The following is a 144,179-nucleotide window of genomic DNA, read 5'->3' as shown; positions in this document are numbered from 1 at the left end:
GGGTTGGGCCGGGGGGTGGCGGGGGGCGGGGGGCAGTGGGGTACTCCGATCAGAGAAGTCCTGACCACCTGGTCTGGAGCACCCCTTTCCAGCCAGGACTCCCCATTCAGCTGTCCTTTGTTGGCCCGCCTCAGTGTCTGACTCTGGCGCGGCGCTCTCCAGCAGATTAGGTGGATAATTTCAAGAGTCACTTTTGTCTGCCCGCATACAGAATTAATCTGCTCTCCACTGGCACACAGCACCTGACCCTTTCAGCCAGCCAAAGGGTGCCACTTCAAGACATTGGTCTTAATTGCACTACTTAAGGATCGTCCCCCCCCCCCCAGCCTGAATGCAAGTTGGGAAGTTTTTTTTTTTCCAGCGTAGTCTGTGTTTAGAGCACTTCTAACACAATGCTTTTAGGAACTTTCAACTGTTGGAGCACACCATAGAAGGAATACATTTAAACAAACAAGGAGACCGTCGCTAACAAAAAGATTGACAGTAAAAGATCAACACACAAGTAACTATAAAAGAAAAAGGGGGGGGGGGGGGGGGGGTAACAACGTGAGGGGGGTAAGCACACTGAGGCTGTAGAAAAGAAAGAATACTTTAACTAATCAAATGTTGTTTTCATATAGGGAATACAGGCCTAGTGGTAGATTAAACACAACTGACTCAACAATGTCAACAAAGAGACATATCCTATCATCCCTCTGTTATGTCATAGGTTTCATGCACAAGACCAGAAGAAGAAATGCATTAAACAAACAAGCAGATTTGCATTTGTCACAGCCATTAAGAAGAAGCCTAAAAACAAAGGACTGCAGAAGCAATAGTAAAAGTCCAGACTACCATATTAGTGAATCACTGAGTAGGCAAATCTAATAACAAATATGTTGTTATGTTTTGTTTTTTTACTGAGTTATCAAAAGAGCCCTTTATGAGCAGCGCTCTGCCTTCATTACTCGTGAATGTCAGGCCGCTGTGCTGGGTGTTAACCCTGACTCAGCCTATCTGCCAAGCCACTTGCTGTTATTGTGTGAATTATTTATTTTCTTATGTAGATCACATCACTGGGTTTCACATGTTTTGCCATTATGATGCTGAGTGCTGCCTAAACCATCCTCATTCAATCACAATCATTATTGTGCAGTTCCAAACACAGTTTTCTTTCTGGTTGCTGTGGCTGTGGCTGCCAATTCTGATCCAGCAATCAGAAATCTGAATTATGGGTGCATTATGTACTGATTTTATAAATGAACAGCTTTGCCTACGTTCATGTCAAAATCAGGTCAAACTGGGGGTGTGTTTGAGGATTAATGAGCATATCATTCCTTTTGGAGTATTTTTTGGGTACTTAGTTAAATCACATTGCTTACATTCACCTAACAATGAAACAAGAAGGTATCATGTCAGCAGAAACAAACACCTTTTTTGTCCCTTCTTGTAATTCCGTATTTTTTTCTTTTTCAGGTCCATTTTAGTCCATTGATGTATACTAATGAAAACAATAACGTTTTATGAAGTAACTGCCTGTTTCCTATTTTTCAATTTCAGAATAAATGTGTCAGGTTAGGAAAATAATTTCAGAACAGACAAATGGGCAGAAGTGCTCTCATGATACTTACATAAAGACATAACTTTTATGTAAAGTACAAATACAATTGTTCAGTGACAACAATGTGTAAGGGGTCATGTTATCTGTAAAGATTATGTATTGTGACCTGATCTGGCTAGCCTTCGATACTACGTCTCGTCATCTCTTAATTGTAATCTACATTGTCTGATATAGCAAGCCATAAACTCCACATATCTTCACATTCTGATAGTAATCACTTTTGAGCTCGGTTACAAATGACATCATGGACCCTTCCTAGCATCAAGCAACGATTGCGGAAGCCATGCACTCTAGAGTTTACAGCAAATACTGAATTCACCGATCATCATACCTGTTCAAACATTACCGAGCCAAGCATAAGGACATGTTTGCTCGGTGTGTGATGACATAGCTAGCCATCTCAGACCTTCTAGCTGGCATATGATGCCACACCCAAAGAAGTCAGAAGCAAACAGCTGACACAGCGTACACTTATGCCGATAAGTGTGAATAATAGGCTAACGTTACTGAAGGGTATTGCACTGGACTAGCTAGCACACCGGCTAACGAGACAATTCTCTGGTCTTCCAAGAACAACGCATACATGCTGTCAGGACCCACACTGCTGTGACCTGAGACATAATAATAATCCTTCCTTGACCAAAGCTTTCCTGCCAGCTAAACAGGCAAATTCCAAGTTCAAGTTAGAGCCAGCTAAACTTAGCTAGCCATCATAGCTAGCATACATGTTTCGAAATAACATTATACATACTTGTTTCTACAGCCATTCATTCAACGTTACCTAACCTTGGCTTACTGAAATGAGAGGGAACTACTAAGTTCGTCTTCACAATGTGTTTATGTACATAGCCGTTGGAGAAAACAACTTTGATGATAATACTAAAGGCAAAAAAGATGGCTAGCTAATTAATAGTAGCTGATGAAGTCTGGCCAGTCAGGCTAACGTCAGTCTGTGGTTTCAGGACATAAACATATATAAACGCACAATTTCCTTTCATCATTGAAGCTAATTTTTACACGCAACATCATATGATAAGTGCTTGATATTGATTACAAACAACTAACCTGACAGTAACGTTAGTCTGGTGTTCCTTCGGCTAGAATAATGCAACCGTGCTAGTGCTACAAACAACTTTTCCTGGTCAGCGGGAGGTTGAGGTGCAATACTACGGGTACCCGCGTAGCACAAATGGATGACAAGTTATTATGAAGATACACCAAGTTCTGTGGCAGGCTACGCTCTATAGTTCATTGTTATAATAATAATTTAATAATTTGAACTCTCAAAGAGATAAATAAGTGCTTTGTGACACTTAAAGTGTATAATATGTTAGAGCGATTTTCAAGAATATTGCACCCAACAATTGCAGTTGAGTGGGTTCAGTAGACTACAGCCTACTGATACTTAAATCAGTGAATTTTTTTTTTGGGAATATATCATCTTTTTCAAATAGCTACTGATCAGGCAGAAACTGATAGTAGTGTAAAAGCAGGGGACGCTGTCACATAGGCCTAGTGCACTTACTGTGACAAATACACTTCTTCTGGATAACCATGCATCATGCCATCATGCCTATTACAGCTGTTCCAGGTGTTGATTTGTGCACTGACTAGGTTCCAAATAAATAGAGAGCCTGCCAGGAGAGGAGTTGAAGTATGTTTCTGATATCTGATGTAAGGCCGTCTGTATCATCATTTGCATCACAGTCGAGCACTAAAGCCTGGCTTACTGTAAAGGTACATAATTTTACTGATTTTGCAATTTAATACAGGAGAAGAGTTTTCAACAAAAAAAAATTAAAGCCACAACAACAGTCCATCTATATCATATCAAATTAAAAGTGAGTAGGTGTATGTAATTATTCATAGCATTATTGTGAAGAAGTTACATGTCTGTTAGTTGTTACTCTCTCTTAAATAACTATCCTATGCTACACATTTTGTGAAATAGATGTACATTTACAAATATAATTCTCCCCAAGCAAAATGCTTTTGTGGCCTCACCTGCACTAATGAAGACACAATTTAAACAGATATTGATGGTTGTGGCTTTTTTTTTTTTCAATTTTCACAAAATGTATGAGAACATAAGAAATACATAAACAACACAAATGCACCCTGATGAATCATGACGTCAGGTGGTTTTGTTTTGTTCACTTTTTTATGGTATGTTCTATTGAACTTGCAAACAAATTAATAATTAAGTTTACTCTGCCTATGTTTTATGGCATTATATGAACTATGCAAGTAGTGGCTGCAGATGGTTCTCAGGGAAAAGCCTGTGCTTGTATATTGTTCTCAGATAACATGGTGAACGTGGTGTCTCTCATATGCCTTGCTGCTGTGTAAACCACAAACCTAGGCCACGGTTGATTCAGTTGAAACAGGGAAACAGCAAAAACCCATTTAGTTGTGCAACTGCCACAGGTTGAAAGCAGGTGGGAGATAAAAAAATAACTTTACATACATTAACAAGAAAGGGGCTTCAATTGCTTAATCATACAAAATAAATGTATATATATACAGTACTGTGCAAAAGTTTTAGGCAGGTGTGAAAAAATGCTATGAACTAAGAATGCTTTGAAAAATGTAAACAATAAATGTTTATTTTTTATCCATTTACATGGTAAAACTGAGCACAGCAACAAGACACAACGTAGTTATACTGCATCAGCAGGGTCTCTCCCAGACAAAGATTTCAAAGCAGACAGGGGTTTCAAAATGTGCAGTTCAAGCTCTTTTGAAGAAGACGTTGAGGATCGTAGACGCAGTGGTCAGCCAAGGAAACTTAATGCAGCTGATGAAAAACACATCAAGCCTATTTACCTTTGAAATCAGAAGATTTCAAGCAGTGGCATCAGCTCAGAACTGGCAGAAACCAGTGGTACCCAGGTACAGACATTTACTATCCGGGGAAGTCTGGCCCAGAAGTGGTCTTCATGGAAGAGTTGCAGCCAAAAAGCTCTACCCCGACAAGGAAACAAGGCCAAGTGACTGAACTAAGCACGAAAACATAGAAACTGGGGTGCAGAAACATGGCAGAAGGTGCTCTGGACTGATAAGTCAAAATTAGAAATATTTGGCTGTAGAAGAAGGCAGTTTGTTCGCCGAAGGGCTGGAGAGAGGTACAATAATGAGAGTCTGCAGGCAACAGTGAAGCATGGTAGAGGTTCCTTTCCAGTTTGGGGCTGCATTTCTGCATGTGGAGTTGGAGATTTGGTCAGGATGAATAGTGTCCTCAATGCTGAGAAATACAGGCAGATACTAATCCATCATGCAATACCATCAGGGAGGCGTATGATTGGCACCAATTGTATTCTGCAGCAGGAACATAACCCCAAACATACAGCCAATGTCATTAACAACTATCTTCAGCTTAAAGAAGAACAGAGAGTCCTGCAAGTGATGGTATGACCCCCACAGAGCCCTGATCTCTACATCATCGAGTCTGTCTGGGTTTACATGAAGAGACAGGAGAATTTTAGGAAGCCTACATCCACAGAAGATCTGTGGTTAGTTCTCCAAGATGTTTGGAACAATTTACCAGCCGAGTTCCTTCAAAAACTGTGCGCAAGTGTATCTGGAAGAATTGATGCTATTTTGAAGGCAAAGGGTGTTCACACCAAATATCGATTTAATTTAGAATTTTCTTCTGTTCCTTCACTGCATTTTGCTAATTTATGAAGTATTGATGAAAATAAACAGTTAACACTTCCATTTTTGAAAGCATTCTTAGTTTACAGCATTTTTTCACACCTGCCTAAAACTTTTGCACAGTACTGTATATATATGTATATTCTTATTATGAGACTAATGTATTATTGTATTCTTTAAAAAAATGACTGAGAATTGAGTTGGCTTACATTTGCTTAATCTGAGACAACAAGGTGTCACAATGTGTCCAAGCAATGTATACATCAAAATTATTACACTGTTTATTTAGGATATTTTGTAACTGATGACAGTTTATTTTTTCTATCTATATTTCTATTTAATAAATGCTTACTCACTGTCTTTAGTAAAGAATGAGGAAATGAATGGAGCAATTGACCCACAACTGAATAGAGTAAATAAAAGAATAGATTCAAAGCTGACCTCATGTGCATATATTAGCCCGCCTTTATGGAATCAGGCCCTGTTGTTGTGGAGATGCGCAGGCCTCACCCAAGGCTTTGGGGTTTCAGGGAGGGGCCCTTTGTCCCTGCATAGCTTTCTGAGGAGGGTCTGGTCAGATTGGTGTGTCGTGTTAGCCAGTCTCAGCTACTCTTCTACAGAGAAATATAATCAGTATCTCAGTTGGGCAGCAAACAACAGTGTGACAGAGTGCTTTAAGTGACAGTAAGCACTTAAGAAACGTACTTATGATTTAGAGAACCTTTAGTCCTCTTCCTATCAGAATCCCCTCTATTAGACACAGGTCCATGCCAAACAACAGCTTTGGCTTCTCCACAAGGCAACATTATGACTCACTAATGTGCCCAGAACCCCACTGAGAATCATATTTATTATGTGTTTCAACAACAAAGGCAGTACCTTTGCAAGAAGGCATTGCACTCTCACTTGTAATCACAATGTTCCAGTTTTAACAGCATACGAAAAAGTGTCATCAGACTTTAATTCTGCCATGCTTAAAATAAGGGATTTGTTTTCTTTTCCATGCAGCTTTAGACCATTGTGGTTCCATGAGAAAGCCATCCCAATGGAACTCAAGCATGTGGCTTTATCACATGTGCAACTCATGATGGGTCTGTTCCATTGTTAAAAAAGATCAGTTAAGCGTAAACAAATAACTAAGCATTTCTAATGTATGCTTTTTATTCAAATAATTAAATCAAATCAAATAAATCAAATTTACATTTCAATAAGTACAATAAACATGGGTTTGTTCAAGATACATTTGACCACAGACATATGACCATAATAAAGCTCCCTTCTTTCGCAAATTGCAAAATAAATCCTTTTATTTTAATGTATTTATTTGGAAGAGACTATAGTGCTTAATTTACAGATAGATATACATATACATTAACCTAGTGGGTAAATGAAACCCTAAATACTAGCACTGAAGATTACTAGCTACGACCACAAGGAATTCATTTTTAAATGGCTCATTAATTAAGAAAGAAAAATCTAAAATCTGGTACTCACACACTATTGACAATGATGTATAAATTAAACAGATAAGAAAGAAGATTTTTAAAGACAACATCTTTGAAGACTTGTTACTACTCTAATTGAGGTTAAACAGTAATCTGTGGCAATTGCAACGATTAGGTGTGTGTGTGGCTAAACATAATTTAGTATAGCGTAGGTTCAAATGTGACAGAACATTTGTTTCAGTCCTTTTAAAACAGGATATGCATACATTTTTCTCACAGAAAATTACCTTAAGAAGAGCAGCTAATATGTATAGTACATGGAGGCACACAATTTGTGATTACACATGTGGCCAATTTGATTTCAGTTGTTAGAACCTGGCCAACCAAACTGCACCTCAGGTTCTGTTTGGTGAATGTAGGTTGTTAGTCTAAGACCTAAGACCTTCTCACTAAGACCTGAGACCTTCCATCTTCATGCCAGAAGCTTCCCTTTGGCTGTCCCCAGAGAAATGTGAGCAAATGTCCTTTAGATGATACAAAATGCTACAGGTTATAACCTGAATGATATATATTATGGACATAATATCCTTTTATAATCGATTTGTGTATGTCAAGAGTCAACATGGTCTTACTTTTAATGTTCTCCCTGACCTGGGCTGATGCACTTATTCAACTTATTCAAACCCGCCATCTAGGGGAAAGAGGTGAATATCAAACCATTTGAGCACATCAAACCAATTGATAAAACTATCTACTTCAGAACAGTTACACAGCCAAATCTATCTTCTGAATGTTATCCTCTGAAGGTGGTTGTAGAGTCAAGGACAATAAAACCACAAATTTTAAGTGGTTTTCAAAACTCAGTCTTAAGTAACATGGTTTACGTGCATACCCACTTTGGCGATGTTTTGTGTTCGTGAAATTTGTATGTGTCATTTTTCGATTCTCTGATACAACTGGTAGGTTGCAAATAATTTGTACGTGAACTGAGACCTAGTGTAGTATAAACATGGACACTGAGTTACCTAAATGTTACACTCTCAAGAAGAGGACCAAGGCAGGCCCCTCTTCCTCTCAGATGTCTAGAGGTGACAAAGGAGGTACAGAGAGTGAGCTTCATATCTGGGCACAGAGGTGGACAGTTTGGAGGATAGAGGAAACCTGATAACTTAATGGTGTCTAACTTCTCCTCATTAACCTCAGTTTAGCTGAACAGCCTCTTCAGGCAACTAAAGGGACATTCCATGCCTTCAGAGCAAGATGAGATGGGAGCAAACGATGACTGTGCCATGATCCATTACTTTTCCTTTCCTCCATTATTTTGATTCCTATTCTCCATCTTGAGATAAACTAAATAAAGTCTAATAAGTCTAATTCATGCCTGGGCACCTGTTCTATTATATCTATTGTATCAGTTATATTTCTGGGGACTTTGCATTTGATGTACTGCAGCTGTTAAGTTACACCTTCAGACAATGCATGAATGCTGGTATGGAGCAGTATCGTGTGAAGGCAGGTGATTCCTTTCATTTTGTGCTTTTGTTGCTGATCAACACAATGTATTAGTGGGTCAAAGGTCTGAATCTGCAGGGTTTGTGCTGATATACTGAGAAGGATGACAGAAGTCAACAAGGAAACATGTGGGAAAGCAGCAAGTGTGCAGCTGAAAGTTATGGTGGAAGTGGGTATTGAGGAGTCCATCCCTCTCCACACTATCTCTCAGTATTCTTTTTTCAGAATCATATCTATTGGCCGAGTACTAAAGACCCGCGTCCCCACACCACTAGTCCTTGGCAAGTATCCTACTGTTATGTCTTTGACAGGCTTAGTTATTCATTGTATATCTATGCATTATGCTTTCCCTTTAAGAGAGGGTGCAAAAGGTCACTGTCTGTGATTAATTTCTCTAGAATGTGCAGATAGATTTTGTTCATTCTAAATGTGTTGATCTTTCAGGTGTTATATTGTATTATAATAGTATTTGTTATGGTTTAAAATCGAGATAGGTAGCAAAAAGTCTGTCTCAATGTCATTCAGACTGGGTCGGACTTTTCAACTAAGATTTCTTGGATTGATGGAATCACTGAGCACGTGAAACAAAGGGCGAGAGGATGTGCAAAGTCCTTGTTCGTCCCATTGAGGAGAAGCAACCCGTCCATTTTGTACGGCAAGGAGTGGAGATTCAGCAGGTGAATCAATGGAATGTTTTCTGTAAGAACACACAGAGAATAAACAAAACCAATGAAAGGACTAGAGGGGTCTCCTGAGGTTGCCATTTGTGGCGCCATCTTGATTTGATATTTAAAGTATATTAAAAGTATTGTGTATTGAAAGTATAGTATTACAAACTTAAATAAACTTGTTAAACACAAAATGCAAAAAGGTAGAATGAATAATGAACAATCACATGCCATGTGTGCCTTCTGACCAGACATTTGGGAGTTGTTACAGTCTTTTAATGAGGCACTGATACTCTTTATTGGTGAACACACTTAACTCTGTGTGTAGCTCCTGATGATTCTGATATTCTTTATTGGTGAACACACTTAACTCTGTGTGTACCTCCTGATGATTCTGTCAATATGTGCATTTCCTCTTCAATTTAACCCCAGGTTAACTTGATCACATGACCAAAGTATTTGGTTCATTCAACGTAGCTCACTGGTTTGACCAGTACATATCATTATTACCCAAAATAATGTGAAGCCAAAAGTTATATTTGCAGAATATTACTTAAAATCTGATTGAACAACAACATCTATTAAAACAAACAAGCTATTTTTGGTGGAAAGGTATTTTTACGATATTGGGAAAGTGGTACTTTTTACTGCTACAACTACAAATGGAAATCATGTTATCTGTAGCAGGAGTGTCGTATTCACTTCCTGCTTCCTTTTCACCTTCTCACAAAACCATTTCCACATTCCTCACTGCACACAATATTGCAAAAAAGCAAGTAGTTCATATTATCAGGGCAAATCAGTGAATTGCCACAAGACACATTTTTATTTTTGCTACACTACACTTTCTAGTTGGCTACAATTACAAATTTATTTTTTGGCAGATATTTGAGATCTGAACATCAGAAGGAACATCAAAGCTAAAAAAAAACATATTTTTCTTGTTGAAAAGGGCATATCCCTCCCCACCCTACGTATCAAAAAGCAACAACCAAGGCTGGGTTGCAATAACCAAAGATTTACAAGAATGACAAAAATGAAATATGTATGTGTTGATACTTTGTTTGAGGTTTTATGCATTTGTTGACGATTTAATTTAAGTAAGTGTTGGACTAGGAAATAATATGGACCATAAGCCAAGCATGTTTTTAACCTTTTTGAACATAATAAATATGGCATATGAATAATCCTATGCAGTTATGAAGCTGTGGCTAATACAATCTTAGAAGCTTTAAAACAATAATCAATAAAAAAAAAGTATGCTTCTATAAGTTACCCTATCCTCCTATTTCAGGGGCTAAAGAAGCAGTCCAAAATACATCACTACACATGGGCTACGGATATTTTACTGTACCACCTGTTCTCCGGCTCTCCCATTTGGACTATAGGTACCCTACGCAGTGGAACAGTGCTCCTCCCACTCGGGCTATAGCCAATTCACCTTTGTGCTTGTCTTGAAGAATGATTACAAATTTTCTTTGACATGTTTATGGATATTTCCTGACTCATCACATAATTCCGCGCATACTTCTTTCGTGTTTTCTTTCACATGAACTAGTAGGCTGCTTGGTAAATTGACGTAGCCTACATTTTTAAACTATAAGCGAACAGTAGCATGCCCAAACGATGAGGAACACGCATTTACTTCATGTGCTGGTATTCATATTCTTGAAATGTTCTGTAGGTAAGTCGATTTAAACTAAACTCCTATTTCCTTGACTATGAATAGCCTATACCAAGTCTCCTTTGAAATAACCAAAATTACCCCAAACATTAAAGATTCAAACGCGAAATCAGAGTTGTATCGATGGTGGATATCAAGTATTAGCCTTGGTTTAAAATTGACCATTGAAACGTTATGGCTGTGTAGTTTGGGAGTATTCTTGATTGTGATTTGTTTCAACAAACTAATGTTTTTTGTTTTTCAGATGAAGTCCTTTGCGCTATCAATGGCGAACAAGGAAGTACTATTACACTAAGTCCCCACTTAAGGGGAGCGTTGGAAAAAGTCACCTGGACTCACAATGGCAACAAGGCGGTAGAGTACGACCAGAGGCAAGTTTTAATATCTGATCGGTTTAAAAAACGGATTGTTTTAGATCTCCAATCTGGAGAGTTGACTGTGAAGAGGTTAAATACCGGAGACGACGGTGTTTATGAGTCAACAGCGGTTGTAAATGGGAAGAATCAGTACTCAAAACACGAACTTCAAGTAATTGGTAAGTAGCCTACGCCTTTATTTTCTTTTAATCATGCATTGTTATAAGGTTAGCCTGCTCAAAACCCTTTTCTGAAAGTAGAACTCGGGTGTGTTATTCACCTCAACTGTAGCACACACTGCCTGGCCTACACATAGGTCTTATCTTTCTAGTGTGTCAGCCACGAACAAAATGTCCATTAATAATCCATTAACTTGGGGGTGTTCAGGTCCTACCATGCATACCTGTATGAATGTGAAGCACATACTGTGCGAATAAACTTGGCCTATCAGGTTAAAATGTGAATCATTTCTGTCAGTGTGGCGAATTATAAGACACTTACTGCATGACAATGATCAAGGCCTTTTCTGACGTTTCTTATTGGGACTGAGACATGCCTGCATTTCTTCTCATGTCATTTTGCCATAATTTAATTTTATGAGTATGGCATGTTTTTGGTCAAAGTGTTTCACATACAGCAGAACCATTGAACCATATGTTCTGGATGAAACACTCTTTATCAGGGACGTGCACAGGAGTGTGCTAAGGTTGCTTGGGCAACTGCTCGTTTGCCCTCCTCGACTGAGGTTGCCCCTCCGAAGGAAATATATATATTTGCGATCAGATGACGGGGGCGTGGCAGCAGCGGTTAGTGAGAGTTTAAAATTATATTGTGAACATTTGTGATCAGATGACGGGGGCGTGGCAGCCGCGGTTAGTGAGAGTTTAAAATGATATTGTGAAAATTTGCGATCAGATGACGGGGGCGTGTCAGCAGCGGTGAAAAAAAATATGTGTTGCCCCTTTTTTCCAGGGCAGGGCAACTGCGCTTCAAAATTCCTGTGCATGTCCCTGCCCTTTATGCCTTTCTGCTGAGCACTCACAGCCTACGAGGCCGGTTTATCAGCGACTCAGACACACCTATTCCGCACACAATACTACAGATTAGATAAAAGAATGATACTTCCAGCAAAATCCTATGCAGCATGCAGATCATTGATGTGTTTTGTTTGTGTCTTATAATGTAGCTGGTGTTCCACAGCCAAAAGTGACTTGCAAACAGGCTGACCCAGAATCAGAAGAGAAAACGCTCCTCTGTGGCGTAGATGTGGACACACCTGTAAACTACAGGTGGAGGGGGCCGACGGTGTATGATCATCCAGGCTCAGAGCTGCGGCTTGTCAATCAGGAGGACCTTGACTCTGTGTACACCTGCATTGTGAAGAATGAAATCAGCGAGAAACAGGCTACTTTTACTCTAAGAGACTGCCAGCCAGGTGAGACATTTTAATAGGTTTTGAATAGCTGGTTTGAAGTCTTTATACATTTGCCTCAGAGGGTGATTCTGTGTACAAATAGATCAGAATACCATGGTTGTTTTATTGTTCCCTTATTGCACAGTTGTAGTTTGATATGAATATTTGATCAAGTTGATCAGGACCGATTTACCTGATTGATTTACCTTCTATACTATCCCCACAGCTCACTCCTATTAATGTTCATCAAAGCAGCAAAAGTTTAACTAAGTATATGCAAAATAGGAGGTTATGGATGATCTTCAAAGTTCAACCACAAATGTTTAATTATTTTTGCAATGACATTGACTCCTGAGCAAAAACTAATTCTCACATTTGTATTACAGGTGGTATCTCTCCTGGCATTATTGCTCTAATTATCCTGTCTGTCATATGTGCTTTATGCCTATTAATCCTGATTCCACTGTTGGTCTGCAGAAGAAAGCAAAGTAAGCATGAAATCAACATTCCTCTAGTCTCTATAGCTCAATGTATATAAGGATGTATTGAACAATCATCATTTGTATTGAAATAATAGGTTTTCTGTCTGTTTTTCTCATCTGTAAGAACCGGCACACAAGCAGGCGGACATTGAAAATGGTAAGACATGTTTTGGGGTTCGACTTTATTTAATACTTTATTCGTATTTTTTTTATACTTTATTCGTATTTATGGAATTTTGTGGGTTGTAAGTCAGAGCCAGTTAATTGGATATGTGAGTTAAGTTAAGTGCTAAGGACGGTAAGTGCTAAGTATGGGGAAAGGAAAAAGGCGGACACATTTTAAAAACGATTTAAAAAGTGCCGCCCCTAAGGCCTTTTGAGTTCAATTTTCTCAACTTTACAGAAAAGCGCTGGGTGACGTCAAGCGCCTTTCTGACAGCTGACCAATCAGGACGAGGAGAGTAGGTACGCGTGTACCTTCCTTAGTAACCTACTACCTTAGGGAAAAAAAATGGCGGTCCAAACTCCGTAGATCATCATATTTGTACCTAAAAGTTTTTAGTTTTAGAAAGTTAACGAGAAATAGACACTGTACAATATAAAACCCGCATTATTGTAACTGAAAAATACTTCTAAGAAGATTTGCGAAAATTTGCGAGGTGTCTGACGCACCGTTAGCGATTAGCAATTCCTCTCTGTTTTTGCAAAGCATCTGCCCCAAACTTTCTTTTCCCGATATTTTCATTTATCTTGTACATAATCCATCTTCATAAACCAGAGATTTCAAGAGTACAGATGCCTATGAATATGCAGTTGCAGGATGGGTGAACGACACCAAGATATGGCATTTGGAGACAACAACAATATATATGAGTGTATATATATGTTGAGTGTTGTTTGGATTCCAAAGTATTATATTACAAGTATAAAGAATTTATTATAGGAATTTATCTACAGTATGACGTCACACAAATCTTGATCAGGGGATGAACCTCCCTATCCTTCTTTCATATTTTTTTTCATAATAGTCCCTCATCTGTAGATATCTGAACAAATATGCATTCCTTTCACCAAAAATATCTTTTATTTCTTGGAAACTTAGCGTTTCACCTTTCTTAATAATGGTACATATTACCGTGATGCCTAGATTGACCCATCTTCTATAGGTCATATCCATCCTCCCTGGAATAAATTATCTGTCAAATGCAATCCATTTTAGAAGACTAAGCTCCCTACCTATTTTCAACTGCTTGGCAACCGAGTGCCATGTATCTAGCGTAAAAGATGTTACTGAATCAATCTGATCCTTGAGCTGTAGAGGGGTTTGCCTTTCACCAAAGCATGTTTGGATCTGGTAATTGTGAGTGCATATCTCTTTATTCTTCCAGCGGGTTATAGAGGTATTATTCCCCCAACATACAAATCTTGATATCAATTTGTCCCATTTTGTGAACTGTGCCTGGGGCACCTCCACTGGGAGTGATTGAAATAGGTATAATACCCTGGGTTGTATATTCATTTTGACTGCATTTATCCTGTCTGTGAGATCCATGGGATAAGTAGACCACCTCTCTATATCTGTATTTATCATATTGTTTACTTCTTCAGAATTACGGTTATATAGGTCTTTGGTTGTGTTTACTCCCAAAGATTTTGCTTCCCATCTTAGTCTGTGCTTTTTTAGTTTCTTTGTTGGTGTGGTAATGAACATTAGTGTCTGTGTCTTTGTTACATTTGACTTATACCCAGAGTAGCAGCTGAACTTTTCTAGAGTCTGTATTAACCTATTAAAATAGTTCACTGGATCCTTCAAGTCTGCAAAAAGGCTTATTATATGTTTTTTTTTATGTATTCGAATTCCACCTAATAAGGAATCTTGTCTGATCATTTTAGCTAAAGGTTCAATGTATATGGCAAATAAGATGGGACTTAAGCAGCATCCTTTTCTAGTACCTCTTTCTAAAATGAAATTGTCTGAAAGAGAGCCATTTACTTTTACTCTCGCAGTCAGGTTGTTATAAAGAGCTTTAATGCACTGTATTGTCTTCTGTTGGAAACCAAATTTGTCCAGTGGTGTGTACTGTATAGTAAACCCCAATTAACCATATCAAATGCTTTTTCCGCATCTATACTAATCAATGCTGTTGGTGTTTTTGAATTTTATTCATAATAAGCAACGTTCTTCTAATATTGTCTTGAGTTTGACATCCTCTAACAAAACCTGTTTGGTCTTCATCTATAATATCCATCATCAGTATTGTTTGTAATCTGTTTGCTAGGATTGAGGTATACATTTTATAGTCAACATTTAAGATTGATATAGGCCTATCATTTTTATCCATCCAATCCATCACTACCTGGTGTCTTAGATGTTTTAAATTTTCCAATTGCTTTCTGAAATTCTTCTGTAGTTAAGGGTGATGTTATTTGTTTATAAGTATGTATTTAACTTTTAAGTAAACAGTTAAATATATGGCGCTGTGATCTGACACATCAGTCACGCATATTTGACATTCTTTGACTTTTTGTCTGTCTCCTTTTTGCATAAAAAAAAATCTATTCTTGAGAATACTGAGTGTGTTTCTGAAAAGTGACTGTAGTCTCTTTCTAGCAGGTGAATATCCCTCCCTAAAAATACCCCATTTTCTCCCATGTTTTGTTTACCAGTCTTGACATATTCATCTTACCTCTTTACTTCCTAGTTGTATATAGATTATGGTCCAGCACTACATTGAAATCCCCCCCGCAGATGCACATGCCTTCCATTTGTACTACAATAACATCAAGAAGAGATTAAAAAAAAATGTGATCACTTTCCGGCCGTGCATAAACATTACCAGAGTGACCATGTTCGGATCAATTGTCCCTTTAATTATAATATACCGACCCTCTTTTTTCTTTTATTTACTTTAGGCATTCAAATTTGGTTGAATTTGATATTAGAATTGCTACCCCTCTTTTGGTGCGTATTGGTGTGCGAGCTATAGTTTCTCATGTTCAGTTTGTGATAGTTGAGTCTCTTGCAGAAAACAGATTTATACAAATTTTATTCAAACATTTGAACAGACATTAACAATACACAGCAAATAACTACAATGCCCTCCAGAATTATTGGCACCCTTTAGTAAAAAATAAGCAAAACGAGACCGATCTGAGACCATTCCTCCATACAGTATCTCTCCAGATCCTTCAGATTCTGAGGTTGACGCTTGTGGACTCTTCTCTTCAGCTCATCCCACAGATTTTCAATGGCTGTTAAGCCGGGAACTTTGATGGCCATTGCAAAACCTTTATTCTGTGGTTTGTGTAGATTTTGAGGTGTGCTTTGGATCATTGTCCTGCTGGAAGGTCCAACCATGGCCCATTTTAAGCTTACTGGCAGAGGCTGTTAGGTTTTCATTTAATATCTGCTGGTATTTGATGAAGCCATGATACCATGTATCCTAACAAGACGTCGAGGGCCTCTGGAAGAAAAACAGCCCCACAACATCAAAGATCCGCCACCATACTTTACAGTGGGTATGAGGTGCTTTTCTGTTTGGCTATCTTTTTTGTTTTTGCCAAACCCTCTTTTGATGGTAGTTTTGGAGACTTTCTGACCCCAAGACTCAACAAACCTCTGCAATTCTCCAGCTGTGATCCTTGGAGATTCTTTTGCCAGTCGAACCATCCTCCTCACGGTGCGTGGGGTCAATGTACACACACGTCCTGCAAGGCTGCAGCTTTGGATGACAGGAGCCATTTGACTTGAGAAGGACCATTCCGACATGCTGGACTTTCCACCTCAATTCCCCTCTTTCGTAGGTCTTCGGTAGCCTCCTCTGCTGCATTTAATGTTTTCTGCCCGTTGGCCCAGTGAATACGCATTTTGGTAAACTGTGTTTGGAAGCGAATGCCTTGGTTTTTCAAAACCTTCTTCACTTTTGCGAACGCTTTGAGCTTTTGCAACACTACTTCCACCGTGAGTTTTGACTCTTCCATGCTTTGCTCAAAACTAGCTCTTTCTCTGTGTATTGGAGAAAGTTGACCACCAGTGACCATGGAGGCTCCTCCGCTTTCAGTTTCTTAGCAAGCGCTCTATGAGCATGTTAAATCTGGAAGTCTCTATCAATCGATAATTCAGTGCAGAGCCACTCTTTCACAAACTACAGCACCGAGGTTGTCTCTGTGTCTTCTGATTCCTTCACTGCTTACATTTTAAATGAATAAAGTGAATCATAAATTGAAAAACCCCAAAACACGGGCTGGTTAACCCTCAATTTAACTGTTTGTCAAAGAGGAGATATGAAGTATTTGAACTACACACCAGTGACTACCACCAAACAGACCAAGTAATGAAACAACGGGAATACCGGATATTTTTGATTGTATGTGTAATATTTACACTCCCAAAGGAGGTTATCGCATGTGCACGGTGCAAGTGCATCTGTGACATCCATTTGGACACTTGTGTGTCCAATTCCAACTATAACATGTAACTGGAACTTTTGAAAATATGGATTTTTTTAAACTTTTGGGCTAAAAGTGACTTTTGTGTTCAAAATGGAAAAACTCAGATAAAGTATAAACTGTTCGAATCTTTCGAAGTTAGACTGTGGAGGATATTTGGTAGTTGGACATTTAAGTTATTGGTGATTTATTATGATTATATCACTTCCTCACTCACATATTTGTTGTTTTTACTGTTTTACTACATTTTAAGGAGAAAACAAAAACCTGCTGTCATCACGGCAAGCAACTAACAAGAACACAGGTAATCATTTTGATATGTAGATTCAATTTGATATGTAGATGCAAACCTCAATTCAAGCCAATTGTAAGAATAAATTGTTTATTTGTGACAACTAAACCACAAGAGGATGTCCCTGTAGCCAAATTGCTAGAGAAGGTGTTGACAGCATCAAGGTCCTGCGTTTGATAACCCAAGGACCACACATACTGATTACAATGTGTATCTGTACTTCACTGTATGCTTTGCTTAAAAACATCTGCTACAGTGGAACAGTTTGATTCTGACTCATCTAACAAGTGTAATAATGAAATTGTGTTTCCCTCACAACTGAATATGAAGGAGGAAAGAAGGAATCAAGGGGACTATATCGTGGTAAGAGAAAATGCAACAACAAAAACACATTTAAATAAATAGTGAACACATAGAGGATGTAAAGAGCTTAGTCACACAGAAATAATGTGATATTAGATTCTGAAAGTGGATTTGCCTGAGTGGGTTAATAATCATTTATTCATTGTGCTCTTTCAAGCTGTACATCTCAACCGGCAGAGTGGCGCTATTGAAGACGTGGAAAATGAAGAACGTTCTTCTTTCTCGTTACGAGCAACACTTCCAAGCCATGCTAAACTAAGGCCTCCTAGGGCAGGAGTTGAACAGGAAAATGGCTCTTGCGGAGCTAAGGACCGCAAAAGCCCAGACAGATCTACAGCCAGTGGGTTGCAGCAGGAAGATCGAAGTGCTGAATTCAAACCTGTGCCTGTAGAGATGGTCACACTGGACCAGAAATCTGTGGTGGTCCCATCACAGTTGCATTGTAAACTCCTTGCATCAGCTGTCATTAGTCATTCTTCATCTAGTGCAGAGGAGCCTGACATGCAACTGAATGCTGTCAATTGCAGCAGGAGGAATTCTGAGAATGAGGAACGTTCTAATCTAAATCCAGAGGGGGTGCCTGCAGAAATGAAACCTTATCATTCCCACAACATCACTGTCACGACTGAGGGAAAAGACCAAAGGGAATGCTGTGAAGAAGAAGATAATGTGAGTGAAACAGAGAGAGCTTCTGATATGACATCTGAACTAGCAGAGAAGAAAGATGGAAATGACGAGCAGCCGACAGACTCAGAAAATGGTCAGGAGGAGGTGAGTAGCAAACAAGAAAAGGAAGATAGTGGTTCACATTTAAAAAATCAAGAGAACCATGAGATGGTTGTGGAAGAGGGTTCTGTGGATAAAGAAAGGAATGGTGAGAGAGTATCTCCTGATCCGACTGAAGAGGAGGAAGCCAATGACCGTGAACATAAGGAGGAACTTCCTGAGGTAGAACAGGCTATTCAGGGGCATCTAAAGGAAGATGCTCCAAAGGATGAAAAAATGAATGTACAGGATGACCAAGATGAAGCTGCGATGCACCCTGAGACAGAGAGAGGAGGAAATGAGGGGGAGAGTGATATAGTGCGAGAAAGAGAAAGCACTGCTGAGGAGGAGGAGGTGGAAGAGGAGGACATCACAACCAAAAACCAGCCTCTTGGAGAGAATGAACAAGGTAGTAGCATTCCAGAACCCCAGGAGATGATGGAGCCCGAGGTGCAGAAGGATCAGACAGGGGAAGAAGGAGAACAGGAGCTTCAGGTTAGTGAAGGTCTGGAGGAGGGAAGGACAGGAGAACATGATGGAGTAGAGGATGGAGAGATGGGTCCAGAGAGAAAATGTCATGATGTGAGAGAGGGAGAAAGGGAGGGTGAGAATGAGCAGGGTGATGGGGTTGAAGTTGACACAAATCACAGAGAAGAGGAAGAGGAAGGGCGAGATGGTGAGATGGCCGGCCAACAACAGGATGACCTAAGACGAGAGGAAAGGCATGAACCTGACGAAGAGACAGTGGGTGTAAATTGTGAGCTGGAGGACCAACTTTTGAAGCAAGCTAGCAATACCAGTTTGGAGGAACAACAAATAGATTGTCAAGATGTCAGTGTGTCCGATGAAGTGAATGGTGAAGAAAGTGAGGTGAAGTCAGAGAATGAAGGGACAAAAACTAATACTCAAGTGGAAGAGGAAGAACAGGAGGAACCGAACCCACTGAAGCAGGAGGAGGATCACAGCATACCTAAGGAAGAGCTTTTTACATCAGAGGAACAGGGCAGTTGTTTACCTGAAGACCAAATAGACTGTCCAGATGTCAGTGTGTCAGATGAAGTGAATGGTGAAGAAAGTGAGACGAAGTTAGGGAGTGTAGGGACAGAAAATAATACGCCATTGAAGGAGAAAAAACAGGAGGAGAAGAACCCACTGAAGCAAGGGGAAGATCAAAGCATTCCTAAAGGTGCAGTAGAGGATCTGGATAGTTGTTTACCTGAAGATCAAAGAACTGATGAAGTTATCAGTGATGAAAATGAAACTCAAGACGATCATGAACTGGATGGAAAAACAGAAACTATCAATCAAGCCACCAACGACCAAGCTAAGGAGAAAGAACTCAAGCAGGAGCATGCAGAGCAAGACCAACACCAAAATGAAACAAACAGCCCACATGAACATGAAGCTGGCAAACCTGAAGAAAAGGATAAAGGGAATAATACTGAGATGGAACCAGAAAATGAAAGCAGTCAGGAGCAAGAAAAAGAAACAAGTGAGCTGACGAAAACTGAGTCTGATGGAGAGGGAGACATGGAACCATTAGGCCAGCTACAGAGTGAGAAACACCTGGAACATAAGGATGAGGTGAACCTGCATCACAAGGATGAGGTGAACCTACATCATAAGGATGAGGAACACCTGGAACATAAGGATGAGGGACAATTGGAACCTAAGGATGAGGAACACCTGGAACATAAGGATGAGGAACAATTGGAACATAAGGATGGGGAACAATTGGAACATAAGGATGAGGAACAATTGGATCATAAGGATGGGGAACACCTGGAACATAAGGATGGGGAACAATTGGAACCTAAGGATGAGGAACACCTGGAACATAAGGATGAGGAACACCTGGAACATAAGGATGAGGAACAAGGAAAGGAAGAGGACATAGGACAGCCTTACAACACCCAGTCGCTGGCCCAACCATTGAAAGAAGAGCAGCATGTTGACATTAATTTGGAAGAAGGGAAAGATAATAAAACTATCAGTGACAGTGATGGAGAGAAGGAAGGTAAAGGTCAGATAATAAAGGACAGTGAAGTGGAAGAGGAGGGAGAAGCTGGTGAGACCGATACAGACCAGGTCCAAGAAGACGCTAATCCTGCAGTATCTCATGAAAAGGTCATCGCAATGGATGAAAAGGAACACAGTGTGACTGAAGATGAAATTGTTGAAACTGTGAATGATGTTAGTGAGGCTGAAAAACTTCACCCATCAGAGGAAGAGGATGTGCAGCGAAAGCAAGAGAGGACACAGAAAGATGGACAGCAGGAGGATCAAAACAATAGTGTTTCTGATGACAATAAGGAAAAGGAGGATCAAAACAATAGTGTTTATGATGACAATAAGGAAAAGGAGGATCAAAACAATAGTGTTTCTGATGACAATAAGGAAAAGGAGGATCAAAACAATAGTGTTTCTGATGACAATAAGGAAAAGGAGGATCAAAACAATAGTGTTTCTGATGACAATAAGGAAAAGGAGGATCAAAACAATAGTGTTTCTGATGACAATAAGGAAAAGGAGTATGAAAAAGACAACGAGGTGAACCCAAATCGAGAGAGCGACAAGGAGACAATTCTGGAAGAAGAAAGAGGGGACAATGAGGTGCATCAAGGACGGACCGAAGGAGAACAACTCCAAACTGAGGTGCCAGGTCAGCTACAGAATGAGCAGAAACAAGTGGAAAACCCAGATGATGATGATGATGATGAGGAAGAGGAAAGAATGAGTGCAGGAGAAGAATCAGTGGAGGGCAAAGCCCTTGAAGATCAAATGAAGCATCAGATGGAACCACCAAATAATAACAGTGGCACATGTGAAGACAAAAAGGATGGAGGGGATGTAGTCCCAGAGAAGAATGTAAATAGAAATGATTTTTAGGCAGAAAAAGAGGGAAGAGAAAAGGTGGAAATAAAGTGTGAGGAGATGCATCAAGATGACATGGCAAAGCAGGACAGAGCAAGCTATTGAAGAGTCAAGCCAACCACAACACAAGTTAAAACAATCAGAGGAAGGGAATAATTTAGACAAAGAAAACAAGGAAACGTTAGTAGGAACAGTGAACAGGGAAAATGGAAACGGGAAATGTGAATGTAATGTTTAGGAATGTTTTATCAATCTAATGTAGGATGTTTTGTAAATACACTAACCTTTTACATTTTATAGTGTGTACAGTATGAATGTGTCTGTATAAAATCCTTTAATAGTTAAACATTTTGTGATGTGTTTCTTTCAACATGGATAGAAGCTAGATGTTGTGGAAATAGCAACTTTTTACCATTCAACACACAAAAACTAAACAGAGAACAGGATTTAGGCACAGGTGACTGGACCTGGGTTCGAAAAGGGTAGGAAACACTTTGTCCACTAGAGGGGAGTAAAGGATTTCACATTGGGTAAAGGCAGCTTGAGAACAGGGCGTTACCTAGTTCATGTTGTAATTTCACAATCATGTTAAGATGGCAGCTGTTGAAATATTTTCTTAACAGGTTCTCTCATTTATATATATATATATAAAAAAAATGTATTTGGACAAATTCACTTTTAAACTATTTTAGCTTCTTTAGTTGCTTTCCATAGTAAACCAGACTGCTTTACTAGAGTAGAGCAGTGTTCCATTGTGAGAACAAAATACTGACATCCTGACCAAAACGGCAAGAATAGACACTATACTAGCCCATACAGTACATCCAGACAACCCCAGTAGGGTATTAGTCTGAACCCTGTAGAAACTGATCTTTAAAGTTGTTTATTACAGTCGTAAGCAGTGCTCGCAGTTCTGAGGGAGGATACATTGTAATTATTTATTTTAAATAGTTAAAATGGTAAATGCTGATTCCATTAAGAAAATATAGTATGTGATGTTTCTGACCCTAGTTAGTCAGAAGGGTCTATTCACATTATTGCTGTTTTTTATTTTTCTTTCTTGAATATAGGAAAACATTGCTTTTTAACCCATCTGTAATACTTACTCATGTTGGCGTTACAACTTTTTTCAGGAAGGCTACACCTCGACGGTCACATCACATTGGTTTTCACCCAATGAAGAGTTCTATCTATTGAGAGTACAGGAGGTAGCTTGACCGTTCATGAGCAAACTTAATTTCATACCTCTGCTCTGCTAATATAATGTACATCTTGTTCCATGTTCAGCAACATCTACCTCACCGTAGTCTTTGATTGTACTACATACTTGATTAACTGATGTCTTAATGGCATATACAATCTAAACTTTAGCCAAGTCCCAAAGAAAGTCAGAGCATCATCGAGGAGCAGACATGGCATGTTTTAAATTCCACTGTGACTATAAGCAAAGCTTGTTGCATCTATAGAGTAAATTCTCTCTGTGTTGAAGTGGTAGCATGCAAGGTGGAGTAGAGTGACTAAATAGTCCAGAAGATGCACAGACCGTACACAAACGCAGTTCACGGTCTTCATTTTTATTTATTTTTTAAGTCAATTGATATCAAGAGTGGGGTAGGGGACTACTAAATCTTAAGGCTGGCACATTGATGGATTCCATGTGATTTTGTCATAAGGGCATTCCCACAGTTCATTACAACCATGAGCCACACAAACCAGAAAACAAACCTGGGCATAATTTGGCCACGATAACCATAATGAATGCACCAACAGGAGATAGAAAACAAATCCGTCTTCTGAATAAGGTATGGAAAGATGTCCAAACAATGTAGCTAGTATTTCTCCAAAAATTACTGAATGGTAGAGAAACTTTACAACAATAAAAAAAAAAAAGACATTTGGAAAAAAAGGGTCAATTTTGTCACCATATTTAAAAAGATCGTAAGCTGTAAGTGATTTGCGCCGTATGAAGTATAAACGTTTATTAGTTAGAAAAAAGAAAAAAAATTATAAAGACCAATGTTACAAAGCCCTTAAATTACATCTAGGACATTACAGTTTGAGAGTACAGGAGGTAGAATATATATAAAAAAAAAAAAGAAAAGAAAAAGAAAAACTAAGGAAAACTAGAAATACGCGCACTTATGCAACAAAACATTCTACAGCTTCTGGTGCTACTCGATGTTAAAACGTATGAAGGCTTGTAGTTCTTGTAGTTCAGTCTGCTTCGGCTTCCTCCTCTTCAGACTCGGTTTCTGAAAAATAGACAGCCTCGTTATTACCAAAGTAAAAGTACTGATGACCAAAATAAAAATGGCCTCCGTTTAAAAAAAAAAAAAAAAAAACCTTCACATGTGCATTGCTCACCTTCCTCGGCATTTTTCAGCCACTCTACAAACTTCTTCATCTGCTCCAGGAAAACACTCTTCCCTTTGGCAACATGAGCCTCGCTGTACCACTTCAGAATGGCCTCCTCACTCAAAACATCCGCTGTGAAAAAGTAAAAGCAATAAATACAAAAACACCACCGGCGCACAAATCTGTTCACAGACACTCGTGGCGTGGCAATGAACCTACCTTTGTAAAGCAGCACCACGATCTTCTGGAAGGCCTTCATGAAATGGATATTGTCATAGCAGTACTCCTGAATTTTCCACAGAAGGGTCAGCTCAGACAGGCCCTGGGTGGTGAAGGCATTCAGCAGTGGACTGTATAGCTGTGGACACAAGAGGTCAACAAACGCTTAAGAGGAAGTGCCTGACCCAAAAGAAGATGAACAGTGTTGCAACTTGGTATTAACAGTACTAACATTAGTATGAGGGAAGGAATCGAAGAAAAGGAAGGGGTGGGGGGTGGCCTCAACCAGATAGAAATGTTCCTTCTTAAATATGCCCACACACTCTACTATAAGTGAAAGGCATCTGCTCCTAGATGGTGAGCTTCATTTCCTGTGGTATGCGGTGGCTCTCAAAGCTTTCAGAAGGCGGTTTGAGACATGCATTTTCTTTTTGGAGTATGGGCTAAGGTTACTCGCTGGTTATGAATATCAGAAACTTTCCCAATCTCAGAATGTGGAAAAAGATTGGATTTAATTTTTGGCTGAAAAAGTAAAGTGGGTGTTGTGACTTTCCCCCCTCCTCATTTAACAATACATTTTTACTGACGATTCCACTAATTCTTTCATTACCATCAGAATCCAGACTAAATCTACTAGATTAGAAATACCACTAGGAATAGCACTGGCACTTGTCCCCCAGCACTGTCTCAGAACCGCCATGTTCAAATTACAGGATTGAAAGCTTTAGGACCATTTAAAGACTACATTGTTTCACCGTCTGTGTCTACTTGTTTGGAGTGACACACACATGTACATTATAATCCAGTCATGAACATAACTCTTACCCAAACTTGGACACAGACACAAACAGGTGTCGTGTGGCAGGATTTGGGTACCTCATTTTGAGTGTTGCAGAATCCATTATCCAACATTATTGAATTTGGTAGGGGCATGAGAAAAGGTCTCAACCTTTTGTAGATGACAAGGCATCATGCAGTCTATTTCTCACCTTCAAGTGTTTGATGGCTTGTTCTGTGACCAGTTCCTCTTTCTTGTTCCACTCCACACAGCCCATCACGCAGGACCAGATGATGCTGATCATGGCCTGCTCAGTGATGCTGCCTTTCTTCATTTCCTCACGAACATAGGCCATGATCTATGGAAAAGAAATTAATAAAAATCCAAAAACACAAGTCGTTCAAATTAAAGATTTTAAAAACATTAAAATCTTCCAAAAGCGTCCCTCAAAACAATGAGCGACGCAGGGTATTTTCAACAGTGAAGTCAAACAATCCAAAAACCGGTTACAAGGCACTGTTCTTCTCTTCCTTGCCAACAAATTGTGACAACCTACTCATAAAAAGCAGCCACACCTAGTTTCCCCTGGAATGCCTTCACTCAAATGGTTGTGTCCAGCTGCTGTGCACTCTTGGACTATGTGATGCAAGCTGGATTTAACAACGCATGTTGGTTAGAAATTTGGTTCGACTTTAGCCCGTGCTGCGGAACGTCAACGTATCCCATGCAGTTAAAGCCTCGCAGGAGGGGCGGCTGCCGGTTTTTTAAAAACCAGACCGTATGGTTGCTTTCAATCTGCTGCAAAAGCTAAAACACGCCATCATGTCAGATCGCCACCCTCATTGGCGGGAATCTCCCATAACAAACATGACGTGCCTATCCTTAAGAATTTGTAAAAGTTCTTACAAATAAGAAATCCAGATCTAACTTTTCTCAGATTTCTGCAAAAGTGAAAACCTTTCACTAGTTCACTATCTGTAATGATCTGTATTGCTTTAATGTTTAATGCATCTCAGTAGTGATAAAATTATAGTTTTCATTTATCAGGTCATCATGTAAGTTTGAATGAAAAGTAAAAGGGGAATTTGAACTGTTTGCAGGATACATTAATAAAGAACACAACTCCTACAATGAATCAAGCCTGTGGTAAACTACAATGGGAATGAGAAATCGGCCAGACTTGACTGCAGTCAAATCCTCCCCGACAAGAGGCCGGTAGCAGGGTCAAGCTCGGACACGACCATTATTTATTATTACCAAAACTCACCTCTCTGACGGGATCTTGACGCGCCATCTGCTCCTGGAGCTCCTTCTGCAGCTCCTTGCGTTCCCCGATGCTCTGCTGGTTGCGGGCAAAATCCGCAAGCTCCTTCAACCCGGCGTCCGTGAAGTACTTTGAGAAGTGCTCACAGCTCCGCTTGTTGGCTGGGAACAACTCCTGAGACAGAAAATGCACGCGTGAGCTCCGAGCAAGCTCTGCACCAGGCTGGCCTCTCCCGATGCTGGCTGAGAAATCAGCCATTACGAAAGTTTAGTGGGGGCCAGTAGTAGAAATCAATTAGCAGTAAGGCCATCTTTTCTACTCACCATCAGACGATTGTCTATGCCAACCTTCCTCAGAGCCACAGCCACAGAGTTGAGGTCCCTCTCATTAATCCAGGCTTTGAACAGTTTCACAGCAAATGTTGCAGAAACACCTGAAAAGGTAAAGTCCTACCAATATTAAATCGGAGCAACAGAAAATCGGCAAGATGCCCGTCCGCCATTACAGCATATGAACAGAAAGGAAAGGGAGGACCAATCCATGACAGATGGTAGTGGCCTCTGGAACAGAACCGGGCCTAATCTGACACATCCACCCCAATGCCAGACTGTCATAGTCTCCTGCTATCTGGGTTAGCTAACACACTAGCTCGGTTGGCTGTACATCAAGTCCTGCACTTCAGAACATTAGAATCCTCCGACATGCAAGTTCTGACAAGAGTTTATATGCCAGGGCCGAACTCCCAAGCACTGCTACAACACTGAATGAAAACATATGAAAAACTACACCTTACCCTCTTTCACAAGGTTCTCATTGAAGAGGCTGCTTAGAATAAGACCCGATATGTTCCCGTTGGCCAAGAGAATACCAGTCAGCATAGCAAGCTTGTTGCGCTCAGACTCTGTGAACCCCTTTAAAAACAGCAGCAACTGCAAAGAAATACAAAAAGTGTCAAGAAACTGGAGCTGTAGCTCACACTAGATGCAACTTACAACCATTTTGATATTTGAATAACCCTATTGAATTAGGAAATGAATCAACTTTTTGAATGATGAATCTCAGATTAACTCGATAATCATTTATCTAAAGGCTTTTCTTAGAGCTCAACATCATTGGCACCATCTCACAATAAACGCGACTACTTCATTAAAAATATGCGTTTTAAAGAATGATTAGGACCAATTCAGCAAGGGCAGCTGCTTGTGAGCGCAAGTCTGCTTCCTCTGACGAAAGCCATCTATGGTAGCATTACGATATTCAACAAACCATTACTTGTTCAAATGAATTCAAATGCAGCCAACATTATGGCTATTCTGGCCATCGATTTTAGTCGACTAGTTCATAACCTAAAAACAGCAACCTTCACCCATGGAATTCACCCACCTTCTTCATCTCCTCTTGGAACCCTTTCTCCAGGTACTTGTAACGCCTGATCAGCTTGTTAAAAACCTGGGAAAACACAAAACATCGAGGACCACTATGAAAATATCATCTATGCTGCAAACATGCATCACTGAAGAAGCACATGATTCAATAAATTATAAAACATGGTTAAGCCTCTCTTAGTACTGCAATAGACCATCTAATGGAGGACCATGAGAGGAAACGGAGCATAAAAACTCAAGTTCAGATTTATCCGCTTATATGCAATGGGACCTTATGGACTTGTGTTCCACACTTCATTTTACAAGAACAGGGTCATGCCACCCCTGAATTATTCCAAGTTTAGATATTTATCATATCAATATTACAATGACCCTTTAATTTGCCATGTTTAATTAACAGTATGCAGTAATTGACACCTGTCTGCAGTTTGTTTTAAGCAAATAGGTTTTGTGCGCAATTAATTTATATGGTTATTTATGTGACCGACAGATAACACAGCCATTTCCACTAACAAGGGTATGCACCACGAAGTTCAGTAGCTCTTGTCAAACCATCCCTCGAACACTGACCAAATACAACATGCCAGTGAAGTTATGAGTAGCAACTGGGTTATTGTTGGGCTTTACAAGGTTTTTGCATGCCTTTTTGGTAGCTAGTTCCCTAGTTTCAACAAAATCCCTTTAATCCAACCTTCTGTTCAGGGACATCAGCCTTGCTAGAGACATGAGCGATCTTGTGACTGCAACCTCCAACAAGTGAGCAACTTACAGGGCATTGTAGGCTAATGAGAGAAGTTACGTCAGGCGGAGGTCTCACAAAAGTTGAAATCAATGTTCACACCAGAGGGTTTCAAGCGTCACATTTACACACCTGGGCATATGCTTGCATGGTTTCCAGGTCCTCTTGTGCAGTAAATACACAGAATTCTGTGCGGGTCATGTCATCGGATAAGGTTCCTCCTGGGGCTGGAAAAGGAGAAACAGACGTCCAATTTGATGATTATGCTGAATTATGACAACTGACAATCAACAAAAATTGTTAAAATATCAGGGTAAATAAAATTCTCACCAAGCATTCCACCAGCCACCAGGATGTCAAAGAGTGTCTCAGCATAACGACGGTAGTCGAGCTTGGCACCAGAGGCATCAAGGAATTTTGCAACCGCTTCCAAATCAGTGCCAGATTGATTTAGGCCTTGTACAATACTTTCCTGAAACTGGGTAGGGTCAAATCTCTCCTTTTCATCTGAGAAACATAAAATTAACACTTTAGGTAGGATCACATGCCATGGGTTCAGGCTCAATCACATATTTGAATTTAATATGGCTTACCTCTTTTCCTAGTTTTAAAACGCTGGCCGGTAAGCGTTGGCTTCTGCTGCTTTTGATTATTCATAAAAGACGCCCTATGCAGTTAGACAAAAGATTTTTTTTTAGGACAGATACACGACCAGTGTGAGGATATGGCTCATTTGAATAATTAGCGGTGTTAAACATTTAAGTGTGACGCCACTTGGCCACCTCTATGACACTGCCATGGCGTAGCAACATTGACATAACAAATAACATTTTAGATTTAAGTGTGAGGACAAGCCTTGTATGAATCGAAATTATGGCTCCAGAGCAAACTGCGTCAGTTAGTCAAACGAATGTGTCTCACATCCGGTAGTTCATGTCCATGTTCGGTATGCAAAGTTTGCCAAACCAACCACCGACAGGACAAAGCAATCCATCCTACCCAAGTAACAACATTAAAAAGAGACCAAGGCATATACTTCCTGACAACTTCGCTGCAGACGCAAACGACTGAGTAACGTTAGTTTTGTTCGAAGTAAAAGAAGAAACGTTACTGGCTGGCTAATTAGTCACGAAGTTAAACGCCTGCAAAACTAAACAGGAGCAATATTTTGATTCTGTATAATATTAAAGGTTTATGTTAAATAAGCACTGGGTCACAAACGATGGATGACATGAGTTAACATGTGGGTCACGTACAATACACGTTAACGTTGCACATCAACGTTAGTCAAGCTAACTTGGGCTTGTCGACCTACCGTTAGCTAGCGACAGGCAATTCAACCGGTTGGAAACAAAAGGTTGTACACCAAGGACACGGAATTATAAACGTAGTGGCAGCTAACTGTGAGTCAGTTTTAATTTACACGAAGTGAGTTAACTTTCGACATACTTAAGCCGTTATTAAGCGGAGTAGCGAGCACGCCGGCTTCATCGATGTAATATCTAACGTTAACGTAACATGTGGCAATGATGTCCGCCATAACGTTAGATTACCCGTCCTCGTTCCAAATACACGATCTCCTTTGAAACAGATTGTTGAAAAAGTGGGGGTGACCCTTTGTCCGTCAATCGATGTCGACCGTACGTTGCTTCTAACTATTATATTACTACTAAAAGCTAACGTTGCTCAGCTAACTTAGCCAAGAGGGTTAACGTTAGTTACCAGAAATGGTAGCGGCTACAAAGCTAACCGCACGTTGTCCAACTGCTACGTTAGCTAGCTATCTATCGATATACCAATGATCATTATAGTGCCACCACACCGTGTGAATCTTATCTCATTGACTGTCGGTGTCAACTATATTCAAAGATGAATGCACATAATGCTTACCGAATTGAAATTGCAGATCAAAAACCGTTGTGAATCACGAGAGACTGTTGCAGCAATTTCACTTCCTTGAAATATCCCCTAAATATATAGCAGACTCAACCCAATTGTGCGCAGCGCCACCAGGCTCTTAAAATCCGGAACATAACATCTCTGAAGGTGGATTTTTAGAAAATACGTAAACTATTTAAGTAATAAAAAGGCGATTCAAAATCGTATTTTGACTTGTATGACATATGTTACAAAAACATTTGGCTTTAATAGGGTTTCATATGCAAGTGGTTGGTAATATCTTCAAAACTATACGGAATTCTATCAATATTCTCCCCATTTAGTAGTTGACACAGTCCCACTTCTGACGTCAACACGTTTGAACACGTCAGATGGTTTGATTTCTGGATAATAGATTGTCAGAAACGTAAGAAATATATATAATATATATATATACATAAATAAAAGTTTCTGACAATATATATACAGCATATATATATAAATATTGTCAGAAACTTTTTTTAATTTAGGAGAACGGTTTGCTCTATCTTTTTAGACATTGGAAATGTAATACTGAGGCTGTCTAGAGGAAGGGACAGAGCAGACTACTTTTAGGGGGGAAGCTAAGGTCATTCAATGTGTGCAGCAAGATGTTGCATATCTTTTACCAGTCTGTTGTGGCAAGAGTTTTCTTTGCAGCCATCTGTTGGGTAGCAGCATCAGAGCCAGCAACTATTAGCTCTATCAACTATCTAGCTGCAGACAAGAAGGCACTGCAGAGGGTGGTGAGGACAGCAGAAAAGATCATCAGGTCATCCCTACCAGCCATTCAGGAACTGTACACTTCACACTGTTCCAAGCGGGCAATGAACATCATCAAAGACACAACTCATCCAGCACACAGTCTGTTCTCCCTTCTACCATCAGGGAAGCGGTACCGCAACCTGCGGGCCCGCACAAGCAGACTGAGTAACAGCTTCTTTCCACAAGCCATCAGACTCATCAACACACTGAAGAAAATCACATGAACATTCCATAGTCACTTCACCATGCCACTGGCACTTTACTTTACTGTTGCACCTTGTGACCACTGATTGTACTTCTGCTGCTATGTGTGTGTGTGTGTGTGTGTGTGTGTGTGTGTGTGTGTGTGTGTGTGTGTGTGTGTGTGTGTATGTATGTGTGTGTGTGTGTGTGTGTGTGTGTGTGTGTGTGAGTGAGAGTGTGTGTGAGAGAGAGATTATTGTCAATGTCTTATTTAAATGTTTGTGTGTGTGTGTGTGTGAGAGAGATTTTGTCAATGTCTTATTTTAATGTCTTAAACTGCACATTGGAGACTGGTCAAACGCAATTTCAAACTTCTGTGCTAACCCTGTTACATAGATTTTTGACAATAAAGTACACTTGACTTGACTTGATTAGAAACTGAACAAATTGACGAAGAAGGCTTGTTCTGTGGTAGAGACTGCTCTGGAGAGTTGGTTGTGGAGAGAAGGGTATTGCACAAACTGCTCAGCATAATGGACAACACTACACCTAGTCAGTGGGCTGAGACCGTCTATCTTGCTTAGTTCTCGAGTTGATAGTTACCCTGCAGCTGTGAAGCTAATTTTTTGAAGGAAGCTGAACCAGATAATAAGAAACATATAGCCGTTTGTTTCCAACGCGGGAAGTTGCACATTTAATAGTATTTTACGATTAAGTTCTCAAAAATATCATCAAAGTTTTCCGGCGTGACGTCCAATCAAAACCGCGGATTGGGTATTTCAACCAATTGCGTTTCTCGGTGACGCATCGTCACACCAGGAAATGCACATCGACTTCATCTGACGCTGGAAAATAGCTGAGATACAGCTTTGAGGTAAGAATTGTTTAACTTCGAGTGGATATTTCAACACATGACTATTTTTCTTGTCATAAATGAAACCTGTTTAAGGCTACATGTTGTTAATTTCGTCAGTATAGGGTGTGAAACATTGATTACAATAGACGTGAAGCGAGATCCCCTCTCCTCATATGAACATGGCCATAGGCGTCTACTGCACAATTTTCTCCGACAAAGTCTCTCCTCCCGTTAGTCCAAACGACGAGCTTAATTACAACAGTCAGACAATTTAAACATTGACAACTGCGTAGCACTTCTGTGAACTAACTTATGTCTAATAATATCTCTACAGGTAGCATCTTAGGCTACAAGACCCCACATGATATCCATCAGATCCCTCGTCCATCTGACTGGTGCAATATATGCCACTTCCTCTCGGTAGGCTATTTCATATTTTAATTGTTTATTTTTTTTCATGCATATGAGGCAACCAGCTGGGAGTAAACCACATGGCAACACAGACAACATGTAGACAACAAACTCATGCCAACATAATGCATTTACTGTGATGCAGTTTCACATGTAATATGACATGGTTTGTAAAGCAATGTTTGAAATTGCAGTTGCAATACAACAAAGTTATTTTCAGGGGATCTAGTGAAGGTGGGGTCTGTTGTAAAGGTGACCACGTTAAATACAGGCCTAAAGTGCTGGGGGAAAATCCTTTTGTATCCATAGTACGGCCCTTGGGGCTTTATAAAAAAATTGAAATGACATTTAAAATGAATTGTTCCTCACCCCTGTTGTAATCCCCTGCTATATTATAGTATATTTTAACGAAGTCCTTTACGTTCAGGAACAAAAACATTGCAGCTGAGTGGGGAAATCCAGAAACCTCCACCCTGAGGTGATCAAGCAGAGCCAGTGGACCTGTGGCCATGAAAAGCCACATCTTGTTAACCTGGCTTAATTTGACTTATTGTCATATAGCCAGTGGACTGTTCTTTTATTTACTTGCGAATCAACGTCACACAAGGAAGGAATACTGCATGTTCCCTTTGTAAGACATTGGTTTCGAGATACTGTTTCTTTTTAATAATGTTCATTTATTGTATCTTGGAAATTATCTGAATAAAATCCAATAACAGTCATCACTGTCCGTGCCTTGCTTTATTCAGGGGTCACTTCTATTAAGGTTATGTGGCACCAGCCTGTCAAGGGCGTTTGGTCTTAAATATTTCACACAATCACTGAAGATTGCTAAGAAGAGGTTCAAGCAGGTGTCAGTGTGGAGGCCATGGACCTTAATGTCTCAGTAATTAAGGAGTTTCATCTACACCATTTCTCTGTCATGTCAATGTCTTGAGTTACTTGCTCAAACCCTGTTGGGTACACAGACCTCATATAATACAGGCGAAAAGGAAATCATACTCGGAGTACAAACCTTCACTGTCCTTGGCTGCCTTTTCTTTCCCTTTCGTGCTCTTTCAATATGTGCTTCATTGGTGAACAGCATGTAGCATTTGCGCTGGTATCCTATTGCCATATTAGCTGGCAATTCCTGGTCTTATTCCAGATTTAAAGCCTCTAGGGCATTTCTGGCCACTTCCCCCTCTTTGCAGGGTTGCAGGTTCAGCCATGAATGGGCACACTGCAGGAACTTTGACCAACTTATATTTGAAAATTGTACTACTCACTTGACAAAATGAATTTATTTATTAAATGGGAACTTAATTTGCATTATCATACATTAAGAAAGTCATTGACTTTTTAACCATAGAAAAATGATTGGAAACGCAAAGATGAGGCAACATCACCTACTCCAAGACTTAAAGTAGAGAAAATGGTGTTTTAACATTCAGTAGTAATGTATTACACATTATATATAATGTGCCTTATCTAAAATATGTCACTCCAGTTGCAATCTCCCCTCCAGACAGCGACACCCGAGGTTGCTTCTGTCTTGTTCTCATTGAAACGCACGGTCTCAAATAGTTGCCCTGAAAATTCGCCCGATCAAAAAACAGAGACTTTACAACGATATGTTCGCCAAATGTGCACGAAACGAAGGTGGAAACAAAGCAAATACAGTTTGGTGTATTTTTATGAATCCATCCTTAAAAAATGGGCTTCACAGCTGGACGGTAAGTATTAAATGCACAATTCGGGGGTCCAGCCCACCACCTAACCCCCCCTACATAGCTTACTGGTCAGTCTTCAGGTGGTGGTTCCTTCAGCTCTGCTGCAGTAAGGACAGTTACAGGTGGTCATGTCTGCCAACCGCAATAGTCATCTACAACTCTGTGCCAGGAGGGGAGACTCCTCCTCTGAGTGGTAATGCACATTTTACATTTAATTGAAAGATTGAATCATTCCTTATAGTTAAATACTATTTTGTTCTATTTATTTTATGTGATACAGTAGTAGTAAGTAGTGAAATTTCCCTTTGGGGTAGTCTAGTAGTAGTAGAAGTAGTAGTTACTTGCTATAGCAATGCAGAGCAGGGCAAGGTCAAGGAAAAGTAAAGCAATATAGTCCTCATTTCCAGCCTTAATCTCCCTTTTGGAAAAGGCACCTTGATTATGCACTCACACAACAATAGCCCTATTGTTATGGATTTCTTTGTGATGTGTTGTGACTTGGTGCAGTTGAATATGAAATGGTGTATATGGTGTACATGCTTGGTGGGTATTTGAGTTTATTAATGTTCAGAAAGGAGAGAAACTGTAATGTATTTGTAAATCCCTGCGTAATCAATGACAGGAATATGATATGTGATATGTCATGGGTTTGTTTTTGTGCAAGTCTTATGTCATTACCCAATAACTTGGATAATTTATTTCCTCATGCCATAAACAGCACTCAACACCTTCATATTTCCTATGTGTGTTCAGTGATGAATAGGTATTATTTATATTTGTAAGACAGTTATGTGAAAATAATGTGTAACATGTAGCTGAAACCATTACAATTTCACTTTTAAACATAATGCATTTAGTCAAACTCCAAGTAAAAATCCAAGAGATGAACTGAGGGGTAGAGGTCTTAATTGTGGACCACTTGGCACCTTTCTAGTGTGGCAGACACATGACTCATTTAGATGGCAAAGCCTTTAGATCACTGAAATCTTGGAGCAAAAAGTGATTCATGCTGGTTCCCTCAAGCTTGATTCATGGTACATTTGTATACTGACGTAAAACAGCCCACATTACTTTACACCCAACAATGTGTTGTTCCCGCTTGTCCAGATTGCGTAAGTTATACAGGTTTTGCCTACAGAGTTAATGTACAATGCGTTTTACATAACTGTCTGAAGGGGAATAAAAGGTAGTTGTTATAAGGAACACATTTATTCTAAATGCTTTTTCACACTGACAAGGGGGGAACTCCCATATGAAAGTCATGTAAAAGGATACCATGAGATTGTTTTGGAAGTCTTCTCATATGGGTGTTGTGAAAACAGCCTTTCTGTCAGCGTGTTTGCAGTCATGTTTGCGACAGGAAGAGAAAGTGTTCTAAACCTTTGCTCAGGGTTGCCTTTAAGAAACTGAGAAAAGTTTGATCAATACTGACTGCCATAGTGATGGCAGTAATCATGTCTGTTTAGTCATGATGATGAAAGGTGGCGGTTGTACATCATGAGTCACTGACAAAGTTGCCAACTCTCACTTGAATGCACCTCATGCCAAAAAATACACCCCTTTTATTTGTTTGTCTATTCTCATGCCAAGTCAATCTTGAAAGTTGGCAACTGATTTGACTTTCTGATTGACTCATTGATCTTCACTCTACCACTTTTTTGGAAAATAAAATAATAATCTGGACTTTTCTCGGCTATTTCTATTCGATTTCTATTCATCTGGTAAAATGCAAAAATAGTCAGTTGTTATTTACCATTATACACCATGCTATATCTGATGGATCAGATGGTTTCATTTAGAAATATTACTGCAGTGAAACTGGGTCACTTGTGATGTTCCTTAAAATGAAAATCAACGACATGCAGCATTCATTTCCATTAGGATGTAGCAAAGGTGGCTAATTCATAAAGAAGAACCTCTCGAACACCATTGCATGTGGGGACTGTCATTCACACAGATTGTGACGAATGTAATGTTTCAGGGAACTTGTTCTTTGACCTTGTTCTGACATTTTCTGAAACGTTTCATGCACTCTGTTCATTGTTTGGCTCTAGAATCACAGGTGAAGTGGGGGAAGCGTCATCACCAGGAAATGAGAACAGAACAGCGAAACTAGATTTGACTATATACATAATTGTTTGAGGATGATCTGATTACACATAAAGGAAACAGTAGGATGAGAAGGACAAATTGTTCACTTTAGTATTAAAGGCAAATCTGATTGTTTAGCAGGTTATATAAAAAACAAAGCCATGAGTAAATATTAAACATGCACCCGATCTCCAAGGATAAAAATAATGTTGGACATCATTAACAATCTGCTGTTAGATTCTAATTGAACAAGGTACATTCAATCATAAACATGCTGTGGCAAATAAGTCGTAATAGAATCAAAATGATTTAACAAAAGATTCAATTTGTTTGTGCTACCTTGTTCTTGAAAGACAGATTGAGAGCGATTTTCTCTGTTTGCAAATACAACATAGGAAGAGTCTCCCTGAAGCATCCCGATACTATTGCTCAACTTCTCAGGAGGTTTATATCAGCTGGCACTGGTTTGTGATCTGAGCCATTCTCTATGAACTGTAGTCATTTTGTCACCAAGGAGATGCAGGTCACTTTCAAATGTAAACATTGTTCAGTATATTTGAGAAATAACAGTGGGACGCAATTAAGATCTATAACCATTTTACCATCAACATCAAACATGATACATTTCACCAATAAGACTACAATGCTCTATGAACACAGAGGTAAAATCCAGCAAAAATTATTTGAATTGAACAGTGGATGGGGTGAGGGTGTCTTGTTCTCGTTGGTCTTTGTTCCACCTGTCGGTCATGTCACTGCTCTCCTGGCCTCATCCATCACCTCTGCCAGGAGGCTGGAGTCTGACCACGACATCACAGGGCTCTCTCTAAGGCCTGAAGGGCAGGAAAACAGACAAAAGTTATACACTGCAAGTCCATTAGCTTAACACAAGATTCAATGACTCTATTTTGATTAAGGATTGACACTTTTCTTTTGAATGACCAGGGCTCTTACACAACTAAATAATATTGTTTTTGCAGCTGAATAATTGCCTCTCTCCAAATCAAATTCCACAAAGCTTCACCTTGGAGCAGACACTGGCGTACTTCTTGGGCCTCGTAGCGTAGGCCTGTGCTGTTGATGAAGTTGAGAGGCATTGAGGGTTCCGGGAGGGGATGCTTACTTATTACCCCGTTAACGTCCAGTGCAGTGGGGCACCACATGTGGTCGGGTACCTAGGAAAGGTTGAGAGCCTTTAATCTCTTAAGCCTAAAGTCTACATTTTCATTTGAAAGTGATTGAATGAGAATAAAATATACATACACGACAGGAATTAACAAAAAATATAATACTCTGACAAAGCATTTTGTGTTCGAAATTGGATAATTCAACATTGCATATGTAAAATTGTCAGCAATTCTTAACTAAGGCCAATCAAAGAGTAGGACGAGGACGAAGACGAGGATGAGGACGAGGATGTGGACGAGATCATACTTTGATGGTACCCTTAGAGCCGACTATAACAGCATCATTGGTCAGCATCATGGAGATGGAGCAGGTACACACAGCCATCCTCTTCCCAGAAAACTTCAGAACAATCACCAAGGTTTCATCAACTCCTGGAAGAAAAAAATATTTAAGTTTATTCAGAAAAAGAATCACACTGTAGGCACACCACCAGCTACAAATGATAATCTCTATGCAGTTTACATTCTCAAACTGAAGACAATCATTCCATAGATTTGAAAAATACAGGTAGGTTTCACCTTGGTGAATGATTGTATTTCACAACATCTCAGAGGAAACTTTAGAGCAACTCCTTGAGAAATAGGGATCAGTGCCAAGCAGTGATATGGGGCTGTAAACGGTGCTTGCCTTTACGATCAGCATTATGTTTGGTATGCAGTACCTGTATCCAGACAGGATCCAGTAGCATAGACAGACTCTGGCTTCTCCCCGTTGAACACCATGAAGACGAACTGCAGACAGTAGACTCCCAAATCCAGAACGGCCCCTCCACCCAGTTCTCTCTCTGCCAGGCGAGGGACGTGTGTGAGGGGGGCACCCAGGTCAGCTCGCACCAGCTGCACCTCCCCCACCTCCCCCTGGGCCAGATGCTGCCGGATCTCCACCGACACAGGAAAGAACCGTGTCCACAGGGCCTGACGGACAGAAAGTTCATCCAAAATGGTTCCCTTCATACAGTGTTTGTACACAGTTCTATAGCTGGGAGTAGCAACACCCTGGCATATTAGGATTTGCCCTCCACACGCTTTAATATAATTGAAGAATGATGTGAAAAAAGTCTACAGTACATTTGCCTATACCCCTCAGACAAGACCTGGAGCTGGACAAATGGTCAAACTTAACCATGGCTTCTATTATCTAAAGGGGGATGACGAAAGCCCGGTGTACCCTGACCATGACACTTTTAGTTTTATCTTGAAATAAAACATTATAGTCCGTCAAAGAAAACATTGGTAAAGGCCTGTGTGGTGTATACTATAACAACAACAAGAGAACGTGGGAACATATGTTTCACCTCAAGGGAGAGTAATAGCTGCCAGCCTAACAGTGTGGTATCTGATAGGACCAACAGTGATCCAGACAACAGTTTGTTCAGTTTGTCGGGCAATATGGTTTTGAACTGTGTATGAACTGTAAACCTCAACGCTCCCTGCAGGCCAAATACCAAGACTGAAAAATGTGCTGTTATATTTAAAAAAAAAAATTAGGAAACATGTAGTTAAAAGTATGTCAACTGTTTTGCGAAACATCTGGACAATGAGCTTGTAAAAGCAATACTAATCGATTGATAACTTATATTATACAAATGAACATAAGTACATAAGTCAGTTATTGTAACTCACTTCCATCATGAAGACTTTGTTTTTCTTGGCGGTGGAAATAAGCTCTGACACTTCTCCTGCATTCATCCCGAGGGGCTTCTCAATCAGCACGTTCTTCCCGGCATTCATGAAGATCCTGCCCGTCTTCAAGTGATGAGGGTGGATAGTGCCCACATAGACTACATCTGCAGGGAAACACCAAACATAACCGAGGAACCTGCTCCAAGTATGTATTCAATTATTAATATGGCAGTCTAAGTAAGCTTAAAACACTGTTAACTGTGATGTTAACCTTCCCTTTAGGGTTCACCTAAATGTCCATTTGTCTGAGCCAAAATTGGTTTTGTATGTTTCTTGTTCATCTTCCGTCACTCACCTATCTCAGAATCTTGGGCTAGCTCTTCATAACTTCCGTACGCTCGTGGGATGCCATGTTTTGCTGCAAATGCCTGAGCGTGGATCAGGTCTCGAGCAGCTACAGCAACCACCTTGAGGTTTATATGATAAAATGTGATTATCAAACTCTTGCTTTAGACACTACGGCAATTTTAATTCCACACTGGCTGTTGTACCCAAACACAGTCCATTTGCCGTTTTGGTCTGTACATGGAGTATGATGGATAGAAGGCCACAAATCCATTGTCCTGTATGCAAATATAATGCAGGACTACCATAAAGTCGCTGGTAGAGTGTATGAAAAATCAGACAGTCCCTATAACAGAGGCATTACGGTTTATACTTTATGAAACAAGGAGTTGCAGTGTAAGCATTTTTACACTTGACTTAACGGTCTTTACTCAAACACTGACTATAACACTATTATTTTTCACATTCAGATTTTGGGAAATGTTGACCGAGGCAAAGCACTGTCACATGTTCATTCAGTTGAAGAATATCTGAGACTAAAAACTAATTTCAAAACAGTTCCGCCAACCAATCTTCACGGCCTGCTCCCCAAAGAGACCCAAGACACAATGACCTTTGCACACAGGCATGAGAAGCAATATATCAAGGAAGAATTCTATACGATTATCACCTTAACCCAATTCTTAATGCCATGAAACAAACGACCCTGCGTTTTAAACATTGCTACCTGATGTTCCCCGGCAGGCAAGGTCCTCAGTGCCACCGTGAAGTCATGACTGATCTTTCCAGCGCTGCAGATGCCCCAACGAGTTGCCATCTCGTAGGATCCCACTAGCCAAAACGCCCGCGTGTAATCTTGGTAGAGCCCAACTCCACGACCATCACAGGCTAAGCTACTTCATGCAAGCGCCGCTGGATGGGGACAAACACACGCGCAAAAAGTACATAGATATAATATTTCAACTGCAGATGGCGCCAACTGAATCCCTGAATTTAGAGTAGAAAAATGCACAGCTTGATGTGAAGACCAATTTTTACTCATGAACCTTAATATAGGTTCATAAATCCAAGTATTGGTATTGTCAGTTGACTGAATTTTTTCAGAACGACAGTCTATTGATAATAAACTTAACTAACAGGCACAGACTGAAATGAGGGGTACTTCTACATACAACCATATAGTCCTTCTTGGCAAAGCAGAATAACGGAAAATAAATGAATGGACAGATGTCATCTAAGCACACTTAAATAAGATCATTAGGATGGATTATTTTATCTATAAAATGCAGTGATTTGATCTATCTGATATCTGGTTAGGAGTTTAGGGTGAAAGCCTCAGGGCTGGAATGCTTCCATCAGCTTCAGTGGAATAGATGACATAATCATGTTGAGATAGCCTGACTTTGTCTGCAAAATGTGTAAATCTCAGGCAAATGTGTGACGTGTAGCAACCCTGCCTTTGACAGGGGATCATCACACTTATTTTGAGTAAAGGTGAAAATATTTTCCTGCTGGGTGTTTTCCTCCACTCACCCTGTTTAAATGGCTAGGGCAGAGCCCGCTTCACTGTCGCCACTCCCCCACGTAGGCAGTCTCTCAACAGGAGCTTAGGTCCCTCCCTGCTTTCCCAGCCTGCATGGTGGGAACTAGGCGCAGGCTGGGTTGTAATTGGGTGCTATTTTTAACTTGACGCACACAATCTGTCAAGGGCTGCTCCCCTAGAGGCCTGCCCGCCAACAGCCTCCTCAAGCCGCGGAATTTAACCCCGGACAACTCTCCAGATGTGATGGAAAACATCTGGACGGGGCTGCCACAGGCACTGGTCCTTCACCATCTACCTCCATCTCTGAACTAGTGTTGATAAAGACCAATGAGGCACTCATTCCACAAACTTGAAGGAAATCAGACAACATACCATACATTCATGTTACATATTGTGGATTACATCCATCTTGGTGACAAGTTGTTGCTAGGCTAATAGATGATTTCACAGTTAGAGAGCTGTCCGTAATGGCTACCTGCATCTTGAAACAGTTCCCAAACCAATGAACCCACCACACTTTCAGACTGAATTAAACACACAGAATAGACAAAAAGTTGTATTTATTCCTTTAATTTAAAAAAAAGATTAATTGAAATTTGTTACACTTAGTACTATTGAAACATGTCCATGTTCTCCTTTGAGTACAGGTTACATTAGGCACAAAACAAGAATGCATACATCATTTCTTTTTAATCTCTCCTTTACTTCAAACTACTAACACAGAAGAGAGCGAGAGAGAGAGAAGATTAACTGTAGCATACTGCATTAGATTTCGAAAACTGTACAGAATCCCAAAAGGAGATGGCTTCCTACTAGCTCAACTTGCTTAGTTGTGTTGGAGAAGAGAGAGAGAGAAATCACTGTTTATGAACCCCTTCTGATCAAAACCCGATTTCTTTTCAGTGGAAAAAATAAGCATACAAATTCTTAAAATGGTGAAACACCAGCAGAATGCAAACAAAAGAATGTGATTAGAGCTGAATTATATGAAATTCAGCAGAATGTCACCACTGTTTTACTTTGAAATCAATAGTACAAAAGACATCTAAAACATCCAACATCATATTAAATGTACTTCAAAATAAAGCACTCATTTTGATTTCTGAACATGCTGTGTGAGTGTGTTTGTGTGTGTACGCTTGATTTGTAAAGAGGAGGAGCAACATGTTTTCAATCTCTGCATGAGTGTATAGCTGTCTGCTCTCTAAATCTGTTTGGTTCTGCCCCAAGAAAAACACTGCATTTATTATTAGCCTCAATGGGCTGGCTAAAAATAAAAAACAGCCCACATTCCAATGGCAAAAAGACATATAGATTTACTGGTTTTGCAGCACAGCAATATGATAAGTTTAGGATTCTATAATTAACCCCTCAATACACTCCATTCACAAACAAGCTCTATGGGTTGCATATTTACAGCTGGCTTGCATGACGCAGGGAAGGATTTAGCTAGAAGGTGCAGCCTCCCTCAACAAGCATCTGGGAAACGGCATTGTTGGGGAAAATCACCCCTGGATGTTGTCCCCCTTTAACATGTTTTTCTTTTTCTCTGGGGCTGACCAGTAAGGGAAGGCTTGCAAACAGAGGACTGTGTGTGCCGACAATAAGAATATTTCCCTTTCCCGTAGGGGGCTTTCTAATAACAAGCACACTGGCAGAGAAAAAGGCTGCTGCTGCAACAACCGTTTGAGCAGCATCTGGAGAAGCCATTATTGAGAACATGGGAAGTATGAGGGGTCCCTTGACTTCCTCCTTCCATCTTGAAATGTCTTCTTCACTACCTGTCTGATTTACATATGGGCAGAATCTGCACATTCAACAGTCAGAATCAAGCTGCATATGCATTGGGATTTTGGACTAAAAGTGTGCAACTGTGTGTGGGCCTTTCTGTGGAAAACAAACAAACAAAAAAAAAACCTCAACATTTAGATCACACGCATAGTGTGCTGTCAAAAACCCCTTGCTTGCCTAATCTTATAGTCAACTGTTTGTAATCAACTGTGCATGAGGGGAATGTTTGGGCTTTGGCTTCTCTGTACTCATCAAGGCTGATTTCACACTGCTGTGAGACATGTGACATTCCCGTGCTGAGGGAGCTGCTAAATGGCACAAGGTTATTTACAAAAAAAAAAACAAAAAAAAATGGTGGTTCTAAAATCAATAACTGTACAGAACTACTTCCTTTTGCTAAACTTGAATCAGTATGCTAAGTGGGCACCGCCAAACCAGCCATCCAACCAACTAACAGACAAAACGAGAATTAGAAAACATCAGATTCCCACTCTTTGTGTCTATATCTTGCCAAAATTTAAATAAGTGCAATTGTTCCATTTGTGACCTTTCTTTCAGTGCTCATTGACTTGATCTGGCAGCCTTGCCAGCCAGGTCGGACCCATGCAGGGACCCAGACAGCGTGCGTGGCCTGGTGTAGCTTATCTGGGTGAGTACAGCCTGGCCTGACTGGACACAGTCCCATCACGTCTGGTTTAAGCTGCTGCTGATGCCATCTGATGCGCGTAATCACAATCATTATTTTGCTGCTGAACAAGGAATTTCTTGTGCTATGACAAAGCGAGGACCACATTCTTTATTGGTAGACCCACTCTCCTATTAAAAATAGTACAGGTAAAACAAAGAGCTTATTTTATTTTTAGGGTCATGCCCACTGTACTTCCAAATGGCATGCAATTTCCTCTTTCCTTGGTATTGCAGCACAAATACAGTGAGCCAATCACTTTGAACTAGAAAAACAACATAAGCACAATAAAATATTAGAATTGCACAATTACAAGGTGGGGGGCTTTCGTAGGGTTGGATGGTAAAATGTCCAAGAGTTGGAACCCCTTTGGGAAGAGTCATTTCTAGGGCGATGGCACACAAACTTCTAAGAGACGGTTGTTTTTGCGCTTGCAGGCTGCACTGCTGCCATTCTTCGGGCCGCCCTGGATGAACTTCACACACACCTTATCCTGCTTGAACTGCACCAGGAACCTGAAAGACGGAGGGATTGAGGTCAGACTAGCCCCTCACACACAGAGAGACGTGCATGGACAACATGAGGGCTCGCTACTCACTCGTCTGAGATGTCGATGTTGGCTGCTGGTGCTCCCGTGCGGTGGAGTTTGGTGATGATCTCAATCAGATGATCGCTGCTGAGCAGAAAATCACCCTTGGCTGCAGAGGCAGTGCCCTGTCGAATTAAGGAGAGCATTACCACCGAGCCAAATGGAGAAGCACGCCAAAAAAAAAAATCACACCAAAAAGTTATTTTCGACATGTCTCTTTAACTGCTGCATCTGAGGGAGGCGTATCACTCTTGAGGAGACTTGGTACAGGCCCAGCCCTGAATCAACCCAGTCAGCTTCTGCTAAGTGCCACCCCTCCTACACCTCGACTGCAGCAGGACAGTTAAAGGTCATGAGCTTACCTCTTTGAGTTTGAGGGCGAAGAAGCCGTCGACCTGCGTGCTGACAGACACACTGCTGAGATCCGGCAGTGGCACGCAGGCCTTTATCTGGCCAGTCTTCTGGTCGGCCAGGACAAAATTGTTCTTCGTCAGCAAGAAGATCCTAGGTGCACCCTAAGTAGTGGACAGCAGGTACTGTTTATCTGTTATGTTATGGTCCATATCACCAGGCATTTCTACCACAACACTGTAGAGTTTTACAGTCTTAATAACATCTCTTAAAATATAACATGTCTGGTTAAATATGTGACATTTGCATAGTCAACAGTCCATTTAGAGAGCCAAAACTTTGACACTTAAAATATGGTGTAAAGAAACGATACATGATTTCCACTATATAGTTATCGTTTGCTGAATAACTAACCTTGCCATTGGCCCTGTTTATCTTGTTAACGAAATCAGCCAGAAGAATCTTCTCCTCGACCACACTGTTCAGTTTCTGGTACTTGGGGTTCTTATTGATCTCCAGGTAGTCACCTTTGAAAGACTGACTCACGCTTGAGGGGACAAAACATCAAAGATAAATTATCATATTAGGTGATATTACTGGATGACCTTAATTTCCCTCTGGATTAATAAAGTATCCATCTATCTATTAAAAGGGATCTGATAAGATGTGTAATGATTATACAGCATTTGCCTTTGAAGCTTGATATTTATAACTGTTAATGATGAACATATTATTAAGACACAGGTTCTCACCTGCTTGGGTACAGGGCCTTCTTGTCCTTAAAAATCTCACTGGCCTCCAGTTTCTCCTCATAGATGGCTTTCTTCTCCTCTGTGAACTGGCTCCTGTATTTTTTGCACTGAAGGAAGAAAGTACGTATGAAATGTTCACTATGTCAAACGATATTACTGAACAATCAGTTTAAAAATGCAAGGCACTTCTGTACCACAAGCAACTGTAAGTGTAAATATGAAATGGGGACTGACTCTCCACAGGTGAAACATCCTCCTGAGCTCCGTGTGAGCTCCTTCCAGGAACTGGTAGGGTCTGGTAGACCATGTTTTATCAATAGGGGACATGGACGGGACGGTGTTCTTCAGCCCCAGGAAGTATTTCTGCATCTGAAAGACACGTAACAAAGTAGGATTTTAGCGTTAGGAAAATCATGAGAAATGAATAAAGTCTTTTGTGATGGAAATGAGATTGTAAAAATGTTTGTTGCACTTCACAATGTCAATTTAATAGTGAAGGCAGATGCTTTATGCCATGCCTGATTATAACACACTTTAGATTGACAGCGTGATAATGCATATACAGTATAGACCAGATAACTGACAGTTGACCCTTATGGTCTCCCATAATCTAAAAGAGAATTATAAAATAACAATTAAGGCATGGCAAATTGTTTTATATTTGTACTTTGATCATTTAAATTCTCTATATGACAACATCATGTAATTTGTACTTCCTTTTCATTATTTTAGTTAATATATTTTTTTAATCTTTTCATGCTGTGTTTGTTATTTTTTTTCCATGGACATTGCTTTAGCTCTTATTTATGTAAAGCACACTGAATTGCCTCTTTGTATGAAATGTGCTATATAAATAAACTCGCCTTGATTGAGCTATTTTATAATTCCCCTTTTAGATTATGGGAGATCCCACAACTGTCATGAGCCACTTACAAGCCTCTGGATGGTGAAGTCATAGATCTTTCTGCCAGCGTTGGCCCGGAAGAACTTCCTGTACTCCCGACGAACCTGGAAGCAGAAGGGAGAGGGTGTTTGATCTTTGGTGCTCTTTGTACTTTGGACTGCATGGGACCTGATGATGGTGGTAAAGCACACACTACAAAAGCACACATACAGTTAGTGACAGTTACACCTAACCTGGAAAAGATTGAAAATGGGTGAAAAACACTGATGGAAATGAAATCACAGACAAAAAGTAGAATACTTTGCTATTTCAGGAACCATTAAAAATGTTGGTGGAAAAAGACATGGGGGAAGAAAGGGATATTTGAAGACATATCCTCAAAAATACCAACAACTGACAATACTGACAACAATAAACCTGAATAAGGCCCTTGTGAACACACACACATTCAAAAGAACATCTCACTACAAAAGCTACAATGACAGAAAGTGCAAACAGTCATAAACTAGAGCCAACAGACAAGCAGGGTAGATTGACAGAGAAAAGACAGCAGGCAGACAGACAGACAGAAGTAAGAGGGAGACAGACATTCAGACAGCCATGGCCGTGTCAGTCAGGGTCGTTGCCTTTGACCTCTCCCATTGAAAAATGACAGTCTTTGGGCATGGGCTGGGGGAAAAGCATCTGTCGCTCAATTATCCAGAGTCAGCTTATCTAAAGCCCTGGATTATATGTGCAGATTTGATACTGCTTTATAGAGCATAACAGATAGGCCAGTGCTATGACACAACCCTTTCAAAAACAAGGTCTATAGGTTATAAATACTAATGTATGGCACTCAGCCTTGCCCGCCCAATCAGCACGTTGCTTGAGTCCCCAGCTGTGGCACAGTGAGGCTGACGGCACGCTGCACACCACAGGCCGTGCTGTGGCAGGGTTAGGGGGTCGGGAGGCTGGGAGCGGTGCTTGGCAAGTACCTTAAGTCCCAACCAGTAGGCCCAAATGACTGCGACCGCGTGCTTACGCCTGGCCACCTCCTTCAGTCTCTTCAGCTCTCTGCGGGCCTGTGAGGGGAGGAGAAGAAAAGAGACAGAGAGATAGAGCGAGGGAGAAGGAGAGAGCGAGGGGAGAAGGAGAGAGTGGAGAGCAGGTGAGTTGAGATGAAAATCGTGGGGGAAGGGGGAGACGGCACGCAGACCTGCCCTGCTGGAGGGTGGATGGACACGGCACACTGGTTAGCACCCCTGGCTGAATGCACTGGTCCGCACTCCGCAGAGAGAGGTGGCATTATTTGAGGGTGCAGTTCCCTTTGCAGAAGTCATCAGGTTCCAAGCTGGAATATTCCCTTTTTTCCCCTTTTTTTTTTTTTTTTTTTACTGATATTATCAAATTAAGTTGTCATTCTTTGTTATTTATGTACCACCAGGTCACACTGTCAAAACATGGAAAAAAAGGAAATCACAGTAGAACTCAGGCAGGGGGCTTCTCTGGTAGTTGGAGATCCAGTCATTTTCACACAGAAACACTGCAATCCACATCAAACCCTTGAGAGTAACTGTGCATGCAAACAAACAAACACGCAAAAAATAAAATAAACACACACTTCACTGCATTGCACTCTTTAAAAGACACACAGCACAGCAAGAAAGGAGAACATCTCAGATGCAGCAAGAGACGGATCTAAATAGTGAATCATGCAGGTAGAATTAAAGATGGTACAGGAAATGGGCCTCCCTCTTTCCAGTCCAGTGTGAGAAAGGATTGGGGTAATGAAAATGGTCCTTGACCAGGACTAGAGGAGACATGAAGCTATGGCTATGGAGGGACCCCTACATGAGAAGCATGGTTTGTAAAGTGGGCCATGTGGCACAGCGGCAGGAAGTGCCAACTGTGTGCCTCGGAATGAGCCAGCCTCCCTCTGGCGCCTGTCTGGATGAGCTTTAATCTCTGTGCTATGGGAGCAAAGAGGCTTATGGGAGGGGATCCTTGCACACCACCCCCACCCCCACCCCTTACCTTTGCCTCCGCTCCACATCGAAGTCTTATGCTATGAGGTCAACTTCATCATCACTTCACATCATTCATCTCTTTCTAAGACAGGAGGTTCTCACTGACCCTTAGCTGAAGGGACTTACCCTCAGCTGAATGGACTGACTCTTAGCTGAATGGACTGACCCTCAGCTGAATGGACTGACTGTCAGCTGAATGGACTGACTCTTAGCTGAAGGGTAACTTACATATGTTAAGTATGGTTCTGGTTCTCATGCAAAGGGACTCTGTAACGCATGCTTAGGCATCAGCTGTAGAACAGAGGATGATGGATGGCAATGGCAAAGGGTTGGTTCTGGAGGGGGGGCAGGGATGCTTTGGTTTCCATGGAAAGATGTGAGGTGGCAGGTGGGTGTGATGGGAAGAGAATATGAGCATCCCGTCTACCTTTGTCCCTTGCCAGCCAGCCCATATGATGGACACGGCCTGCTTACTCCGAGCCGCATGCTTTAAACGTCGCAGTTCCCTCCGAGCCTGTTTCGTTCAATTGTGTTCACGGGGGGTTGGGATAGTGGGAGGTAAAGAAGCATTAGAAACAGGGAGCAATTAGAAGAAACCATCCGTTCAAGGGTGAATGAAAAATAAATCAGAAATCACGAGAACAGTGATCAGGCAAATGAAAAAAGAACATCTGGAGCAAATCACCAAATGTGCCAGTTCCCAGTCTGTATTTGTGCTTTACTGTGGCGTGATGTTTTCATAAATCCATCAATCTTTTCATGTTTAAAAATGTTTGCCAGCAGCTAGATCTGTGGAGCTTATTACCATTTGTTGGCAAGGGGGCATCAACAATAAAACCAAGAACCCCAGCAAACCTCTCCCATCCACAAGTGGAGTCAAAGCCAATATCATCTGATTTGACCCCTAAAGCCAAATATTCCAATCGAAATGACCCCGGCGTGATAAGAGGCTTTAATCGACTGCTCTTGCCACATGCAACACAAACACGCAGGACGACTATGCCGTCAAGATAGCTGGTCATAAATGGTCTTTCATGCTTATCAACAGTCAAATCAGCCATGAAGGCGGGAGATAAAATGTTGCTGAAGAGGAGGACCAAAGGGCATCTTCAAAAACATGATAAAGATTAGGATAAAGCCTATGACAGCAGGGGATTTGGCCAGACTGCAATATCCGCTAAAGCTAAAGGGGCTTGCTGTGATCTTGGTGAAACTGAGTGGGTTGTTTTTATTGACTTAATAACCTCTCTGTATTGTACAGAGGCAACAGTATGGACATTCCATGACGACCTAGGATGAGTTTAGAGTGATGACCATGACCATCTGCTTTGACCTCCAATGTATGGAGTAAATACAATCACTGTCTTGTCCAAATGTTATTACTTCGATCTCAACGTATATAGTGTGCTTTTAGTGAAGCTATCAGACGGGAACCATACATGCACATGAACAGAACTGGGCTATGGCACATTTTGTGTTTTTGATCACAGCACTGGTTTGCTCCTTCAAGTTCGATGAATGTCAGGAAACATGCACACAATGGCATTAGTGGCTTAGGATGCTTTATATACTCATAATTCAGACTCATGGACAATTAGGATTAAAAACTGTAAACTTATTCATGGAAATGTCTCCTACAGAAGAAAACATAAGTGTATGTAATTAAAATTCAAAAGCAAAGGGCATAAGCAAACACAAAAAATGGTATAAAATTAGATGGTGAAGGACAAAGGGGTGGTTAGTATGGTAGTCGCCCAGATGACTTCACCCAAAAGAAATGTCACCTATGAAACAGTGAAACAAACTTTTGTTACAGACTCAACTACAGGGTGGGGTGGGATGGGTTAGTGGACCACTGGACAACAGAGGAAAGGGTCGGTTCATTCACTGGTCTGATGCTGTGGGGCGGGGAGGGGAGGGGGGATTGGGGGGGGGGGGGGGGGGGGGGATGGATTGCTGGAAGGGCGCAACCACGGTGGCAGGCTGGTCAAATACCTTAGTTCCCAACCAGGCTGCCCAAATGACAGTGACAGCGTGCTTATTCCTGGCCTCCTCCTTTAGACGCCGCAGTTCTGTCCGAGCCTGAAGGGGGTTAGCCAAGGCATATTAAAAGGTGAGTGAAAAGGATCCAAATGGGGAAAAAAAAGGAGTGAGAAGACGAGTGAGAGCTGGTGAAGAAAAAGCTGCAGTGAGTAGGTGGCAACAGAAGATAGAAAAAAAGCAGGTGAACTTGTTCGCTTGTGGGCTCGGTGAAAAACTACCCGACACAAAACTACCTGGATGGATCACCCTGTGAGTGGGAAACAGCCCCTCAGCTGTCTTACCGATGATTATCCTCACCACACCTTCATTCCCCACCATGGACCAATGTCTAATGACAGCTAAGGACCATTACCTGAGTTCCATGCCAGTAAGCTGCAATTGTAGTCACAGCCTCTTCACAGCGCTTCTGGTATTTCAGCTCACGCAGGATCTTTCGTGCCTGTGGTCGTAAGAGTTAAATCAAGTCACTGAAGGATCCTTATCCAAATTATGGCCAAAAAAATCATAGCACACTGTTCCAGCCCTTAAGGCCCATCAGTATTATATCAACCTCACCTTCCATCCTCTGATGAAGGACTGCATCACTAAGGTGGCGCTCTTAATCTTCTGGTACTTCTTTTGTTGCTACAAAAGCAAAAAGGCAGACGTGAGATATTCTGACCGACTGCAGAGAAAGCCGATAAGCAATGAAGAGCAGGCCTGAGCCCCTTCACCAATGTCTAGGGAATTCTTACCGCATAACGCCGATACCAGGCAGCCACCACCACCTGGCTCTTCTTCAGTAGCAGGAAATGGGTGCGGGACTTCCAGCCCCGGTAGATCTTCTGGATGAGTGTTGCCAGGTCCTGTAGACACCCCCGCCTCTTCTCCTCCAGAAAGAATAGCTACAGGATCGAAGGTCGGAAAATACATTCAGCACAGAAACAGAAGCACTTCAGGAACAAATATAAGTGCTGAGAATGTGTGATACAGGGATACTCCCTCAACAACGGTTTCCGCCCAACACGAGAGGGAGAGGTGAGACACAAACGATAGCGGCTAGCTACAAGCATCATTAACAACCCACATGTCTCTCATTCCATGACTAGCCTGGTTTCTTAAAAAACATATCCAGAGATCGCAACTCTGACAGTCACTCTTGAGGTTGACCCCCCCCCTTTGATGTGTCTGCCCCTATCAATCCACCATCTCCCAAAAAATCAGACAGTGGGCTTTCAGGGATTGGGAGACTGGGGGGATGACTTCACTTGAGCAGACAAGAAGTGAGATCCCACGCTGATACAGCTCTGACTGCACAGCTGGGCACCTAGAGTAAGTGGGAGGAATGCGCACGCACAGGATGAAACAACTGTGGGCTTTTACAGGCCAGGGATGTTGTTTGGGCTCTGGGACAGAGAAGAGGCCCATTAAACGCACTCCTCGCCGGCTCTGGAATTTCTCAGCGCAGGCCCAATTTCCCATGTAAACGCACCAACGGGGAAAGCAGATAAGTAAAACCATGTGTCGTGCCGTTTAGCTTGTTTTTTTGGCCATTGCTGCTAATTATCAGAGTCCCTCAGAGGAGCACAACTTCCTGTTTGAAAAAGCTGTGTAAAAATCATGTATACATTAGACATGCAAATATTTCTAACCATAGAAAACTATTCCGCCCCATTTGGTCGAATGTGTGCTACACGGTAATATTGTGGCATTTTTGTGCTGAAGATCGTTTTTCAGACATTAGCTCTGCTAAGTGAAATAGGGCATAAGTAGTGTACAATACATTTACTGGGGTCTTGTCACTGTGAACGGTCGGCCACTCACTGTTCTGGGGTTCCTGATGAAGATCTTCGAGCGACCGTAAGAGAATTCCTCTTGGGCCACCTGTAAGTCTGTCAGCAACACCTCCACTCCCTCCCTGTAAGTCAGACAATATTCAGCCATGAGACACACAAAACACACACAGACAACAACAAGATAAGGGAAAGGCCAGATGAAGGAGATAGAAAGAGATGTAAAAAAAGGACATCTGATATAACAGCAAGACATGATACAACATGTAACATGCTATTGTGCACAGATCAGTGCCAGTTGCCTGACTCAGAAATGGAGAAACACAGTTGTTCAGCCTTAAGACAGCCTGCATGCCTCATAGTAAGACCACTGTGAGATGAAGATGACTGCAGGTAGATAAGCAGGGCTGGCCACAGTAGCGCTAATCAAGATGAAACTCAAGACTCAGCTGGGCATGTCTGCCGTGGCATGTTGATATGGGCAGATTCTGCCCTGACTGATAGGACTGCTCGATATCAGTGCAAACAGTAGTTCTGTCTGATAGTAACTGAGGTAACCTTGCTTGCCATGTGAGGAGTCTTTCAGACAAGCTGCTACTTGTCCATTCAAAGAACCAGTCTGTTCTTTCCGTTTGACTGGCAGACAGTAAAAAGAATATTGACTTACGAGCCAAGTGTTATGTTTTAGTAACCACACAATGCTGCTTTTGAATGGCACACACACACGTCAACATCAATAGTTGAGACATCACAGACGAGGACTCCAGACAAAACAAAAACTTGTTCCAAATCTGGAAACGTGGGAATAATAAGCAGCATTGCTTGATGTCTCACCTGGCAGGACCCCTCCAGTGAGGCCAGGTCTGCTTGCAGAGCATCTTGTAGCGCTCCAGACAGGGCTCGTAGGGTTGGCGGAAAGCGTAGCCTGCTCTCCTCACACGTACGTTCTCCATCAGCCCCAAGTAGTGCACCTGGTGGCACACCAGCGTGTCTGTGAAGATGTGAGGCGCCTTCTTGTCATTGGGCTTGATGCACCTGGATAGAGGAGATGAAATCACACGTTAGATGTTGTGTACAGCAATTGTGTGTGTGGCTTTAAATTTGAAAATGGTTTTCATTGCCACTCTCAGTATAACAAAAAGGGATTCGATCTAGTTCCATTTACAGTTCCATTTAGTCATTTAGCAGACGCTTTTATCCAAAGCGACTTACAAGGATGTATATACACATTTTACACTGATGGCACATTGCACATCAGGATCAGGAGCAATTAGGGTTTGGGTTAGGGAATCGACAGGGAATCGAACTAGCGACCTTCTGATTACTAAACGACTTCTCTACCTTCTAGTCTGTGAGCTCACCTAATGTAGTTGGGATTCTTGGTCTGGAGGTTCTTCATGAGTGTCGACACGGAGACTCTGAACTGGAAGCCTGCAGTGGGTGGTCTCTTCAGGTTGATCTTGGCTGGGTTGCCCTCGGGGAAGAGTTGTCTCATCAGGCTGTGGTTGGCCTTGTACATGGCTTGGGAGAGGTCTCGGTAGAGCAGATCGTTATTCTTGTCCACAAAACCCTCCACGCGGTACAGCACCTATAGAAAAAAGGCGTTATTGACACTTTCCAAAGCATTGTCAACTTTAGCTTTAGTAATAATAAACATTAATTAGTGATATTTAGACATTCATGAGAGCAACAATCCATCCTCTGAACTGTAAAAGAGTCACAAATGGTTGCAAATGGTGAACTGAGAATATAATAAATGGGAAAACACATTGAGTGCCTGTGTTCTAGAACTGCTACAAGGCATTCACCTTGCCAGCATAGTGCTGGATGCGGAAGCAGTTGTGTGGCAGGCTGTGGTCCGTCAGGAACTTGGAGTTCTTGCTCTGACGGCTCTCAAAGTGCTGGTGCTCAGCGCAGATGGTGTTGAGTTTGTCCAGGAAGGTTTCATCGGTCACGGTGCCCGGCCGCAGGCACTCCTCATCCAACATGGCCAGGATCCCATTCTGGTTCTAAAACAGGAGATGGGCAGAGGATGAAGAGAAATAGAAAAGAAGGATTAACAAAAAGATTAATGGGGCAAATCAGCTCCACACATCAACCTAAATTGGAACTGTATGTGTTTCAATTGACTTGTATACAAATGAAAGCTATATGACTTCATGGGGGAACAAGACAAATCAAACTTAGCTGAGCTTGTCATTAAATGCCGATTTACAGGAAGCCATTAAATCTATTTTTTTTTTCAAACTTTCCAGAAAATGATGATTACACTCACATTCTCGATGAGGTCACATATGATGGCATTGTTGAAATATTCAATGTTGGTCCACTCGATGCCCTGTAACACACACCAGACAGGATCAGATGACTACAGTTTTCCTCCAGCCATACAGCCATTCATCCAGCCATCATGTGGTGGGTAATCTCCTGACACCAGTCCAACCAAATTATTTCAGGTGTAAAACAATTTCACTTTTTCCTGATAGCAACAATTCCTAACTCCTTCCTAATGTACAACTGATGAGGGAGAACAAAACATATAGTCTGAAATGATACATCTTCATCCTATTATCTGTCATTTTAGATTTGTTTGTTTTTCTTTTTTCTTTAAATCCTGATTTAGTCAGATCAGATTTCGTTGAGCAGCTAGTACATTTGTTCAACACCCCAGAATCGTTCTGAAGCGTGAGTCACACGGCCTCCTGCACTTTGTTGGGTATAATGACACTGTCAGGTTTCCCGACACGGCACCAGAACTTAAGGCATCACCTGATGAAAGCCACGCTGGATTGAAGGATGGAGGCGTGAGTTACAAATGGGGCTCTAATCAGAGGGAGGGTCTAGCGCTTATGAAACAGTCTGGGAAATGCTGCCGGCTGATTTAACTATGGGACAGGCGGGAGGGAGGGAGGGAGGTGGAATGGAGTGGGGTGGGTGGGCTCTGTGATGTGGGATCTGCACTGCGTAGCCCCCCCCCCCCCCCCACCATAGTCTCCAAGCCATAGTCTCCAGAGCCGTGGTATTTTCCCATGCACTCTGCTGGAAGGGGGCCAGGGAGTGGAATATCACTGATGGGGGGTCAAGGGAGCGAGAGGGCACATACTCAGAGCTCTGAAAGCAAACAGGGCTCCTGAGGCCCCCCGAGACCACTCTGTTTACCCTCACTGGAGTGAGGGATCACTTCCGTCCCCAGAATCACACAGCGAGGGAAGAGTGAGTGAGTGTGTGCGTGAGCGAGTGAGAAAGAGAGTGAGAAAGAATGATAGAAAAACAATCTAAACAGATGGATGGGCGGGGGGGGGGGGGGGGGAGATTTGGGAGGGTTGTGCAAGAGGAGGAAACAACTGTAGAGAGAGGATGGATAAAATACACCACAACACGCCTTTCTCATAATGAAGCCGCCATGACGACCATTTAAGAGAGGGCCATCTGGTTTGATGATGATGATGATGGGGAGGGAGGGGTCGAATCACAAATGTCACTCAAATTTTAATAGGAAACAGATGCAATGTGCCGTTTTGCCCTGCAGGGGGAGCAGCGGTTCTCTCACCTCACGGATATACTCCTCCTGTTCCTCGCGGAGTGTCAGCTCGATGAAGATCTGCTGCAGCTTCTCGTTGCAATAGTTGATGATGAACTGCTCAAAACTGTTGTCCTGCAGGAGAGAGGAAATGACGGCAGACGTGGTTCAGACTCAGATCCTGCTGTGACATGCATCAGAGCACTGCACTGCAAGACACGCCATGGCACTGCAAACCATTAGTCGGGTACGGCGCGGTTGGGTCAGACTTGGAACGGTTCGGCCGATGCCTCCTGCCTCTGCCTCCATGGCCCCCCGTGAGGAGACATGAATCATACCCAGCCATCCTTCCTCTCTATCTCTTTTGGTTAGTCACTGTTTCACTCTATCCACACTCTGTGTTCCTTTGTCCTGTTGCAACAACAGCCTTTTCATTCAAGTCTGTGAATTATGCACAGTTAAGTCACACTCACATTAACAGAAAAGGGTTTTGATGATTTTGCTCTGAACTGGGAAAATAATCAAATGTTTTCCTGCCTGTGGCTATGAGAGGGGGATGGGTTACAGTCACTAACTACACAACACATATTCTCTTGGATACAAATCTTACTGCCATCACTAAACAAACACAAAACATACTTTACTAGAAGACGGACAGCTTGGTTATAAAACCTTATCTGTCCTTATCCTGTCATATCACAGATTTGGTACATAAGACCTCACAACCCCCCCCCAATCAGCCCCTCCAGGCTCCCTGTTTGGTTGAGTCACTTATATGTTATAAGTAGATATGGTCCGTTCCCGGCAGCAAAAGAGATCATTAACCTTTTACTAACTGCAGTAAAGTACAGTCATGGCATATTCACGCACTACGGACAGAATGTTTGCTGAGTTGGTTAGGTTAGAACACTCATTGGCTTATGATACAGAGGTTAGGATTGTAGGCCTACTGATAGAGCGGGATCAAAGACACATGCCGTGCCTCCCTAAAAAGAAGGAGAAGGATGCATAATATAACACAAAGCAGACATTCTATTATTAATAGTCTTTTGAACTTAACATCCTTCCCTTCTTTATAGAGAAAACCCAGTGCCTCAGAGTCCATTACAAGTAAGCCACTGCAAACGCCAGTTTAAAAAAAAAAAAATGATCTTCCAATGGGCAGCACAAGCCATTGCTGAAATATAGTCTGCCTGATTTACTCTCCCTAGCCTGCTTTGGCCCTGGCGGTTCCCCTCTGGAGCTTTAAGCCAAGAAGCCAGCCTGGCATAAACAGCTGTGGTGACTGGAGGCCATTGAGAGATGGAGGGATACCCATAAACCTTAAAAGTAGGTCCGACCTTGTGTCCAGTCAGCGGATCTCACTGGGTGCTCACTGTCCCTCAACAGCCTAAAAGCGTCTTGCTTGTCAGGCTAACATTTCAGCAAGGCCAGGGAGCCTGCCTTTAAAACCACAATGTTACCAACACCAGCACTGCAAACACTGCCCCTACAGAGGGCGGTCAGCAGTGGGGTAATATTGTGGCAGGCAGGCATGCTGCACAGTTTTGTGGCGTACAGAGTTGTTGAGATAAAAAAAAAAAAAGAGCTGAATTAGGACTAAGATTAAAGGCTAGAATCGCAACATGCACACTGCCAAATCACAATCCCGGCAGGTGTACTTACTCCGTCCTGGTGTCACAGACACAACAATGACAAAACAACAACAACATTCAGGAGAGAGGAAGAGCATCAGACAGGAGCACACAAGCATGTCTAAAATAAAGCACTTCAACACTGCACTGGTGAAAGGCTATCGTTTCTGCTCTACTTTCCGCTCCACACTTACCTCTCACGCACGCCAGATCTGAGACCATGAAACCAAAATGCATGGCAAAAAAATGCATGTTAAACTCCATGTAGTATCCAATCAATAGTTGATGATTATTGTGTTTCATGCACATCCTGCAAACAGCGTTTGGTGTGAAAGTGTAGGGTAAACCTGGTTTTATGGTGTTTGAGTGGTAAAATACTTGGGATCAGACACTGTTTTAATATCTGACCCGGACTGCTAGAACACTCAAGTCACAGAGACAGCTGTAGGGAGACACAGTGGAGCCAGTCATAATGGACCTGGTATCCCCAAATACTGTCTGTGTTCCATTACACTGAAAGAGAGGGACATTTTCTGCCCGGATGAGGAGGGAGGAAAACTTGGACAGCCACAGGAGTTACTCCTAAACAGAATAAGCACTGATGGCATTTCTTTTTTAGCAGTATTTTATACAAGGCAGCTGATGTGGTGTATGACTAATAGAGTCAAACACTGAAAATGTCAAAACCAGACTTAAGTCTCTACTGACTAAGGTGTAAATCTACATTTCTGTCTTAAATGCTCCTCTTCGTGTCTCTCTCGCCAATTTACGGCATGAGAAAAGTCGGAGAGCATAACAACAGAACAAGCCTCTGGCGGTTCTCTGTGCTTTACGAAAACACAAATCACCGAGCTCTAAACTCACTCTGACTCACAGGTCCTACCAGTTACTCTTGGACTCTGGACAGAAACAAGCCCAGACTACTCTATGTTTCCAAGATCGCACTGATGGGACGGCTCTCCATCGGATCCTTTGTCCGGAACTGCAATTCAAACATTCAACCCTTGACTCTACTTGGGAGCTTTCCAGCTACAGGGAAGCCATTATATTTCCACTCATATTTCATTAACTGGTGCAGGATTAGGGATTAATTCTGAGGGGGGAAAAAAACTGCTTCCTCATGTAATGTAATTAAACGACACACCTGCACACAGAGGGGAGTGTTTCAGAGCAGAGAAAAAGGTTAACTGAGCACAACTCGTGGCAGGGCAAAGGCACCTTACCTCAAATATTTCAAAGCCATAGATATCCAGCACACCCATTACTTTCTTGCGATGTTTAGTTTGTGCCTGGAAGAGAAGAGAAATTGAATGTAGTTAAATGTATCTAGAAATTCTAATGGGGAGCAAATAACTAGACTGAAAGTGTAGAGGTCAGGGCGGACATGTTGTACCTTGATGCTTTCATTGATGCGGTTGACCAGCCAGCTGAAGAGTCGGCTGTAGAGATTTTTGGCGAGGGCATCTCGGGCATAGTAAGCCTGTCAATAAATAATAACAAACAAAGCTTGTTAGCCTCTGCTGTTCATGAAGCTGCGAGTTGAATGGTCAAGGCAGTTAGAAGGCTGAAAGTGCATTTACATCAGCACAACCACACAAAAGAGAATGAAATCACCACAGGGTCAGGGACATCCATGAACATTCATTCCTCTAAAAAATTCTTGTAGCCACATGTTTTCCCCCTCAGTAGAAACTACCACTACAAAACAAAAAACCTTCATAGTGCTATGTGTGAGGACGGAACCCTGAGTGAAATAGGATCCCAACAGTCTAAGCAAGCTCATCCTCTGGCAGGGAGCCAGCCGTGAGGACAGCCTGTCATCCATCACAACATCTTGGCAGACGAAAGTAGTCAGCAGAAGAGGCTGAACTCTGGGTGACTTTGAGCTATAGCTAGGGCACCTCCATGCCAGGGGCATCGCACAAACCACCAAAACAGAGAGAGAAGTGCACACCAGTCCCAATCATATGCAATGGGCATTACAAACATGCTGAGATGAGGGGCCGTCTTAGGCTTCAGACATGTTGATGATTTATCTTTACCCTTCCTCCTCCTCCTCCTCTTCATTTTGTTTGTTTTATCAGGCCGGATGTTTGTGACGGGACGATCTGGCCCCAGAGTGACGCCGTGGCTCTCTAGAATGGCTCCTTGTGAAACCAAATCTGTGCTTCAGTCCGCTTCAAAACTGCATATGTGAGGGAAACCAATCTCATCCTTCTTTTTCCCCTTAATTTTTTGTCCTTTATTTTACCCATAAACTGTTTTTGGGGCTAGGAGACTCCCAAACTGCCACATCGATGTCATTTGAGGTCCACAGCTTCTGGCACCACAGACGTCCTGAATTTGACCCACTTCCTCAATTCCAGGAGAGAGTGCAGCATTTATAATTGATAGGTTTTCATGTTGAGGAGACGCAGAAAAGAGGTCACTCGATTTGGGGGAATGAGACCTTGTCCCAAAACCTTTTACTCATAAACCTGAACCAGACAGACCTCCTCTCCAGCCACCATACAAACACAGGTCTGAACACTCAAGGAGGGTAACAGACCAAATATTCTATTCTATTATTTTATGTTTAAATATGTATGTTATATAATGGTATCAATAGAGCATGATAAATTAAAGAATCCAAAACCCCTCAGATGTCAGTAGGCAGTGGTGCAGATGGGATTTTTGAACTGGGGTGGGATGCTAACATTTTTTAAACATTATTTACTGATGATTGTGGCCTTACGTAGGGAGAGTGGTGGGGACGGATCAGGGTCACTATGAATCTGGGGGGGACATGTCGGAGTAGGAGTGCCTCACCTGAGCCACGTTGAGGGTGGTGGACACCTTCTCCATCTTTGCCTCCACGGTGCGGTAGCTGAAGGCCCTCTCCAGCACAGACTGCTCTATGCCCAGCAGCTCACACATCTCCTTCAGATCTGGGTGGAGGACACCGTGGGGGTTGGGTCACATACAGTGCTAAATAGCGCTCAACAGTAGGCAAAACACCCAGCAATTATGTGCTGATTGGGTGGTTAGTCAGTGTATTTAGGCTTACACTATGACTATATAAATCACACATCAGAATAGAAAACATGGCATAGGACATGGCAAAGTAGGTGTTGGAGGTGGAGCTAGTTTGAATTACTTTATATACAGTTTTATATACAGGGACACAAGATAAACCTCACACTGCTTTTTGCAAGACTGGTTTAATCTTCACCAATGTGTTGTATTTTAAAAGCTTGTTATATTATCCATCTTATACGTAACTAGTTACCAGATCGGTCAAATAAATGTTGCGAAAGTATAAAGTGGAAATATTCATGTAAAGTACAAGTACTTAAGACAGTACTCAGTAAATGTACTTAGTTTATTTCCTCCATAGGGAACAAACTAACAATATGGCCTTTAAAAAGGCCAAAATCCTGATCCAAATGCTGATATTGCCATTCCCCGTACCATCCGGCCCTAAAACATTGCTGCCATCATTAATGAGCTGTGAAAGTACAATATTCTATAGTACTCCGTGTTCATGCAGACCATGATTTTGGTGACTGGCTCACTTTAAATGACAGCAAATATATCTACAGAGCACTTCAGCCTCTGCTTTTAGCACTGGGCACATTTCTGCGAAATTGCTAGGAAATACTGACATTACTTATTTTAACCTTATGAATGTTGGGGTCTAGGTGAATATGTGATCATGTTATTTTTTCTCATTCCCAAGATCCATTTTGTCAACAGTGATGAATGAGGCTGTCTACAATTACAGTAAGCCAGCAATTATATTGTCTGGGTATGAGATGTCTGGAGCAAGCACTGCACCAATAGGTGGCAGTAGAGGTCAACTAGGCGAAACGAGCCATTCATACGTGAAGTTACGTGGTTCATACATGTAAGACTACAAGGTTTACTTGTTCCAACTGTTTTGCTGGCCTCCAGTAAAATGTCAAGGGGATATAAAATTTGTGGATATAAAATATTAAAAATAAAGATTTTGACACAAATTCAGAAAACAAAGGAGCAGTTAGAGCCCCACTTCACTAGCAGCACATGTGCCTGGGCCTGGGCCTTTACCATTCTTGTCCTTGACTCGGCTCTCGTCGAAGCCGTTGACCCTCGACTCGGGCTTGAACTCGATGTTGCCCAACTTCAGCACGGCGGCCACCAGCTCCAGCACAGACTGCACCTCGTCCTCCATGAAGCCCACAATTTGCATGGCGTTCTGGAGGCCGCGTGGGGAGGGGGGGGGGGGGAGAAAAAACAACAAACATACAATCAGTCAACGCGGCTGAGACGACGACTGACGGCGAGCACTGCAGTCCCCGGGTGAAGGGCGCTGGGGCCCCCCGAGTCGAGCCTCATCTCTGGTGACTGGAGTTATAGTGTAAATACACAGCAAGAACTGAGCTACGATCACACAGACAAACGCAATCAGCACTCAGGTCAGGACCGAGAGACTGCAGGGCACCATTTCTGGCACTCAAGGCAGCTGGAGATGCTGGAGTGCGGGAAAAGAAAACAGCCTCATGGCCTACAAACAACAAAAAGTAAATTCCAAAAACGTACTTATGACGTAGACACTGGGACTAAACATATGGCCACATTGGAACACATTGGTTGGACAGGCCAAACTTGCCTCTTCAGAGTCTTTGCAATGTATGTCTTTACAGCAGATGGATGCTGAGGTCCTTATGGCAGCTTACACAATACTGCAGCTCATAAAGCAGCACAGATTCTAGTCTAACTGCATTAATAAGGAAATTAAAGAGAGAGATGTGAAGAGATGAAATACATTCAGCTATCTGACTGATTCCTGACTGTGGATGTTTGGATGTCACAAACAGGACATGGAGCCCAGGACAAGTAGTTACTACCTCCACAGACACAAAGCTGACTGAGCGATGGATACACAATCTAATTTTTATATCACAGAAGCGGTGAACGGATGACACATTAGATATCAGAGACTTTAAAAAGTTACGAAATGATGACCAATCGGGTAGATAAGAGACAATAAATACTTTAGTTCTCCATGAAATGACGTGCCAATAGCAGTTGGAAAATAAAACATGTTGCAAAGACATCAGCAATGGAAAACCCCACTGTAATGATGCAGGTCTCTGCAGTTAATGCGTTAGTAGGCAGACAACCAGATAATGGATTCATGAAGAGTGGGAGTATGAAAGCTCTGACGCAATCATGTAAACCTGCAAACAACCTCTCATAGGTAGCAGTACGGAGTAGGAGGAAGGTCACCAGAGGCAGAAAGAAGGAGGGAGGCGGAGAGAAATAGACCCATGCACAGTTTCTGAGGAGGCATATCTTACTCTGACTGTTCTGAAGTTTGCAGCATCATCTAGTCCATTGACTGTGGCCGAGTCCAGACTCAAATAGTTGTATTGGCTGAAGTCTCTGTCCAGCTTCAGCTTTTCTGTGGGGTGAAGACACAAAAACTTTAAACAGTATCACATAAACAGGTTCACTTTAAAACGGATCACTTTAAAACAGGTTCACATAAAACGCATCAGCTAATCGAGGAAGGCGTGTCTAGGTGATGCAGTTAACACTGACTCAAAGGAGTTTGTGATTAGACTGTGAATATGACCACATATACTCTTAGTTTAAGTGCCTTTTGCTGAACTGAATTGCCCGATCGGATTGCAAGTCACCCAGACTGGTGCCTATTCCCACCCTTTGAGGGCCGACATGAAAGATGTCTGCATTGTTCTCCTTCACAGTGTGTGTGTCAAACAATGGCTCCGGTCCAGTGAAGCTCAATGGAAGCGTTAGAGATGAAAGATCGGGCACCGGTGCCGTAGTGGTCAATGGAGTCAGCCAGCACAGAAGCTCCACTACACCCACATTCCATCGAAAAAGGTGCTGAGCATTACATAAAACAGACCCGCTCCAACCAAAACAAACATGGGAGTTTGCGTCATACACAACAGAGGGAGATAGAGCAGATACCACTCAACTGCTTATTTTTCAGTATCAAGAAAGAAAAGCTCATGTGAACTAGAAGTCTGAATGACAGAACAAACATAGAAGACAAATAAATTACAAAGTGTAGATAAAACCCGTACAAAATGTAACCATGCCAACAAAGACACTCCAAAAAAACTACAGCAGTTAAATCAGTCTGAGTGGGTGAGATGAGGACTAAGCGTGATGAGGACTGCTTGAGAGCGTGAAATGAGGACTGCTTGAGAGCGTGAAATGGGTCCTTACTGAGTGTGTCTTCTGATGCTCCGGACAAGAGCTGGTAGAAAACGTGAAAGTTGCGCTCTCCACGGGGCTGCTTGACAACTCGAGATTTCTCCAGAAGATCTATACAAAAAAAAAAGAAAGAGTAAAAAAATAAGTAAGGGTTACATATCTTATATACATCAGTTTAATCTTCAGTCATAACTTTCAACATTTATTCTTAGGCCTGTTGTAAACAACATGTTTTTATAGGTAATCAGAACATAATCTATTCCTTTGACAATAATGGCATATTTCCAAGGCCTGCTCCATAATACGGACACCGTGTCAGAGGTCAGTCCACCTTTCCTCCTTCCCTCTTAAAACAGGAATGTATTCCACATTACAACTAAATGTTTGTCACCATGGAGATGGCATGATCGAGGCTCCTCTCATTGTTCATTGTGCTTGAGCCGGGACAGGAAGTCTCACAGCACAAATCCATATGAAGAGATCAAAACAGTAAGGAGAGCACACAGTCTCAGGCTTCAGTCAATAATAACCTAGAGGAAGTCAGGCAAACTTTATGGGTAGTAATGTTTAATAGGAAGCTATAAAAGGTTGGGATTGTTACCAGAAAATTCCAAAGAACAGCCATGAGGATGACGACCTTTTCTCCAAAGAAACGTAATAGTATGTATTTCAATTGAGGAGAAGGGACTCCCATGATTTTAAGCATATACAAGTAGAAATACAATTAGAGTTCAATGAAGTACCATCCTCCACTGTGCACCCTAAACTATAACATGTGCTTGGAGAGCCCACTTAATAGATTAGGCTTTACATCATGTGGGCAATGAGCAGCTCAATAGTGAGCAGGTAGGAGGTTACGATTTCTGTGCCGCCCATCAGAGCAATCACACTACTCTCTCTAGTGCCAGGCTGAATGGCTCAGAGCACAGATCTCATCAATACTTCATGGCCTATTGAAAAGCTCTCCTGTGGAGCACTGCAACTGAGCTGTAATCAAGGATTACAGACACACCACAGAGAGTGCCCTCTTTACTCCCCTCCCTCAAACTCTACCTCTCCCTTCAATCCATCTCTTTTTCTCTCTGCCTCCCCCTCATCTCTCTCTCTCTCTCTCTCTGCCTCCCTCCTGCTATCTTTCTGGGAGCTTCTGGACTGGAGTGGTCACCCTGAGACTGATAGAACACTGAGACTGATAGAACATGGCGCTGGGCTCTACAGTGCTCGGAACTCTCCCCCTGAGGGGCTTTGACACTGACCTTTCACCCTTTGTACACTGAAGGACACACGCACTGTTATTGCAATTTCATAACTCCTCGGCTTCTCCCCAGCTAGGACTTTCAGCAACTATGTGTGATATGTAGTAGTGTTTTTCGCTGAAGACGACGGACCAGGATATTGCGATTTCCAGCAGAAAAAGGCAGAATGTTTATTACTTTTTAGGAGAGTAAACATTCCAGGTTTGTGTCTGAGGAATCTGAGATGGTCTTGAACTGGAGTTCAGTTTGACAAGAGATAAGCTTGGCATGTTTTCTTATACCAAGGGGTCTTACAAATGCAATCCAAACCACTTAACCTCTGAAACCACAAAATCACCCTCGGCTAAGCCGCATGTCCTGTCATGTCCTACCCTTCGGATGAGTCTTTTGTTCATTCCTCAGGCCATCTTGATGACTTTTCCAACTATGTGACATTTCCCTCAAACATTCATTATCAGTGAATAAGTATGTTCTTAGAGTCACAACCCCTATAGTGCTGGGGATATGGGTGCATGTTGAAACCCATGACATCAATAAACACACAGAAGAACATAAAAATGTCTCTAATCCATCATCCAGAATCTATTCTAACAGGGCCGTTCAAGTCAGCTGATTCTTCCTGAGGCAAAGCAGAGACAACAGAAGGCTCTAATGCCACTGACGCCTGACAACAACCCTGAGGCCTGGAGCACTCCTATGGGAGAGCAACATTAGTCCTCATGACAGGATGTCTGCTTTGAATGTGTTGGACATGGTGCCCTATTGTGATGGAGCTTTGACAGAGCCCATCATTGTATGGGGTGAACTGTGTGAGCTTTAAGTATTCAAAATTAACCTCCGGCTGATTTTACTATCCATGGTACAGCCAACCCCTTTGACGAAGCTCGACAGTATACCCATACAATAGGTCTCCAATGACCGATGCCCTGTTTCTCTCCCATCCTGTGACCTTCAGTTGGTGTGTTAATGCAGGCAAAATAACACAGAACCTGAGAGAGGGGTAGAGTGCTGAGGGAGGGAGGAAAAAAAACAGATAGATAGAAAGATAGCGGGGACGAGCTGATATTCTCACTACTCACTAGTGCGCCAGTGGACACTATTAGAGGGAGCACAAACAGAGTCATATTGATCAGAACTGCTCTTTAGTGGGTGGACTGGCAGGCCTCACGTGTGAGGTGGAAAGCAGGCTGATCGACCGACCTCACTCCACACTCCGACAGAGATGCTGCTAGCAAGCTACAAAGGTAGCTGCCAGGCTTGGATTAAAGAGACTGTGACAGTAGAACGAACTACACGGTGACCTACACGACCTGTATCACACCACAGTTGCTTGTTGTTGATGCATGTTTTGAAAATACCCGCCCAAGGCACTTGGAACAAGTTATGTACACAAACATGGGGACGTGGAGTATAAACATGCAGAGGTAGTAGTTAGGGTAAAGACACCAAAACAGAATAGAAGACTGAGGCGCCTTCCACACAACGGTGAAAACGGTGATTTTGCAAAGATGGAAGTTTTATTGTGTTTTGGCCTTTCGTAAGACCTCAACTTTATCCAATCACGTTTCTTTCTCCATTAAGCTTCAGTCTGAAGTCTGTCCTCCAAAGCCTTCACCGAATCCTCAGCAGTAATGAAGAGGACATCTACTTTTGATTGGCAGGCACATCATGCTGATCAGACAATTTGATTAATTTCTACAAGGAGGACAGAATCTATTGGAAACATCAGCAGCCATCAAGCCTTCTCTGTGTTTGTTTGATATAACGTGACGCTAAATAAAAGCAACCTTGATTCTTGCAATAAATTCACTTCACTGAGTACATTTTAGCTCATGGAAGGATTTGGATATTATCCATTCCCACCCAACAAATAGCCTTCCCACCCCAGGATGACATCCTGGTAAAGGTCAGTGGTGAGAGTAGTAAAAGGGCGTAGGCCACATTATATATACATTTTTAACATAGATTGTTATTGCAACATGCAGCGTTAAGTTTTGGCCGATAAAATTAATTATCTATGGACACCAGGCCATCAACAACAAATCCTAGCGGAAACCCTGATAGATAGTACTCCACTGTTTCACTAGCCAATCCATGAGGACGAGTATAAGTTCTCCCAATGTTGTCGTATGGATGCAAAGCCTTTTGAAAACGCAAAGGAAAAACGCCATTTTCGAAAATTTCCGTTGTTGTGTGGATGGCCCTTGATACTATAGCTGCAACTATAGGACTGCAGGTTGACCCACAGAGGTTCTGTCATCTTCCAAATTGCTCAGCTGGGAGAGCTACTCAACAGGACCCCATTGATGAAACCAAATACAGCAGTCTCATAAAACTCACAGTTACTGATTACTCCTCCTATGGGGTCCCCTTTGAAGTCAAACTCGATGTCCATATATTTCCCCTGCAAAGAAAACAGAAAACAGTCAAGGCAAAATCCACACGCTGAGGTCACTGGCTTTTTTAATAGACTTCAATTCATTTCTTTGGGAAATCCTATTTTAACATTGCTACTTTCTGCTAATGTAGTCAAAATAAGATAAAGTGAGCAAACGGCCAAGCCTTTAATGGCTGTTCCACCCCAGTGATGCCATTGAACCAAGGCCTGTAATACTGCAAAAGGCTCGCTTTGTTGCTCGATGTGGCTCTGGTTGCGGCTTTTAATGGCAGGAGGGAGCCTACAGAGGCAAAAGCTGCTGCAAATCTGGCTGAAACACGAACCATACACGAGAGCAAAGGACTGGAGGGGGTGAGGTGGGGGGTGGCGGGGAAGGGTGGTTGGGGGGGAGGGTGGGTGGTTGGTTCTACTCCAAACCCATTTCATCTCGGAGCCCAGGCCTATTCATAACGCTGGCTGCCAATCACACATAGATTTGCAATGGAGTAATGGACTACTGTGGAGGAAATGATGATGATGAAAAAAAAATGATGACTTTTTTTTTTCTCTCTCTCTTCATCTTTGACTACAGTGGTAAAAACAAACCGTTCTCTTATAGTCTCCCGTTTTAAGTTTAGGACAGAAACAGTAAGCCTAGTGTCTCAAGAGCCGTTTGATTTTCTTCCACAGTGTGTGCGCGCGTGTGTGCGCATATGTGTGTTATTTATGGCTAACAGCTCATCAAAAGCCAGGCCTGCAAAACGCATAACTGCTGCCAAATTCAACAACTTTTTTTTCTGCTAAAGGAAGCAACTGATCAAAACATTTGTGCTTGCCTAGTGGTGCTGGTTTACAACTCAATGGCTTGAACGGAGTCAGGGACTACAGTTTACTAAAAGCCCCCTTGAAAATGGCAAAAAGGCAAAAAAGCACAGATGGCAACAAAAAAAAACCTAAAAACATTCACACGGCAGATTATCGTCAGACTATTGCAATCTTGAGGCAATCTGGAGCCCCAATGCATGATGTGTGTGTGTGTGTGCAGTGGGCTTAGTCTCTCGGGCTGAGTACATAACGTCTCCGGCCTAATTGAAGAAGCCTGTGGCGACGTGATGACATCAGGGAGGAATCTGAAACAGCCGAGGCTGCCAATGGCCTTCAGTGTTCTTGTGAAAAAAAAAAGAGCAACCAATCCACTGAGCGTGAGAAAACCCAGACAAAGCTGGCGCACAAACATCTCTTTTCATATCTTCACATGTGTTCCCCTACACCAGTGATCCCCCTCTTGCAGCACAAAACAGTCTGGGAGGGGAGATATCCGGAATAAATTCAAATGCTTTCGTTGCAAACCTGCATTGTTGTCTTACAAGAGCAGGCGCAAGAGACACACTGCTGCTGACCTAACCTAACCTATGCTACCTCAGCATATAGCCTATAATGCACTGTATGTTTACACAGAGTGGGAAAGGAGGCAGAGGGGAAGTTTACACTGGTCTAGGCACCAAAGGTCAGTTCTGCAGCATTCCAATATGGCCGTTGCCGTCCATCTCCCCCCCCCCCCCCCCCCCCCCCCCCCCCCCCCCCCCCCCCCCCCCCATCCTGCTGTGTACTGAGGCTTCATCCACACTGGAGCAAACATGTGCCACTGTGCGGCCGCTGCCAACTGCATCTGCACAAGGCAGCCCTGTCTGACGGCTCAGGTGGCACCCCGGGCCGAGGCTAGCGGTGCAGCGCGAGAGGCTCTCTCCAGGAGCAGGAGCTCTTTTTGGGGGAGAGTGCAGCTCACAAAACAAGATGACTTTGGCAGGACGACCGGGCAGACATCTGGAGATGGTTGCCAGAGAGGTTACGCTGCCTAGAGTTTCATTTGAATCCGCCTCTGTACTGAAACAGTAATTGCTTTGCCTTCGTGTCAAGCTCAGCCGAGCACAGCCAAATGTGTCCAGATGCTGGTCAACAGAGGCTCGATAAAGGGCGAAGGCGCACAACAAAAGACAAAGGAGAGATGGGGAGATGACAACCAGATGATAGTGCACTGAAAATGGAGTGAGGCCTACCAGGGCTACACACTACCTTGCCATCCAACCATACTCATTTTTCTTTGGTGTTGTATAACTGTGAGCTGTAGGTCCAACTGAAGCTTGTATTTGCCTTTGTCGGAGTTGGCGCTTGGATCAAAGGTTCAGATGCACATAATCTTAAGCAAATACAGCCAGGCCGAGGCCAAAGTGGAGATCAAACCGGACTATAAAACCTCACTGCCAGAAAGAGAGAGAGACAGAGAGACAGAGAGAGAGAGATACTCACAAATCGAGAGGAGTTGTCATTCCGGACAGTCTTGGCATTCCCAAAGGCTGCAAGGGATAAAACATGTCAGGTTATGTGTGTCAGGCAGACTGGATTTTCATTCTGGCTGACATCTCTGCGCTGAAAAAATAATTACCGTCTGGAGCGCCTCGTCATATCCCTGTGCTGTCAAACACACTCATGCACCGCTTAACCTGATTGCCAACATCTAAGCCCTTTAGTGGGGGCGATTCGAAAAAGAGTTCCAAATATATATCTAAGCTGTCCAAATATGCCACACCTTTCCTGTAATGGCTTTTGGGGATGATTGCAGTGGTGATTTCAACAAATTACTCTACAAAGGCACAGGATTAAAGAGAACTTTCCGATGCATTGACATCAGAGAGTCTAAACATTAAAGGGGTAAATGCTTCAACGTGTGGGGCAAAGTGTAGGAGCACACCGAAGCCTAAGATTATCAACTCAAATGCTATTGATGTCAAATGACTTGATTTGGGCTAAATTTAGATGTTTTTTCAACAGTGCATTATTCAGCTATACATCCTGTTATATTTCTTCCTGTTTTATGTGAGAAAAATATATGAATGGCAATTGGCTCATCACCGATCTGAGTATTAGTCTAGTGTAGCGCTGTAGGATACCCCTCTCTATCTGTCCAATGTAGCTGGTCAAACAGCACTGGTAATGAATATCCTTGCAGGAGAATAACTTCTCAATGCCTATGAACCCTCCGGGTGCCTGCAGGAGAAGAGTGGGGAGCAGGAAGTGTGCAGTGCCTCTGGCGTACGGGTCATTACTGCCAGCAGCTAAACTCTTACAGATGTGGGGCGTAGCGCTCTGCTCTGCTCTGCTTTGCAGCAGGACTGGGCACTGCCTTAGCTCATCGCTCATGGGCATTTCCTGTGCAAGGCCCCACATTAAAAACACCACTGTTGCCATGCCAGTGGGGAGGAGTGAGCTGGGAGCCCCATTAAGGAAGGAGAGGACTATTTAATGCAGGGGGGTAACAACGGTTGGCGCTCTGCAAACTCAATCTGCACATGAACTCTTGGAGAGCTTTAAAAGTGGTCTGAAATAACTTCATGTGCAAGGGTCATTTAATTTCATCAAAAAGTGTTTGAGGTATGTGCAATGTTGGGAAGTGATTAACATAAGTATGTTATCAGGTACAGACATGCATAAGGTACGATAGGTGGAGAACACACACACACACCACACACACCACACACACCACACACACACAGTTTGAGAGCTCACTCACCCTCCAGCACTGGGTTGGACTGCAGCAGCTGCTCCTTCACCTTGTTCACCTCCTGGCCCTTGCCGCACACGGCCGCCACGTATGACATCACCAGCTTGCTGGCCTCTGAAACATCGAAGAGGGAGAGTCAAAGGTCACACTCCTTCAGACTAGACTAAACACACACCCATGAACATGTATCCAGAGTATACACGCACCCATACACACGCACCCCCCAAAAAAAATCCCCCTTCCCATCAGCATCAGTCGCTCTTTCTGGGTGGGGGCCGTCTTTCCCACCACACCCTGAACTCCATGACACCCCCACAGGAAATCTACAGACGTCCTCCTGCGCTGACATCATGTGTTTTATTAGATGGTAGCCATTACTCTACAGAGTTGTCATTATTCATTGTGGGAACTTAAGTGAGCACTCGAGGCATTGGGGAGTACTGGAGTGAACGGTTGCCCAGAAGCAGCTTTCAAAAAGAACAGGCCATCTGCAATAATCCCGGATTGATCTACAATTACTTTTCCATGTCTAGGCTGCGGAAGGCTTATGCATCTGTGACACTACAGCGAAATCACTGCGTGGGCTCTGCTGCGACAAGGTTTCTTTCCAACAAAATCAGTTGGACCAGGAGCTTGGGCTGGCCTGCTGTCTGCAGTGAGAGGTTGTGTTGTTAGTGGTTTAAATCAGAACGGGCCGATTTCAACCGAAGGACATTTAAGGTCACCCCGTTTCACACTGAAAGTTTTCATCAGGTTCAGATGAGGGAGTGATCTTGCCGCCAGTGGCAGCTGCTTCCGGCTGCTGTGAATGGAGCGCTGTACAAAACTAAGAGCTTACGTCACCAAGACCATCAGGGAAGGTGGATGCTGATTGAAGACGAATGTAGTGAGGAATCACACTGAGAAAAGACACGGCTATCTTTAAATGGGAAGAAAAAGCGAGATATGCGAGACGGAAACGGGCAGAGAAAGGCAAGGGTGCATTCCAAGGGCGAAACTAGGGCAGTCTCAGCCACAGCGCTAATGCACACTGAAGTGACATTTAATACGAGCCGAAGAATGACATCGGCACAAACCCACTGCCCTGGGTAGAACACCCATTCATTGTGTCTCCGAGGGTCAATGCCACACACACACACACACACACACACACATTTCCATACCGGACAGGGCACAGTCAAAGGACTCCAGTAGAATTCATGTGGAACAAGAGTCTTTAATTCTTGTTGCCTGAAGCCACAGATACAGGAAACAACACCTGACACTGTTCAGTGAGCCCTCTTGTTTTGATTCTCAGTTGTGGTCGAACGCACCACAAATTTCACCAGAAGGCATAATTCAAGCATTCAAAACCAGTTTACTCGATTAAGTGAAATGCTGCATTTAAAGTTTTGCAAAACACACCAGACGCTTCCATCAAAGGCCTCAAATGAAAAAGAATATGAACTCAAAATTCAGCAGCTGAATCCAGTCTGCTTCTCTTCCTGTATTATATAAAACGTTGGTTGGCACAAACACAAACAAACAAAAACTGATGAAGGATTGAAGGTTCGTGAATAACTCAGAAGGGAAAAGGCAGGCCTAAAATACAAAAGGACTTAAAAAAAAAGAACTGAACTGAATTGGGCTGAAGTCGATCCTAACGCCTGACAGGCTTGAGAAACAGAACATTGTGTCCTGAATGGGCAGCCATAACCTCCTAGGCCCCAGTGAGTGAGCTACGGCTCTCCACACTGTCATGGGCACACATTGATAAGCCAGCTCTGAGCTAAACAACATAGTCAGGTTGAGGGTGGCGTACAGACAGAGACAGAACAGGCACACAGGACGAGCTCCGGTCTTCCAAACCTCAGGAGAAGGGTTGACTTGGCATCAGGCAGTTCAGAGCAGCTGTTTACTACAGAATATTCAGTGAGGGGATTTTCGGCTAGCATGCTTAAACTATTACGAGCCCACTGCTAAGGTATAAGTATAGGCTTTTAAAATGGAGATCTCCTGTGAGGAGCACAGTGCAGAATTAAAGGTTACATCACAGATAAAAGAAGATAAGGGCTCATAAATTTGAAGCAAAATCTCAATTATAAGGGATCTGCATGAGGTACCATTTTCCTTTTTTAAATATCCACAAAATAACCGTTTCAGTTTAAAATAGAAAATATCTGCAGCAGAGAACAGACCAAAGGCATTAAGAACTTCTTAATTAAAGGCCTCAAGACACCTACTTGGCTCTAGTCACACCTAGTTACACAATCAACCTGAATCTGTGCAATAAAAGTGTTGGTGGGTAATCTGGCAGATCCACTTTATTGTCTAGATCACTGTATATAAACCTCACTGTGCACAGATTAAACTGGGAATACTACACCAGAGGAAAGTGGTAAAAGTGCAATACTATACAGAGCGGTTCATATGTCTCTGAAATTGCTTTGTTAAAACTGTAACTTTAGGAGGCCTCACGAGGAAGAGAGGGGGAGGGGAAAGGTTAACAAGGAAGTGAACTCCTTAAGAAAGATTCAGGGGAGATTTCCCCCTCCAAAAAAACAACTAGGAAATTCTTCTCTCAGTAAAAATCCAGGTGGCCACGATCACCTGGGATTCACGTCTTCGACCGAAAGAACATCTAGAGCAGGCAATACGCATCATTCATGTATCTCATCCGTGCATTTTTCTGGCGGCGCGCTCTTCCCCCTCGGTGGATGAAAGAACAACACAGGAACGTCAGCACAGCAAGAAACCACTTACTCTGCCTTTCCTTTGAGTCTGTGTGGTCAGATGTGCGCGTGTGTTTGCACAGACGTTTGTTTACACAAAAACATTGTTTCAGGTGCTGCAGGCCCTTACCCAAAATAACTCCCATAACAGAAACTTGCCCAAAATAACTCCCAAAACAGACTGTTCTTGCCGAGTCTTTATCTTGTGAGAAAATGGACAAGCGGGACCTCCCGTCAGGATAAACCTGTTCGCAACTTGATCTTCACTGATGATCCACAAGGTCCGCTGATAAAGCACAATAAACAGAAGCCGCCAGGGTCCAGGAGAGCCCCCTGAACCCCGGAGGCTTGGGGGAGGTGTTTTTCTTGGACGTGTTCACCCACCTGTCTTGCCGGCTCCACTCTCTCCTGTGATGAGGATGCACTGGTCTTTGTCCTGGTCTCGCAGAGATCGGTAGGCCTCGTCAGCCAGGGCATAACTGTGGAACAGACATGGGCCATACTCTTTTAGTCATGTCAAATGTAAATATAAAAAGTTTCATGGCATAAAAAAAAGAAAAACGTTAGCTAGTTACATCATAGAATCAAAAGCACACTCTAAATATAAACTGGATGTTAGTTAGCCTACGCACATGTCTCAATCCAAACAAACGTGTCCTTTTGATCATGGGTTATTTTTCCATTGGGACTGTGTATGTGTTTTTGGTTCTAGCATTTGGCTGGATGCATTTGCAGAGGGGGGGAGTTGGTAGCTGGCAGAGTGGGACTGCCAGTGGAGGCCACATGTTGACTAATCAACAGCATTCGTAATACCAGGCAGAAAGTGGGTCGCGTCTGTGGGGCAATCTGCTTTGGCTGCTGCACTTCAACATTATGAGTCTGCATTTATCGCTGCTAGGGGTTCATGCGTGAATTTGGTTGGAGCATTTTTACTGCAAAATTGCCACCATTATAGCTAACTGGATAAGTAATAAAACAGCTGTAGGTTACTCAATGGAGCTTGTCTGACCCTCCATCAATAGTGCTGGTTGTGATTTTTGAATTTTTTTTTAAATTTACATTCCGGTGTGCATTCAAGCATTGACCACTACCATTTAACCGAGGTACACAGAGGAGGTGCCATTTATTTCCCACGAGAACTCTACTGTCCTGGTGCAGTTTGCCATAAATGCAGGGACACGGTTCACCGATTTTAAAGATGACTCTCATTGTACACAAATTCCAGCACAGTGACACAATAGAGAAGTGGGTCATATGCTCCTGTGATAGGGCAGACCCACTGAACTCAACAACATTATAATTGTAATTGATTTGCTATAGACTACCAGATAAACAAACCACCATGAGGGAGATGGGCCATGCTCATACTGCCTTGCATGGCATGGGCTGGAGAGTAAGCTTCTTTATTTATCAGGCATTGTTTTGAGAAGGTAGGACAGCAAAGGTGCGCCCCTGTTCAAGATCACAAAGGAACTAAAAGCAGTTCCCACACAACTCCGCTCCCTTTGCAGTACTACTCCGACACGAGACTCAAAATTTGGCATTTAAGTTGCCCTTTTTTTACTCGGTCTGTACATTTCAACACTCATTACTCAGGAATTTTCCAGAACCACCACTAATAATAGCTGTGATTGTGGAGGAAATGTTGCATGGTGATTCCCCCCCCCCCCTCCCCCCTAAAATCCCCCAAATTCATAAATGGCTCGATCCAAACAGCAACGGTGGCTGTCTTTGAGTGTGTGTAGGGGAGGACTGCTAGATGAGTCAGACTGAAGCCCAATGTTGCTAAATGTGAGAAAAATGTTGTCTAAAAAGAATCAACTAAATGTCTGGTCTTTGTTAAACATGCCTGCAGAAACCTGACATTTGGGACAAGTTCTTTGTTCATCATGGAATTTGGGGAATTCATTAGAGTGGAGTTTCCCGGCTTTGGTACTGAACATCCTGACCTATATCACTCCCAAAAGGGTAGTATGACTAAGGTGCTATGCACACGAAGTCTAGGGCCTCCGAATCGGATTTACTTTTCACACCAATCGAATCTTTTAATTTCGTAAATACGGAGGCTGGCAACGAGAGATTTGCGTAAACACGGAGGCAGCAGATTGCGGTGAACCGACTGTAGTACATACCTCACGCCTGTGGGTGGCGCTTTAGCGCTTTATTTACACAACTGAAAAAACGTGAAAAACCTAGAAGAAGAGACTCAAAAGCACAAGGTAAAGGAAGCAGCAAACGGATAAAGAAATTACACAAGACATTCAAGCTCCAATTAACAACATTACATTATGATGGTTAATAAAATCAGTGGTCAGACTAAAGGATATGCGAAAATGAATTATTTTTTCTATTGATAATAAAGAGTTTGGAACAGTAACATGACATGTCTGTCATCCCATCTCCCATGATGCATTGCTCCGAGCATTTTACATACATTTATGAATAAAAAAGCAAATTAAATCGCTGGCCAATTTATATTTGTGGTCATGAAAGTTATGTTACGTCTGAATAAGAAGAATTAGATCAAGATAGGGGGCTAATCAAAAATCAGAAGACTGGGTTAATGTTAGTGAATTCGAGGCCCACCATGAGTGAGATTTTGAGGGAGAACAAGTTATTTATATACTGGTTGGAGATGGCGGAAAAGATCACGTGGGGCAGTGACGTCATCAGGTTGCGTGAAACCGTGCAGACGAACACCAGCCCCCGTACCGATTCAAATCTACTCACTTTCTACCCCGGACTGCGATCGTTGCAGAAACGAGGTGCGGATAGAGAGTGTTCGTATGGATGATAGGGCTATCTGTATTAGCTATCCGTATCAGTTTGACAAACTAGGCTCCATGTAAACGACACTTAAGGGAGTTATACTACTCATTCAAACTGCAACAAACATGCCTAATGACCATCATGTAAGTGCTTCCAAATTCCACCACCAAGCAAGTCAGTGATCGATTAATTTATTTTTTTTCGGTTTATTTTTTTGCTTTGTTTTCTGGGTAACAATTCTACTACTTCTATGAGCAGTTTAATTATCAGTCAAGGAATCACTATGCCAAATGGGTAAATACAAATATATGTGAACCAAAAGTTCTGTTTATCTGTGGAACTGCTATCTGAGGAGGCTATCTGAGGGGCAGTGGGGAGCTACACACACCCTGTAGATAGTGTGAACTGGTGGGGTTGAACCCTAGGTGTAGCCAGGCTGAAGGGGGCTTTTGGAACAGGGCGGTGGTCTGAGCCAGAGAGACAGACACAGGGAGCATGGGACATTACATCACAGCTGAAATGTGCAAGTCCCAGGGAACAGATGTCTGGGCTTTAGGGAAAACAGTCGAGCCGCTCGACATGAGCTTGACAAAAGACAAGCATCACCCAATTACCCCCGCCCTCAGAGGGGGGGCGGGGGGAGGGAAGAGGGGGGGAGAGGGTGGTCTGCTGTAGGGAAATCTGCCAAATTAGCTCTGCTGATACAACATGACGCATCAGGCGCTGCCAGGACGCCCCTCAATTACTGTTGGTGGGGTGAGCGGGGCGCATGAATATGAATGGGCTAAAATCACAATATGAATAGCCCTCGCAAGCTGGCGCACCGGAGAGCTGCGGGGCTTTGTGGGGTAAAAGCAAGGGGGCCCCAGGAAGACAGGGAACACTCTGACACTCCACTGGCAACAAAGAGTCCAGCGACACGCGTGTGCTGTCTGTCTGTGGCTTACACTTTGCTGAAAACTAAACGCAGGATTGAGATGCAAAGGCCACAAACTCATTGTACGTTCCTCTTTTTGGTTACACTGACAGAGGAAAACTCAAACTGGCCTACAGTGAGAACAGCTGCTAGGGCACAAGCTTCATACAACCACAGCACCAAGAGGAGAGAGAAGGAGAGCTGACTATTTGCACAAAAGAACACCAAAACCATATGCAATTACCCAACCCCTAGCCGCCGATAGGAGTGTGGCAAACTGAAATCACAAGGGGCCACCAGGGGACATCAAAGGCACCCACGAGCCAGTATCCCAGAGCCTCCACATCAGACCCAGAGAGAGGGGTGTGGTGAGGTGGGGGAGGGGCCCCGCCTGACACACCATGATCACACGAGTCGTGGGGGCCCCACCAGCTGAAATTTACAGCATCCTCGTGGCAGTGGTGAGGGCAGCGAGCCACCGCATCAGGCAAGTAGGAGAAAATAGCCGGCGTCCTTCTTCTGGTCAACCCGAGGAAACCAGCGGGATAAGGGCCAATAATTGACCTCCTGGCCTACCCTCGAACTTGAGGCAAGAGAAGTTCTTTCAGTGCAAGCACATAAGCTCTGTTGAGTGGTTTCGTGCTGAAGCTTTACACTGGCGTGGTGGCAGAGTACACACCCTGAAGTCTTTAGAAGGCACTGCCTTTCATATTATGAAGCAGCGAGACTGGCAAAGCTCTGCAGTAGGAAGAGATCAGATGTTTGTGAGCAGAACCAAAATGGCAGCAAAATAAACACAGGCAAAAAAAAAGAGGTCCAATTGTTTCATAAGTAAATAATGGAGCCATTGTGTGGACGTCAGGCCGATGTTCCGTTCTGGGTGCATTCTGATCTCACCCAGCCTGCTGTACGGTAAGCTCCAGGACATCCGTAGGTCGAGCTAATTGAGCCGCAGAGGAAACAAGTCTTTCCTGTCCGTGAGGCCCAGGTGGCATTGTGACCAGCGCCTGTGCCGGAGCACAATGGTGCCTGGGCTGACTCACAGGAAGGAGTTCCCCAAAGACAGGTGTAGCCTCCCAGGCCACCCGATGAGCTTAGAGACAGACCAGTCTGCTTTCCCACTCCTAGTGGCCCGATGCCACCGCGGAGCAGCCAGGGTTGGTTTTGCCCAAACGCCAGGTCACACGGAATGGAAAAAGTATGAGCCATCCCATTTCATTGCATCTAAATATGTCCAAGGGGATGTAGGCGGTCATAAGACCTCAGGGAAGAAGTCACAAGATTGAAAATGCAACATACAGACTGCTGAGGGCTCATACAGAGAGCCCTTAGAGCAGTTATCAACAATTAAACACAGCGGATTTGATATGTGTGTGCAGTCACTCCTGAGTACATTTAGAAAGAGCTCACAAATGGCCATTTGGGCGACGCTCCCACGCTTCAGCTCCAGGATGTGGACAAACTAATTTTGCCTGTGGTGAGAGGTTAATAATCTTAATTCTTATCAGACTTGACTGTGGACCTTTTCACCAAGGTATCTTTAGATTATTTTTAGAGATTATCCTCTCAAAGCATTATTGACAAAAGTGTCAACTGTACAGAAAACTCCCCTATAAAATGATTGCGTTCTTTAAAAACAGTCCACATCGCTACTGTTAAAAATCCACAACATTCATTCTGCCCCAAGATTACATTGGAAAATCTAGCTGAACCCTTAGAAAGTAAATGATGGAAATACCCCCCATGAAACCTCAACAGTCTGAGAGAACCCGATATATGGGGTAAAATAAACAAAATGAGAATCGCATGATTCTTAATTCCCATCACGAAATGTATATTAAGCACTTACAAAAAACAGATCATTTTCTTGTGTGCAAGGTTCTAAGACAATCGAATAACTGTTTCACAGTAGCCCAAGGGGCCATCTGTGTTAGAGTAACTCCTGGTCTACCAGAACACACACACACACACACACACACACACACACACACACACACACACACACACACACACACACACACACACACACACACACAAAAACACATCCTGAGGAAGATGGGAACAGAGGAGCGACTCAGACTGTTTTTAGCCCCTCTGGAACGGATGGCTTTACCGTTTCCTCCCGTCTGAGCTCTGACTCAGCTTTTCTGCCCGGGCCGCGTGGAGCGCGTCCTGCAGGAGGCCAGAGGTAGCGCGGGGGCACCCGCCTCAGATCACACACTCTGGGGGAGGGAGCGAGCGCCTGCTGAGCCACTTCCAGCACACCACTGGAGGCCCAGATTCATTACAGGTGGGGGCCGGGAATGAGAATGTTCAAGTCCAGGTCTTTGAGGTATGGGAGTGTGTTCTTTCCCCCCCCCCTCTTTCCTTGCTCTCCCCCTGCCCCCTTCAGGTCTTAACCCTGGTCATTTCAGCATGGAGGACAGAGCCTGCTGGCTTGTCATTGTTTTTATCGACACCATCAATTCTAGAATCTCCAGCAGCCATATGATGGGCAAAAATTCATTTTAAGTGGAGCACATACAAAGACTACATGTTACCACCATCACTTAAGGGCCTGCTGGCTGTCATGCAGTCAATCATTCATCAGTCAGTCACCATGGCATTTAACCACCACAAAAAACCTTTTACACCACACAGCTGTGGCCTACTGGTTAGGGTTTCGGGCTGGTAACCGGAGGGTGGCCGGTTCGATCCCCTCCCAGTAGGAAAAATGTGGGCGGGGGAAGTGGTAGAGCACTGCTCTCCCATGCCCACATCCACGGCTGAGGTGCCCTTGAGCAAGGCACCTAACCCCGATCACTGCTCCCCGGGCGCCGCTGAAGGCAGCTCACTGCTCCGGGTTAGTGTGCTTCACTGTGTGCCTCACTGTGTGCTTCACTACCCTGGATGGGTAAAATGCAGAGACTAAATTCAGAGTGTGTGTGTGTGTCACTATCTCTGCCGTTAAAACAGTCACTAGTCACTAGGGCTCCATTTCCATTTCCAGATAACCCCTGCGGCGGCTGTAACACAGGTCCCTGTGTGTTGCTCTCCTGGTGTCCTGTGGTGAGCACATCCTCCATACAGTTGGAGCTACTCCTGACAGGAAATCAGGACTCAGATTTAAACACTGGAGTAGAGCTGGAACAGATACTCAGTGTTTGTAAATTAGGGAATTAAAGCAGCCCTAAATTCACACATCCCATGGCGGTGAAGGAAAGAAAACGAAGGAAACAGAGAGAAAAAGAGAGAGGGAGGAAAAGAGCGAGAGAGAGCTAGAGAGAGAGAGAGAAATGAGGAGGGGAAAGTAGAAGCAAGCGAATACAACTATGTAAATGAAATAATCAGAGAGGAAAAAAAACAAATAAGAGTACAGACAAACATCTTGCATCCGAATGGCAGATCACTTGACCTGTCTCTGGCCTCAGCGTGACCCTTGCACACGACACAGGTTCCAATGCAACTGCACCCGACTAGACTACAGACAGGGCCATTGTGGCTGGAGCTGGCAGCGGAGCCAGGGGAGCCACCATATGCACTGGGCAAAGACTGTTTATAAAGCCCTGCTCCAGGAAATGAGGGCGGGTGATGGGGTGGCCAGACGTGAGTGGTGTGAGGGGCTGCTTTTCTCTGGGCAAAACCCCTTCAACGTGAGCCTCTCCTTCAATAGTACGGTTGTGCTTAAAGACGTGCCGTTGAGGAGCATGACTGTGGAAACATGAAATACTTAGGTGCAAGGCTCTGATGCAAGGGGCAGAGAACGATGGTCTCTGGTGCAGAGGAGCGTGATCGTCAGCTACCGCGCATTAACTTCTGGCTCGTGGGAGCACTTACAAAATATGAATCTCACTCATAATCTGATTAAAAAAAAAAAAAGACTAATCCCATCTAATCCATGTATATTTCAATCACAACAAACTCATTTAACGTTCATTGTAGTATTCTGGCAGAGTTATACCAAGCAGAGTCATTTTATCTGGATAGAAAAAGCCATGGTGCATTGTTCAAAAGCATATGCTGTATATGTGTGTTTATGTGTGTGTGTGTGTGTGGGGTGGAAAAAGATAAAATGGTGATAAGGGTCTGAATGGGAGGACAGTACCTTGGACAATACATAAAGATTATCAGTGATCAATTTGTGCAAGGTTTGGCAAACATCTGGGTGGCTTGGACTGACAAAACAGAATCACAAGCATTACGAAACTGCCCTTTCACTCAGTAGAGTGGGCTGTGCACACACTGGCAGACAATGCAATGGGGCAAATCCTTGACACCTTACATAATCGGCCACTTTTGTAATGGGTTTGAAAAATACCCATTTTTCCTAACATGGAGCACTTCAGGGTACGTAGATGACTGACATACTGTGTAGTGAGTTATATATGATAAACACACACTTGAGTTAATGGTGAACAAGTCGTTTGTTTCATGAAGTTAAGGGAGACAATAGGACAGAGAGCACATCAATACATGATGGAATAGGTGAACTTTCTGGTTTCTGTGTCGTGCACGTGGGCTGCCACACATGCAGTACTCAGACATGAATCAAATCAGCTTAGTTAAAAAAAAAAACTCTAGAACCTGTAAAAGGGACTTTCCCGTCACGGCGAGAATCTTTTTCCTTGAGCTTTCCTTCCAGAAACTCGTAAAAATACATCAGGGTGGCTTTTCTCTGCTTCTAAGGTTTCCCTGCGTGCATAGGCAACAGCTGATGACTACGGGCCGTTGCTATAGGAATAGCAACAATCAGATTTGCATGTGATTCGTACAGCTGCAGGTGGGCGGCTGCGTTCTCTACTGACCATCCATATCCACACATTTGCCAACGCAACAGCCACAGAGGCTCCACTTCAGCCTCCTCGATCTACCTGGCCTTTTAAAGCTGCCCACACAACCCATTAGTTTGATGGTGACGCAAGCTAGAAGACTTCAGAATCAGAATTTCACCGGAGTGGAATAACAGACTCGTAGGCTTCTACCATGGCAGTGAAAACACTCACTAATCAAAACAAACAACACGAAACAGCATGGCTCTAGCTGTGATGTGTGCTACTTATATATATATTTCTGATAAAAGTTTTGCATGCGTAGTATAACGGAGTATAGCTTGACCTGAATGATATGTTAAAGTTAAAACTGCACTGATCTGGACTTAAAAACACATGTGAGAAGAGGACCATATTGACACAAGTCACAATCTGATAAACCATCATCCATCACAAAGCGAAACTGATGTAGGCTTCGTTTTAGAAATGATTCTTTGAACATAATGCGTTACTGATTACAGAGATTTCATGCAATATGACCACTGAGAATACAAGAACAGTGGAAACTTCTAGAACCAAAGGGTTAACATTAGAGTGATGTCATTACAAGAGCTTCTATCAGGTTGTAGCTTCCTTATTACTTATGCCTTGAACTGAACTAGTGGTTATGCAAACAAACGTGAATGATGGTTACATATTCATGATAGTCCATCAACACAAGGTCATGCCTCCATGTGAGTTGTGCCAGGACAATAAAGTAAAGGTGCGGTGATTACAGAAGCCTAGTGTTGCTACTGATAATGGCTCCAGACATCTGGCCAACAGCCTTAATGGTGAAAATAACCAAAGGTTGCTGGCTTGACCACAGACGTGCGAGTTCTTGCGCTCAAAGACCAAGTCAAATAGATGACTTCCAAACACAGACTTTTAAACATAACATTGCTTGCCCAGGTGACTAGTCAAAAACAGGGCTTTCCCAACAATAAGATTCTATACTGAGAAGGGCACTGGGTTGGTTCAAAGAAATATGGTCCTTTTTATCATATATAGTACATAATTAAAAACATAATAATAAAAATAATAACAATACAAAAATAACACTTCTTACAGATCCTTTTCCACCTTGAAACCACTAAAAGCTTTGAGAGAGAATGAATGACTGAAGACTCATTCCTTATCACGGGCAATTGGCCATGTACCCTGCCCTGTACCTACTGCAGACGTCACTTTAAAAAAGTGGAAAGTACCTGTTGTTTTTAACATGCTATAAAAATGAAATTGACTCGACTTAAAAGAAAACTTCTGAAACCTGGGCCCTATTTTACGATCTTTAGGATCGTTTAGAAAATGACTTTTTAAAGGTCCTGTAGAAAAAGTAATTTTCTAGTTTCTTTACAGTTATTGAGGTAAACAGAGACAGGTATTTGTCTGTAGGGATCCATTCCATATAGTCAGACAGTTATAGTGAGACTATGAGTCTGCCAGGAGTGGAAGAGACACGGATACATGCTCCATGGGATAACATTGTATTGTGGTTGATGGTTTCAGTGTTCTAACTCAATAATGGACCGATTTCGATCGTTGTCCTTCGCTTGGAAGGTTTGGACCCAAAAATATCTAAAAATAGGACGCAGGTTGAAAACTCCAAATCCAAGTTTCCTTCTTATAACCAGGAGCTCATGAGGACAAATTACCAGAAAATATAATATGAGAGAGCAATTGATGGGGATTAAGACTTCACTCAGCAGAGTCCTCTCACCTTAAGGCAATCCTGGTACATGTACAAGACCTGAAAATACGCCCATGATGTACTCCCTGTAATGTAAAGAGTACCTGGGAATGTCTGAGCCCTTAAGCTACATCTACTGAAAATGTTCCCTTAAGAAATTAAACACTCTAAATCCATGATGACCGAGCAATTTCTCAGTTGACCAAAAACGCAGAATCCCTAGTAAATCCCATGGATGAACCACTTGGCTTAGGATGCTGGTCCACAACTCTGTGAAGAGAGAAAACTGGGCCATCACAAGGCCAGAGCTAAGGAGATTTTTCTTTTCAGAGAAACTCTGAAGTGTTTGAAATGTATGATTTCCACTGGAAAGACAAGTTCCCATGGTTACAGCATCCGTCTGGCCATAGACTAGTCAAAGACGAAACTACAAGAGCGATGACACAGGGGCCTGGAGTCTGTGAACCAGCTTTGATCCAGAGATGGATTTTCTGCTCTTCTAAAACAGCAGACATATGCTCCATCAGAGAGCTTGGCAGGGGGATAAACTCAGGCTAAGCACACATGATTTGATGCTGGCGATGACGTTTTGGCTTAGTATGAGAATTTACCACTAACGCCCCACCTCATTTTCCATATACAGTCAGTCAATAGTGCACTCCTCACAGGGAGAAATACTGCACTCTAACCAGAACATAAAAATCTCACCCCACCCGTGAGCAGCCATTTTGTATCTCCCCATTGTGAACAATGCCCCTGTGGCTGTAGCTACACCAGTCTGGAGAGAGTGGAGAGCTGAGAGTGAACCAGAGTCTCATTACACACAGGCGCAACCTGATCCCTCCCCAGAGGACCAGCAGCCCCCCCTCACCGCTGTACCAGTGCAGCCAGGGCTGTGCTTGCCACACACACACACACACACACACACACACACACACACACACGACAGGCCTCACCATCTGTAAGGCTACTGGACCTCAGCAGGAAGTATACTAATATTGACAAAAAAAAACTAAAATAGAGTCAAGGGCCACACCTGCCCTTGTTTTTATAGATTCAAAATGAATGACTGAAAATGAAGGAAGAGAAAGACTGAGAGAAAAAAAAGAAAAAGAGAGGGTGGAGCTAATGTTGGACCCTGGTCAGGAGCCATGATGACGACATCCACAAGTACATTCACCATGGGCCTCTGATTGCATCCAATTGCCATCAGGCATAATTAGACTTAATAGCTATAGGCCCAGCTGCAGAGCTGCACAATACTCTCTCTGGGCCCTGGTGTATTGGGGAGCAGGTGTGGCCTGGCCCATAACACCCTAGTAAACACAGTAGAGAGACGGAGGAGTGGGGCTGGGTCCATTACATAGAGAAAGAAGATAATTAACTAAGTGTGTTTGTCTGCTCACTCAGACAGAAGACCAACTCCCTCTCAGGGGTTTGGGCAAGTCTGAGACATCAGTCATATTTAATCTGAAAATAAGAACAAGTTTGCTTTAACCATTTGCTTACATTTTAAGCTTTAGTGTTACTTAAAACTTTAAACACACCAAGATTATTACAAGTATTTGTATTAAAAGCCATGAGTCGTTTTTTGTCGTTAGACAGACCCTTTAGGTAAACACAATTTCAGATTTTCTTTCTTATGACTCCATGGGGGGGGGGGGGGGATCAGGGGAAATCAAATCTGGGTAAAACAAGTAAACAAAGAGCAATGACACCGGGCCTTCCAAGTGTTTCGTTCTCTGTGGAGACCATCTTTTATGATAGACGACCATTGGCCCAGTGTTAGATGGGTGCTGCACGCTAACAATCTAGTGTTACTCTGAGCCTCTGGTGCCAAGCCCTCATCATTGCCTGTGCGTCTGTCTGTACCCATCAGCACCTCACCACAGGCCTCATTCACACCGTGCTGCTATGGTGACCTCATCCCGCACGTATGCCACTGGAGCCCGGAGTCAGCAAAGCTCTGCCCCAGGCTCCGCTCACCTCACTGAGAATGAGCTGCCCAGTCCGTGCCGCCGCTTCCCTGCCAGTCTACTGGATAGGCCAGTGGAAACTGCTCCAGTGAGGCACAACCTATGCTTTCTGTGCACATGCCTGGACTGAAATTCTCCAATGCGTTTTTATGCTGGACCATTAAATAAAATGAGTGCGACACCTAGGCCTGAGATTGAATTTCTGTGGTTCAGTTAGCGAAGAATGGAAAAACGCTCTGAGGCTTTGAAAACTGGGGATAAAGTGTGTGAGATGAACAGAAATAAAAGGTTCCAGTTGATGACGACAGAGATCTGCTTCCATTTTTAATTATACACAGACATCATTCACTTTACTTTGGCAGGAGGCTTCTGAAATTACAGGCCACTGGGATGGCAGTAATAAAGAGCCCAAACTGTCTTTGGAACCCCAGGAAAACAAGACACCAGGGTCCCCAAACAGCCAATGGGAGCAAACATTAGACAAAACACTGAAGTTCAAGAAGTGCAACTTCATCTTGCTTATAATCTTAAACCTCAGTCAGTGCAAGAGAAAAAAAACCATTAAAAAAACCTCCACACTGAAATAAGGCACCTCACTACTTACAGTGTGGTCAGACCGAGCCAGAGTAAACCAAGAGCGGCGCATGTCAAATATTTGTAGGAATGATGTGGCTACTTTAACTTCTGCATGAACTGTTACAGCAGAAGATAACATCTCATATCAGAGTAACACTACAATGAACTCACTTGTTCCCCAGTCTTCTCTGGGGGCATGCAGATATACTATATGGGTCAGCAGACCACCCATGAGTGCCCCTGGCACCTGTGTGACTGGAGGGGCAGCTGTACTCTCACTGCCTACCCTCAGCTCCTGCCACATCGTTATGGGGAGACTTGTAAGAACAAGGTGTGATTCTGCTGAGGTGGTCTGACTCAGAGCTGGGCTCTGCTCCTGACATCCCCCCTCCTCCTTAAAAGACTGAAGGCTGAGTCTCAGGTTCCAGCTCACCTCCAGAGGCAGTGTGTGGCCTTTTTCAGAGTTTAGGCATTGAGACAATGCTATTTAGACAGAGACAACCAGTTAGATGTGTGGACACCTGAGATTTGACCTCAGCTTTAAAACTCTGAAGGAGAAACACACACACAATTGAGACAATGCTGTTTAGACAGAGACAACCAGGTAGCTCAAGCCTAAGATGTGTAGACACCTGAGATTTGACCCCGGCTTTAAAACTCTGAAGGAAAAACACACACGACACTTTGCCCGTTCATTGCCTATAAAGATATAACTCCAGAGGATACAATGAAATGTTTATGACTCTGGTGCTTCCCCCCTGGCTCCTGGGCCGCAGGGACTGATGGCATAGAGACCTCATCCCCGTCCCTGCCACAGTGCTTCTCCCTCGGGAGCAGCAGGCAGCACAGAGACAGCAGCCCCTGTTAAGCCGGGCCCGTATTTTCCTGATGGCTTTAGGGTGTTAAGTCTTTTATGAGGCTCAGGGACTGGGGAGGGTCAGCGGACTCCTGGTGTTACTTTAATTACTGCTCAATGCAGATCCCCTTAGGGTGAGCCCAATCAGGGGGGCTACACGGAAATCCCAGCTAGGCTACAGAGCAGCTCAAGCACTGCAAAGTCAATGCAAAGTCAATGCAAATTCAATCTGAATAGGAAGAGCACGTCCTACAGCACGCACAAAAATGACATTCAGCAGTTTATCATAATTAGGTAGAAATAATATCAATATTAAAAAAACATTTTTTTTGCTAAACACGACATGAACCATCTAGTCTGAAAATCTGCAACTGGTTTGAACTGAAGGCTGCATCTATGATGCGGCTTGATCAAACCCAATGGAGAATTAGTTCAGTTGGATGACTCAAATACGACCTAAGTGCACATCAAGCGTTGTGATTGTCCTTAACATCATCTAAAGTGCTTCCAAGATAGATCACATTTGTGTAAAAAAAATAAACTAAAAAAAAACAAAAAAAACACGATTTATTTAAATGCCCACAGTGGCCTTGGCCAGAGCTAAGAGGCCCTTGGCTCAGCGCAACTGCATGTGCCGAGATCTTGCTAAGCTAAGTAAATGTTTATCTTTCATTTAATCTGGTTGTTTTACTGCCTGGGTGACCTTTGAAAGCACAGTTTGGTGTGGTAAAATAAACAGGCCCATGTGGAGGACGGCCTAATTCCCGATGAGTCCTGAAGACAGCACATTTCCTTCCCCTCACAGCTCCTACGAGCCATAATAACGACCCTCCGCTTTTCCTGTTTAGATACTCTCACCCCCCTCTCTTACACATGCGCTTTGTTTGGCGAGGGCCTTCACTATCGTTATTAGAGATCCTGATGACATTCTGCTTTTGGGAGGCTAACATTGAGGCGCAAATTGAAGCGAGATCTGTTTGTGGCAACATAAGCGGAGTGATTGACCGTTCACACATAAAGGCACCGTCAGAGGAAGAACAGGCCTTGATATAAAACATTCTCAATCCATCATTGTGCCAACTTTCTATGTCGCAAAAATAAGACTGACTAATACAGTGGCAAGGTTGCCACATGGTTCATTTCCCCTGAGGTGACCAGGCTCACGATAGCTGGCTTCTTGGGACAGAATTCATTTTATGTTGGTATTGTATTAATTTATGTTTGCAGTTATTTTTATATATCGTTCAACTGCCCATCAAGACACTGTCAAGGCCCACGGGGTCTATTAACCCAAGGTCTATTCATACTCATTAGCATATTAAAATTACTGTTATTGGGGGAAGATAAAGGGTGTGTGCTGGTGCAGGGGCGCATCATTTCTCATTGTTCAGCATGTACAAAGAAAAGGTGCGCACAGTTTCATAAATCTGAATTTACATGCATCTGAGGATAGCGATACTTCTCCATTTCAAGTGAAGGTGTGGAGGCAAATCGCTGCTTGTAATAAGAAAAGTACCTAAAGAGTCAGTCTGCATTCTATTTCATGCAAGTGATGAAACATTTCCAAATGATGACATCTCAGATACAGCTGATCCATTTGGGCGGTATTATCTTACATGAGAGCCACTCCACACGCAAAGGCACAACCAGATGGTCGAACTGTGGGGGATTAAGATCAACTCATGAAGAGTTCTGAAAACAGCTAGCACTGAAAGACACTTCATGAACTCTCAAAGAGGACCCAATTAAAAGGGTCCTTAATCTCTGTGGTTCTCGCTTACCAAGAGATGGGATCCCGAGAGACGGCCAAGGCTCCATTCAGGCCAGCCTCAGTCGTATTCCCTCATCTTAGACATTTTCTAAAAGTTAACCAAAGTCAGCTGCGGCACATGAACACATGAGAATGAATGGGTGGGCATGGATGAGGGATTTTGAAGGGAAGACGTCTAGCTCTCGTTCTCTTTTCTTCTCTCTCTTTCCCTCTTCCGTTTTGCTTGAGTCGCTAATACTTGCTGAGCCAGCTCAGCAGAGGGCCTGAACAGATCATCGTTGTCTGTTGATCCAGCTTGGCATCTTTGGAACCATTCTGAGGAGATGATTACATAGAGCTAAAACCTGCTCAGTTTCTGCCCTGTAACAAACAGTGGAGCATGGAGACAAGTGGTTTTACACCACACGCAGAGAGCAATGCTGATGTAATGGTTCATTAGATACGTGGTTCAGTTTGGGAGCCATGATTTGCATCACTGTCTGACTTTGGAGCTAAATTAAGCGCAGGGTTTTTCATTCTTTGCCATTACAATAGAGTTTATAATTCAGATTGTAAAAAGCTATTTTAAAAGGACTGATTAGTTATTTTTCTTACATTACTAGTCAAGACACTTTCCTCTAAACACAATGTTACACAGCACACACTATGAACTGAAGTGCAGGCTTCAGTGCCACATTTTTCAATTTCAGTGCAAATCCATCAAATCACTACCATGCCTATTTCATTCAGATACCGTGAGTAAGATATGGGCCAATAATAGCACATACTGAAACCTGCTGAGAAAGTGTCCCTTTACTTTTAACGGCCTTCAGCATCTACAGTTTTCCAACACGTTGCATTTGGAGTGTTTACGGAGGTGATGACTGCAATATGGCATAACTTTATGTAGTTGGCTGTTGGCTTAGATGCTGCACTCTGTCCCCAGCCTGAGGAACGTGAGGTCCCAGTGGGTCTGTAAGTCCAGATCGCTCCAGATCATTCCATCCACAGCTGAATGTTCAGCTTCTCAGACATTATGGCCAAAGCAGCTGCCCTGGAAGGGCCCCCACTGGCTTCACATCATACATTTTGTGTGTGTGAGGGAGAGGGGGGGGGGATGATTTTGGATCATTAGCCAATAAAGTAGAAATGTCTGAACACAACAAGATGGGGATGGCAACAGCTTGAGAGACACCCCTTTGAGGAATAAAAATATAATAAAAACGTGTTCCATAAAGAAAAGGAGAAAAGCGCTGTGCGAATATATCTGCCTGGTCAGATGGAAAGGGTGGGGAGTGAACTGGACTGTAGAGCTGCATGGAGGCCTTGGCCAGGTACCAGACTGCTGAATTCTGGCCCGGCGCTTCACAAACTGCTCCACTTGTGTCTCCGCAGGTCTGGCCGGGACCAGGCTACTGTGTGTGTCCCACAATGCTGGTGTGTCCACTTGATTGCCACAGCGAGTGCTGGCTAATTGAACAAAGCAGATTCCTTTGTTTGGCGCAGGCAGACTGGCCAGCCGGCTGGCAGTGCTGTCTCCAGACAGATGGCCACTTACTCCCGTGTGGCAGGGGACGGACAGAGGCCAAAAGTCCTGCCCCTCCCCCAGTGCTGCACGCAGTCTCCAGGGGAGGAGGGGGGTCTGTGGTTGGATCCTCTCAGACCGTGGGGCCCATTACTGGCGATTACTTCACTGCCCAGAGCCAGAGTAGAGGGGCTTACGTGGCACAGACAGTAAGCAAACAGATGTAAAAGCATGACTACAGCATTTGAGCATTTATATCATATGCCATTTTGGCAACTACTGTGTACATAGAGCAGCATTTCATAACTCCTTTCAGGACACAGACGTGTATTGGGGGTTGGGTGGTCTTAGCTAGACATGTCCAGATGTTACATTTAGTGTCAACATAAGTCATAAGTGCAGGGTTGTGCAATGTTAAAGAAAAATAAATCGTGCTTTATTTTGTCTGTTGATGTCATGTTTGTTGTGTTGGCTGTCATGTTTATAAAACAGTGTCCTCAAACTCTCTGCAGATGGTAACCAGTAGTGCAGACTGTGATTGGCGCTGACATTTATACTAAAGGAGGACTGGTGCATCAAAGACATTGTTCTCCTCGCCTCAAAGCTGTGCACCCATCCCTCTCAGTGGCAGTGGCCTGAGACTTACATGTGGGGGCTGAGCTCGTAGAAATTCCTGTTGCGGTACTCCTCCACCTTCTCTGCTGTGTAGATGGGGAGGTGCTTGTAGGGGTTCAGGGAGATAACCACACTGCCAATATAGGTCTGCAGAGAGAGAGAAAGAGAAAGAGAAAGAGAAAGAGAAGAGAGAGAGAGAGAGAGAGAGAGAGAGAGAGAGAGAGAGAGAGAGAGAGAGAAAAAGAATGAAAAGAGAAAAGGAATGAGAAAAATGTACAGTGAATACATTGCATAAATAGACATCTTTCCACACCTACTGGGCTGGCAATAATATAAAGTGCACCTGTTTCTAATGCACTCTTCCTGAAACATGCGGCCATGGTGGTGTGATATAAATTGTTCTGACAATCCCCCTGTTTGCAATCTGTAGCCACAGAGAATCCCCCCCAAGTTCCACAAACAATCACACGGCAGCACCCCAGCCTCCACACCCGACCCATGGGGCAACAGCTGCGTGCTGAGGTGAGCTCAACCCTGCCTTAGTCGGCACTTTCCAGCTGGGAATTCCGGGGGCATTGTTCAGGCATGCGGGGGCCAAAGTGCATGAGGAGACGCAAAAACAAAGGAAAAATGTGAGGAATTCCGACCGGAAAGCTATAGCTATGGAAGGCCGTCCCTGCTTTTGGACCATCGAGGTCAGACAGAACTAGACCTGTGCACCTCGACCACTACCTTCGCTTTCAAAGCTTTAGAGCATGACTCTAGTGTTAGAGGCTACTCTGTTCATGTGTTGGGCCTGAGCTGTGAAAAGCTTTATTGAGTAAAGATACATTTTTTATTTTGGAAAGCCACTCAACGGTCCACGCTTTCGCTCTTGAGGTGCCAAAAGCCATCTCCGTTGGTTTTCTACAATGGCCATGCCTTGAAAGCAATATGAGAAGGCAGTGCCACCATTTCAAGCTGCTTCACAAAAGCAATCTTTGACCCCATCCGTCTCTCTCATTGTGTTTGACTGTTGCATAAACCTCTCAACTGGAGGACCAGGCCTTCTCCATGGTAACAGGGCCTGGCCCACTGCCCATTGTCCAAAGTATATGGGAGGTATAATGGAAGCCTTTAAAATGCAGAGAACCAAAGACAAACAAAGAGACAGGTTGCCAACTGTACAGCCGGCTCCCTGCATGTTCTCAGGGCATTACGCAGCTGAAAGCCATTTCCTCTTCTTTGGCCATATCCTGAGGGAAACAACAAAACAAAACGACACACACACACACACACACACACACACACACACACACACACACACACACACACACACACACACACACACACACACACACACACACACACACACACACACACACACACACACACACACACACACACACACACACACACACACACTCTATAATGGCCCAGTGATTACCCCCTCCTAAACCTGACCGTGTCAGATAGTAGTGGTCACAATAGTGTGAAAAAAGCAGTGAAGTGAGGAGCACATCCCATCTGGACAAGAGAAAGAGGCAGGCTTGTGTAAACATGATATCAGTTCATCAGTAGGCTGGGGCTCTTTTATGATGTGCCCATTAACTACACAGAACCAAAGTGCAGATCTGCCAGGGGGCAAAAGACCGTCACTTAGTGGGAGTTTTTGGAGGGTTTAAAACACAACCAATGAGTTACGTAACTGAGTACAGTTGTGATGCATCTTTTGAATGAGCACTAATTAAAGCGGCTTCCTTTTGTGATGTTGATATGGACAATCTCCCCGTCATGTCATTGGCGTTGAATTTGGTGATGTGGTGAATATTGATCCTTTTTTCCAATACAACTGACTAGATGAGAGTGCATAGTTTACAATGCATGCAATTCCCTATGGTCAAAAAACCCTTATTAAGTTACTCTGCTAATAGCCTAAGGTCTAGAACTATTATTACGTTACTGTGTAAATACCCTATGGTCTAGAACCCTTATTAACTTACTGTGTGAATAGCCTAAGGTGCAGAACCCTTATTAAGTCATTATGTGAATAACCATATGGTCTAGAACTCTTATTAAGTGACTGTGTGAAGTCCAGAAGTAGTCAGAGGACACTTAGCTGACAACCAAATGTATTCGTCATCTGCTGTGTATAAAAAGGTCTACTCGAGGTCTACAGAGCATCTCCGTGCTAAAATAAGATCAAAGATTAGCATTAAATTGCTGGTTCTGGCAGATCGAAGGAAAAGCACACAGCTGTGGATAACTATGGTGGTGTGCTCCTCCCTGCATGCTTTAATTAGAGAGCAAGCCTGTATTTCACCTGTCTAGCTAGGGACCGCCCAGGTATGAGCTGCTATCACACACACACACACCACACAAGCTGGTCTGCAGAAACTAAATACTTTTCCAGACAAGTCAAGGTAACTCCTCCACAGCAAACACAAATTATGGGTTGGGATGGCTAAAGCCTTATTTAACTCTTATTTGTGTGAATGAGATCTCAGTTTTTACAAGGTCTCTGGTTTAACAATATGTTAAGGGGAAAGTCTTCACTTTCCAGTAATGGACAGGTCAAGTCCTGCTTCATCATTCTGACGTTTTATAACATCGCCCTGGAACTATTTTTAACATGCTGCAATTCTGGGAGTATGGCCCAGAATTATGGATGGGAGTAAGACGCTAAATTATTTCAAACTCTATTTTGAGGCAACTATCTTTACTGCTAGCATGTCATTGCTGTTACCTGAGTCACATACTCGATGGAAAGGACTTTCTGAATGGCTCTAAGCTGTTACAAAATGCAACTGTAAACAAGAAAAGAAAAAAAAACTGTCTGCTGCATGATATTTTTTTCAAACTACCACTGCCACTTATGATGTCATGGCAATGAAGATATATGACACGAGTTAGACAGAGCTGTGTACTGCACTAAATAACCAGACAAGTCGTGATATCTGGATTCTATAAGGGCCAAGTGGAGGGGGTGACCCACAGGCTACCGCAAATTACATCATCCCCAGGCGTCTGCCTTATTAAGCACGGAGGAAAGTGCACTCTACAAAGACGAGGCCTGGGCAACGGACCGACCGAGCAGAGAGGAGTCTGGGAGACGCACACGAGCGCCTGAGGACAGACCGATTTTCTCCCTGCGGAAAGGGCGGAGGCAGAGCGGGGTGGAGAGCTGGTAGCGGGCCGAGTCACTGCCTCATCCTCCAGAGCAGCGCTCCGGATCTTCCACCTCATTTGAAACATCATGCACATTCCTGGGTGACCTGATTTATAGAACGGTTTTCAGCGCGGTCCGCTTCGCATGCCACGGCTTCTATGAGAGGACTTGAATGAGCGTAAGAAAACAGCGAGGGACAATGAAACGTCAGGGAATTATGCTTTTATTTTGACTGACTGATGACTCTTTTGCAAACAAGAATGTTCTGTTAACATGACTAGACAAAGGGGTTCTAAATTTAGTGGGACAAGACCTAGTGGACGGCAGCATGAGAAATACCAGACAATGAAACAAATGATGGATGAACCTTTTGCTGTTTAAAGTCAAATCTAAAATCTTCAATAATCTGTCTTGTGCATATTTCTCAAAGACAGCTTTATGTTGCAACACTATATTACAGTTCGGTTTGGGGTTCTGGTCGGGAAACGCTCAACTTAGACTAGATCAATCTTTCAGACTCTCAGTGAACTATGGGGAGTGGTTGTTTCAGGCCTCTCTGATGCCATTCCAACAATCACAGAGACACCAACATAAACGGAATACATGAAGGGTGAATGAAGGGTGTCAGGTTCACAGCAAACAGTGAAATGTGAGGCCTGTATACTCAAGGTGGGTTCATCGGCACTGAGGCATTGTGAAAAGGTCTGTGTGTGTGACTCACGTAGATCTCATTGTGGTCGAAGCGCTTCCGCAAGTTCTCCAAGAAGGAGTCTTCTGTGAGGGGTTCCAGGAGGACGCTGTCCCCCACCCCGATCATGTTGTCGAGAAGTGACGTCTTCACCTCCATCTTGGACATAATCCCCCCCTGCAGAGAGAAGAACAAAACACCAAGATCAGCCACTTGCGTTCTCTGGTATGGTCAGCACTGACACTCATTTACTCCTAGACATCCATGCCTTTATTCCAGCAAAGGAGAGTGCTGTCAGTACATTTACACATTTATTTCAGTGAAATAAGCAACAGTGCATTCATCCTTGAGGTTTCATCCCCAGAGGAACTCTGATCAACCAATGGCGTACAGCTCTAAACATAGGCAACTCAAATAAACTCTGGCGGCTGTATTTGCTCAGTGCTGGTTCCGAGCAAAGGGAGCGGTTTGGATCGGCCTTGTCGAATCTGCTCAAAACACCACGGACATGAGAAATTCCTTAAGGCATTACGTAATGGAAGAAGCCTGCTCTTGACCTTGGCTTGCTTCCTTGGCTTCTACAAGTTCACTCCTCAATGTGAACTGTTCTTTTACCCACTTCAGTCAGTCTGCTGAAAATACATGAAGCTTTTGTATTTGATTCAATTGCTGACATTTGCCATGACATCTGATACCCTCTACTAAAATTTGAATATGTTTGTGCAAGGGACTGAGACCTAAAAGGGTATGGTTAAAGGACAGAGGGCAGGACACAAAGACACTGCTGGTGGTGGCACATTTTCCCCCTCTTCGCACGTCTCCTTTGGGAACTAATCCAGGAGCTATATCCCCACAGATAAAAGGAGGCCTCGGCCACATTCACAGCCCTGATACAGGGCTTTACTGAACCCAAAAGCTCTTGTGCACTGTTAAAACAGTGGGGCCGGCCCAATGTGACATCCCTATTGTGAACCTCCACCTCCCTATCCTCCCCTTCTATAGTACATCAGCGGAAAACAACCAGAACAGACTGCTGTACCCTCCACTGGTGGAATGACATCAGGCCAACTTGTAAACAAATTGGCTTTATAATAGACCAACGTCTCAGACAAAGCTCCCCTACCAAAGCTGTGCAAAACAACAAAGTTCCCACAGACAAGCATTTACAGACAAAAACATCACAACTTGGCTGAGGTCTGTAAAATTGAGGGATTACACCACAAGATCAGTAGGGGAGGAGGTTGGAATCCTGGTGTATGGGGTTCAGAGCTGACACAACAGTCCCTGACACCACCCAGCTGTACCACCAAGGTGCTGAGATGCCCCCAGCCTGTGACATCATAAGGCTGATTAGCCCCAACAAAAGACAACATGGCTCATCTTAATCCTGAAAAAGCAGCAACATGATATCGCTCAAACAGAAGAAGAAACCTATCCCAGAGTGATTTGACCAAAGCTGTTATGTAATAGCTAACTTAGAAGTCTGCTCCATTAGTATCGTCTATCCTTCTACACTAAAACCTAAACCAATGCCTTTAATGTTCTTTGATTAGATTCTGGCTAAAGAATAAACTCAGAGATGTCCAATGCAAGACAGTTCACCATCTGGAGATCTGCATATCAGTTTTCAAATGACCATGGAGTCTACAATTCATCATTTGTTCATTATTAGTCTGTTAAAAGTCCAGTCCTTCAACCATTATGTCCTTGAGTATGATTTGAAGAGATGAATCCGTCATCACTGATGTTTTGAAATGTTTACTAATGCCTGGCCACTTCTCTCAGCGATGTTAGCAAGAACCTGATCTGTGCTCCTGGCTTCTCTATTTAGCGCTACTGTACTAGACTGACTATTGTAGTGGGAGGAGGATTTAATTTCATGGTGCTCCCATGCTGTAAAAACCCTCAAATAAGCCCCCCTGCCCCCACCCCGCCCCCCATACAAATTCCAAATGTGACAGGGGAAAACACTGGCTCCTAAGTCCACCTCCCATGTCGAGGAAACAATTCCAAGGCCTGTTTTGTATAGTGCATGGCAACCTTCAGAGTGCTGTCTAGAGACAAATTCCTCTCTATCCCTTTTCCAGCGGTTCTTCAGCTCAGCTGTCCTGGAGGATTCTACATTATGTGCAGATAAATCCAGTTGGCTGGAGGAAGTGCACAGTATTCACTGTTCAGCTCCATTTCATGTTTCCCTGCACCAGTGAACCACTGCCGAAAGATGAAGCCCTCAACTAGACGTGGCCTAGGCTTTGACAGCTCCTTTTCACTAATCTGCTTGTTTCAGTGTTTTTTTTTCCAACTTAGCCAAGTGAGGACAATCAGAGAAAAAAAATCCAGAATCATTTTCAGGGTTTGGACCAATACACATCTATTCGCAAGTTGGCTTTAAAACTAGCAGGCATATTGCAAATAAACTCATCTGCCTTTTAACAGCAAAGCCGGATACCAAGTCATGTTGGCGTTGTATCCAACTCCACGCGTATGCAAAGAACTCCGAGTATGCGGCCCTGATCCGTGTGAGGACGAGCTGGTTGGATGACAGCAGAGGATGCAGCAGCATCAGAAAAGTGTGACCTATCTTCCAGCACCCTTGTATCAAACCCACCAGGGGGAAAGAGTTACAATAACTGGATAAAGTCCCCCATATGATTAAGGGGAGTGGACCATAGAAATAGAAATGATTCTGCAATGCTCAGGATAAACAAGTGTAAGCACTGTGTCCAACCCTTACTCTAACCCTAAGTTACTCAAAGCAGGAGCGCAACCCCCAAACAGTTCAACCAAGAGTATGCCGTCACCTACTGGAACTGGCTTCATTGGCACCTCCAACCCAGGGTAGAATACACAACCTCTCAGCAACACTGGGGTACTTTTGTTACCATTGATCATCAAATGCATATAGAAATAATCTAACACTGGATGTGCCAACATTGGTGAAAAATGAAACTGAATGATACATGCTGATATCAATCTAACTACTGTAATCTGGTACATGCTCACCTCAATCATTGCACTGAGGATCTAGATGATCACATGCTAACAGAATTAATTCCTCGTTTTACTTGACACTATAGGCTCCGCACATAAGAACAGACCATATGATGACTCTTGTCTATGGGTTGTGCCTATGAGCAGCTCACATTCATGATGTTATTGGCAACAGTTCACATCTTGTTCTCTTCTATTCATTGAATGTACAACATTCAAGTGTAGTAACACGGATAGGTAAGCCTAAATAATAATTCCCTCTGATTATCACTACAGAGCCATTTTTTTAAACGTAACTGCCCTGAAAACAAATGACTTCTCCACACGCACAGAGAAGATTAATGAAGAACACATAGCGGGCATGACCCGTGGTCACGTCACACAGCATTACAATATGGAACTTTTTCACCTTCAGAGCCTGCCACTGCCCCTCGACTTTGGTGCACAGCTAGAAATGTATAATTTAGATTTCCTGGAATGGTGCCACGTATGATTTTCCATCATACTCGTAAAAGAGAGTTCTAAGTGGCCTCTTACTCCAAGAGGTGTTATTCCAGGGCTGTGTAGAAATAAAACACACTGTATAGCACTGTATGTAATGGTGTGGGGGTCAGAGTTCACCGAACAATCTGATCCAAATGATTTCCGTTTCTGCCTTACACCAGAGAATGGATTTAGCTTCAGGATAATGTTTTGGTATTAAAGTCTAAATGTAACAACACATTTAAACAACAGTAACCCATAACTGCTGCCTTGTGTGCAAAGCAGGGTTATAAAGCACGCAACATTCTGCCTTTGCTGTGCATGACAGTGAAAAAATAATGACATTAAAGTCCATTATAGGATGTAATTATGTGCAAATCCCCATGCGCACAGCCAAGCTGGCTGCACATGGCGGCTAAATGACAACACCACAACTCGTGGGCATCAAGAGGAGTCTGGATAGAGTAGCAGGACAGGGGCTTTAGACAGTTACAGCCCAGTTTTTTTTTTAGGATCTTGGGGCTTGGCTCAGCCTGAAGCGCTGAGACACTGCATGTCTGAGTGCCAAGGTAAACCCCTGGGAGATGGACTTTTCCACAGCACAGTGTGAGCTCAGCTTGGCTTGACTTATGCACTCCTGAAGTTTTTTTTTTTGGACCTTGGAAAAATCCCTTGCCACTAAACTTGCATTGCTCTAGTCATGTAACTGAGGAAGACAACAGGACAGTAGCAAAGCTACGGGGGCTTGGAAGAGGCACACCTCACGTGCTTTTGGCAACTTGCAGATGATCATCTGTGATTAGAAATTGTGGGAATATATATATAATACAAATGTATTGTATTTGCCAAATCTCAAAACATTGAAAAGCAGAGCAACTACTTTGTTTTGATTTGTTTGACCGCAGACACATTCCTTGTCGATTATACCAGGCAAAAACTGAACTGAACTGAAGTTCAGCAAACTGTCCCTATAATATGTGAAAAATTCTAATGGCAAAAAGTCAGACACTAACTCCTGCATTCCTTCAAAGCGATACAATCTAAAAGGCTGTGTGTACACCAGGTCAAACACATTGACATTTAAAAGGGCACTGGCAGTCCGCCCACCTCAGTTTTAACATCACCGACTACTGTAATGATATGGTCACTTAAGAGTTAGGATGACAGCTTCTGCATTTGTAGCCTGACATCTGTCCAACATCATTGTGATAAACGGTTCTCACCTGGATTGCCTGTCTGCCTGGGGGTGCAATACAAAGATGGATCAGTTTGGGATTCACTGTTCACCTCCACATTTAGAAGATTTACAGTTTGACTTTGAAAGGCTTCATCTTGTTAACGTAGTTGACAATATGTCAGTCCCAAGAATGCAGGAGACAGTACACAGTCTCAAAAATGTAAGACACGACCTGACACATCAGAGTAAAAACTCCACACTTGTGCACATTTTGTGAAGCGGTAGGGTAAAAGCTGGGTTAATCCCTACACACCCCTTGCTCCTCCTGGTACAGGCCCTTATGTTTACAGTGACTGTTGGCCAGCCATGGGCTTCCCCATTACCCATGCATTTTACCCCTATGGAGCTGATACTCCCCCCCCCAAAGCCCGGCCCAGCCCACACAGACACACTCCCGGCCCCTCCCTGTGTTGCCCACGGCTCTATGAGGTGCCGGACGAGAGCAATGATGTGTGGTGTGCATTACTCTCCGTGACAAGCTCACCAGGAGGGCCGTCTCACTTAGCATTGCCGGGCTGTCTTGCCAGACATCTTGGGACCTTAGAGACCATTCCTGGAGGCAGATGTGCTTGAGTGTTGAAAGCATAAGGGGAGAGTTGGTGGGGGTGCTGTGGTAGGCTGTGCTTCTGAACATGATCATGCACGGTCACCACTTGGGAGATACGACATGGAAGACTTTTTTAATTATTATTATTGTGTCATGTTTTCATGTAAAGGTTCCTTGGTGCTTCTAGAATGAATACAAGCGGGAAACACATTATGAAAGAAAATGGGCACACTTTCAATTTTGTGGTGGCAAAAATAAGCCCAACTGGTCAGACGAACAATTCGGCCAGATATTACCACAGAATGAACCTGATGTATGGCGTTACCTACTGTATGTATGGAGTTACCTACATAATGGAGCGTCCAAATTGGAAAAGGAGAGAATTTCAAAGAATACTGACTTCATCTGTGTGTACCTTCTGGATGTGCGTGCATCGTGGGCATTATAAGTGCTTTTGCACAGAGCGAGCCATCCTCGTGTGCAGCCTGTAGTGGGCGTTGGGTGGGCACACTGATGGATGTACCCAGAGCGTGATGCAACCCACACTGGCTCACTTTGCCTATGCATAGCACTCCACTAGAAACACAATACCCTATGCGCTCCTGTGTTCTTCTACCTCCTCACAATGAATGGCTTCTCTAATGGGGTACACTTTTGATCACGAACACATCTAACAGTTCCATACCCAGAGCACAAGAAACATTTGGGGAGATGGTTGTTGTGCAGTTTGACACAACACGGGAGGGGATAGGATTTCACAATGTTCTGAAGTCAGAGAGGCAAAGACGTCTAATACCCGATTTGTGGAGTTGTATTACTGGAAGAAGAATGTCGGTCATGTTTACTTCTAATTCACATCCAGAAATGGAGGTGTGAAAGAGAGGATAAACATATTCTCCATTGCTCTGGGTGAGAGCTAGCGTATTCAGAATTGCCGCAGAATTGCAGCACCTACAGAACAAAACTGTGAACAGCAGTCTCGCAAAGCATATTTTGTGAAATAAATCAGCCATACATTTAGACAATTCCTACTGCATTACTGAGACCAAAAATGTCGCTTTGAATGTATGCAACACTGAAAATCTGGAGATCCGTGGCTAGTGTCTACCACCCCTTCCATACTCTAGTGTGAAAGTGCAAATGGAAGTGAAAAGCAATTGAGAAAAAGCTTCCTTCTCAAGTCAAAAATCTGTTATCTGCTGATGTTGGAGATCAGATATTTCATAAGAATAAAAACATTATTTTTACATCAGTATTAGCATGGTACCCTTTCAATGCCTGCCCTAGACTGTGGCACAATGACAGTGTGGCACCATAGTAGAGTGGCTACCTTTGATAAGCCAAACTATGCAAACACTCAGGCGGCTGCACAGGTGGACTTTCCCCAGCCTATTGGGCAAGCTGAGACAGACAATGTTACCAAAAACATCAACAGTCCCCCTATGCTTTGCTTTGAGCACACTTGATAACACCCATGAACTTCAGTCCATGCCTCGTCATTCAGATAAATATATGGGAAGAGAAAATCATTAAATATGCATGCCTAACCCAATTTGTGTGTTCTTGTGCGTGTACTTTGCTGAGTAGAGATTCCCTTGCATCAAAGTCCCTGTGGCAAGGAAGAGCAGACATGTTCTTGCCTGAACAACCCATACTCTCCTGGGAAAGGATGGGCTACACTGCAATCAAGCCAGTTGCTCCTGACCTAGGGTACGCAAAATGTGCTTCCAAAAGCGAGCAAGGCTATTGAGGTGCGGCGAAATTCAAATGCATTCTACATAAACAAGCCCTTTAAACCACATAACCGCAGTTCTATGTTGGATGCAAATTGAGTCATATTTCCCTGGAGAAAAATATTCAAATGCTACCCAAATGTATCTTTCCCATGACTGACACACGGGCGCATAGGTTGGGAAAACTAGACGAATATGTAGTACATTTCGAATTAAATATTTCTTATCCACTTACATTTAAGTAATTTTCCTTCCTGTCTTTATGAGTACTCAAGTTTAACTTTGCGTTTTCCTGGTAACGGCAAAAGTGAGGCGAGTTGCCCCGTCCCAGTGACGGCTACATCTTTATCAGGGTACAGCTCTTTCCAAACAGAAGTCTACAGACCGAGCCCGTTAAAGAGCATGTTAGACTAACTGGCATCTCAGATGGCACTCGGAGACATAACGTTACACTTTAATACATTTTTTGTTGTAACTTTGAGGTCTGTTGATAAAACTGCAGCAGCATAACAGTAGCCTATACCAACTTTAGGTTGGGTATTTTCACTTGTGTGTCCTCCTACGTATTCCGTTATGGTTACACAATGAAAGCACATGTGCATCTTGCTTGTTCGTCTGTTGATTTGCCAATTAATGTCTTGCTCAACACCACACGTATGGTCAGCAATATCATTCAAGATAAGATATGATTGTCCGTTCTCTACCCACAATTGTAGGGTAGCCAACTTACTTAGTTGTATAAAGGGAATTGTAGTAGATAGGCTACCTTTGTTACACTTGTGTATAAAGGTCGTGCAGACTTGTAGGCTATTGATAATCAGAGATGAAGTGTTGCCTGATAGTAAGCATCTTGTAGCCTACTGCAAAAAGCCATACGCTTGTCACCGCGTGGATTTAGTAAAGTTTCCACTGAATTGTTTAGAAACGCTGGCCTCAGACAAAGACGTTTCTCTATTAGGCTATGTGATCCAGATGTAGCAGAGATGGGTATACAGTCCCTGTTTATTTACTGTACCCTACCTAACTGAGGTAACTCCACAATTGAATTGCCTTATTTGATACTAGGCGAACCTATTTTCTGCAAAATTCTGGTTCTAGGCAGCCAGCACAGCGTGTTACCTGCCTAGTGTCGAAAATTGGCTTCACTGGGCTACTCCTGGGCTTCACTACTTCTCTCCTAGTTAGTTATCAATTCAGCATGCACACAAGCAACATTTCCGAAAACTGGATCCTACAAACTTACAACTTAAATGTCAGGCTATTTGACTGATGTTTAACATCCATTGACTGACAACACCAAACTTTAAAATATAAAGTAACTTGCCTTAATTGTATGCACAAACAACCGCTTCTTTCAATCCACTCTTGAAAATAAATGTAGGATCCAGATGTCACTTCGAAAAAAGTTTTTGATTCCTTTATCCCTTCCCCGGCGTTAACTGAGGGCTATTTCTCCACTAAGAATGAACCAGGACGCGTCTCCCGCCCAGCTCTCCAGGCACTCAGTGAAGCAGTGGAGCGGTCGCGACAGCGGGGACCACGGCTCAGGGAGTGGCTACAGAACTGATTCCACTCCTAAATGGCCATCAATGTTACTCACCTTCTATCACACACAAGCACACTAAGCACGCCCATGATGCTCTCCAAGATGATACTGCTTTACTCAAACATGTGAGCGCACGTCTCCCCCGTGCGTTTTTAAACGATACTGCAGAAAGCTGGAAGCTTTCGTGAACATTAGGAAATGTAAATAAGACTATCACATTTTTGCCACGATGGAGAATTTAAACCTAGAATATGGTCCAGGCTTTTTTTAACGAGCACTGGTTAACGTAGCCCAGGTTGGCTTCCATACCGTCAAATGCCAAGGTAATATGCTTTTGTGATACAGTATTTGAAAGTGGCCTAATTGAAAACGCGTGCAAGACTACCAACTTAAGCGTCGTGCCCATTCACTAGGCCTACCCTTTCTATTTTTTGAAAACCTTTCAAATTGGATGGTGGACCTGTACCAAGTTGTTGAAGTTGCCATGCAACCACTAACGCTTGTCTGCTCTGAACATGTGTTACTTTTCCCGGAAGTACGTGGCTTAGAAAGAAATGGCGGACGGCGGAGGACCTACATTTGCCTTATTTTGGTTGTGCATAGTGTATTGTAACGTTTTTACGCTCGCCTTATTGTCGTTTTCAGTTGTGTCAATCGCTGCATCCGAAACTGAGGATTTTGCTTTTCGTGCAGGAAATTCTGTTAGCCAATCGTCAACTGCAAAGGATCTGCGGTAAGTTACAGCTGCACTGTACAGCTGTTCTTAACATTCGGACGCTGTACATTGTAGATTGCAACCCGAGCATCTCCTACGTAATATTACACACACCCATATCGTTGTAAATGAAATCGCTTTATCGTTATGTAGCACTTCAACAAGATGTCCAACATTCTGCATTCTGCAAACCAATTCATTAACTCTCGTTTTATTCAGATAGTATTATTGACTCATAATATTATAACAATTCTATAGGCAGCATATCATATCCTCTGTACAGGATTGTTGTAATTTCTGCAAGTAAGATTGCAAGTAGGCTTATTCAATTTCAAGTAATGTATTATCTGGTAGAAATATTAAGTCAGAGGCTCAGAACTGTGATACCAGTCTGTGCCTGGGTGGAACATTTTAGTGGTACTTTCACGCTCATAATCATCTTTTCTCATTACTGTTAGGTATTTGCTATATGATGTTAATCCCCCTGAGGGTTTCAACCTAAGAAGGGATGTATACATCCGTATGGCATCTTTGGTGAAAACACTCAGAAAAGAAGGTGACTGGGTGTTGGTGTTGCCACCCTGGGGTCGCCTCTACCACTGGCAGAGTCCTGACATACATCAAGTGCGCATTCCCTGGGGAGAGTTCTTCAGCGTAACCAGCCTTCAGGCCAACGTCCCTGTCATAGAATATGAAGAGTTCATCGCTGGTGAGATATTACTTTAATCTCAACTTGCATCTTGCACTTCTACTAGTACTTAACTTGCTGTTACATTCCCGCACTTTTTTTTCTATTTGTTATGTAAAATAGTATTTATTGTTACACTAGGTTTCCATTGCTCGTAGCTTGACTGTTCTCTCCCTTGTATGTCGCTTTGGACAAAAGCTTTGGCCAACATGTACAAACACGACAGAGCAGAGATGATAATGAAATCACTTTTTTTCAGGATGGACCATGCTGAAATGAAAAAAGAGAGTGAAAAATGTGTAATGGCTTAACTTAATCATTTTAATCTCAAGATTTTAACTGAGAAAGTAGCCCCTCGTATCAGATTTCAATGCCAAATGGAGACAAATGGGTGCATCCAGTGTAAGGCATTTAAGTCGTATATGAGTGATACACTTATAACATTTTGGAGATCACGTCTCTCTGTATAAGCCATTGTTATGGACTTTTGATGCTCTTACTGTATGTACAACCAGGTCTGCTATTGTTGCAACTCAAGTTAATATTTCTTTATAAGCATAAGCACATAAGCCATGATGCTACTTCAATGTGCACTCTTTGATTGTTATCCATTCCACCTTTTGTTGAATTCAGCAAAATTCTCAAGTTCCTCTGGCTGTCTGTCCATCCCGTTTGTGCTCTCAAAGAACCTCTGGTGTTCCTGCACAGTCCTGTCTCTGTAAATGAGCTATACACTATTGCAGCCAATCACCAACAAGGGGCGCTCATCCTCCATTGATGCTTCAGGAGCATGGAAGGGAGGGGTGTGTTTGATTGGCTGTGGAGCTCAAATATCAACAACCTCTCTCCTGGATCGAGGAACATTGTGTATATGCAATAAAGCTAACAACCACAAAACATCTTCAGCTAGTTGAAACAATTATAATGTCTATATCAGTCTAATGATATTTTCTAAGCTAACGAATTAACTAAACATATTATTTTATTTTATTAGTTCTTAGTTAGTTTATTTTCTAAACTAATTACCTTAACAAATGATTGACAGCTATCACTCAACCCGGTCCCACATTTTAGTAGATTTAAACCCGCCTTACCTCTCCCTACATCATGTGCTCTGGCGTAGCTAAGCGTCTCACCTGCTCCTATTTTCCCTCCATTTCACCAGTAGCTCAAAGCTCACATCACCCCTTATCCGTCAGTGGGCATAGGTCATGCCATCTCCACTATAGGAATCCCAGTGTCAGTGGGCATCGCTCATGCCATCTCCACTATAGGCATCTTAGTGTCAGTGGGCATCGCTCATGCCATCTCCACTATAGGCATCCCAGTGTCAGTGGGCATCGCTCATGCCATCTCCACTATAGGCATCCCAGTGTCAGTGGGCATCGCTCATGCCATCTCCACTATAGGCATCCCAGTGTCAGTGGGCATCGCTCATGCCATCTCCACTATAGGCATCTTAGTGTCAGTGGGCATCGCTCATGCCATCTCCACTATAGGCATCCCAGTGTCAGTGGGCATCGCTCATGCCATCTCCACTACAGGAATCCCAGTGTCAGTGGGCATCGCTCATGCAATCTCCACTATGGGCATCTTAGTGTCAGTGGGCATAGGTCATGCCATCTCCACTATAGGCATCCCAGTGTCAGTGGGCATCGCTCATGCAATCTCCACTATAGGCATCCCAGGACCACAGGCGGCTACCAAGCCCCACGTGCTTATTATTAGTGTTCTAAATCAAGCATCCTGATGGGTGAACTAATGAAAGTTGTAGCAGTTGTATACGGTTAATATATGCATAGATACATTACAAGTACAAGTACAATTACCTGTAATCTAGAAAATATATATGTGACGTTGTTACTTTCTGTCAACACTTTTGTCACATTGATTAGATCCGTCTTTCCATATTCCCAGAGTCAGGAGGGCCCTTCGTAGACCAGGTGTTTGTACTGCAGAACTATGCAGAGGGATGGACAGATGGGCAATGGGATGAGAAGGTGGATGAGCGGCCCTGCATTGAGCGTTTCATGTACTCCAAAGACAAGCAGGGGTACTACAGGTAACACCCACCCTCCATACCATCATCTGCTAATTCCAACGAGAATGTCTCAACGCGTGTTGGAACTACAATTTATGTAGCATACCCACTGCACAGACATTATAGTGGCATGGCAATACTTTTCTATCAAAATGATACAAAACTTGTAATCAGGAAGACCAAGTCATTTAAGAGTGTATGTGAGAAAGAGCATTCATGTCGCTAGGTTAATGGTATTGATATTTTAAAAAGTTATATTTTCTCTCCATCTTCAAAGATTTGCTGCCTCTGTCGCTAGGTTAATGGTATTGCCTCTTTGTCCTTAATTAATAATAATAATAATTCATTTTAATTTTAACACACTTCTTCTGTGGTCTGTGCCATAGGGGTTGGTTTTGGGGCTATGAGGAGACTCGAGGAGTAAACGTCACCTGTTTGTCTGCACAGGGCCACGCGTCCGTCTTGGCCCCATTTCTGCAAAAAAATGTTACAGCAACGTAAGTTGTTACCTGACATTCAGATGTCATTATAGATTGGTTCTTATGTAGCTTACACACTGACTATTCACTTTAACTGCATTTTTTTGTTCTATTTTTTTACCACTTGATTGTGTTAGGAGTTAAAAGTTGGAATGATTCTCTGATTCTCTGACTTCAGATCAGTGATGCTGGACAGAGCAGAAACAGTCCTCCATGATCACTATGCTGGAAAAGATTATTGGGATGTAAGTTCATTTAGGAGCATACTTCTGAATATATCCATATTTCTAAAAGATTGGATTTAACACTCTGGATGTTATCTTGTTATCTTTATATTGTTATCCAACATTTTTTACAGCTTCTCAGATCTTCACTACTTTTCCCGTTTCCTTTTCTAATATTAATTCTTGCAGGTTGTCTGTAGTTTTATCTATTGGGACACTTTTAGCCAGTGATACCTTCTCCAAATCCACTTAATTCCTTTAAATGCACCTAAATAGATTAGTAAATCCCCCCCAAATTTTGTCTAATCCATTGCCCCTCCTCTCCTTTTTTTACCCTCTCCTCTAGGCAAGACGAAGTATGGTGTTTGCAAAGCACCTTCGCATCATTGGAGATGATTTCAGAGCCAAGTACCTGAACTCTAGAGATGAGAAAGACCATACTGTGTACAGTGAGGACTGGAGACTCATGAAGGTGGCCATTTTATCTTTATTGATTTCATGTTAACCTATGGTTGTGCTGTGTTTGACGTGAATTTAGTTCATGTTCAGTAGTGGTGGCTTGTGAGCTGTTGTTGTTGTTGTTGTTGTTGTTGTTGTTGTTGTTGTTGTTGTTGTTGCTGCTGTTGTTGTTGTTATAGCAGCAGCAAACTTTACATATGGTATTGTAATAAGGTAACATAAAGGACAATGGCGACACCCTATGGTTAGATGAGGTAACTACATAATGGCACCCATATAAAGTGGAGATTTCCTGCCAACATGCAGATCCAATTAGCTGCAAGTGTAACTGTACCCCCAGCTCTAAGCCGTACGCCACCGGTTGCATACATTTAAAAAATGCTAAAAACGGAGCAAGGGGCTGAGAGGGGGGCGTTTACATTCCAAACATCAGAGTGGATGATTAGGGGACGTAAGCATTCTTTTTTAAATATAAATTTCATGATGTAGACATGTACCAACCAGTTGTCTCTATGTCAGCACCTATGTTGGCCTTGGATGTATTGTAAACATGAGCATTGATGTGTTTCACAGTATATCACAGTACAGTCCTATAATTAAGGGTACAGCTCAAAAAGAATTCAGTGTACAGTACATCTTCATCTCTTCATAGTGGTATAAACGGTACCACTTTAAAGTAAACATAAGGATGATATCAGGATACAGTCTTTTCAATAGCTGAACTTAGTTATTTAATACGTTGTCTAGTGAATAACAGCATGAGCATTGTGACTATATTAGCAAATCATACGGGTGTGGGATTAAACCTACGGATATTGATTCAACATAATAACAGTTAGCAAAACATTGACTCAATATTAGGAATATCAGAAACTGGATTAAACAGGAGAAATGAAGGAATCATCACAGTTCTATCAATTCACAGTTCATATCTAATCTAGACTATGATGTGGTGGACACTGAACTGGAGCCTTTATTGTTTTCCACAAAAAACTAGCAAGGTACATACATCATCTCCTACAAGCATGTGACATGCGTATTAAGGTGACAGCACCCAGAGCCTTTTATACAACTATATAAGATACAATAGCTTGACATATTTAAAGATGTAGGTAGTTTTAGGGTCAAAGCCCAGGATCTCTCTCTCTCCTCGTGGATCCTGAATAAGAAGGTTGACACTGAGGTACCAATGAAATACCTGGGGAAGAAAAAGGACCTGCATGATAAATGAAACAAACATTTACACGATTACACAACAGAACGACAAATAGCAGCTGTTTCAGGAATGGGTCATGTCATCACTGAGGACAGTGAAAAGTTGGTGTGGCAATCGGGAGAATGTGAACCTTGGCATGATTTTTTTTAAAGTGGGCGGAATGTTCTGTCATGTGAATGAAATCTTTGTACCTGCAAAGTGGTCATTTAAAACGAATCTCTTTAGAATGGACAATGAAGTGTGAGTGAATGAAGTCACATTCTACACCATATGTGTGAGAACCAAAAGTATACTTGGAGAAACACCCTTAATGAATAAAGAAACTAATTTAAAAAAAGCACAGAACAGAACTATGAAAACAAGGGTGTTTCAGTAGTCCTGTATAATACGGACTGTAATAGTTCAAATCAAGGGTGATTCAGTAGTCCTGTATAATAAAGACTGGTAGCCATGGTAGCCAGGATTGTTGCCTCTGCTACTAGTTCTGACTGTAACCTCTGCCATACCTCACCCCTCACACCCTCCAGGCAAATGTCAATCATGCATGCAACATAGCCTTGTGTAATATGACCAATGCATTAAGTGAGAATGAGCGAGAATTATTGTCCATTCCAAGAAAAGTGTGTTTTTTTCTTGTATGATTATATGTGGCAAAAACTAAAACTGACTAAAACGTTGGTTGCATTTATAACCCTAACACTAACCCTAGATTTGCATTAAATGGCATGGTGTTGTATTTATTGTTAAGAGTTTAAGAAGAATATTAACACTTTTTTTTCATACAATCTATGCAGGCCAAGCTAGGCAGTGCGACGGGTGGCCCATATCTAGCTGTACATCTCCGAAGGAAAGATTTCATCTGGGGACACAGAGAAGATGTCCCCAGCCTCAAAGGGGCTGTGAAGAGAATCCGTAGTCTCATGAAGAAGCACACCCTAGAGAAGCTCTTTGTTGCCACGGATGCTGATGAAGAAGGTATTCTATTGTTTTAGTTCCTGTTTGCATTTTGGAGGTCAATCCAGTTTTTTGTTGCTATATGTAGGCATGTGAATAGGAACTATACACTGTACATATATGTTGCTGGTTAGTTAGGGACATATTTAAAAGCATTTCTCCATTCTTTGTATGGATGGTCTTTAAATAATTGATTATTTTACCTAATTTTGGTTTTGGCAGAATTGGCCAAGCTGAAGCAGATGTTGCCAGAGATGGTGCGCTTTGAGCCTACCTGGGAGGACCTGGAGCTCCTCAAAGATGGGGGTGTTGCCATCATTGACCAGTGGATTTGTGCCCATGCCAGGTGCAGTGTTTAACCATGCTCAGCATCATTACTTTATGAAGTTTTTATTGTTGATATGTCATATGGTGTTTGTCAAAGTTTTCTTTTTTCAAAAAGTTTATTTACAACTTATATTATATGAGTTGTTATTAAACTTCCTTTGAAATGCATACGTCATTATTTGTAGGAGAAGCAGTCGTAAGAATTAGACAATTCATCTTGGGAATGGGGCAGGTGACAGATCAGTCAAACTAAATGTAAATAAGTAATGTTGCATTCATGATTGACATTTGCATGGAAGGTGTGACGGGTGAGGTTTGGCAGAGGTTACTGGCAGAATTAGAAGCAGAGGCAACAATCCTGGCTACCATGGCTACCAGTCTAGATAAAGCAGTAGGTCATATGAATTAGACAATTCATCTTGGGTATGGGGCAGGTTAAGTCAAACTACCTGCAGTTACGGACCAGTCAAACTTAATGTTAGTATTGTTGCATGCATGATTGACATTTGCCTGGAGGGTGTGAGGGGTGAGGTATGGCAGAGGTTACAGTCAGAACTAGTAGCAGAGGCAACAATCCTGGCTACCATGGCTACCAGTCTTTATTATACAGGACTACTGAATCACCCTTGATTTTAACTATTACAGTCCTTATTATATAGTACTTCTGAAACACCTTTGATTTTAACTATTGCATTTCTTGGTCATGAAGTTTTTCTGTTTTCATTGTTTCTGTATTCATTAAGGGTGTGTCTCCAAGTTTACTCTTGGTTCTCACACATGTGGTGTAGAATGTAACTCGTGTTTTTCATCAGACTTCATTCTCCAGTCTAAAAGGACTAGTTGTAAATTTCCACTTTAAAGGTATCAAGATTTAATTCACATGACGGAACATTCCGCCCACTTGAAAAAAATCATGCCAAGGTTCACATACTTCCGATGCCAGTCCATGCCAACCTTTTCACTGTCCTCCTACAGAGTGATGACATGACCCACTCCTGAAACAACAGATATTTGTTGTCTATTGTGTAATTGTGTTAATGTTTGTATGCTTGTTTCATTTATCATGCAATTCCTTTTTCTTCCCCAGGTATTTCATCGGTACCTCAGTGTCAACCTTCTCATTCAGGATCCACGAGGAGAGAGAGATCCTGGGCTTTGACCCTAAAACTACCTACAATCGCTTTTGTGGCGACAGTGAAACAGAATGTGAACAGCCAACACACTGGAAAATAGTATACTGACTGTATTTTATGACAGTGGACAAGGAGTGCCAAACAGTGTTTGAATTTATTACTTTTTTTGTAAATACATTGAAATATTACAGTCGTGTTGTCTCTTATAATTAAATAAAACTTTTGTAATTACAAACGTGTACGCCTTTGCACTTGGCCGTTTGGGTTTACTGTTAAAGGTGCTGTCCACGATTCTAAAGAAAGGTTGTTTATATTTTAGCTCCACAGCCAATTCAATTACAACCCTCCTTTCCATGGTCCTGAAGAAACGTGTTGGTTGGCTGGAACTGTATACGTCTACCCTATAAAGAGCCAGGATTGTGTACAAAAGCCTGAGTTTTTGTGAGTGCACACACTGAACAGACAGATAGAGGGCTATGAGGAGCAATTTGATACATTTATGCCGCTACTTTTGAATATGAGTTTGTGACGATGTGCCGTCACTACAGATGAGTATGTGCTCTGACTGCCATGCCATCAAGCCTGGCTCTTTGGCATTGCGGTCAGAGAGCTTGTTTGGCACCCTGTAGCCCGGGTTCAAGTCCGGGTGGGGTGACTATGCTCTCCCTTTGGTACAGAGTTTTACTGCTATTCACATTACTAGCAACAGAAACACAATTCTGAGAAGTCACTTTGAGATTATGCTAAATTTGGACCAAACACATGTCAAGAGCCCACATCCTATGGTCACAGGCTTAATGCTTGGGCTTGATATGCCTACTGTAGTTATCTTTAAGAATATCAGGTTTGCAAATCTTGATGGAAGCTAGATTACATAAGAACTGACTCAGAGGCTGAGAATTATGTACGTGGTGATCACAGATACAAAAATGATAAGCAACGTTCAACGAGTATGTGCAAGAGGCACACACATGATGCATCCTTCTGTTAGTAATGGAATAGGGTGGGATTATGATTAAAGACAGAATCCAGAGAATAAAGGCACCGACAATTTGTTCAAGTGTATGTTTTTCCTTGTCGTTCGAATTAAATTTAAATACGTTAAAAAGATAAGCCAGAAACAAAGACAATTAACAAAGGTGACTATTCATTTGGATTTTCATTCTCAAGGGACTAGTTGTAAATTTCCACTTTACAGGTAAGAATTCATCCACATGACCGGACATTCTTTCCACTAGATAGACTTCATTCCAAGGGTCACATGCTCCCGATTGCCACACCATGCCAAATTATTCACTGTCCTCCCACACAGTGATGGCATGGCCCACTCCTGAACCAACGGCTATTTCTTGTTCTGTTGTGTATTCGTCCTTATGTTGTATGCTTGTCTAAATTATTATGCAATTTCTTTGAATCCCGCTTGGGATCACTCGGAAAAAAAGGGGCTGCTGTTCAACCTGTTTGTCTGGCAAAGTTACGCGTCCTTATGGTTCATCATTTTAACAAATAGAAAAAATTATTAGAACTAGGCCCAAACTACAGTGCCTCAGCCATCAATCGGATGAACTGTCTGATACATTCAGGTCTGACCTGGTTTTATTTTCTGAGGTTAAGAATTAATTATTATGTTGGTAATTATAAGATGCAGAATGAGCAGTGTTAATACTATCCAGTGTTAATACTATCCAGTGTTATAACTGTCCAGTGTGAACCATCAGCTGTTGAGGTCTATCTCCACCTCCTCCAGATAGACATCCCTCAAATTGCTGAAGAGCCAGCACAAGTGCCTGTGTTTCCTTTTCTACAGTGGAATAAACTCTGTGATGTTTCTTCAGCTTCTTAGAGAAGTATGCCAAAGGTTTATCAACCCCACAACAATCAGCCTGAAGCAGTACTGCTCCTACATCACACGCATCTATAGACAGTTTAAAAGTTCCTTACAAATCCAGATAACTGAGTACAGGCTCACTAGACATAATAGGTTTAGAGCAGACTGACATCTCTCCATCTAGAGAAACCTGACCCGAAGTTGGGGACAAGCTTCCTATAGAACTCACACATGCCCAGCACTCACATCAACTGCCTGTAAGTCTGTGGAGATGGGACATCAACAATGGCCTGAATCTCAGCATCCCTCAGCCTCACGGGCCCCTAGCCCACCAGGTGTCCATGGTATGTGACCTGCCATTTCCCCAGCTCACATCTGGGCAGACTTACCACCTGGCTAACCTTTTCAATTCTATCAAATAACTTTCTAATATAACCTATGTGCTCTATCATCGAAGCTCTATACATGACCAAATTGCAGTGGTGGGTAGTAACGCGTTACAAGGAACGCAAATGAGTAAAGAAGTACATTTTTCGGGTAACGAGAACTTTTTGCGTTCCTTTATAAAGTCTGCACTTTTACTCTTACTCGAGTAAATATTTGAACTAGAATTCTACTCTTTACTCAGTTACATTTCCATTGTGCTTTCATTAAAATGAGTATTGTGATAAAAGTACACATATCTTTGTTTACTGGAATACAAGCAGCATACACGGCAACCAGAGGGTAAAAACGGAGAGGTCAGTTAGCTATGCGTTATCGACGCGCCCTCCACAGGTTGCAACATTGTTGTCATTTCATAGCCGCGCAGGAGACAACTTCAGGTCGACCGTTACGACTATAACTTTAATCGCCGCCACTATGGATGAAAAGATGGACGAAGCTAGCGTTACTACTGGTCCTCCTGACAGTCCTGGGGCAGCCCCCACTCCAATGTAATAATATTTTTTGCAACTCACCGTCAGCATCATGTTTATTTACTTGGCTAGCTTGCAAAAGGCAGCTAAGTTATACTGTCAGAATTGCTAGCTCGAATACGTCAAAAATGTGTAAAATGGCAGGTGATTCATGGCATCTTTTTTCTCTAACCGGGATGATCTTGTAAATAACAATGCTTTTGCAGTCAGAAAGAGAGAGAGAGAGAGGGCATTTCTGTCCATGAGAAAGAATGAGATCTCCTACATGGTCAATATTTTTAATGGCCTACTGTTATTTTCTATGAGATGTGTAATGAAAAAAAAAAAACATACATGATACAATGAAGCAACTTGTGAAGAAATGTGTCAAGAGTGCATTTCTTTCTGACTTACTCACGTTATGTTTTTCATTGATCCAAACGCTCCAACACAGAAAAAAGTAACTTGTAATTTGAGTAACTTTTAAACAGAGTACTTTTTTACTCTTACTCGAGTAAGTTTTCCAATTGGAATATTTACTTTTACTCAAGTCGATTTTGAAGGAGGTAATTGTACTTTTACTTGAGTACCAATTTTCAGTACTCTACCCACCACTGCCAAATTGTCAATGTACGTGACTGCATTACATTCTGCAAACCAGCTGTAACCTGGTTCATAAGCCTTTACAATTGGCAGAAGCATTCTTTACCCCAAAGGGTAAGACAAGACAATGATAAAGCCCCTCTGGGGTAAAAAAAAAACAGCAGACACCTCCTTTGCATGATCAGACAAGGGAACCTGCCAATAACCTTTCAACATGTCAAACTTGGACACAAACTGAGCTAACCCTATCTGGTCAATGGAGTCTTCCAGCCTGTGGATTGTAAAAGCATTGTGTATTTGTAGCCCCATTGTTCGTTTTGGCAGTTAAAGTCGCCAGAGTAGATGGTCAGGATGGTCGTAGCCTGGCTCTTTGGAATTGCGGTCAGAATGCATGTTTGGCACCCTGAAGCCCCGGGTTCAAGTCCGGGTGGGGCGACTATGCTCTCCCTTTGGTACAGAGTTTTACTGCTATTCACATTACTAGCAACAGAAACACAATTCTGAGAAGTCACTTTGAGATTATGCTAAATTTGGACCAAACACATGTCAAGAGCCCACATCCTATGGTCACAGGCTTAATGCTTGGGCTTGATATGCCTACTGTAGTTATCTTTTAGAATATAAGGTTGGCAAATCTTGATGGAAGCTAAATTATATTTAAAACTGACGCAGAGGCTGAGAATTATGAACATGGTGATCACAGATACAAAAATGATAAGCAACGTTCAACAAGTATGTGCAAGAGGCACACACATGCTGCATCCTTCTGTTAGTAATGGAATAGGGTGGGATTATGATTCAAGACAGAATCCACAGAAAAAAGAAGGCACCGCCATTTTGTTCTAGTGTATGTTTTTCCTTGTTCTGATTAATTTAAAATACATTTGGACTAAAATACATTTGGACTTTCATTCTAAAGGGGCAGCCGTGGCCTACTGGTTAGGATTGCAGGCCGGAAACCGTAGGGTGGCCGGTTCGATGGCAGCCCACTGCTCCTTGTTAGTGTTACTTCACTTCACTAAGTGTGTGTGTGTCACTTCCCTGGATGAGTTAAATGCAGAGGTTCATTTCAGAGTGTGTGTGTCTACACCACCTCTGCCATAGAGAGGACTTTCATAAGGGACGAGTTGTAAATTTCCACTCTACAGGTATCAAGATTTCATTCAGATGACCGGACATTCCGTCCACTAGATAGAATTCATGCCAAGGCTCACGTGCTCCCGATTGCCACACAATGCAAACATATTCACTGTCCTCCTACACAGTGATGGCATGGCACACTCCTGAACCAACGGCTATTGTTTGTTCTGTTGTGTAATCTTAACAATGTTGTATGCTTGTTTCAATTATTATTCACTCGGAAAAAAAAGAGGCTGCTGTTTGACCTGTTTGTCTGGCAAAGTCACGAGTCCTTATGATTCATCATCAAGGCCAGGACCTTAACAGATAGCAGAAATGATTAGAACTAGGCCCAAACTACAGTGCCTCAGCCATCAATCGGATGAACTGTCTGATACATTCAGGTCTGACCTGGTTTTATTTTCTGAGGTTATGAATGAATTGCTTTGTTGGTAATTATAAGATGCAGAATGAGCAGTGTTAATACTATCCAGTGTTATTACTGTCCAGTGTGAACCATCAGCTGTTGAGGCCTATCTCCACCTCCTCCAGATAGGCATCCCTCAAATTGCTGAAGAGCCAGCACAAGTGCCTGTGTTTCCTTTTCTACAGTGGAATAAACTCTCTGATGTTTCTTCAGCTTCTTAGAGAAGTATGCCAAAGGTTTGTCAACCCCAGAACAATCAGCCTTAAGCAGTACTGCTCCTACATCACACGCATCTATAGACAGTTTAAAAGTTCCTTACAAATCCAGATAACTGAGTACAGGCTCGCAAGACATAATAGCTTCAGAGCAGACTGACATCTCTCCATCTAGAGAAACCTGACCCGAAGTTGGGGACAAGCTTCCTATAGAACTCACACATGCCCAGCACTCACATCAACTGCCTGTAAGTCTGTGGAGATGGGACATCAACAATGGCCTGAATCTCAGTATCCCTCAGTCTCACGGGGCCCCTAGCCCGCCTGGTGTCCATGGTATGTGATCTGCCATTTCCCCAGCTCACATCTAAGCAGACTTACCACCAGGCTAACCTTTTCAAGTCTATCAAATAACTTTCTAATATAATCTTTGTGCTCTATCATCGAAGCTCTATACATGACCAAATTGTCAATGTACGTGGCTGCATTACATTCTGCAAACCAGCTGTAACCTGGTTCATAAGCCTTTAAAATTGGCAGAAGCATTCTTTACCCCAAAGGGTAAGACAAGACAATGATAAAGCCCCTCTGGGGTAAAAAAAAACAGCAGTCACCTCCTTTGCATGATCAGACAAGGGAACCTGCCAATAACCTTTCAACATGTCAAACTTGGACACAAACTGAGCTAACCCTATCTGGTCAATGGAGTCTTCCAGCCTGTGGATTGTAAAAGCATTGTGTATTTGTAGCCCCATTGTTCGTTTTGGCAGTTAAAGTCGCCAGAGTAGATGGTCAGGATGGTCGTAGACCGGCAGGTTGGAGAAACTTGTTTTTGGTGGTTTGTATACATTTACCACTGTGGTATCTCCGATTGATACAGCAATCCATTGTTGATCGCTAGTATGCGAGGAATCCAGTATGGAGTAGGTGTGTCCATTTTTCACTAGCGTGGCTATTCCATGATGTTGAGAGTGAATTGAAGCTGCAAGGTGGTAGCCGTAGATCTTAATCTCCTTGTCCTCCTTAGTGTGGGTTTCTAAAAGCATTGATACATGATGATAATCACGGCAAAAGTGTGCCAAACTATCGTGGGCACAGTGGGAGAACTCCACTCACTATGAGCTGGTGTTACTGCTCTGATTTCCATCATTTATTTCAGATCTTCTCTAACAAGATCCAAGATCCAGTCTAGCTGGATGCATCCTATATGGATGTGGCATAATAATCATACACAATCAGAAAGGTGTGCCATGACCTATCCACCAACACCGGTGAAAAGGGCTCCTATACAACAGGAAGATAGTTTAATTGAGGGATGGGTTGGTTTGGTTTCCCAAACAATTGACATGCATGGCAGAACTCTACCAGATCCGCATGCAACTGGGGCCAACCAAAAATGCCTTAAAACCCTTCTCCTGTTATTGTCATCTCTTGGGCCAACCTCAATACTTGCCCATGGAATCATAGAGTGAGTACAATCTGACACCCCAGTCCTCCGTGGTGGGATGCCTAGGTGGCTTCTATTTTCTTAACAGCACCCGGTCCTGTAGGTAACACCCCTCTGCCACATCACTAATCTTTTCATATGAAGCAGTCGTTTAATAATAATCTTTCTTTTGCTCTTTAATCAACATTTCAACTTTTCAAATTGTTCCCCATTATATTGTCTATATGTATGTGTTTTGTTCCCAAAGTTTGGTAATACTGTGTCTTATGGTCATGTCAATAAAGGAACTTAATTGAGCTGAGAGAGAGAGAGAGAGGGAGAGAGAAACCTTTTGTCACGTCAGCGATGAGCCCTGCTCCTGCCACGCCCTGCTCCTGCCAATTTTGTGATTGTCTGATTACCTGCACCTGTCACTCCCTCCACCACTGTATCAGGGGGCCCCCTCCACCCACCCCCACTCTCTCCAAGGGAAGGCACCCTTCGGATCGTAGTTACACTACTGTCTACACCATTGTCTACACCATTGTCGAGGGTTTTCTTCACATCATGTTTTCTCCACTAGAAGACACATTATCGATCTTCATATTTTATTGCATGATGGGGCACTCAATAATTTTTTCCCTTGTGTTTTGACACTCCAGAAGGCATTTTAGCAACATTTTTTCAACCGTGGAGGCACCAGGGAGGGCCTCCTTATTTCCATGTGTCACTTCTATCTTTATGAGGCCTCTAATCAGTGTTGGGAAGCTCATTTAAGGCTGATAAAAGTTACTTTCATATTTGTATTATGTGCGAAAGTATCTGATGTCATAGTACTGTATACACACATCCTTACCTGCAAGTAATCTAGCATTTTGTGCCTATCTTTTGATAGACAAATATACTTCCATTATCTCCCTCTGGAACGAAATACTGTTTTCTGATTGGCTAATGGGGTGTACATTAAGTTCGTATAACCAGACACCTTGGACGTAGTCCCAGTAGAAAAGTTAAATCGCCGTTCCATATCAATGCTCTTGAATGGTTACCATTGACAACCAACGTAACGTTTTTTTTCTTCAAAAAACGCACTACTTTCTCTAACGGGAGCACTAGGCTTCAAATTAAGAACTCATCAGGTTATTATGCATATTAAGTTTCCTAAAGATAAAGGAAATTCTAAATAATAATAATTATAATAATAAAAAAAATGTTGGATGTTGTAAACGGGAGATAAGCGGGATAACGGCCTTCGAGCTGTCCAGTTCTACAAAGATAATGGACTGCGCGGAGCAACTCCGCTGCGCGTCGTGGAGTTCTTTGCCCCGCAGCGTCCATTACCTTTGTAGAACTGTACAGCTCGTCGGCCGTTATCCCTTACTTGTTGCATTCATTAATTGACATTCCATAACTCAATGTTGCTGTAGCACTGACCACTTCATTGAATATATTTATTTATAAAACAATTGGGTTCTATCGCGTTATTTAGCTGTTTCTGATGACGAGAGACGTTCCATGCCATGGATTATCCAAGAACAACCCAACGGGGACTTTTCACAGCTAATAATAAATCACTCCGCGATGAAATATTCTATATTGATAATAACCGTTAATTCAAAATTCTTATAATTCCAAACCAAGACGTTGACAATGGAACTATTGTTTGTTGCGGAGAAACAATGGCGAAATAAACCATTTTTAATCAATAACTTCATGTTGAAATGTTAATTTGTTGACTGTAGAATTGTTTTATACAAGCAATATAGCACTCGTGGGAGTGGGGTAGGTAAGGGATAATCCCACGTGTGTTGTTGCCTACGCCACTTGGCCTCCGGTCTCGGTGGCTACGGCCAAACACCACCCGTGGGATTATCCCTTACCTACCCCACTCCCACTCATGCTATATTGCTTAAGCATTGAATAGGGAACACTAAGGGAAAAAATACATTATTTCTTAAAAATAAAGTATCATTGAATATAAGTACGAATATTCTGAGAGTTAACTAAAAGTCGAAACTACCTACAATGTGTACAATGCAACTTTACCATATTTATTGATTCATCACAGCATGTTTGAAGGTCAGTCATCTGTTCCTCTGTCAACAACACAGGTGAAGTTTTCAAAGCTGTCGTACACTCTGTTGTTAACACCTTTTGATGGGGACACTGTTAACAGGGCATACACCCAGGGATTGCCTGACTGGCAGGCATCATGGGCCATTTGAAGGGGGCAGCAATCTCATGATAGAGGTTTTTCTCACCGGCGGTGGCAGCAGTGGTTGAGGCCGGGAGAGCGGTGCCATTACACCGGTCCTTACCTTCAACACCTTTTCCCCTGGTGTGCTGGGTGTGGGCACATACTCCATCGGGGGGTAGTCTGGTGGAGGGAAGAGTCAGGACTGGCACACTTGAGGTGAGCACAACCACAGCAGTATTAGACTTTTGTGCTGAACACTGTTCTGTTCTGTGGTCCTGATGCGTAGCGCTTGGCTATCTTCACCCTTTGTACCACAGCAGTATCAATGAGGTCATCCCTTTTTGTGTGGCAGCAGAGGGAGTGGCCCCAGTGTGTCCTGTACAGCTGGTTGAACTGCTGTGGCTTCTAATCATGCTACTCCACCGCATTCCAGACTTCAAGGACCCATTACCTCTGCTCAGGTGCCAGGGACAGCTGAAACTTTTCCAGCCTTTGAAAGCCAGTAATGATGGAAATAATTTCCAAGCACTGTTAATGACTTAAGAATATATGAATCAAGTGCCTTGTATTAATAACTTGTATGGATCATGTGCTTAGGTAAGCAGGAACATGGCTTTCCTGTGTTTCTGTGTGTGTGTGTAACTTAGATTATTAGATGCTACTTAGTCTGCCTATGAACAAGAGCATGTTTGTGTCAGAGGTGATAAGCTTCTTCCGACCTTGTGCAAAACTGCCATACTTTCAAGATAGGGAGCCTTGGACGTCAGAGATCCACCATGTGGTTATCCCTGCTGAACGCTAAACTTTCGTTTTTCTGTAGACCTCCAACTTGAATTGGAAGTAGGCCAGGGCCTGCCAGCGAGGAGAGCCGAAGGGTGAAGGAATTTAATTGGACTATAGGAGGTGGACTCCGAGCTGTTTGTGAGTAGCCTATATTGTTTGTTTGTTGTGCGTGCACGCTAGTATAGTTCTTTTTGGGTTGAGACAAACTTTTTGCCTGGTTAACGGGATGGAGGGGACAAACCTTGTGTGTTGAACGAATTGCTAGAGTTAGAGAGACTCCTGTCTGTAGTTTTCCAGTTCAGAAACGCGCAAAGGTTATATAAGCACTGTTCACCTTCCTATCACCTTCATGTCGGCTGTTAAGGAGCACTAGCTCCGGTTCTCCGACAAACATAGCGATAAGGGTAGTAGGAAGGGTATAGAAGGAAGGGTACCGTTCGTTTTTGGAACGCGAAATGTTTTATGTAAAGTATTCCAGTCATGTGAAGAGCGATTGCTAGAGATATATAAGAACTTTTCACCTTCCTGTCGACATGTAAAGGAGAGCTAGCTCCGGTCCTCCGACAATCATAGCGATAAGGGTAGCTGGCCTAGTGGATACTGGGAGGGCGGGGCGGTCCTATCCCTGTGAAATTATGGGGAGTTACAAGGCAAAATGAAACAATGTGTGAAACTTTTGATAATAACTGTACTGCTTTATATTTTGGGACCGTTAGCATATTGATCACAACAGGCACTGGACTTGGTCAAATGTCCGCGATGGGGCCTACCTAAAGATCATCCGTGATGGAAATGGTTGAACCAGACTGCCCAAACACACTTTCCACAAAGAGACTGTTTACATTTTCCTGCACAGTAATATTAAACAGCAGATGTGTTCTGCAGAATGCCTGATAGGGAACAGGGCCTTCAAGGACAGAGCAAAGAGGCCTTGTTTGAATGTTATCTGAGGCGTAGGCGAGCTAATGATACACACACACCATTGACACCCACTATGTTGGCCTACAAATCCAAAGTATACAAATGTGTGATGAAAAATATGATGACATTTTAAATGAGTGACTTATGGAGTGATGCTCAGTAATGATCTCTGTTCCGAAAATCCATGTGATGAAGCTCAGAGTGATGATTTTGAGGTTAACCATTGAAAATGATAATTGATGAATTAAGAAAGATCATTTGTGATTTTGATTGTGATTTATAATTAATATACTTATATGCAGCTCTGGAGTCCTGAGGTAACTAGAGTGCATTTTCACAAGTAAGAAGGTAAGTACTGCAGGCATCCTCCTGTAAAAAAAAATGTTTTTGAATGACCTACATGACATTGCAGCAGCCATTGCACTGTATTTCATTCTAGCAGACATGTATCTACTCAAAGGCCGGAGAGTCAGTGGGGGTCTGGACAGCATCTAGCACATTATCATGTGCTCCCTCCTTGCTCTGGGATGCCTTGTCATCCTCATCTAGATTGGGCTGCCCTGACTGAACCACCTCCTCCTCTGGACCAGGTCCATCGTTGACAACGTCCTGAAGAGAGTAGGTCCCATATTCACCATGTGTTCTGGGTGAACAAGTACTCGAACCCGAGCAGCTTGTCAGAAGGGACATCAGCAGGTCACAGGAGATTCTCCTCCAGTCTCCCCTAACAGCTCCGACAGCGGATGTCCGACAGCATCCTAGCTCCTGTCTGAGTTTGTTCATGTAATGCCATATATAGACCATTGCACTGTTTGTTTTTGTATTGTGTTTGCTTTGTATTATGTTGTAATGTATATTTTGTGTAAGCACATTGAGAGCCAGTTTACCAAGTCAAATTCCTTGTTTGTGCAAACTTACTTGGCCAATAAAACCTGATTCTGATTCTGATTCTGACATCAGGTAAGCCTGATAGGTTCATGCTGCCCATTGGTGAACTGATCATCACAATAAAAGGTATTAGAATAATGACAGGCTCACATGTAGTAGTATACAGACTACACCTGTGAGCCTGAAATCAGGTTCAGAAGAGCTTTGTGGAATCATTTAAGGCTGTTGCTTACATGCAGATATTTGTTGAAAGGCACATCAATGTTGTTGATGGTCGTGACAGGCGCCACCCTATAAATGTTTATGTCTGGTGGATCCTGGATGCACTCCAGGTGTCGTTGCTCATCCCCACATCTCATCAATGGCCCCTGTAAATACACACAAATACACAGACAGCTTCTTCACCACCAAAAAAAAATATGTTATGTTTGCATAAAGTGATGACTTCTATTAGATTCTGTTGATATGTGATTTTATTTCTTCAGCATTACTTTCTTGGTTGAATCCATTTTCAGCAAAGTGGAGAGCATCTGACTGCGATAGTCCTGCACATTGTTGGCTTCTGCCAGCAGGAAGGCATGGTGCAAGAACAATGCAGCGGAAAATGTGAATGCTGAAATTCGGTCCGGATCCTAAGAAGGCGCACAACATTCCTTTCCACACGTCGCCTGTAAGCAGAGTAACAATTTGCTGAAGTTGAGTGACTTCTCAAAGTTTGTTGTTATACTCAGTACTCTCATTTGCTGGTGAGGATGACAGAGAACATAGCTTGATGAGCCTCGCTAAGTTGGGAAAAAAATAGTGGGTTCCAACGCAAGCCACTGACCCATTGTGCCATCCTCTGCACTCCTGGCTTCCGTTGGACATGGTCCACAGCACAGCACCCCAGTGAGCATTGTGTACCAGTTAGACACATCACAGATGTGGCTTAGCTGAAGTACATTTCAAAATCAAATAAAGGCCAATAGCAGCATATGACTTTCTTTGCATTTTTTGCTTGCATTTTTACATAAGTAGTAATAAATATTCAACTGTAATGTATTGACTCTAACACAGGTGAAGTGAGTTATACCCGGTGGTGGTAGCCCAACTTGTAGAGGTACACATTGCGTCCTGTACCAACATACACATCCCCTCGAGGACACTTCAGGGAGTACCTCCACACTTCAACAGAGTGCCAAACAAAGACACGGCTCAGAAAAAAGAGCTTTGGCGTAGCTGGGAGGTTCTGGTGGGAAAAAAACCACATGCGGGCTGATTTCATTCTTTCTGTGAAGCGCATTGTGTCTTTCTCTGAAGCTCATTGTGTTACCTCCCGTTATGAAATGCGCTGTATAAATAAAGATTGATTTGATTTGATTTGATTTGATTTGATTTGATTCTTCGCCTGTTGCCTTTTGAACAGACCAGTGTTTTCCTTGTAGATTTGAACAGGGGTGAACGGCCCTCTTTCTGTGTCCTCTTTGAGCCAGGAAATGTCAGTAGGTGGGATGCCCTTGGGGTTTTCCCACAGACGCACCTAATACTCTAGATCCACATGGAACACACATATAGCACAAAACAGCAGTTGGTAATTATTGTGTACAAAGTAATGTACTAAAATTGCTTAAAAAAACAAAAAACATGTCAAACAGTTTGTTCTCATTTACATTGTTTGCATATAATGTGAATCTCACTTTCAGGGGTGTCTGCCTGTGGTGATTCCATGGGATAATCAGCCTGCTTCTTGTCTGTGGGCTGGGAGCCCTGTGACTGGGAGTTCAGAGACTGACTGCTAGACTGCTTGACCGACTAGTTTTCTATTATGAATATTTTTGGAAAACAGTTTGATGTCTCTTTACTCTGTATCTCACCTTCTACAGACTGGCTTGCAGCTGACAGTTCACTGTCATCATCTGGCCATAATGAGGGATCACACTTGGAGGTGCTTGTCTGCGGTTGGATGCAAATGTAATTTGACTATCTAGATCAGGGTTTTCAAATGGTTTTGTCTCAGGGACCCCCATTCTGACAAGAAAGTAATCCGCTGCCCACTGATGTGCCAGTGATTCTCAAAACATTTGAAAATCCCATACCCTTCTTTTTCATGTTTGTAACTGCCACGTCCCCCCCCCGCATATTTATTCTGACTATAGCACTTAAATATGTGAAATGATCAGGGTACATAACTAACCGGCGCTGCCACGCCCCCTCCCCCCGCACACGTATTCTGCCTATAGCAGTTGTCAGGGTAACTTCTTCGCTGAATATGGGTCTACATTAGTATTTTTGGCAAAGCAACTTGGCTATTCAGACTATTTAGATTGACATATACAGTGGGGAAAATAAGTATTTGAACCCCTTGCGATTTCACAAGTTTGGCTACTTGCAAAGAAATGTGTGATCTATAATTGTAATGGTAGGTGTATATTAACAGTGAGAAACAGAATATCAACAAAAAAATCCAGAAAAATGCATTTTATAACATTTGTGACTTTATTTGCATTTGATGCAAAAAATAAGTATTTGAACCCCCAAAACTGACCGACAAAAATGACTTAGTACTTGGTGGAATAACCCTTATTGGCAAACACAGACGTCAGACGTTTCTTGTAGTTGGTCACCAGGTTTACAAACATCTCAGGAGGAATTTTGGTCCACTCCTCTTTCCAGATCCTCTCCAAATCTTTAAGGTTGTGTTTTCAATGGGAGGGAATGAGGGAATGAGATTCAAGCCCAACATTCCATGTTACATGGCCCCATCCATAGTCCCCTTGATGCGGTGTAGTGGTCCTGTACCCTTGGCAGAGAAACAGCCCCAAAGCATATTGTTTCCACCTCCATGCTTGATGGTGGGTATGATGTACTCTTGGGGTCATATTCAGCATTGCCCCCCCTGTCAAACACAGCAAGTCGAGTTGATGCCAAAGAGCTTGATTTTGGTATCATCTGACCACATTCTGTCTCCCAATCCTCCCTAGAATCATTCAAGTGTGCAATGGTAAACTTCAGATGGCCCTGTACATGCGCTTCCTTGAGCAGGGGGACCTTGCGAGTGCTGCAGTACTTCAAAAAATTACGGCGTGGTGTGTTGCCAATGGTTTTCTTGGTGACTCCGGTCCCAGCTGCCTTGAGATCATTCACAACCTCCCCCTGTGTAGTTCTGGGGTTATTCTGCACCTTTCGAATGATCACTGATTCCGCACGAGGGGATATCTTGCATGGAGCACCAGACCTAGAGTGGGTGACAGTTGTTTGGTGTTGCTTCCATTTATGAATAATCGCACCAATAGTTATCTGCTTCTCACCAAGCTGCTTGCCGGTGGTTTTGTAGCCCATTCCAGCCTTGTGCAGGTCTACAATCTTGTCTCTGACGTCCTTGGACAGCTCTTTGGTCTTGCCCATGGTGGTGAGGTTGAAGGTGTGAAGTAAGATTCTTTGGACAGGTTACTTTTATACAGGTCACCAGTTGAGATCAGGTATACCTTGTTAGACCTAATGAGGACTAATCTGTGTGCTTTTTGGGCACATAACTGGCCATTGGGAGCCAGAATTATTGCTGTTTGCTTGGGGGTTCAAATACTTATTTTTTGCATCAAATGCAAATAAAGTCATAAATCTTATAAAATGCAGTTTTCTGGATTTTTTTGTTGATATTCTGTTTCTCACTGTTAAAATACACCTACCATTTCAATTCTAGATCACACATTTCTTTGCAAGTGGTCAAACTTGCGAAGTCGGCAGGGGTTCAAATACTTATTTTCCCCACTGTATATGTCTACGGGCCCAGGTATATTTATTAAAAGGAGAATTTATAAAAAATAAAAAAAGTCAACGGTGAACTGATCACTATAGGCTCATGTCGCTGACCCCATGCAATGCTGTCGCGGACCACCAGGGGGCCAAGGACCCCCGGTTGAAAACCACTGAACTAAAAACTCCTCGGAAACGTTCGGAAACGTTTCTTCAGTCGATTTTCCCTCCCCTTTAATAATACCAATTGGTATTGTATTGTGTATCGTTGGAAAGCCTGATTAGTCACCTTTACAACGAGGTACAACTTGTAAGGATCTTCCAATCGTGGAATGAGAAACACAGCTAACCGTGTGGGTAGCGGCCCAAAAAGATGTGCCAAAACCCCCTGCAATATTCTTCTCTTGGTATTCACTCTTGTTTTGAGTTGCTTGGTGGATTTGATGATTCTCCCACAGTATTAAGAAAAGAAAAAAAAACATATTGACCATTTTTACACTTTATTCATTTTATACTGTCAGGGACCTCATTAGCATGTGGATCGTGTATTCGTTGAATGAGCAACACAGCTAACCGTGTGGGTAGCATCCCAAAAATGTTTGCCAAAATCCCCTGCAATAATCTTCTGTTGGAATTTAGTGAGATATCGGAATGAGATTCTGGAGCCAATGGCGACCCCATACCTCCAGAATCTGGGACCTAACTCCATCCTCCAGGATGACAACGCTCGCCCCCACAGAGGCAGGATCATCACAGAGTACCTCAAGAACTTGGGAGTGGAGAGGATGGAAAGGCCTGCCGTGAGTCCCGACCTAAACCAAATTGAATACTTGTGGGATCTGCTTGGGCGTGCAGTACGTGCCAGAGTGACCAACGCAACCATGTTGGCTGACTTGCTACAAATTCTGGTTCAGGAATGGGATGCCATCCCACAGGAGGTGCCAAGCTGTTGTGGCTGCGTATGGATCTTCCACATGCTACTGAGGTCCCTGACAGTGTAAAATGAATAAAGTGTAAAAATGGTCAATATGTGTTGTTTTTTCCTTAATACTGTGGGAGAATCATCCAATCCACCAAACAACACAAAACAAAAGTGAATACCAACAGAAGAATATTGCAGGGGATTTTGGCAAAAAAAATGTGGGCCGCTACCCACACGGTTAGCTGTGTTGCTCATTCCACAAAATCACGATCCTTACAAGTTGTACCTCGTTGTAAACGTGACTAATCAGGCTTTCCAACGATATACAATACAATACCAATTGGTATTATTAAAGGGGAGGGATAATCGACTGAAGAAAAGTTTCCAAACTTTTTTTGAGGAGTTTATATCTTCAGTTCAAGGGGTTCAAATTTGACAGATTTGAACAATGTTTCATATAAACTTACTTGCTCCTTGCCATTTATATATTTCCTGAACCTCGATGTCTGCATGATGTGAGCCACTGGTGTGTGCAACCACCTCCTCACAGAACTGTGTGCCCTCTGCTCATCACTGGATTGCTCTGGCCTCTCCTTTTGGCTGGGGTTCTGACTGTAGAGTTCCCACATCTCTCTGTGCTTATCTGACCTTAAACACTCCTGTCGATGTTGGCCTCAAAGAGAATGGAGACTTGTGGGAATTCTATGAGGTAGTCTTTTCACCCACTACCCTTCTAGGTGGGTTTGTCACCTCCGATCTGTGCTTGTCAAGTATGCTACAACCATATACATCAACTCGGTACTGTCATCATTAATATCACTGTGATGATGTGATGATGTGTAAAGCAACTTTGCAGATGAATAATAAACACTGATAAGTCATAGTTTTGTGCAAACAGATATACAGGTAATTTATTTCAAGCATGTCATCACAATTTAAAATGTTTAGCTTAATGGAGCTAAATATAATATGCTCACTACATCATGTAGCCCACATCGTTTGCCACAAGACAGTGGAATGGTGCATTCTCATACTGGCCAAATGGTATCGCCAGCTTTCCCAAGCACATCTGACGCCACTGTGCGGGGATACACTCTGCTCCAAGGAGATCCTCCTGAAGTAGATCCGGGGCTTGGTCCAGCAGGTCCTGCCGAGGGTTGAGGAAGACCATGCTTTCCCCCCGATAGTAAAGGGCCTCTTTGGTCGCCACCAGCACAGTGTGTTGATTTGCAGGGGCATCTGTGTTGAAGACGCGGATTACTGTGCCATTACTGTTGCCATTTTCAGTTGTACTCTTAGATAACCTACAGTAACACAACAACACGCCTGGAGCCTTATTTTTAGTGTGTGTTCCGTCAGTGATGCATGTACACAAAGGAACCAACAATCTGTCATGTACATTGATTCAAAACGAGCACTCACATTATGATGAATATGACAGCAAGCATTGTCGCAGGTTACGGACATGCATATGGACATGCATCACTGACGGAACACACACTGAAAATTAGCCTCCAGGCGTCTCCCAATCAACAACTCAACATCGGGGTGTGCTTGCTTGGTGTCTAACCCAGACCTTCGGTAGCGGACAGGCATACTACCCGGAAGCATTTTGGGTGAACAGTAAACACCTGTTGCCAAACAGTCACTTTAGGCGTGGAGTTTATATGGGATAGATACATCTAATAAATATTGCCTTTAAATATAGGCATCTATGTGATTATATAATCTCTTAGCACTTATTATTATTATATGTATTATATATCTATTTATAAGTAATATCTTTCTGACATATTGTTTATATGATTTTCCTTTTGCTACATGTGGGGGCTAGCATGTAAAGTGAACCTGAACCAAACTGGAGACCAAACAATGTTCTGTTGGTGTGCTTAATACAGATGTGATACGGTTTTTACTTCTCTTTCTTAATTTATATATTCTTTATGTATGTATTATCTGTTTGTATTGCCTGTTTGATTTATGCTTGAATGAGCATGTAAAGTGAACCTAGCAAGCTGGAGACCAAACAATGTTCTGTTGGTGTGCTTACAGGTGAATAAATCCATCTTGCAACAGTTGTCCCCGAATTCAATATATTACACAACGCAGAGGTTTACACCTGTTACGTTACATATGCTAAGTTGAAATAAAACAGGAGCACAAACCTTAGGCAACAATAGCGCACAGAGCAAGAATGTGGAAACCCAGACACCTGTATTAACCTACCTGGTGAGCTGGTTATATAGGAGCAGCACTTTAGCTAATGAATGAACAGCCACGGAGTGCTACTCGGGGGCGTGGCAGAGCAGGACCAGCGCTACGGTGGCTGCTTGAGAACAGAACCGTAATTCTGCCGGTTAGACAAGCACAATATTATATTTCGTCATCGTCACAAACATTCTAACTGGATCTGGTTGAAATCAATCAAGGGATAGAATAATTTAGACATGTAAGCCTTGTGACATACAGTATGGCTAGTGTTGTATGAATACAGCACAGTTGGTTTGACATAAATACGCCGATCAGTGTGAAAGTGTGGAATAGCTACTCCACTTAAAAACCAATTTCACGGTCCCTTTTTTATAATGGGTCCAAATCTCTGAGTTGCGCAAATGGGTAGGCCTTTATCAAATCTTAAGATTCTTTCAGTTCGTCAATTCACAGACATATTTTGGAATGTGTCAATCAGTAATTACAGTGCATGAAATGCCCTGTATTGTTATTCCTAGGCTTCTTCTTCTTCTTCTTCTTCTTCTTATTCTTGTTACCTTTTTCTGCGATTAATTCAGCCCGAACCGCTTAACGTAGAAACTTCATTCAAACTTTGTCGCGTAGGTCTTGTAAAGGACACTTATGCTATGTATTTTTCACTTTTCTAAACTTTATACTTTTTAAGATATTAAATAAAAACGAATCTAAATTTTCCCATTGACTTACATTGGGCCATTATGACATCATAATAGGGTCTTTAAACTGGCTTGCACCTGTGCTTCACTGACAGCTGCACCAAATCAAAGGAACCTCTTCTCTGTCCCTCTCAATTTAACTGTAACTAGGAACATTAAGACACCTTCCATTCTCTACTTTTTTTTCTCTCCATCTCTCCATCTTTCTCTCTATCCCTCTCAGTCTACTTTCTCTCACACTCAATCTCTCTTCTTCACTCCATTTTTATCTCCTTTTTTCAATATTTTCACTCTCTTTTTCTCTTCCACTCTTCTTTCCTTCTTTCACTTTTCTTTCCTTTCTTCACTCTCCTCTCTTCTTTCCTTCTTTCACTCTTCTTTCCTTTCTTCTTTCCTTCTTCAACTACTATTCCCTTCTTTCACTCTTCTTTCCTTTCTTCACTCTTGTTTCTTTTCTTCTTCCACTCTTCTTTCCTTTCTTCACTCTTCTCTCTTTTCTTCTTTCCTTCTTTCACTCTTCTTTCCTTCATCCTCTCTTCTCTCCTTTCTTCACTCTTCTTTCCTTTCTTCTTTCCTTCTCCCACTCTTCTTTCCTTTCTTATTTCCTTCTTTCACTCTTCTTTCTTTTCTTCTTCCTTTCCTAACTTTTGCATTTCATGCACTGGTATTTCCTTCAGGAAATGCATTTTCTAGTTAATTAGTTTTTTGATCCGGGAGAAAATGATCAGGGAATTAGATAGATGAGGTGGGTCAGGGTAGTGAGTCTTAAGACGTCTGTTTAATTCTTGTCAGAGCTTAGACAAGTTAAGTGTGTTGAACTTGGAGCCAAGCGTATGTATTAAACTTATTTATATATTGTAGAGTTTATTTAGGGGTTTGTGGCTTTACAGTAGAGAAACCTTTAGGCTATAATTTAATTGGCAATGCACCTTCAGAACATCTACCTACCGCCTCTGCTGTCTTCATCCATGGGGAAAAGTTGAACGACGAGACAATATGTTGGAATTATTGTATGAATCCAAACACTGTTGCGTGACATCTTATATTTCCATGATGGCCCATCCTTTGAAAAATAGAGTTGGTCTCTTTAGTTAGGCCCGCCCCTTACCACAGGTATGAAAGAAAGTGCTCAATCCTCTTTGGCAGGGATTGGATATTGCTATTTGTGCTGTGAATGTCTGTGGGGAAAGAAACGCATTAACTACTTGGCTTGCATAAGAAGAAGGATAAGCGTTAAACATTTCTCATTAAGTTATTTTTCATCAAACAATTGGGGATCACATGGAGAACAGATTTTGCTAGGATTCTCCTGGCAAAATGTCCCTGTTATTTTGTTATCGCAGTAACTTCAACCTTTAAAGAAAGACACGCTCACGGTAAGTTAACGTTCAAATTCGTTCAAGCCTTTTAATATTTGAGACGAGCGTGTCCACAGATTCTGTCGATGAATAGTTTTCACACTATCGTCGTTTCGCTTTTAATTAATTCGATTTAATGTACATGTAGACTACGCTCTACATAACTTGCCAAACATTTGTAATGAGTTACCCTAAAGCGTCTATGGTAGGGTACAGCGAACATAGTCTACGCGGTTGTCTTCTTTAACATTTCAGGTGAAGCTTTTCAATAGAATCAAAAATAAAGTAGGTTATCATGCTGTTGTGTTCATCCTGCGCTACACTACAGAGAGTGGTTTACACTAGCATTGAACTGCATTGATAACATTTTAGTAGGTTTGTTCTGCTTCTCCGCATCGCAGGTGTTTCCGGTTGAAGTGATTTGCCGGTCGCGCATCCTTGCACAGTTAAATGTGTGTACTGTCCACATATGAAAGTATGTCATGCCTACTGCTAAACACTATGCGCAAGCATGGCCCTGCAAGAGTTTGCGCAATTTAGGCTGCTTATTCGAAACTGGTCTAATATGAGGCCCATATCATTTCAGTAGGGTTTGATACACCTGCTAATGGCTAAGTCTTTTGCAGTATCAGGTTGGCAATTCCTGACGAAGTTTTTCATTTTGTTCAACCGTTTCTAATATATGATTATATTAAATTATCAATAGGCCTATTCTAGTAGGCCTATAACTTACTACTAAGTAGGGCTAAACTTTTAGATGAGGTAAGAGCCATTAAAGAATAACAAGTAGGTATATCTGTCCATACAATGTAATGTCACGCAACACCAAGACTGACTAGTTGTTAGTGTTGACAGCACAGTGTGAATGCTGAGGAGCTGCATTGCAAAAGTTACCATTCAACAAAAGCCTTTCATTTTAGTTCAAATTCAATTTTTTTTTATCCTGGGCCTTGTAAACAACTGCTATAATGGATAATATGTAATTCACACATAAACACATAAAAAACACCTTACGTAATTCAAAAAAAATGCCTGACATTAGCCATGCCATGACTTAGAATATACCAATTATTGGCAGACAGCTTAAATATTACAAATATACACAATGTGTTTTAATTTGTCTTCACTAATATTATCTGCATATGACTGTTTTGTAGTATGATTGACTTGTAGTATGATCTTACAGGCTTAACACCTTTTGAGACAATGGAATGTTACAGGTGGTACAGTGTGTTCCAGATGATCTCCTGGCATGTTTGTCTAAATACCACGATAACCTTGAAAGCCACCATGATATTTGTTAGAGCATAGATTAGAGATCACAATCATCTAACGTTCACTTAAGGTGAAAAAGATATTCATTGTTAAATGGAGGTGGGATATACAGTATTACATTAATTCATACATTCTCTCATTGTGTATTTTTTCTTCTTTATTGCAGGCACCTTAACTGATGGCCTCATTTTTCCATCAGTTACGACTTTTGTTGCGGAAAAATGCCCTTAGCGTCATCAGGCAACCTGTAAGTAAAAAGGAATTACATACAGTACAAGCAAGCAGTCCGCATAATGGAAATAACTAGAATAATCATATTTATATAAGGGGGGCCATTGGGGGCCTATTCAGTTTTTCTGACTAGCATTAATATAAAACTTTACAAAGGCTTAAACTTCAAGCAGTCAAACAAGTCGAGGGTTGTATACAGAGGTTTAACATATCATTGCTTAATGGCTAACATATTATATGCTGAAATATAAAATGAGGCATTAATTAGCTTTGACTATTCTGTGAGTAAATACGCTTTGTGTCTTGCTTTGTATCTCAGGCATGGTCATTGGCCCTTCTTATTTGGCCGTTGGTCATCTTCATTATTCTGGCCATCACCCGCTCCCAGTTTCCCCCGAAGATAAAGGACACATGTGAGTACTCGATGCCTTCCTTGGGGAAATTCAAAGTTAAACATTTACACAAAAGGTTAAGCAAATAAATCATGAGATAAGATCATGTGTGTGCTTTTAAATAATGAGACTAATGCTGTGATTCAATAGTAATGAAGAAAAGTTGTTATACTCATACAGCTCATATATATTTGTAATTACAGTTGCTATTAACAGTTTCTAATGGTTCTTGTAATGGTACTGTGTACTTGTTTAAAGTGTGGATAGATACAGTTAATAAGGGATTTTATTTAAAAAAACACAAAAGGCTTTCCTGGCAGATAAAGCCTTTGGGAGTCAACCAGTAAAAAACTTAACCAAGCCCTTTCTCTTTCGGTCTGTAACTATTGAGGCCAATGTCACGAATTATCAGACATCCTATTGAGGATGATTCAGAATGAAAAAAAAGCTTTTCTAATATTGCAATGTATTTGTCCTTTTAGCCATTTCATATGGCTACTGTGTGTCAGTTAAGGCTTCAGGAAGCCATTACAGCAGTGTTACTCCCTGTTAGTCTCGTGAGCTGGGATCAGTGCTGAGTCATGCTGAACACATACGTCCCAGTGTTATTGTAACAATAGCATGTGAGACAGTGACTCATGATAATGAGTCTCATTGGTGTTCATTATCTTTCTGTTGATGAAAGATAGCCATTTAAACAAAAGAGCCTGTAAATCTGGAGAATGATCTTGTGAATAGTGGATATTATAATATGAAGGCTCTAGTGGTTAGGAATCAAATTTGAAAGGGTAGTTCAAGGTAGTCACATCCTATGTTTAATGTGATATTTAGTAACAGAGAAGTTTCAGTCTCTACACAAAGACAGGCAGCCTTGACACATTGTGGTCCCCTCTATGTGCCATTTTGTTTCTAGTGGTACATTGTCAGCCTTAAGTAATACATACATGTGCTTCGCTACTACAGTAAAAAAGACTCTGGTGATTTTTTTTGTAATCACTCGCTGCAATGCAAAGGGAACATATGCAAAGTTAATTGACTTTCTGAAGATGATTCCTCAATAGAGAATTCAACGAAGGTATAGGGTAAGGTTAGTCAACTGGTGGGTTGGTGAATCATTTTGAATGGATCGCAGAGTGTGTGTTCCTTCAGAACTTAAATGATTTTTGTATATATGAACAGTAGCTTCTCTTTTGAAATTGAAAAAGGTGAGTCTGCGCAGTTCAGATGCTTCAGTGAGAGCTGACAGAGAATGTTCCGTGTGAGTGGCAGATGCTTAGCCTAGTCTACTGTATGAGGGTCTGAAGTGTCAGCTTGAGTAGTGCATTAACATGAGAGGGGAGAGCCTAACTCTCTAGCTGTCTACAGGGATTCCACTGGGATAGTTGGGTCTTTGTCTTAGAATTCATAATTCTATCAGTAAATAAACAGTTAGCTAATTACCGTAGTCATATTGCTGGATAATGTATTTTCTTGTAGTTAGCATATGCCATATATTAGCTATGTTATGCAGTTTTGTATATGGGAAAGAAATCAACATCTATGTGTATATAACAAGCTAATTTGATGAAGTCATTAAGTTAGGCAAAAGGTGAAGTAAATAGTCCTGTGATAAAGTGACAGTGTGGTAAAAATAAAATTAAATAAGATCTATCTGAAGTCTAATGGGCCATGCAGGGATAAAAGCAACTTTAGGCCTCTTCCCTGTGTTTATTTCATGGTTTGAATTATATCAAAATTGAGTCACAACTTAATGACCATTGGGTCCCAAGGCCGGACTAGTTGAGAACCACGGGTATAGGGTATGTTATTTGACTTCATCCGCATACAGAAGTGTGTTACCTATTGAGTGTTTATGGAGATTGTTCAATAGTTTATGTATTTGATTTTGATTTTAAAGACTGTTTGCCATCTGTGTGTACATTTGGAAATTGTGACTTGATGAATGACATTTCGACAGGTCAGGGAAGTCTGTGAAGCAATGTTTATTCTTCAACTATACGGTATATGTTTGATGCAGGTGTGGGGAAACACTGTTTGACTGGCAAACATTGCCTGTTAGGAAAGGAAGCCTTTAGATAGTGAGTTGTGAGTAGTTTTAGATAGTAGTGAGTCGTGAGGGGAACGTATACCTAAACTTTGTTATGAAACAGTCAGAGAAAGGGAGTTTCTTTGTCATTACGTCTGATAAGGAGGGAGTTTCTTGTTGAGAGTTTCTATTTTTAGAGAGTCTTTGAAACATAAATACAATGCAGTAAAATCACAAGGCCCAAATGTTTGAACAACTGTCAACATCATACAACATTCTGTGAAACATTCTGCAACATTCAGTGAAATTTTCTAACTGACCTCAAATGTCATGGAATCAATGCTGATAAGATTTTGTAGTTGAAAAAATGTTTGTATATCAAGCTAAATTGCCTTTGTTGCCATACAGTCTTATAGCCAGAAAGTGAATATGTATAAGAATGCACCTCAAAGTACCAAATGCTGTCATACCATATTAACTCTTGATATTTGATTGTCTAGGCTATGTTGCTCCAAGGAACCTTCCCAGTGCAGGGTTCTTCCCCTTCCTGCAGACCCTCATGTGCAACACAGACACCTCCTGCTCCAATCGGTCTCGCCTGGTGAGCAGACACTCCCAAAGACACCATGGACACAGGGCAGCACGAGACACTGGGGATGGTGAAGATTATCAAAGGTAACCTCGTTTTCAAAATCAGTTTCATTTTATTCCCCAAAGACCCTTTAGCACAGTGTCAGTTGGTAGCGGTTAAACATGGGATATGTCATGAGGAGTGTTTGTATTTGCTTTCAGCAAGTAAACTTTGCTTACATGATTAATGGAAAAGTGACCAGTCTTCTGTTGGTACAGTATTGTTGCACTACAATGACCTTAGCAAATTTTTTTTACAGGCTTTGAACTTGACACTCCTTGAAATTGCTGAATTGAAAGACAGGGCTAATGTTTGGTCCTGAAAACTTAGAAGGACAATATGGACAAGAGCTGTTGCCTTTGCCTTAGTGAGTTTTCACAATAGCAGGAATGTAGTCACTGGATCGTGTGCCTCATAGTAACCTCTCCCATCCAACAGCCATTTCATTAGATACTGTCACAATACATACCTTCACCTGCTGATGAAGGCACATTGGATTGGAACTTATGGATACGCTTGAGGAATTGTACTTCAAGCAAATTATGTATACCTATCTTCGCTTCTGTCACATTTTGACACACCATTGCTGTCATCGTTGATTGTTTTTAGTCTTCCTTTTGTATTTTGTCAGCAGTTAAGTCACTGGAACACTGATAAGACACAAAACCTAAAGGTTAAAGTAAACTAAAAATAACCAAAGATCTTGTTCTTCTTTCAACTTCTTTCAACATTTTTCGATTCTTTCATACATTCCTTTTTTGTCAGCGTCACTGTCACGTAACCAGTTGCGAAATGTCTGCTAAAGGTGTTTCCAAAAGCCAGTGAAATCATGTTTTTAAATGTTTGTTAAAGGAATTGTTGCGCTCTTGTTCCAGCATGGCCTTTCTACCTGCCGAACCACCCATAATGGCCCATCAACAGCTTGGGGGCTTGATCCGAAACGCACGCTCCACCGAGGATGCCGTCAAACTACCTGCAGGCAATCAACCTGACCTTATGGAACTATGGGACATGCTGCTAAGTATGTGTTGTCCATGGCGTAATTATCACAATTAGCAAACATACTTGAGAATCTTTTGCAGTAACATGAGGATAAAGAGTAGACTTATATTCAACCAGGGTTAGTCAGAGAATCACGTGTGCTGCCATTGTTTAGGGGACATTATATGTTTTATATTATAAAACAATTGGGTTAGGGAGTGGGGTAGGTAAGGGATAATCAAACATGTGTTGTTGCCTACGCCACTTGGCCTCCGGTGTCGGTGGCTATGGCCGAACACCACCTGTGCGATTATCCCTTACCTACCCCACTCCCACTCGTGTTATATTGCTTAATTATTGTGTTTGTGTGTGAGTGTGTATTACAGGAGTATTGTGAAATAAATCTATTAATACGCTTCCGACTACAAACAAATTTACTTGTAGGTGCTCATTCCTAATTGTCAGTTATAATTAGTCACAGCAGCTGTGTTTGTGTTAGATTCCAGCCACCAAGCAACCCTTTCAAAGACTTCACTCATGGCCGCTCTCAACAGCACTCTCCTCCTCGATAAGGTGAGCCGCATAAAGACACTCTCAAAGCCAAATACAGCACCGTAATCTTTCTCATTGTTCAATTATGCTTGAGTTCCATAGAGCCTTACACTGTGCACAAGACAAGAGATACTGAAGAATGTGTAATTATACCACCATTCGTTAACCTATGAATCTTTATTTCATTTATGCTAATCAAAGGTTATTGATAATATAAAAAGCAACATATTATCAATTACTGAATAAGTGTGATCCATTCAGTCTACAAAGACAAAGAATATCAGAAGAAAAATTATCATGGTCATAGTTCTGATCTAGCTTTTCAAGATAGTTAAATGTGTTCATGTGTTTTACCATCATTCAGGAAGCCATCCACAGCATGCTGCAGTCCGTGGATCAGCTGAAGCAGTCCTTCTGCACGTTGTCTCTCAGCGCTGTTGATCCATCAGTGGAGGACCCTCTTGTCCTTGGCCTGACCACCTTCTGCACGACCAACGACACCTTTCTAGAGGTGTCCTTGATCATTCTAAACAAGGTAAGACCATATTCCCCTGCATTTCTGAAAGTTTTTTTTGGAACTTACTGAAATCCTTTTACATGGATGAAAATAAAATGTATTCTGCAAATGACGCAAGAAATGCTTCATGTATAAATCAGATAAGTGTCTGAAGAACAGAGACGACTGTTCTGGGCTTTCTGTGGGTATATAATATAGGTGATGACTCAGCTGATTATGAACAGCCCAGCTGAAGCGCTCAACACCGTGGGTGTAGCAGTGGCTGTCTTTGAAAACCTCCAGAAGCAGGACTCTCTCTGGGAGTTCCTGTTGGACCTTCCCAACCTGTTCCTGTTGCCAACGGATGAAGAAATACTGTCTTCTGGTGCCAAAAGGCTGGAATACCTGAAGAGGCAAGTTTCAGAGACAGGGCCGAATGTGAAATAGTGGCTGAGAGCGAGACAGAATGACTCAGGAGGGGGTGTGCAATTTTTTCAGGAATGACATTTTGAAAGCCAATAAAGCTGGCTGTGGTTGTGCTAATGTCCATATTTTATGTGCGCCTTCTGCTTGCAGTACTCTCACCTCCATGCAGCACATCTTCCCGGAGGCAAACCTGTCTATCGCCATGGCGAACCCAGTCATTGAGGGAGGCATCTCCCTCCTCAACTACATGAGCACATGGAGAGGCAGAGGTGCGTCAGTCATCACTACAATTACCGGCTGCTTTTGCCCTCCCTGTGTCCCTATTGCTAAAAATAAGTATCTAATTAACAAAACGTAATAGCTCTCTTAATTATGGCTTCAGTTAGTGTACTATCCATACTCAGATACGTTCGTAGATACAGTCACATCAATGCACTAGCGCATTGCACATTGTTAATTGCTTGTTGCTCATTCTGCTTCAACGCACACAATAAGACTGCTCTAATGTGGAGCCTGGTCTCTCGGGGGGTAATATACCAAGGAAGGCCCACTCAAAGCACAATGAACAGTGTAATGTTACGGCGCCGCCATTCTTCAAGCACAAATAAAATCTGGGGTAGTGGCTGTATATAAGAAGTCTCATGCTCTGATTTGTTATTTGAGACCAGAGGCAGAACTTGTTTAGAGTTTAGGCAATTTGAGGACATCACCAAATGCGGGAAAAAGGGAGTGCTTACCACTCCCTTTTTCCATTCCAATTGTTTCTCACAGTTTAGCCTAGCCCAAGGTGACTAGGTCCCAAACAGCAGAGTAATGGTGGTGTTTGGGTATAAAGCCATTGCCTAAAAATACCCCCAAATTGCCACAGGACCCCCTACATAATTGGAGGTTAAATATCTCTTACTGAATTACTGAATGATATCCTTTTGAAGAATGACTATATAAATTGCCAGGTATATCCTATTCCAGCTGTCTAAACTCCATGGTAAGAATACAAAGCTGTTACAAACACCTGTCATAAAATGCTAGAAAGCTAGATACTCTTGCCCTAAAATATCTGATTGTGTTTGTGTAACACAGTCATAGACAAGATCACTACACGTGTTGAACAGCATGTGTCTTATTGTCTTGTATGTTACTTTGTCTGACCTGCTGTGCCTTTTTACCCCATTTAGATGTTTATATCTCGCTCAGGGATGTCATGCAGCCATTTAATGTGTCGTTAGTACCAACAGAGTTCATCAAACTTGTTGAGCAAGTTGAGATTCCACTCAGTAAGGTAAACAATACTCTTTTTCAGTTTGCTTTTGTATGTAGTCATGTCTATTTTATTTTATTAGATTTTCCACTTTTTAAGGATTATGTCCCTATTGTTACAAGCTAATATATATTCTTGATGAGATTGCATGGCAATACTGTCCATCCATTCAGTTATAACTCCTCTTTTTCAGGCTGCAGTGCTGGTTGACAAAGCATCCTTCATCGCTCATGTCTGTGACAACAGCAGTGCTCCAAGCTGGGTACAACTGGCATGTAGCAGTGGGCAGGTTGATAGCATCTTTGACTGGATAAGTTCACAAAAAGTGATAGAACAGGTAAAGCATTAAATGAACCATAGCTATCTTTATGGATCACTGGTGTCTTCACTGGGCTTTTTTTCTGTGCGTGTGAAAGCGAACAACACATGCATTGTCACTAAGGGGGCCGGGCTACCTCAGGTGCAGGGGAGTTCACATGCCGTTCTGGGACACGTTTCGTAAAGGCAGGCACATGGGGGAGCTCCAATTACCTGTGCCATTAAAGTCCTAGCTACCTGCTCCTTATCTCCTTATGGCTTGAGGCTTTGTGCATGAAAAGCACTAGGATGTCCCCATCTTTGACTGTTCACCACGTACTGTATGTCTGTTGAGTCTGTTGTGTAGCAAGGCGTGGTTGATGTTGGGGATTACCTTAATAAATTGTATTTTTCCGTTGTGAAGAAACTCATAGTTGGCCTTGAGACATTTTTTTTGTTTCACTTCAGAAATGAGAATGAGCTGCATTCTTAATGTCTCCTCCTCAGGTGCTTCTGGCTTGGAGTAATGGCTCTGCTCACGATGATGTGGACTTTGCCAAGCAGGTTTTGAATCACCTGCTGAACAGCTTCCCAGGCCAAGGATTTGAGAATCTCGCGTGGACGCGTAGCAGCCCCGGGCAGCCCCAGAGTGTGCAGGAGGAGCTGTACGTCACAACCGTCACGGCCGTCACAGCCGTCTTTTCTCCACTTGGCTTTGATGCATTTGTATAGCATTCCTGCACGCTAATTAACTCACTCACCTACCCCATGCATGTCTGTCATCTCCAGGTTTGTCGCTATCGGCTCCGTAGTTACGAACATACTGCAGGGACTTCCTGGTTGGGACACTGTCCATTCCATCCTCATGGGTGGACACACTTCCATGCAGCTTGCTACACAGGCAATGATGACACAGCAAGGTGCCTCCCTTTGTCATTCATTTTATCTCTCTATCCCATATCCATTTGTCTATTCATTTATTATGGATGTGACACATGTGTTATATAGATTCATACAAGTGATATGCTAATGTCACTGTGGTGGTCTTTACTCTCAGGATTAGTTCACACTTGAGGTTGTCTCTGTGGTTTTACTGGTGAACATGTTTTTTATTAGGTTAAGAAAAAAAAAATCAATGCAACAATTTGATCCTTCAAAGAAATGATTCTGTTCTTTTCTGTGTATGAATCTATTTTGACATGTTATTTTATCGCACTGAATGTTCTGTGTTCTATAGAACTAATGGGCCTTGTGCTGAGGGATGCCCAGCGCATACAGGCCACTCTTCAGGCCTTAATGCATGACCAGTCTGTGGCAGAGGCCTGGGCCTCACGCATTATGGACTCGGCAGTGAAAACCGCATTGCAGGTGAGTGAATGATGGAATGAGTTGGATATTTATATTCATACTTACAATTCTAGAAGCGTCATTAAGCCTTCAGTCATCAGAAAGGCTATATATTTTGTTATCATGCCTAGTTAGACTTAATTCCCACCTTCCTTCTTTCTGCTCTGTGTAAAGGCTGTGCTGGCTCAGGGTCCCGTGGAGTGCCGCAGTCTTGCTGCCCCATGGTCCTGGCTCTCCTCCCTGAGCTCCTTGGCTCCTCAGCTCTGGGACGCGCTGATTTGTCCTGGAAATGGCACCTGGCTAGAGGGGCTCCTGGTAGCACCACTGCTCCCTGTCATACAGAAGGTATTGTTCTCAAAAGTCATTATGCACCATTCCAGTGCAGCTTATGACATACCTAAGAAAGGCCAATGTCAGTTGTGCGTTATGCATACAATGGACGTGCTAATAATAGTGTTTTTCCCCTCCTTCGCATTTTAGGTGAACCAACTGGTTGATGTGGTTGAGGGCAGTGAAAAGTACAATGTCAGTGTTAACATGATTCTTGAAGAGTGGCACAGGCTGTCAACAACCTCTGTGCAGAATGGCCAGTTCCTTCAGCACTTTGTCAATGAGCTCGATCAAGATTACCTTGCCAGCCTGATCCCCACCAATATCACTGTCAACTGGCCAGAGATCCTGATACAAAGGTAAACTGTTGTTGTCACAAAATGAACGAAAACATTAAACGTGGGAAATTCTGATGATTTTCATACATTTGACACTTTTGACATACATAAACAGTATATAGAGTATATAATTAGTTTTCTTCTGAAATCTCTTGTTTTATAACGATATTATGAATCATTTAATTGAGCTATTCTGTATGTGTGTGTGTATTGCATATTATTACATTTCTAGTGGCATACGCTTTGCAGCTCAAAGTCGTATTATTGACTATGATTCTATACATTGTAACATCACTAGTGGACTGGAGGCACTTGAAAATGTGAGCTCCGAGCTGCAAAACACTCCTCTTTGGCCCTCTATGGAACCCTTCCTTCATCTTGCCTACTACATCATGACATACCAGCCCAATGTCACTGCATCCCCAAACTGTAAGTCAGGAACAGTCATTGTAACCATGATTAGTATAATTTGAATTGTTGTCATCTGAGTGGAACAGTGTTCAGTAAATCTCAGATCTTCACTCTGAGTGTGCGGTGTGCGGTGTAAGTGCCATAAATTGTTTTGCTGCTTTGTGTTTCTTTGTCTGTGTCATATTAACCATTTTGGCAATGTCAGCCATGTAAAAGCATAACTGCGAATGACTCCACAATTGTCCTCTCATGAATATATGTCTACACAGTAAGCCAAATGTTGGTCACATGTGCCAGAGTGCATATGAATATGTGTTATTATTTAGGTTTCCTTGTGAGCTCTGTGTCACTCTCGGTGTGTTTGTTTCAGGCACCTTGGATCAGTCTACCTTCATGCCACACTGTGACACTGGCTTCACTCAAGAGAAATTCATCACAGTCACCAAAGCTCTGGTTCAGGAACTCGCCACAAATCCATCAGCATTAGTGAGGTAAACTGATTAAGTTAATCAAAAAGTCTTAGACACTGTATGAAAGAGGCCCTCCTGATTTGTGTTGATTTGCAGTGATCGGTGAAACGCTAAAAAAAACTCTACCTGTTGTTACTAAAATAAAAAGAAAGGAGAGGTTAGACATATTAGTAAATTTAGAGTGTAATCTTTGTAATCCAACAACAATGTGTGCTTACAGTGTATCTCACAAGAAAGGGCTAGTGTACCAACAAAAAAAAAACACATTCAACAAATGTTGTTGCTACTCTTACAGGCTTGTTCAGGGGTCTGCGGCTCTCCTTCAGGGCGTCTACAGGGACTTTTACATCAGCGCTCTGACTCAGTTCCTCCATACTCCTGGGCTGTTGCCAGGCGATGGCTCTATAGGTAACCTCCTTGGGAATCTCCTTCACGTGTTGGACAAAGACATCCAGCTCCTCTCTAATTTGATGTCAGTTGAACAATTCACCAGTCATCTCCCTATGTCTCTTCTGAGTCACATAGTGGAAATTCTTAGGTTGAAGCCTCTAGAGGCTGTCTGGAACGGTGCCAATAATGCCTCCTCTATTATCAATGCTATCTTGGAGGTTGCCCAAAACAACCAATACCTCTTGTCTGGACTGCCCATGAACCAATCCAACCAATCCACTGCAGAGCTGGAGGCTCTTATCATGAAATGGCTTGAGATGGAAGTCAATTTTACCTTGCCAATCTCCTTCAGTCTGAGCGAATCTCTGCTGATGTTCTCTGCCTCACTGAATGCATCCGACTTGGCCTTTCTGGAGCAGGTCTTGAAGCCTCTTACTAATCAGCCCTCTGAAAGTATAGCTGAATCGGTCCTGAGGGCGTTGGTGCTGCTGAAGGAAGTGGTTGATGTCTCCGACGGTGACCCCTCTACAGTGGTTCTGGCGTACGTTCGACAGCTGCAGGAGTTTCTGGTGAGGTCTTTCCAGCTGGAGCAGCATGTGCAGCTTCTTCAGCCCGGAGGAGGCCTCAGTCCAGCACAGATCACCAATCTACGCCCAGTTGCCATGGATATACTTCAGATTCTGTCACCAGAGTCCATCCAGGCACTTAGTCCGGAGAGGTGGACAGCCATCGTGGATGCCGTCTTGCGGAGTCTTGTAACTTTGTTTCCTCATGAGTTCCAGGCTTACTATCCACGCCTAGTGAATGATACATCCGCGTTAATTGACGATTTGAAGTTCTGTTTGGCTTCAGGTCAGGACTGTGCTGCTGGTGTCTCACAGGTTTCCCAGATTCTCTATCAGGCTTCTGAGGCAATGTTGGCATCAAACAATCCTAACCTGATA

The 144,179-nt window shown here is 42.5% G+C and overlaps 5 protein-coding genes and 1 long non-coding RNA gene across 9 annotated transcripts in view; 2 read left to right on the top strand and 4 right to left on the bottom strand.

The window, feature by feature from the left end:
- Positions 1-2,765, bottom strand: part of dync1i2a (dynein, cytoplasmic 1, intermediate chain 2a) — a 25,201-nt gene extending 22,436 nt beyond the window's left edge. The window contains exon 1 of one of the 2 annotated variants that reach the window (XM_080838933.1): positions 2,666-2,765. Coding sequence is in view for 1 of the 2 variants with exons in the window: in XM_080838932.1 (XP_080695058.1) it covers positions 1,932-1,958 (27 nt within the window). In the remaining variant the exon portion in view is untranslated. Of the gene's footprint in view, positions 1-1,931; positions 2,046-2,665 lie in introns of those variants that run through there. The other variant, XM_080838932.1, reaches the window with a different exon arrangement.
- Positions 2,766-23,116: 20,351 nt separating this feature from the next.
- LOC308365818 (eIF5-mimic protein 2-A-like) lies at positions 23,117-30,286 on the bottom strand. Its single transcript, XM_080839414.1, has 12 exons — positions 30,189-30,286; positions 28,892-28,965; positions 28,629-28,805; positions 28,431-28,525; positions 27,558-27,623; positions 26,968-27,103; positions 26,498-26,607; positions 26,178-26,348; positions 25,122-25,268; positions 24,133-24,271; positions 23,923-24,045; positions 23,117-23,810 (listed from the first exon to the last, which is right to left on the bottom strand). Exons 2-12 carry the CDS (start codon positions 28,953-28,955, stop codon positions 23,773-23,775), a joined length of 1,266 nt encoding a protein of 421 aa, XP_080695540.1. The 5' UTR covers positions 28,956-28,965; positions 30,189-30,286; the 3' UTR covers positions 23,117-23,772.
- A 2,091-nt stretch (positions 30,287-32,377) lies between these two features.
- Positions 32,378-33,152, top strand: LOC308365813. Its single transcript, XR_013968666.1, has 2 exons — positions 32,378-32,439; positions 32,858-33,152. It is a non-coding gene; the product is annotated as an uncharacterized lncRNA (long non-coding RNA).
- A 3,661-nt stretch (positions 33,153-36,813) lies between these two features.
- LOC308365928 (trans-1,2-dihydrobenzene-1,2-diol dehydrogenase-like) lies at positions 36,814-40,205 on the bottom strand (the record flags this gene model as incomplete). The annotated part of the gene is made up of 7 exons (XM_080839563.1): positions 36,814-37,066; positions 37,258-37,408; positions 37,668-37,792; positions 38,083-38,335; positions 39,044-39,207; positions 39,399-39,510; positions 40,116-40,205. 7 exons carry the CDS (start codon positions 40,203-40,205, stop codon positions 36,981-36,983), a joined length of 981 nt encoding a protein of 326 aa, XP_080695689.1. The 3' UTR covers positions 36,814-36,980.
- A 1,280-nt stretch (positions 40,206-41,485) lies between these two features.
- On the bottom strand, positions 41,486-94,558 carry myo1b (myosin IB; the record flags this gene model as incomplete). 3 transcript variants are annotated; one of them, XM_080839985.1, is made up of 31 exons in its annotated part: positions 41,486-43,922; positions 44,006-44,121; positions 44,359-44,511; positions 44,762-44,894; positions 45,100-45,206; positions 45,334-45,468; positions 46,033-46,107; positions 46,981-47,067; positions 48,440-48,526; positions 50,008-50,094; positions 50,408-50,494; positions 50,611-50,679; positions 50,790-50,939; positions 51,859-51,952; positions 52,662-52,862; positions 53,189-53,415; positions 53,636-53,836; positions 54,103-54,165; positions 55,378-55,482; positions 58,205-58,270; positions 58,375-58,461; positions 59,790-59,908; positions 61,050-61,197; positions 62,303-62,406; positions 63,204-63,302; positions 66,788-66,851; positions 69,132-69,178; positions 70,393-70,497; positions 73,479-73,573; positions 90,586-90,701; positions 94,424-94,558. In XM_080839985.1, 31 exons carry the CDS (start codon positions 94,556-94,558, stop codon positions 43,793-43,795), a joined length of 3,492 nt encoding a protein of 1,163 aa, XP_080696111.1. In that variant the 3' UTR covers positions 41,486-43,792. The 3 variants fall into 3 exon arrangements, with proteins under 3 accessions (XP_080696111.1, XP_080696109.1, XP_080696110.1); XM_080839983.1 differs by lacking the exons at positions 48,440-48,526; positions 50,008-50,094; XM_080839984.1 differs by lacking the exons at positions 46,981-47,067; positions 48,440-48,526; positions 50,008-50,094.
- An 8,923-nt stretch (positions 94,559-103,481) lies between these two features.
- On the top strand, positions 103,482-111,271 carry pofut2 (protein O-fucosyltransferase 2; the record flags this gene model as incomplete). Its single annotated transcript, XM_080838631.1, has 9 exons — positions 103,482-103,660; positions 104,101-104,351; positions 106,248-106,392; positions 106,758-106,868; positions 107,029-107,095; positions 107,421-107,546; positions 109,544-109,724; positions 109,926-110,049; positions 111,118-111,271. 9 exons carry the CDS (start codon positions 103,482-103,484, stop codon positions 111,269-111,271), a joined length of 1,338 nt encoding a protein of 445 aa, XP_080694757.1.
- Between the last annotated feature and the right edge of the window lie 32,908 nt (positions 111,272-144,179).

The sequence above is a fragment of the Sprattus sprattus genome (assembly GCF_963457725.1).
Source record: "Sprattus sprattus genome assembly, chromosome: 5".
Lineage (NCBI taxonomy): Eukaryota > Metazoa > Chordata > Actinopteri > Clupeiformes > Clupeidae > Sprattus > Sprattus sprattus.
The sequence above is the reverse complement of the archived record's forward strand: the minus strand, read 5'-3'. Positions and strand labels throughout refer to the sequence as shown.

Bases quoted from the DNA above. Each gene is read 5' to 3' on its own strand.
- LOC308365818 (XM_080839414.1), bottom strand. From the start codon at position 28,955: ATGAATAATCAAAAGCAGCAGAAGCCAACGCTTACCGGCCAGCGTTTT. The intron at 27,624-28,430 runs GTGTGTAAATGT...GTGTTTTCCCAG, and splicing joins CCATGCAAGCATATGCCCAG to GTTTTTAACAAGCTGATCAG. The intron at 26,608-26,967 runs GTAAGGTGTAGT...TTACCTTTTCAG, and splicing joins TGAGAACCTTGTGAAAGAGG to GTGTTTCTGCAACATTTGCT.